Raw genomic sequence first — 144,179 nt, 5'->3', positions numbered from 1 at the left:
GTCTCCTGATCTTTTTCATTGGAGATGCCAGGGATTGAACCTAGGGCCACTGTTGGCTCCAAAGTGCTGTCTTGTAGTGCCTCTGCGGCCATGCAGCTTAGCCTGGCCTAGGGCCGTTTTTCTTTCCCCAATCTGCTTTTCCTTTCTCACTGCAGTCCATGTTACAATACATGTTACAATAAAAATGTAGGAAGATCCCTCCTGGTCACGCACGCGCACACACGAAAACTCTGGCCTAACTGCAACAACTCCAGCAGATAGGCTGCTTTGGAGGGTATACTCTATGGCATCAAATCCCTGCTGACTGAGCTCTTTCCCCTCCCCAGGTGGTGGTGGAGAGTGCCCTCAAGGCATAGCTGACTTATGGCTACCCCTGGTGGGGTTTTCATGACAAGAGACTAACAGAGGTGGTTTGTCATTACCTGCCTCTGCAATCCTGGTCTTCGTTGAAAGTCTCCCACCCAATTACTAACCAAGGTCAGCCTTGCTTAACTTCTGAGATCTGACAAGATTGGTCTTGCCTGGGCTATCCAAGTCAGGGCCCCCTCCCCCAAATCTCCAGGAATTTCCCAACCCTACAGCAGCTTTCTTAACAACCAGGACACAATTATCCTCCCCAGAGGAGGCAAATAGCCTCAGTTCTCCTCCAAATGTTAACTTTTTCTTAACTGTATCATTCTTCGTAATTCTTTACCGTGGGACTCAGGAGGAACTGGGCACAAAAGCAGGAAACAGGTGAGAGTTTATTTATTTGACTGCACTACAAGTTTCCCAGGAAGCTTTTGGAAACAACTATTTTCTTGATGGTGTCTTAGATTGTGTCTGTTGTTCCCATGGTTAGGGTTGCCAACTCCAGGTTGGGAAATTCCTGGAGATGTGGGGTGAAGCCTGGGAGGGTTTCTTTAAGTCAAAACCTTTTAATAGAATACAACTGGATTTTTAAAATTGTTAATAAATAACCTAGTAGGAGAGTTGCAGAGTTGCACTGTTTGCAGGGAAGAATGTGGTGAGTGCAGGAGGTCTCTGGCTAGGATGTGTGTGTGAGAGAAAATAAACTTATATTCAGAGGCTTGTCGTAGGTTTAGAAAAGAAATGAGAGTTCTTTATTATAAGAATTCCATACTCTGATATGAAGGAGGAGAGAGAGAGATTCCTATTTATGGATGACACTGGATTTCAGGACAGGTCCTGCATCCATGGTGCAAGATGACTAGCTCAGGGCAGCATGTCACCAGCTAAACAGCAGCTCTTTGATGGGACATCACTAAAGAACTGTTACATGTCATTGTAGAGCAACACTGCTTGTCTGGATGAGCATTTTAAATACAGAAATTGCCATGTCTCATATATAAGTAGCTACTTCATGCTCAGCAAGGTTAATAGTCAATTTAAAAGATAACAAAAGGGAAAAATCCATTTCATTCAATGGATTTTCACTGTACCATGGGGGGAAAAATCTCTAGAACTCATCTTTGAAAAAAAGTAATCAAGAAAACATGCCTACTCTATTCTCCTTTGGGCATCAATCAATATCTCTGACAACATTTGAATACTGCTTAATTAAGAGTACAAGAAGGAGACCTATGAGAATTTGTCATGGACAGGAAATCCCACCCACCCCCCAACCAGTGCCCTCTTCTCATTGTTTGCTCTCCCAACCTTTTCACTGGAATTACTTTCTCCCTCCACCCAACCATTGCATTGCTGCTGCTTTCTCTTTTTCAGTCCCCCAGCCTTCCCAGCTTTCTCCTCCACTCTTTGATTTCTCCTTTCCCTTCCAATCCTCCTGTCACTGCCCCCATTTTTTTCTTATACACCTGGTTGTATGGGATTGCTAGGCAACCCCAAAATGCTGACCATGATCTCGCAGGATTTCATTTTTTTTTTTAGAAAATTTTTATTGGTGAGTATACTTTTCAAATTCAATACATACATTCCCTCAATATCTAATTAACCGTATCCCCCACCCTTTTCCTCCCCCCTCTCCATCGACTTCCAACAACTTTCCAACCCTTACCCCCTCTTATTACTTGATAATTCCCTTAGTCTAAGCACATTCTAGGTTTTTTTTTCAGGTATTCTATCATATATATCAAATAACCTATCAATATAGCATGCTTCTATCAATTATACTATCAAATATTCTATCAGTATAATATACATCTATCAATTATACTATCAATATAGTATAAATCTTATACCCCTCAATATAGCAGACCAGTATAATATAATATAATATAATATAATATAATATAATATAATATAATATAATATAATATAATATAATATAATATAATATATAACAAAAGTCTTAGTTTAAACATATTCTATTTCTTTTAAACATATATTCTATCAAATATACTATTGTCATTATAATATGTATTAACACCCCTACTGTGCACCCTGCCACCAATGTGGCACCGCACACAGCACCATACTGCACATTCATTATATAATATACAATCTGATCTACCAACATAATAGTATATATAGTATGCCCCATCAGTATATTTGTTTAACTATTCCCTTATTCATATACTCTGATAAAGGTATTACTTATTGTAACCTCCCTATCTTATTCTTTAAAAAATCAGTTCTAAATTTCATCCCTCTTCTGCTATATTATAATCCAAGTTTAGATTAAAATAGATATAAATTCTTAATGGTAAAGTCACTTCTCTCTTCTGTTTAAAATGTCTTATTTCAAAAGTTCTCAAACTGCCACAGTTCTCCTTTCACATCCCATTTTTTTCCCAAAAATTGTTTCAGTTTCGCCCAGTCCACCAAATACTGTCCCGGATCCAGGTCTTTAAGTTTTCTTGTCATTTTATCCATCTCTGCCATGTACAGCAATTTGTAAATCCAGTCCTCTACAGTAGGTACTTCTTGCACTTTCCATTTCTGCGCATACAGTAATCTTGCTGCAGCTGTCATATAAAATAACAATGTTCTATTTTGCACTGGAACATTCTCCATTCCCAAGTTTAGTAGCAGCAGTTCTGAGTTCTTATTTATTTGGGTTTGTAACACCTCATTAATTACTTCTATTATATCTCCCCAGTACTGCTTCGCTACTTCACAAGTCCACCACATATGGTATAATGATCCTTCATGCTTTTTGCATTTCCAGCACTTATCTGACATTTTAGCGTTCCCCAACGCAATTTTCTTCGGTGTTAGGTACCATCTGTATATCATCTTGTATACATTTTCTTTAATATTCGTACACGTTGTAATCTTAATTGTATTCTTCCACAAGTGCTCCCATGCCTCCATTGCTATTTCTTTATGAAAATTTATTGCCCACTTCACCATCTGTACTTTCACTGTTTCATCCTCAGTGTACCATTTTAGAAGTATCTTATAGATCTTTGAGATTTGTTTCTTGCCTTCTTGTAGCATTACTTCTTCCAATTCTGTATTTTCCATTCTTATTCCTCCCCTTGAACAGTCCGATTTATAAAGATCCCTTATCTGTCTGTATTGAAACCAACTATAGCAAGGAGACAATTCTTCTTGTGACTTTATTCTTAATGTTGAATATTGTATTTGTATTTGTGTTATCTCCTTATAAGTTAAACGTTGCTGTTCGTTCTCGACAGTTCTCGGGTCTATTACTTCATATGGGACCACCCAAGAGGGGATTTGATCTTCCAGATACATCTTATATTTCTTCCAGATTGTGAAGAGGCTTCTTCTAATATAGTGATGCAGAAACAGAGAGTCCGCTTTTATGTTATCGTACCATAGGTATGTATGCCATCCAAATATTTTCTTATAACCTTCCAATGCCAGAAGCTTGCGATTTTTCAACATTATCCAATCCTTTATCCCTGTCAAACAGATTGCTTCATAATACAGTCTTAAGTTGGGCAGTTGCAAGCCACCTCTTTCTTTTGCATCCTGTAACACTTTCATTTTAACACGTGGTTTCTTGCCTGCCCACACAAAATTCGAAATTTTTCTTTGCCATTTTTCAAATTGTTTAGAGTCTCGAATAATCGGAATCGTTTGTAACAGAAACATCACACGAGGTAGAACATTCATTTTTATTGTCGCGATTCTGCCCAGCCATGATAAATTCAACTTGTTCCACTTTATCAAATCTCTCTCTATTTGTATCCACAATTTCTCATAGTTGTTCTTAAATAAGTCTATATTTTTTGCGGTTAGTTCAATTCCCAAATATTTTACTTTGTTTGTTACCTCGCAGTCCGTTAATTCCATCAGTTCTTGTTGTTTCTGTTTGGTCATATTTTTGCATAGTATCTTCGACTTCTTTTTATTTCCAAAAATCCAGCCAGATCTCCACATTCCTTTATCTTCTTTATTACCTTTGGCATATTGTCAATTGGATCCTCTACAATCAACATTATGTCGTCCGCAAATGCTCTGACCTTGTAGGTAAACTCTCTTTATCTTTATACCTCGGATTGTGTCGTCTTCTCGTATCTGAATCATCAATCTCTCCAAAATCAATATGAACAGCAATGGAGACAATGGGCAGCCTTGCCTTGTGCCTTTGCTTATTTTAAGTTTTTTTGTCAAATCGTCATTCACTACAATCGCTGCACTTTGGTCTTTATAAATTCCTTTAACTGCTTGTATGAACTTTTCTCCCATTTGCAGCTTTTCCATGGTGGCGAACATAAAGTCCCAGTTCAGATTGTCAAATGCTTTTTCTGCGTCTACGAAAAAGAAACCAACCTCCTTATCACAATGCTTATCATAGTATTCAATAGCATTTATTACTGTTCTCAGATTGTCTTTGATTTGTCTATTAGGTAAAAATCCCGCTTGTTCATCTGCAATGAATTCCGACATCCATCCTTTAATTCTTTCTGCCAACACCTTTGCAAATATTTTATAATAATTGTTCAACAATGAAATTGGTCTATAATTTTTAACATTAGTCAAATCTTGTCCTTCTTTTGGAATCAATGATATGTTAGCCTCCTTCCAAGAATCAGGAATCCCTTGATCCTGCATAGCACCATTCATCACCTCTTTCAGGAGAGGTGCCAATTCTTGGCCCATTATTTTATAAAATTTTGCCGTTAGTCCATCCAGGCCTGGCGCCTTCCCCAATTTCGTTGATTGAATAGCTTCTTTTATTTCTTCTTCTGTCACTTCCTTATTCAATTTCTCTTTCCATTCTTCAGAGAGTGTCGGAAGTTTCATCTTATCTAAATATTCCGCTATTGAATCTTTGTTCACCTCTTTTTTTGGGTATAATTTTGCATAAAATTTAAAAAAGGCTCTACTAATGGCGACTTGATCACTTAATAGCTTATCATCTTCTCGTATCGTACTGATAATTTTCTTCTCCTTCCTCTTTTTTAGTTGCCATGCCAAATATTTCCCAGGTTTATTTGCACCTTCAAACGACCTCTGATTCATCCTCTTTAAATTCCACTCCAATTCTTTATTGTTCATTGCTGATAACTGTTCTCGCAATATTTTTATATCCTGATATATTTTCTTTTTGCCTGGTCTCTTTTTGAGCTGAATCTCTTTGGCTTTAATTTTTTCCATAATTTCTTTTCTTTTCTCCTCCTTTTTCCTCCTGTCTCTTGCATTCAAGTCCATTAGTATCGCTCTAATCATAGCCTTATATGTGTCCCAAACCTTATTTGTCGATACTTCTTTATTCAAATTGTATCGCAAAAATAACTTGGTCTCTCTTCGCAGCAACGCAATATTCTCTTCCGTTTGTAACAGGTCTTCATTTATTCTCCATCCTCTTCTTTTAATATTCTTACCAAATTTCCACACAATTGGATTATGATCTGAGCCTACCTTTGGCATTATTTCCACCTCTTTAGTCCAGAGCAACAGTTCTTTGGAGGCCCAGATCATATCAATTCTTGATAGTGTAGAGTGTCTTGCAGAGTAATATTCTTGGGATACTTGGGACAGTATTCTTGGGATACTGTCTCCTCCATACATCCTCTAAACTTTCCTGTTTCATGATTACAAAAAATGACTTTGGTAATAGTCCTCTTTTTTTTTGTGTAGTCTTAGATTTCTTGTCTTCCTCCAAGTTTGTAACTCTATTAAAATCGCCTGCCAATATTATTTGGTCATAAGACAGTTCATCTAACTGTTTTTGTAAGCCCGTAAAAAAATTTTCTTTTGCACCATTAGGCGCATAAATTCCAATCACCAATGTCTTTTTTGAATTCCAAATTATTTCCACCGCCAAATATCGAGCTTCAGCATCACTGAACACCACTTTAGGCTGTAGTTCCTCCTTTATATACAACACAACACCCCTCTTTTTCTGTTTGGAAGCAGCTATAAATTCTTTTCCAAGTTTTGCCATTTTCAAATATTTTACATCTTGCTTTCTAATATATGTCTGATCTCGCAGGATTTCAGATGGCATTTTCTTAGAGAGATGCATGTCTCCCCAGTTACTTTTTAATTTTTGGGATTTTTCTGCAAATCCGAGTTCTCCACAAGCTGGTAGAGACATCTCCCCTTTCTGGACCTGGACCTATTGTGAAGAATTTTTGACCCGCACTTAAAGCCAATTAGATACTTGTTTTATGTTACTGTGGGCTGCTGGATCTGTTTTTTTTTCTATATTGTTTTTATTTTGTTTTCTTGAAATGGAATTTTAAAATCTGATATTGAATTGTCTGTAAGGCCTATATTTAAAGGAAAGATGAGACATATATGTTTCAATAAATAAAATCAGCCCTTCTATGTTGCTTGCCCTAGTAGGGTTGCCAGCTCCAAGTTGGGAAATTCCTGGAGATCTGGGGGGTGAAACCTGGAGAAACCTGGAGAAAGTGGGGTTTGGGGAGGGAAAGGACCTTGGCATGGCATAATTCCATAGAGTCCACCCCGAAAGTAGCCATTTTCTCCAGGTGAACAGATCTCTGTGGCCTGGAGACCAGTTGTAATTCCAGGAGATCTCCAGCCACTACCTCGAGGCTGGTAACCCTATGCCCTAGGCAACTAGTGCCTAAGGAGAGGCTGGACAGGTGATCACAGATCTCCAGGCATATCAGAGTTGTAAAGCTCACCCCTTGAAAAAGCACAGCAAAACAGACAAAGGTGGCAGTCTGTTGGGGCAGATCTTACACCCTTAGCATCCCCAGGGCAGTCTTGAAATCTGTAAAGCAAGATGTCAGATTGGCACTATTATTATTATCAATAACTATTAAGAGACATTCGCTTACCTTGGTGACCATTGGAATCCGACGGTGGACTAACAGAGCTGCAAAAGAAAAGAATAAAAAATCATAAGATTGATATTGACGGAATTGGATGAATGTAGTAGCTCTGTTGAGGAAAGGTGTTTATACAGATTGAATTATTTATTGGCTGTATGACTATTTATTGATTGATCTATTTATTACTATTTATTGTACTGTATGCATTATAGCACTTTGTCACTTTAAATTACAATGATTGATGCTTATGGATCGTTATTATTAACTACTTTCTTTGGGAGGGCGATACCCTCTTTGATGTGGCATTTTCCCCAAAGGAGCCTCATTTTGGTTGTACAATGGTTGATATCCGTTCAGAGAACTGTTAATTTATCTGTGTATACATTGAATAACCAAAGACAGCAGACAAGACATCTGTATTCCCGTAATCATCTCAGTTCCGTGAATCATTTTGCTTTGGTTAGCCACAATTGCATTATTTTCCTGTCTGGAGAAGTGGGCATTGATTTTTCTCCCCCTTGCCTTGAGAACAGCTTGATGAATATTTGGCATGGATTAATTTATTAAAATGTGATAGATCAAATACAAGGTTTAAATTCAGGTTGTTACTGTTGCAGTTTCCTATTGACTTAACTAAGCCCCCAAGGTAACCTCAGCTGACCCTCCTCTCAAGTGACCAATGACAGATCTTCCTTTTTGTCAAGTTTGTTTTTGTCCTTTGCATTCCTTTGCCCTGGTTATGAATCTGAGTTGTGGTGCTGAGTAAGTCCAAGTTCCCAGTTTGACCTTGTAAGCCCAATTTTAAGCCTGGGGCCTCGATATCCTCCTAAGCATGTCAGCTTATATTGATGTTATTTTTGGAGAGCTGAACATCAGCAGTTTGGTTTTGACTAGCAATGAGTTGGTTTATACAGCAGAGAGCTGGACTGTTGTTACTTTGGAAGTAGCACAGTCTCCTTTTACGTCCTGTCTAACCTGTTTGTTAATAAAAATAGTATGTTGCAAAGACACCGGCAGTCTCCAGATACTCTCACCTATATTTTGTGCGGTGTCTGATCAAGGAGGCTACCACTCTTACAACCTTCAATTTAAAAAAGTCTGAGCTGTCTATTGGCTACTTTTGTTCATAAGATACAGGGCTTTTTTTCAGTGGGAACACGGTGGAATGGAGTTCTGGCACCTCTTGAAAATGGTCACATGGTAGGTGGCCCCACCCCCTGATCACCAGACATGGGAGTTTAGATTGCCCTCTGCGCTGGTGGCACGGAGGGCAATCTAAACTCCCCTCTGTCTGGCGATCAGGGGGTGGGGCCACCTACCGTGTGACCATTTTTGCAAAGGGCGATTTAAACTTTAACACACACACACACGGTTCTAGCTGACCCAAAGTGATGTCATTGTGCGGTCCTGAGTTCCACCACTGAGTCCCACCACCTCTTTTCCCAGAAAAAAAGCCCTGATAAGATATATGCATCAGACCATTTCTAAATGGCTAGTAGAGATGGGATGCAGTCAAAAATAGAAGATTGGCTGAATCTGTGGTACCTCGTAGCACCTTGAGCACTCCAAGAACCTTGTTCCATGTGGATTTCTCTTAGGTCATGACAGAAACGTTTTCTGCCCCTCTGCCTTCCAATGTAATCCTAAACAGTTATACTGTTCTAAGTCCACTGAAGTCACTGGACTTAGAAAAGTACAACTCTGCTTAAGATTGTACAGTTGGTAACCAAGGAGCAGAATCTTTTCCTGGAAACTGAAGTAAATGATTACAAGACACAGGATGCTGTCAAATAAGGCAATAGAAAGTCACTGGCACCCCCCCCCCCCCAATGGTCTATGAAGGGCAACTGCCATTCCCTATGCTACAGCAACTCCTTGAAAGCCAGCTGGGGGTTGAGGTCATGGTGAGCAAACAAGGTGGCTTCTTGGAAAGTGGACATTGCATTACTTCTGGGTTATCGAAAGGCACATGGGAACCTGATACTTGGAAACAGCACACCCATTTCCAGTTCTACTACTTCTTTCCACACTTCCCAAAAGCAATTCTTTTGGCTGGTCAGGACCATAAATTTCAGCTGTGCTTCATGTACCTCGTCTTGCTTTCACACACCTGCAGCAAGAGACTACAGAGGGATGAACTGGATATTAGGAAATGTCAGTTTGTTGTTGTGAAATATATGAAACAGCTAGGGATGCCATTTGCCCACTATCAGTAGGCAACCCCCCCCCCCCCGCCAAGACTCCTTCTCCCCCCACCAGCACTTAGAGGAGCAGGAGGGGGGGAAATGGGAGGAAATTGTCTTCACTCAATACATCCCAGAATTGACGTCAAAGTGGGGAGCAATACTCTTAGGAATCCCCCAAATCCTCTCTGTGTGTGTTTTTTTAACTGCAGAGATCAGGGAAATTCCTAGAATATCACTCAATGCCTCTCCACTCCGAACTGATGTTGATGCATTGAGCAACACTGTTTTCTTCAATCTCCAAACTTCCTGCCGGTTGCCAGCAAAAGCAACCCTAGAAACAACCTAATTACATATTACGTTTTCCTCGGGGTTGTCCCCAAGTGGGACAGAGCAGTGCCTTCTGAGTTCCATACTTCCCAAGCATCATTCCAATTGAATCACAGTGCTCAGAGGTTAGGGACTTAGACCATCACCCCTGTGCCATTTTCCTGACCTGAAAGGGGGTACTGAGCCTTGAGGGGGCTCTGTTAGGGAAACACAATGAGGAGCTTATCAGAACATGTGCATGGAGCAAGTAAAGTACCCACAGGGCCATTTCAGGGCAGAAAACTGTGAGGGGGAAATGTCTAAGCTCCCTCTCCCTGCACACCATGGTCCCAATCCAAATGAAGAGCATGCATGGAACTCCAAAACACACCTCTCAAGCCAACCGAGGAACATCTCCAGGGAAACATTAAAGAGTCCAGTAGCACCTTTAAGACTAACCAACTTTACTATTTTTAGACTGCAGGCTAACATGGTTAACTTCTCTGGATCTATGATGAGGGAAAACATTGTATGTAGCTAGGCCTTTAAACACTACCTAATCAGAAGCTGTACAAAGGGGCACCCACAGAAGGTTACTCTGAGAGGAGGCTGTTCCATTGAATTCAGAATAAACTGAGAATTTTTATTCCATTTCCCATGTTTAGCATGCCTAGGTTTGCCAGTATTATTTCTATGGCCATTTTCATGTAATTATCTCCACTGTATGCATATGAATGATTTATTAAGATCTGCATCAGCTGGTTATTTTAATCTATCCTCCTAATTAAAACTGTATGGCAAAGATGAGACAGAGATTTCAGTAATTATGCCCTCGGACATCACTCAGCTACCATTTGCAATCTTAAGTCTGTGTTGAGACATCAGAAGTATGCTAAAGAAATATAGCTGGTGCTTTTAATTGCTCCTAATTACTGATATTGTTGTAAGGTTTTAACCACGGTAGTTCTTTGGTTCTGTTCTCAGAAGGGTGTCTTAGAAGCATCATTTGGTTATCATGGCCATGCGTATGTTCATTCTGTTTTTGTTCCTCCTTGACTTAAATGAAGGATGTGAAAATATTACAGATAGAAGTACTTACAGTTTCAGTTAAGCACAACTGATGGGGCATCACAGAATTTTCACTTCTATTATTTTTATGGTGATAAGAATCTTAAGCTTACTACAATCTTCAGATGAACTACACTCCTAGCTGATATTGCAGCTTTTCCAAGCACTTTAAGACTCTCTACACAAGACATTTTTACATTGTGTCTTTCTACACAGCGGGGATACTCAAGGGAAAGATCTGACACTTGTTCTCCTGTTGTGGATATATGCACTGCTAGGGAGACAGAGTACACATGAATATAAAACAACACAGAAAGTCGATATATTGTCAAAGGCTTTCACAGCCAGAGAACGCTGGTTGTTGTGGATTTTCCGGGCTGTATAACCATGGTCTTGGCATTGTAGTTCCTGACGTTTCGCCAGCATCTGTGACTAGCACCGAAAGACAGAGATCTCTCAGTGTCACAGTGTGGAGAAGATATTGGCAAGTAATTTATATCTACTCAGGAAGGTGGGTTTGGGCTGAGTCATCCTGTAAGAGTTTCCCAGGGTGTGGAATGCTAATGGAGGGAGGCTTCACTGTATCCTGAGGAGGTTCTTTTGCCTATGGATTGGTGCTTGATATGCTAATCTTCTCTGCAGGGCTATTGTAGGGTGTAGAGTATTTTGTTAGCCTGGTGTTTTTCAGGACTGGACACCATGCTCTATTCATTCTTTCATGTTCTTTTATTCTTGTCTGGATGCTACACTGTGTGGTCTCGATGTAAACTTGTCTGCAGCTGCAGGGTATGTGGTATACTCCTGCAGAGGTGAGGGGGTCTCTACTGTCTTTTGCTGATCGTAGCACCTGTTGTATTTTTCTGGTGGGTCTGAATACTGTTTGTAAGTTGTGCTTTTTCATAAGCTTTCCCATCTGATCAGTGATTCCTTTGATATATGGCAAAAACACTTTTCCTGTGGGAGACTGGTTTTCTTTAGTTGTTTGATTTATCCTTGGTTTAATCGCTCTTCTGATTTCATTTTTGGAGTAGCCATTTGCTTGAAGTGCGTGGTTTAGATTATTAGTTTTCAGTAGAAGTTGGCTATAACTGAGCTGAGCGGGTGGAGCCATGACTGAAAGAACATGAAAGACACTGCAGACTTGGCCATCTGAAAAAATTAGCAGTGGATGAACATAGCCTAACTCAGTGATGGCAAACCTTTTTGAGCCCGAGTGCCCAAACTGCAACACAAAACCAACTTACTTATTTCAAAGTGCCAACACTGCAATTAAACCTGAATACTGAGGTTTTAGTTAAGAAAAAACAACTCATACAGTTGTCCGAACTAATTAACATCTCACTCACTCACTCACTCCCTCACTCCCTCCCTCGCCATGAATGAAAGTAAAGCAAGTTAAATCAAAGCAGTTTGCCCTTCTTTACACCAGCAGCCCTGCTTGCAAGCTCTCTCTCTCTCTCTCTCTCAAGAGCCATGATTGAAAGTAAAGCAAGTTAAATCAAAGCAGCTTACTCTTCTTTAGAAAGCCAGCCCCAGCAGCCCAGCTGCTGCCTCCACTTCCTGCTGCTAAAGAGACAGGCAGCAGGGAGGCAGCCTTGAGGAAAAGGAATCATGTGGGCAGGGCCAAAACCCATGTGATCTCTGCTCAGAGCTACTGGAACGCCATTCCAGGTGTTCCCATTCCAAATGAGCCCTGGACCTAGTGATCAGCGACTTGGCTCGCATGCCCACAGAGAGGGTTCTGCGTGTCAGCTGTGGCACACGTGCCATAGGTTCACCATCGCTGGCCTAACTCAAACAGGACACAGTATCCTATTCCAGGACACTAAAATACTGGACAACACTTCCAACTACTTTGTCAGATTGCACAGAGAAGCCATTGAAATTCATAAGCATAAGCACAATTTCAACAGGAAAGAAGAGAGTTTAAGAATGAATAGGGCATGGTTTCCAGTCCTGAAAAACACCAGGCTAACAAAATACTCTACACCCTACAATAGCCCTGCAGAGAAGATTAGCATATCAAGCACCAATCCATATGCAAAAGAACCTCCTCAGGATACAGTGAAGCCTCCCTCCATTAGCATTCCACACCCTGGGAAACTCTTACAGGATGACTCAGCCCAAACCCACCTTCCTGAGTAGATATAAATTACCTGCCAACATCTTCTCCACACTGTGACACTGAGAGATCTCTGTCTTTTGGTGCTACACCTCTGAAGATGCCAGTCACAGCTGCTGGCAAAACATCAGGAACTACAATGCCAAGACCATGGCTATACAGCCCGGAAAATCCACAACAACCAACACAGAAAGTCACTTGAGTGTTCCCATGTAAGATGTCTTGTGTAGAGAAACTCTATGTGGAATTGTCATGAACACATGTTGGCTAATGGCTACCATCCAGGGTAAGCAGAACACTTAAACTACTCATGTCCATAGAAGTTCTGAAACCATTTATTAACTGTTCCGGGTATGTTCTGGGTTCTTATCTACACAACCAATGTAACTCCTTTCAAAAGAGAAAAAGAAATAGTGCAAGACTGTTTCTTCCTCTACCACAACGAACCATGCTTTTTTCACCAAGTTTCCAGTGGAGTGGTTTGGCTACACTAGATCCACCTTAGGATATTCTTGAGGCAATCTGATTTCTCCACTGATTTGTATGGGACTAGAAGAAAAAACACACACACACACACACCGGTGCAACGAGGCATTCTCCACCTGCTTATTACATCTATACAGTTATCAAATTTCTAAAACTAAATCAGGGATAGTGCCACAGTAGTGGCAAGAAGGAAACAGGTCCCATTGATATAAAGAAGTCATATTTACATAGGAAATGCCATGGTCTGGATAACCTAGGTGAACCTGATCTCATCAGATCTAAGAAGGTAAGCAGCTTCAGCCTTGGTTAGTAATTGGATGGGAGACCTCCAACAAAGACCAGGGTTGCAGATGCCAGCAATGGCAAACCACTTCTGTTAGTCTTTTGCCATGAAACCCCCTCCAAGGGTTGCCATGCTTCCCCTAGAAAGGGGAGGTCAGGCAGGTGGGCATTGCCTCCTCCTCTGTGACTGATTCCGGCTGGGTGAAGGGGGGGGCAGGCATTGCAACCTGCTCTGTGCCTGATTCCAGCTGTGCGCAGACGGGCTACACTACTGCTTTGCTCCTGATCCCGGGTGGGTTAAGGGAGGGTGAGCGTTGCTGCCTGCTCCACACCTGATCCCAGCTGCATGAAGAGGGGGCAGGCATTGCCTCCTGCTCCGTGCCTGATCCCAGCTGGGTGATGGTGGGGGGTGAGCATTGTTACCTGCTCTGCTCCTGATCCCAGCTGGGAGAAGAGAGGTTCGACATTGACTCCTGTTCCATGCCTGATCCTAACAGGATGAAGGTTGGGGGGGGGTATTGCCCCCTTTTCTGCTCCTGATCCCAGCTGAATGAAGGTACAGGGCTGGCATTGCCACCTGCTCCACTCCCGATTCCAGCTGGGTAAAGGTAGGTGACAGGCATTGCCGTTTGCTCCATGCCTGATCTGGCCTGGGCTTCCCGCCATGGTGCACTCTCTGGAGGGATGGGCTGCCTTGTCTGGGCTTCCCGCCATGGTAGCGCCCTCTGGAGGCACACCAGGGTAGGAGGTGAGTTGTCAGGAATACGCTTTGCTTTTATATAGTAGGATTATCCCCACAACAATCATCCTGTGAGGTAAGTGGGGCTGAGAGAGCTCTGGAAGAGCTGTGACTGACCCAAGGTCACCCAGCTGGCTTCAAGTGGAGGAGAGGGGAATCAAGCCCGGTTCTTCAGATTAGAATTCTGCCACTCTTAGCCACTACACCAAACTGGCTCCTTAGTAGCAATGGTAAAATAACCTGTTTTATTGCTAGAGACTGAACTTCAGTCTGTAAGCCCTGTGGTTTAACGGACCTATATTAATTGCTTGGTGCATGTGCACTCACAGTACTGTATAAATAATTATACACATTTATAACTTGAGACTCTAGTGTTTTCTAAATGGAGAAACATGTCCTATGGCTGATGGAATTCATGCAGAGGGCGATTGCAGAAGTGGGCCAATAGATCCACACAGCAGGTAAAGCCTGAGGTCATTAGTAAGCTTGTTCTTTTTCTTCCTTGTTTGCTCAAACTATCTGAATCCCATGGAAGCTTTCCCTTGTAAGAAATAAAAATACCTCAGGCTTTTATTGGCTGTATGTTGTTAGATCAGTAGAATGTCGTGCAGAGATTGCAAGTATAAAACAGAAAAAGTTCTTCCTCCCTGACCATACTAAAATAGTCTTATCTTCCCATATGCCATCCATAGAGCATCAGAATTCTGAAGCTCACACCACTATTGAAATACAATGAAGTCAACTACACTTCACAAAATCTCTGCAAGGAAAAGGACGATGGTGGAGGGGAGGAAGTTTTGACAAACATTTAACAACATATCTAAAATCCCCACATCCTAATCAGGTCTGCTCAGAAGAAACCCTGTTCGTTTTCATGGAATTTGCTTCCAAGTCAACATCCTTAAGATTACAACCAAACAAATGAAAGTAATGCCTCCAAAGGGATTTCTCCAATTACCAATAGACCCATTGGCTGCTCCTTTGTTACTCCTCTGGGTACTCAAAGTAAAGCTCTCCCCCACCAGGTCCCTTTAAATTGCAGCCCTCAGAGCTGCAGTCTGTTAAAAAATCTTGAGGGGGAGGTAAGAAATAATCAGCTACATGAAACATTTATCTCTGCCCCTAGTTTCCATAAATCATCTCCACTGTCATTCCAATTCCTTCAGCTTAGGCTGGGGGGGAAGCAGGAACAGACTGGGAATTGGAAACAGCCCTGAAGCATGCCAAAACCAATCACCCTCTGCTATGCTGCAATAAGCCACAGCTGCAGGAGACACATAGCTCACCACAACAGCACCAATAACAGGCCTTTGCTCACCCATTGCTTCCTCCTAAGCACTGGCGGCAACAGTGCAGGAGGTGGCAGTAGGTGAGCTAACACCAGTTTCCATTGCTGATGAAGCCAAGCAGTTCCTGAGGATTCATTGTCTCTGCTTGTTCCTCCTGACTACCACCAGCATTCTAGGAGAATTCCCAGGTATCCGCTGGTGGCAGGCAATCACTGGCAATCTGCAGGAGGAGGCAGGCCCCATAGATTGCCCCCCATGTTCAGGCAGGCCAAGGAAATAGCCATGTGTGCATTCCCGCATGCAGGCCAATGATGTCACTTCTGGTGAGACCAGAAGCGACAGCATCATGCCAGGGGCAGAATCTGCCCCAAACGTGGCAAAAACATTATGTTCGGGGCAATTCTTAATGGATTGGCTCTAATGCAATGATGTCACTTTTGGTCCCACCAAAGTGATGTCATCAGGGCGGACCATGGGAGTACATGTGGAGGGAATCGGTAAGTGCCTGTGCCCCCATGCCCCACTCCCACTACCTCTTACCGGTTGTCAGGAGGGAATCTGACAGCCCTACTTCTAGGTCAGTGGCCCATTGGGAAACTTCCCAGTCCACCCTTGGAGGAAAGATAATCCATCCTAGGACCAGCTTATGCTGAGGCTTCCAATCAAGATCAAACAAAGCTCCTCTTGAGTAGGTACACTGTAAAAGATAACTAAACAGGAACAAGTTTTATTTCAGGGGTGGTAGTGAAGATGTAAGCAGTTCTTCCTAAGGCCCCTGTTCTCCTTATTCAGAAGACATGAGATTCACAATATCATCTGAAGAGATAGTTAACTGCCTAGCTGGTTAAAATAGGAGTCTTTTTTCTGACTTGTCAAACTATGTATTCATTCAGAAAAGATTTACATTAGAATTCTGCCAGCGTTGTTTTTGCTGATAGAGAAGATATATGACCTGTTGGTTCTTGTTAAAACCACAGAAGACTGCCTAATCCCATTGGTGGGATTCCATAGGAGCAGAGCACTTAAATTCTAATCTTGATGAACCTCATCCAGAAGTTTAACTCTGAAAAGTAGGCAAAAGCTAATCAAATACATTTGCATGAGAACAGGACCCTCCAAGACATGTTACAGGAATATGCCTAAGCAGCAAGGGTGAAGAGATAATTCTACAAATCCTATAAAGTGACTCACTCAGCCTGCCTCCTCCCACAAGCTTTGCTTCAGCTCCTGCTATCTAGCACAGAAATACCACACACCCAAGAGAATAATGCTGATATTAACGCCATGAAGCAATAGTATTTGTTCCTTTTCAACCAGACCATTTTGCCAGCATTTAGGTTAAGCTTTTATTGCACTGGGTTTTGTCCCCATATACATCCTTCTCTGTCAGGCAATGAAAAAGAATATTTTAAGATACTGTAGAACAATTCTAGTTCAGCTGAGCAAGCACTAGATATGCCAGTTCTCCAACTTCGGCAGCAGTCTCCTGCCCTCGGGTTCATGGCTTGTGCTGCTGCTCAGTGGAACAGCTAGAGTAAAGCAGGGGGGAGAAATCAACATTGCCCTGAGCCCTAGGGTTAATAGGCTGCAACCGGCAACCCTAGGAGGAAATGGAGGTGAGGTCTGGTGCACCAACATTGTGCTGGCACACTGATGTCACTTCCAGTTAAAATGCAGCTGATGTCTTTAGACAATCTAGGATTTTCAAAAACTCTATAGTTTTACCATAGAGTTTTTAAAAAATGCTAGAGTAGCCCCATGTCACTGCTCATTTTTACTGGAAGTGACATCAATGTGACAGTGTGGTGCCAGTGCATGAGCCCTTTCCTCTCCTGTTTCCTACTACTGGCAGCTGAGACATCAGCGGGAAATGAGCCTAGAAACCTTGTATCCCTAGAACCAATGCCACAACTTATATGGTTCAAACCCAGAAATGATGTTGCAGCTTTGATATAATACTGTTCATCACGACTCTGCCCCCTTCTTCCCATGGAAGAGCCACTTAATTTGGAGGAAGGCTACAAAATTGAGCCAGAAGGGAAAGTGGGATATAAATATCTTGATAAATATATACATTTTGCTCAATGGAAAGGTAGGATGGAGTAGGAGCTACCCTACTTTCTAACTAATCAAGCTTCTGACCTATTTGTCTGGATCAAACTTTTCTATTTTCCTTCTGGCAATTCTTCACTTGAGTTATTTTTCTTGACGCATTTGTGTTACTCTACCCTCAGTGCCCTCCTTAGTCCATTTAAGTCAATGGAGACAGAGCATCTCAGCTTAGGATGGATTGCCTGCTACCTGAAGAACTTAGCCCCGTGCATTATTATCAATGATCCAATGGGAGCCACAGGTAGGTTGTAACACCATCGTCACGATCCAAATTAACCCGTGGTTTCTCATAAGTCTGAGCCAGACCATAGAGTTATTGTTACTTTGCCATTTGGCTAGCAAGCAGTTACAAAAATATAGGATAGTTTCTCCTTTCCCTCTCTCTCCCACCTTAGGCATGACACATGCCTCCATCGAATTTCCATACACAGGGCCGGCCCACCCATTGAGGCCAGCCCAGCAGCCACCTCAGGGTGCTAAGGTGCCGAAGGGGCGCCAGCCCAGGGCAGGGGCACGCGCCACGGAGCTGCCGCCGCCACTGCCACTGGCCTGGAGTGTGTGCTGGCAATGGCAGCGTAGGGCAGCTGAGCGGGCAGCCTCCTGTTCAGTTACTCTGCAGGCCAGGCACAGCTGGCGGCCAGGGTGGCCGGCTGCTCCTGGCCCGCAGAGCAACTGAACGGGATGGCTGGAAGGACCCCACGCGTGCACCAGCCCTGCGGGATGATGTCACATGCAATGATGTCATCACGCAGTCTGGTGCGTGCGCACGCACACACGCACACAGAGGCAGCCCTTAAGCTGCCTCAGGTGCCGGTGATGCTGGAGCTGGCCCTGTCCATACAGCCACTCATGTTTATAAAAGCTGGCTGATTTTCTATGCATATCCAACCATCGTTAAGGTGCTTGTGTCTGAGAGTGGTGGCAGCTACACAAGGTATTTCAGCACCATTGCTACATTCATGATGTAAAAATAAGCAGCACAATGACCTTTCTTTCTATGACAGAACATGACTTCATGGCCAGGAAGCTGAACGGAAAACTTCATACGCAGCTCCCCTGAACTTGCCTATACCAACTGGCATAGAGCTAGATGAACAGGAGACAGGATCCTTTTTCTATATGGATAGGAAAAGGATACTTTTTCCAATAGCTAAGAGTCAAGCTACACGTGACGCCTTACACAGGTTGGACACTTGTCAGCTTCCCTGAAGTTTTGATGGGAAATGTAGGCATCCTGGTCTTGCAGCTGTAATGGAGAGCCAAGCTGTAAAACCAGGATGCCTACATTTCCCATCAAAACTTGAGGTAAGCTGACAAGTGTCCAACCTGTGTAAGGCGTCACTTGTAGCTTGGCTCTAAGGCTCCCCTCCCACAAGGAGACAAAGTAAGCCAACTGCCAACTGTGTTTGGGAGTTTACCTAAAGGAAACTGAGTATGTATCTGTTAGGTGCATTGTAATCTCAGCAAAACTTTATTTCTGTTTTTTTCATGCTCTTCTCAGAATTTCCCAGGATTTCCTCAGAATTTTATTCCTTAAATTTACTAGAGGTACTCCAGATGGTAAACACCTGTACAAATCTACTCTAATGGTAATGTGAAAATACTAATTGAGAAAGGGGGAGATGCATTCTTCAGTTTATTCATACAGCCTTCAGTACTCTCAAAACATTTATAGCACCCTCAAGCTTTGTTTTTCCTTATCTGTTTGTTTTACAAAAGAAAATAATTGACCTTCAAGATATTTCACAAGTCAGCCGGTTAACTCAACAAGAAGCTGCTGTATGTATCATACTCTAGCCTGGAGGCTTTTCTGAAAGTAATACCTCTGCAAAAACAGAGCAGTTGCCATCTTTGCCACCAGTAATCCTTTAGCAAAACTTGGGACTTCTAGAAGAAGTTACATGAAGTTTAGCTGAATTCCTTTCATCTTATGATAAAAACCTGGTTTGCCTTGTGTGCCCTTTGCTTGTGCATGTATGTCTAGGGGTCCAAATGGGTAGAAAAACACTGATGTACACTTCACTAGCCTCACTGCTGGTGTTTGTGCCTGTGGACTGTTTTGCTCATCTACGCAGGTTTGAACAAAACAAAGCCTTGTTCTCCAGGTTAGAACCTGGTGAGCTACATGAGGGCAGCACTATAAATTGAACATCCCTTTTCTTGGTCTTGGTCTTTTATATTCTGGGACTGAAGTGACAGTCACATTTTAAATATTTAGTTTTTGAGACATGTGATTGATATAAAGAATATGCTTATTTAATTTATTTATTTAGAATATCAATATACCTGCCTTAGGGTGGGTAAGAGCAATATAAAATAATCTGATAAAGAAACATAATAACAGATATAAGCACATTAAAAACCAGTCTTAAAAGGCCTTATGCCCTCATCTACAAGATCCTTCTACCACCTGCATGAACATTTATTCCAGCAATAAGATCTAAAATCTATGAACAGTTCACCTTTCATTTTCTTAAACATTGCTTTTTCCTGTTCTTTTTAGACAGAACTGCCAGGTTCTGCCATGGGCACCGCCCTGTGAGACGCCAGCTTGCCTGACTTCAGCCTTAAAGGACCTTCAGTGAATATGCAGGATCCTGCTCTGTGGAAGGAGGGGGGGTATACCTCACCCTCACACCCTCTAAGTCCACTCAACAGGTCCCTTCAACCTACCATAGTCCCAGCTGCCTTCCACAACAGCTGTCTCCATCCAGCTGTCAGTCTTACTCCTTCTCTTCATCTTCTTACCTCCTCTCCACTGCTCTCTCATTCTCTCTCTTCCACTCCACCACACCCTGTGGGTGGATTCTCCTTATATCCTTTCCCATATTCTCACCTGCCAGCCACACACCCCTCTGCACTCTAGCCACGGCCCTTGTTGTCTCAGGCAGCCACACCTGGGTTTTCTCTGCTGGCTGCCCTGATCAACCACAGCTGCGCTTTCCTGGCTGGCTGCCAAGCTTTCCCTGCTGAGTGCCTCAGGTCACCACACCTGGGGTTGCTTTGCTCCCAGCTTCTCCTCGTCCTAGCTAATCCCCTCTAGCTTGCCTGGAGGCTGGGGTGTGGTCTTGATCTGGTTTTGCTGCTGCTTTTCCTCCCCTGCTGGTAAGGTTGCTGGCTGGCTTGTTGGCTGGCTGCCCCTGCTCCCCGTACCTTCTCCCTCAGGTCCATTTCCCTCCTGAAAATCCTCCTCACTCTCCCTGCCTGGCCCCCTGGCCTCTCACCGGAGGGTGGGGCTAGCTGGCTTCCACATGCCCCACCTAACCCTCTGGGGCCTGGGAGCTGCTCTGCCCTCCTGTGGTTTGGGTGCCTCTTTTCCCCCTTCTGTTGTTGGTCCACGCTGGCCCTGGGTGTCTATTGGGGTGGCTGGGTAGTTGTCCCTCAACTGTCTCCCATCCCCTCTTCCTGGTAAGTCTGGGGGCTGAGCCTCAGACTCCAGACAAGAATGTTATATTATGTGTGTATGTATGTGGGCAGACATGCATATGCACACCAACATACATGCTCATACACAGTTTATCTATATAAGTTACATTTCAATGTGGTTTATCTTTTATATTCCAAAGCAGTCACTACATATCTTCAGATGTTGGTTTGAGAGGCAAATAACGGTTTTCTGGCAAACATATAAGCAGAAATAAGCATATTTAGCTCTTTGTCTTACATATAATTATGTTTTTATTAAACAGTATAGTTGCATGCTTCTAAGCCCATTGACTTAAATGGACTTAGAAAGTAATAACTTTGCTTAGGGTTACCTTGTTCATTTCTTGCACACATCCAATGAGTAAAGTGTAAGAGAGTAACAGAGAGCATCAGGGTAATGCTGATTGATTGTATCTGCCAGGATTCACAGTTTTTCTGTGTTTGCTGCCATTAAGCTGTTTTGGTTTGATGCACTGCATTCCAGTGGCTTGATAGGCTAATTCTGTTCATAGCAGAAAAGTACTATGGGTGATGTGCTCTACCATCGTCGAACAGATTCTGTGGAATGAGCTCTAAAGCCATTACAGACGGTTCATTGCACATGTAGTTCTCTGCCCAGCGGACTGCTTTGACCTCATTGGCTTTAATCTCTTGGACTGTGGTCCCCTGGCAAGAAATCAAGATTTACATAAAGGATTTACATATACAACTAGCAAGACTGCAGAAGTCTAAACAGGCTACCTGCTGTTAGCTGTCTCCTGATGTACCTTGGTATGCCTCCTGAAGTGTGGTTCCTAAATAAAGTTAAAAGCAATAGCCTTCTCATGGTAGCTGAAAGCAGAGGCGCAGGGCTACCTGTCTTTTGTCGGTCTCTATATAATTTCAGCATGGAAGGGTCCATTTCAATTGGAAAAACAACATACAGCCCAGAAAAGGTAAACCCAGTACAGTAGGTAAACGGGTGTGGTCTATACATGCAGGAGACAGACATCATAACCCTGAGGGTGGTAAAATGAACTATATCATTTCAGGCTGTAGATGGCATATGTTATTTTAGAAATTACATGAGCAATTCCCCACAAATCAAGGATTAGCACTTCAGGGAGAAGGTTACTAACCAAGCCCATTCCTTGTTGCACTAATTTTTCAAACTGAAAGGAGGCGTATGTGCAAAGGGAACATTCTACTAACCTTGCGAAGTCCCATCTAAGTCCAATTTTTTAAAAAAAATTCTGAGGGATTGCTCACTCCCACATACTGTTGCCAATTGCCTGGAGAAAAAAATGTCATGTCCTTTTAATTGAGGCTTAATGGGATATTTTTTGCCAGATGATGTTAATTACCCCAATGAAAAGCTTTAGAAACTCATTTTCATATATTAAGTCTCACTTGAAGTGACAGGGCACTTTCTCTCCAGGCCTGTTGGCAACCCTCCCCTTAAACAAACCTTCCCCTATTATGCCTTCTTGCAGAGGTGACCTGGGCAGCTTCAATTAATATGTAAGCTAATTTTCTAAGCAGCATCAAAGTCCCTTGTCTGCTTGTGGTGGCTGTGTTCCTTGGAACTGGCCAGCATTGGAGCCAGATTCGACTAGCTTCTTCTTCTTCTAAATAGATTTTTATTAGGTTTTAAAAGAAGAAAAAAACCTTTAGTATCAGGTTCATGTACAAGATAGTCATTATACATCAAAATTTCAAAAAGTTTGCAATACAAACATCAATCCATAGAAAAAGAAACTGAGTAACCGACTATCCCCCTTTCCCCCCCATTTATACAATACACAGTCCATTTAGATCTCTCCAAGCACCTTTTAAATTCCTTGCTCTTTTACCCAACTATTCAATTCCTTTTCTTATTTCTTACGATTATTTATATTCTAAGTGAGCAGCTTCTTAAGGCACACTTCAATTCTTTAATTCTTAAGCCCAGGGTACTAAGCCCATAGCCAGTCCGGAGACAGAGCTAAGAAAAACAAACAGCCACATCTTTATATTCTATTATTAGTCCCATTATTTGTGTATATCATTGACTAAATAATTTCTTAAAGGAGAAAAGTATACAAAAAGATTTTTGTAACAGCCTACCCTCCGTCTTTCATACATCAAAACCTAAGCCATCTGAGGTTTTGTACTTGTATTTTCATTACAAATGGCAAAAGAAAGTGTATAGGTAGACTTAGCTTAACCACTAGTTTAAGTTTTACAATTTAACAAATTTACAAAGTTCCTTCTACCTCCCTGGTGTTTCCCCTATTAGTCCTAGAAGATATCTTGTCTCAGCATCTTTCTTATACTTTTATTTAAAGGAAAGAAATCCAAAAAAGAGGATAAAAGGTGAGAAGGAAAATAGAAGACTACAAAAGACCCATTTGCCACACTCCCTCTAATCCAGTAATTAAACATAAACGATATCTAATGTGTTAGAAAAGCATAGAGGATTGTATTAGGTCTATATTAAACCACATAAAACAGAAGGAGGCATATTAAGCCTAGTTTCTTTCCAGATTCTCTAAGTTTTATATTAAAACAATTTAGATAGCATTTAGAACGTGGACATATATAAATCACAATATATCCCATATACCATTCTTATTTGCGAAAGCCCCTAACAACCCTATTAGTCCACCCTTTTAATCTCATTTCAGTTTAAAGCTCTATGCCGTATAAACAGAAAAGAAGAGAGGGGGAAGGAAAGAAAGGAACAAGGGTCACACTTTAAGTTTAATTTTCTTTCTTCTTCCTTCTCCCTCTGGAATAGTATTGAAGCTTTTTCTTTCCAATGATCAGCCATAGCCGGCTCTTTTTGCCTTCTAGCCATTCATGCGAGGTGCCGTTAAATACATTATAATGTCCCTGTTTAATCGCTCTTCATCTTTGTGTTATGTTTCTTGATTGGAGTATGTTGTATGCTTTGAACTTCATACAGAAGCAGTATGCTAAAACTCTTCCTCACAGCTTCCTTTTCACCACGCTCCTCCCACTTCTTCTCCACTGTCTGTACTTTCACAAAAGAAAGCTGATTTTCTCCTCCATTTTGTTGGGAGTATTTTTCACAATTCCACTCCGATTTTCTTTTAGGTAAGTCTGTCCCATCAAAATTCTCTTCTAACTTTGCATCTAACACAGTGCACAGTTTCATCTGATTTTCTTAATACACAATTCATCAGTTTAGAAATTTGTTGCAGCTTTAAAAGTATCTCTTCAGAAAACGCCATTTTGTCCACTCACAAATGTTCAATAACAGATCTTTTAAAACTGGTAAAAAGCTCCTTTGCTCTTACTATTTGTACTACACTTGGGCTGTTTCCAGATGGCTTACCTTCTGCCGCTCCATGCCGCAACGTCGCAGCTCGTCCTGGGGTGAACGCAAAATATCGCATGAGTTTTGTGCAACATTGCGCAAAACTCACGCGAGAAAACGTGATATTTCGCATTTTCCCCAGCATGAGCCGTGACGTTGCAGCATGGAGCGGCAGAAGGTAAGCCATCTGGAAACGGCCTTGATCTTAGCCAAAAGGCCGAGAAGCGATCTGGTTTTTCTTCAGATCGCATAAATCTTTCAATTTCTTACTATTTGTAGTTAAAGTTTTTTGCTCCCCAGCTCTCCATCCCAGGAAACCTCTTCTTACGCTTCACTTCTTGAGTGTCAGTTTCCTAGTCCATGAGGCAGCTGCCTCTCCGGGGGATAATAAACCCCTCTCATCAAGCTGTTTAGCCATTGTAAAGCAATAAACAATACTCTTACTTGGAGAAGTGTCAGGTAAAAATCACTCTTTTTCAGTCTTTCAGTTGTCCTTGCATCTATATTGTCAGGAATCCTTGCTTTGTTTTCGCTTGTTTCAAAGTCTCGGGGTTCGTAGCTTATTCGCCATTAAGTCTTCTTCCTTGGTCCTTGCCTTCGAGCCAGTGCGGGGGCACCAACAATCCCTGTGAGCTCCTCCACCATGCTCTGGCCTACCCCCTCTCTGTGGGGGGGGGGTCTTAGAGGCCCAAATCCTCGGGTCCCAGGGGATCAGGAAGATCATGGTACTGAGCTCATAAACTCAGCTACCGTGACATCGCCACGCCATTCCGGAAGTCCTAGACTAGCTTCTTCTAAATTAAACCTGGAGACAGGCTTACTTCTTACACCTCCCATGGGTTTGCTTGGCAAAGCAGGCAAAACAGTGAGAGATCCAGTGACTAGATCCAGCATGTAGAAATTGCTAATATAATTTAGAAAATGCTAATATCAACAGTTACTATGCCTGACTTGAAGTCAGAGACTGTTAGGTGGAAAGGGTGGTGGTGTCACTGTTCCCACCATGTGTGGTTTTGCCGGTTGAAACAGAACCCTCATATCAGGGCTTTTTTCAGCTGGATCGCAGTGGAACGGAGTTCTGGCACCTCTAGAAAATGGTCACGTTTGTGAGTGGCATGGTGGATGATTTAAACTTTGAAATCCCCCCTTGCTCCAGCTGACTGACACCAGTCAGCTGGCGCAAGGGGGGAAGTTTAAATCGCCAGCAGCGCACCCCTTGCAGGAGTACTCCCAGGGGTGACTGTGCCCTGTGTAATGATGTCACTTCCCAGAAGTGACATCATCGCACAGTCCCAGGAGCACATGCATGCATTGCGCATGCTCATGTGGTACCAGGGGCACCACCTCCTGCCAGGAGTTGCCCCATGTGCTGCCAACCCACTGAATTCCACCATGTCATTTCCCAGGGAAAAAAGCCCTGCCTCATATACACACTCGCATGCTGTAACTAGCCAAAAAGGTGGGGGAAAGGGCTAATCCCACCAATGGAGAAAGGTTCATTTACAGCAGAGAATCCCTCTTTCCCTTTGCATGTATTCCCAGGCTGAATGAGGCTGGAACTAGCAATTTTAAAAGGCTAGGAGAATCCTTCAAGTGAGTGAAAGTAGGAGCTAGCTGCCCTTAGGAGGGTATGTATACATGGGTCATGGTTCCTTGTATGCCTTTCCTAAGGGCAGCTAATGTGGCTGTCTCTCTGCATCAGGAGTGATTGAATATTCTAATCACATCCAATGCAGAAAAAAGCAGAATTCCCCCACAAACACACAGAGATAAGGGAAGATTACCAAATCACTCAGAGACACAGCAGGAGCAGCCTTTAATTTTTAAAATTATTGATTTATCACAGCATGCTAGCAGCTATCCTACAGCACTTAGTTTGGGGATTCCTGATGCACAAGCTTCAAAACTGTTTTTAGCCAAGAAGACAACCCCACAATTCTTGTGAGGAAAGGAACTCGAAGAGGAAGTGAAACTGACAGAGCTTTCCAGAGGCAAAGAGGAAATTAACAAGCCCTCTTAGCAGTGATCTCCCTGGCTCTGTAGAGAGGGGAGATTGACAAAGCCTCCTGATCTCTTAAAACTCAGCTTCCCCGCTAACATTGCGACTCCCTTCACATGCTCCTCCTCGTGTAATTCATCTCTTATAGCTTGGCTCTAAGGCATAAAGATTCTCAGGGTCTACCACTTCCTCCCAAGGCAGGGGGAAACACACACAGAGCTCCAGGTCTTTGTTAGACAAGATTTTACAAAACTGCCAATGAGAGACTGTTCTCACATTAGCCTCAGTAGCTGCCACCAGTCCTTTGTCTATCCCAAGGCCCAGAAGAAAAAAGGACAAACCTCCCAGCCCGTCAGGGAGCTAAACAGAAAGTCTACCTTGCAAGGGTGACTTGCAAGCAGAGTTTCTCAAAAAAAGTTTTACTTGGTAGGTGGTTCAGGGTCAAGATACCAGTTTTAGACTTTTGAGGTTCCAGAATGAAGAACCACACAAAATAAAAAATATAATTATTTAAGGTGCAAAGATATTCAAAAAACCACAAAAGACTGTGGAGATAAAATAACAAAACCTTAGCATTAAGTTCTAACTACACATATCACAGTAGTTCCAGAAGGCAAACACAAGTTAGGCACAGGTACAAATTACCTCAGAGTTTCTTTCATAGAGACAGCCAGGACCATAGGTGTTAAGTGTTAGATCCATAATAGCAGAGAAAAAGATGGGCACAGTGGCACCTCCCTCTGGCAAAGGAGACTAGCATCTCCCCTTAACCTCTAGCTTCTTCATGTTGCTACCCTATTTTATGGGTAAAGGGGCCTTAATTGGCGCAGGCCTGTTAGCAAATCAGAACCCTCAAAATTCATGTAACTGTGGCTAGCATGAACATGTGAGTGGGCAGAAGTGAAACCAATCTGAAACCAATCTGCAGCCTTGGTCCCAGCCTCTTTCCCACACGTGCGAGATACTGTTAATGCTCAGGAATGTTAATTAGTTCAAAGCTGTGCCATGGAGGCTCTGTTAACAAGCTAACTCTTATCTCTAAGATCACTATGTACTGAAACTACTGGCAAGCTCTACAAACTTTCTCAGGCCTTTCTCTGAACCAATGATTTTAACATGGCCACAGTTTTAACAGAAAAGCCATTTTCTTTACAATCCTTCCAGAGTCAATCTGGAGAGTGGGATACACATTTCATTAGAATCCCAATTAACTACAGTCCAAATTCACTGGCAGTCTCAATTTAGCTTCTGAAGGAAGAGAGTGAATCTTTGATCATTTGAAGTTTGTGGCAGTCTCTCTGCACTCTTTCCTGCCCTAGTAAAGTAAACTACAAAGCCAAACAGAAGGTCTTTAAGTACTCCAATGCAACACAAACACCTGTACGTACCATTATTTGGACATCATTATAACTCTTCTGTATTATTCTTAGACTCAAAGGGAGCAGAACTAAAGCCATCCAGGAACTACTTAGGGTGGTAACTATCAGGACTTCTTTTCAGCAGGAACGCAGTGGAACAGAGTTCCGGCACCTCTCGTGTTCAGTGGCCCCGTCCCCTGGTCTTCAGACAGAGATCAGTTCCCCTGAAGGAAACTGCCATTTTGTAAGGGGGTCTGTATGTTTCTCCCTCACTTCCCTCTTGAGAGTTCCACCACCTCTTTTCCCAGAAAAAAAGCCCTGGTAGCTATGGCCTCCTACTCGTGCCATGCAGACATACTCTTCAGCCTAGCAGGAGCAACATTTAGGGGAAAGTAGGGTTGCCAACTCCAGATTGGTAAATTCCTGGCTATTTTGGGGGTGGATCCTTCGTCAGGGTGGGATTCGGAGAGGGGAGAAACCTCAGCTGGGTATAGAGTTGCCAGACTCCAGGTAGTGGCTGGAGATCTCCTGGAATTTCAACTGGTCTCCAGGCCACAGAGATCAGTTCACCTGGAGAAAATGGCTACTTTGAGGGGTGGACTCTATGGAATTATGCCATGCCAAGGTCCTTTCCCTCCTCGAACCCCACTTTCTCCAGATTTCTCCAGGTTTCACCCCCCAGATCTCCAGGAATTTCCCAACTTGGAGCTGGCAACTCTAGCTGGGTATAATGCCATGGATCCTATCCCCCAAAGCAACCATTTTCCTCAGGGGAACTGATCTCTATCATATAGAGATCAGTTGTAATTCCATGAGATCTCCAAGTCCCACCTGGAGGATGGCAACCCTAAGGGAAGCCCTCTCTCCTGCTATTTCCATCCATATTCTTTAGGGGCACCTATATCTGTAGACAATTCACTGAATGTTGTTCTGAGCAGCTCTCAATAGGTCAAGCAGTTCATACCAAATGGCACAAATTCATGGGTTTCTTTTTTAAAAAATTGTTGTATGGTGATAACAGCACTGCAGTTATTATGTTAAACAAAATAGCAACAATTTCTCCAACATTCTTGGTGAGGGGGGTATTTATCCTTCTGCATAACAAGAAATATGTCTTTGGGTTGTGCTAAATCTCATATTTCTTTCCCTTGGAAATTGCAACATATTGAAATGATCAAATCTCTGTGTTCTCCCTGTGTCAAATATGAAATGTATTTTTATATTTGTATAAATATCCTATTCAGTGCTTCTTTTTAACTTTTTACAAAAAGAATAAACTTTAAAACTAACTTTTACAAGATGTTTAGCCCAATCCAGACTGGCAATCCAGATGCAGATGCATGCTGGGAACTGCAAAAATAAATTGGAAGGTCATCTCAGTGTAGAAGTCATCTGCCACAAACCCACGTCCCACTCAGGCTTAGGCTGACCTTCCCCTACCCTGAGGTAAAACTTCTCCTCTTTAAGCCTATGAAGCTGTATACTGGGCTGGGAAGCCTCTGGTAGCGTGGTTGATGTTAAGCTTCAACTTTCCTTCTTGTCCCACCTTTAGGAAATATTAAAATTGGTTACCCAGCCAAGTCTTAGGAGGGGACAGATCAGGGGTTTGCACTTCCCTTTAGCAGAAACTGGCACACAAGGCTTGGGGAGGTTCGAAACGTAACAGAAGGTTTATTTACAGAAGGTTAAAATCAAAAGGCAGGTAGGCAGATGTTTGAACTTGAGTAACAAAGGTTTTTATACAGCAACTTCACTGGTGTGAGACACAAAACACTTGGTTTAACACTAGGTTGCTGGTTTTTTTCAGAGGTTGACACTGCTTCACAGATGTTACACTTTATATACACAAACACAGCATGACTTTCCCTCCTCTCCAGACCTTAGGGTGCTCCACTGAGACAAACCCTTCCTAGATACTGGGTAGGTGTTATAGTTATGAGCTATAACCGTTCCTGGCACTGAGGGGAGACTCCTTTCTACCCACTTCCTTGGCCCACTATAATTCCCAGATCTCTCACGTCTAAGCAGGAGTTAGTGCTGGTTTTTCCTACTTTAGTCCGAGGACTAACAGTGCTTCACAAACATTTCTTCCTCACACAGAGGATTCTCTGGCTGACCCTCTCTGGTCAAAAGCCAGGCTTCAACTCCCTTTCTCTCGTTTTCTCTCCAGCTCCAACTGACAGCTTCCCCAACATTCCATCCCCAACTGCCATTTCAGGCTAGCCCCATGAGGGGCGGGGGAGGGGGGAAGGAAACATGTCAATCATACTTTGACTTCTGGAAATCTCAGCATCTGAAGCTGAGTCCGTCACATCATCTATCCACACAGCAGTACATTCTGCCACACAGGCATCAGAATGCACATCTCAGTCCCTATCAAAATAGAGATGAGAATGAACATTCCAGTATGTAACCAAATGCATCTTTATCACCATCAAAACAGAGATGAGAATGTATGCTCCAGTTTGCATCTCCATGAAAGTGGTGGACTAATTCCAGAATTGGATGATCAATTAAATTTGCAATTCCAAATAAGTGTGCAAAAGCCAAACTCAGTGGATAGATTGCTTTCTCTGGATCAGGGCAATTGTATCTCACCTCAGTAGGTCATCTCTTCGGCAAAATCTAACATGCTTTGATTAATAATTGATATTTTTGCCGAGGCTGGTATAAAAGAGAATGCTTTAATTGATCTCAAAGCCTCAAGTGAATGAAACAGACAATACAGCGGAAATGCTAAACATAGCTTTTAAAAATGCTCCAATTAATTGTTTTGCAGCTATCATGATTTTCTTTGCACATATATCCATGCTTTAATTTAATAACTTCTTTTGTGCACAAGATCAGCAGTGATGGACACAGAACTCCTGTGCTTACAAGGGGCTTCTCCATTCATTTCAATGCAGGGGTACTTCTGCGCCTGAGACTCTAGGTGTCTGAAGTGAATGGATGGGGGAAAATAGAATCATGCAGAAACTCTATGGGCTTGATCCAACCACTTTTTCTGTGGGTGAAAATAAGGGGGGTCCCCTTTGACCCCCACATATGAAAGCTAGGTGGGACAGGATTTGTAGTATGGAAAGGAATTAACGTGAGAGTGCATAAAAAGCTGGCTGGATCAAACCACTAGAACACATGTAGAACTTCATATAGGGCCGGACACTTTTTAATGAGTCAAGATTTTCACATTACATATATTAATTTCTTCTATATAAGCACATTGTTGAATAGGTGCAATATCTATAACGTAGCACAGCACTGACTATATTCTCATAGATTTGCTCCAAATTAGCAAGAAGCCTATCAATAAGAGAAATGGGAATAAATGATCATAAACACAAAGCTAGCCAGGATAGGCAGTTAGGAGGCTCAGCTTTTCTTCCCTGGTCCCTCACAATTGGCATCTTCTCACTCTGTTGATGAGCCTCTCTGTTCTCTGACTGTGGCTCATCTTGGTTTGTCTAACTCTGACATTTGTTTTTTGCATGAGCTTGGCCTAATACATTTCTAATTTGTATTTTAGTTCTGAGCATATTGCATTTGTTTTCAATTATTTCTTAAAAATCTGCCTCCTAACATCAAGTATATTATAGTAGTAGCTTGCCTGCAAAACCGAGGTGGCCTGCTGAATTGTCTATTGCTAGACAAGATTTTTTTGTAGCAGCAACATAGGCCATAGAACTTAAAGAGTTCATGAACATTAAAATGGGCTAGGAATGGACTGTGTCCAGTTAGGGTTGCTAACTTCCTGGGGGGGAAATGTCTTTTCCCTTTAATAGAAAGTCAGTGGGGGTGTTATACACCATGCAATAATATTTATCTGCATGCCATGAGAAGTTTCAGCTGCCCATTTCCACACAATAATTTATTATTACAGGGTCAGGATATTTTTCTCCAGGCCTGTTGACAACCTTAAGAGATGAGTCAAAGCAGCTCATGAACAAAGCAGCAAGAAAGAATGCAAAACAACTGCACCTTCTGATCACCTTGCTGGCAACCACTTGCTGGATGAGTCTGATCTCCGTGCCAGCTTTACCAATACAGATGTAGAACTAGGAATATTTTGACAAAACAGAGGAAGAATATAGAAGGAGCGGATCAGTCTACAGGGTTGCTGTTCTCAGAGAGGCATTCAGCATTTCCTACATTGTTCCCTAGGGGAAAGTTGTACCCGAACTCAAGCAGTCTCCTGCAGCATATCTTCCACCTGTGCAGGCAAAATTTCTCAAAAAGAGAAGAAAAAGAACAGGACAAACATATTAATTTATTTATGTCTTGTATTGGCCGCCTTTCTCACTGAGGCTCAAGTTGGATTACATAGTGTGAGATTAGTACAATCAATATCATTTCCATAAATAATGCCATAGGGTAAATAGAAACACCTCTTTATACAGAAGTTTATTAGATTTTTCCATAAAATTAATGAAACTGGCTTAACTGGCTAAACTTTTGACAACTCTTGTTTTGAATTGGAAGGGGAGCTATAGGTATAAATAAATAAATAAATAAATGTAATTTAAAAAATTTCTTTAACTAACTCCGTATTTTACTTGAGCCTGTCACTACCATCTACATCAAATTACTGTTTTCATCTTCCTGCATAAAATATTTTGACATGGTACTGCATAACCATAGATGTAATAAGGCAGATGTTTCACAGCTTGTGTATTTTGGTACAAGCAAAAGAAAAGCTTTCAAGAAATAACAGTTATTACAAGTACACATGCATTTGTTCTGAAATGTCATTGGTAATGCTGTTGTAATAAGTAAGCATCCTAAATGTGGGTGCTTTATAAAAGAAATTTTGTCTTTTCTTTTGCTTATCTTTTCTTATTCCAAATCTTTGTCTTAGATTTTTTCTGGATGGGATTTGGCTGTGTAACCGAAGTGGCAAGGCTACTTATTTAAGTCACTAACTTTAGTATATTAAAATTACAAGAATACAATCATTCCAAATAAACAGAGCTTTTTGGTGTCTAGGTGCAAATGTGATCACAGTCTTGAGAATTTTTCCCAGCACCGTCTGAAAAAAAAAATGCTTCCCCCAAATTCTCCACTGCAGATATTCATGTCTGATATTTTCTGGGTAACATTCAAATAATCAATATGTATTTGATATCTAGAGATGCTTTATTTCAGTATTTGACTTTAAGCTGCTACAAACAGAACTCTAGAGAAGCAGGATATACCTTTCCTAAATAAATAAACAACAGTTTTATTTTTGACTAATGCTTGACTATTTGTTGAATGCATGTAGTATTTGACAAAATAACATGTAATGAGATGTGGCTTCTGACAGCCAATATATAAGCAGATGAATTGGGATGTTACTTGTTTAAATAGCTACTGTCAGCATTTCCATGTCAGCCTGCAGTCCACATAGGCTGGACCGGAGATGCTCTGAGAGATTATAAAACATCTCCAAATACATAGCTTGTTAGAACCAAAGAGATACTAGGTAGAGAAAGGATGGATACAAGCTCCATTATCTTATGCCCAACTTTGGTCAGGCAACACCACTGCTTTTTGTATATGTATTGCTTTGGAGTAAAAGAGTTAATTATCTAGGTGGGGGAGGGTTCTATTAATTTCTTGCAATTAATGAAATCTTTACTGATTATAATTATGGAGATCTTAGAGAGTTTGAGTTTGGCCAGAGGGGCCTATCAAGATGATTCAGTCTCCTCTAACTAGTTGTTAGAGTCATTATCATGTATTAGAGATGAGAATACCAAAGAGGAATGAGCAAAGAATTTACTTGCCATAGTTACTCATATTCTTTACTCTTTTCTGTATTCTACATAAATATGTTTGGTTACCAAGCAACAGCCTTCATCTACAAAACAATTCTGTTATTGTAGCCTTTAATTTTGCAGAGGCAAGTGTTAAATTCTTTTGATTTTTGCTGCATTTGATTAAACCCATAGTATGTGAAAAGGATGCTTCAGTCACCATCTAAATAAAAATAGTTACAATTTCTTCTGACACCTAAAGGAAGGAAAGTCAAACTGTCATTCTTCCATCATTTTGTGCATCTATGTAAGTTTTTAGTTTATTTCTGTTATTTTGGCTTCTTTTCAGAGGAACTGTTGATACTGTCTATTGTTCAATTAGGTCCTGGAAAACAAGGTGCAGGGTTTACTTTGTTATGCAGGTAAAGGCTACAGGCAATGGAGGAAAAGGTTATTAACACAACTAAGATAAATCACAGCTGCAGGGTGGTGGACCAATGCTGTTGTTGCAGTTATCTGGGTAAAGTTGGAAGGCGTGTGACCTAACTGCGTTGATAAAGCTAAGCAGATCTGGGTTTGTTCAGTGCTGGGATGAAAGTCTTCTTGGGAACCCGATGTACACAACCTTGAATCCCAAGATGAAAGACAAGTGGGATAAAAATACTACCAGAGAGAGAGAGCCGGCAGGTCAGCAAAGCTCCTCCGTTGTCTCCAACTAATGCAGGTTTAAGGCCACTCTATTAGGGCTTTAGCTGTTCTCAAGTGTACTGAAAAATGTCATCTTTAATGCTGTTTTATTTCTGTGCTTCTCCTTTCATTTGTTCTCTGGAAGAACTTGAGTAGCTCCTGTACATAAGTATTCCTCAGAGTTCAAGACTGAGTCCTTTTATTTCTGGTGATCTTCCCGCTTAAGGCAGTCTCTAGTGAATTGCTGTCTCCTAGGGAGTTGGGATACCATGATGGTAAGGGTCAGGTTCACTGCCAGGAGAAGGAACAGGTCAGGATAAAGTTTTGCAGAACAACGGCAGATGATAGGGTAAGTCAAGGTGAGTCAGGAAAGGAAATGGGGAAATCCCTGTCATTAAATATGCTTCTTTGTATGAATTCATGGCTGCCAGGGATGAGCTATGTTCTGAAATCACATACCATTTGGCATAAGAAATAATTCAGTCTTTAAAAGGTGCATTTTAGTTTTGAGAGTAGGAGTATGCAGTCAAGATACAATGAATTTTGCCTTGACTGGTGTTTAAAGCCCTTAATGGACTGAGACCAACATACCTGCAGGACTGCCTCTCCCATTATGTCCCCCACTCTGCAGTGAAGCAGTTACTGGTGGTACCTGTTTGCCTCGCCTTGACCGTTCACCTGGTGGGATGTTTGCCAGGGTTTTTTCAGCTCAAGCTCTGGCCTAGTGGAACATGGTGGAACATATTCCCATTGGAGATAGAGGCCCTGTGGGATTTATTGCAGTTCCACAGGGCCTGTAAGATGGAGATGTTTTGCCAGACTTTTGGTTGAGAAGCCAGCGTCCTATCCCTCCTGACTGCCGTGTTCTGTATCCTGCTGCATCATGGCTGTGCCTGTGGTTTCTTTATTGCAGTTTTAATATATGATGTTTGACGCCTTTAACTTATGAATATTATGAGTTTTAACTTCTGTGTTTTACTATGTTTTAAACTGTAATTATTTTTATTGTTTTGAGCTGCCCTGAGCTTGTTTGCAGGGAGGGGGGGATATAAATATGATAAATAAATAAATAATAATGCAAATCTCAGGTTCCAGGTATGTGAAAGCAAAGTGTATGAACTTCTGTCTCAACCACACAGCCACTGGGAGGATTGAGATAAAACAATCCTGTTAAAGGACATTACCTGGAATAAGAGCATGGAGACTCCTTGCCTGCATGGAAATCATTGGAGATCCACAGCAGTCCACCAACTAAAACAATCTGAGGTGACTCTATACAGGGGAAAGGAGGAGACATAACTATTTAGAGAAAGAGAAGATTCTGCCAGCAGTTATTATTTCTCTCATCCCTTTATTGCTTTCCCTAGTGTTAGGACAAAAACAAGAGTGTTCTTAGTAAAACAGCCATAACCAATGAATGCAGGAAATAGGGCTTCATAAACAAGGGTCAGCAACAGTAACCAAATGGCTCAGACTGTGTCACAGACCCACAGGCAATCCCTGCCTCTACATCTTAGGAAGAATTTACTTCTTCACAATGAGATATGGCAATTCTTCAGCTGGCTCTGGAAGGAAGAAGACAACAAACAAAAATAATTGATAGTATGATATGCGGGGGGGGGGGGGGGCGGAGAACACATCTAATGTTTGCTCAAATCTAGAACACTTTTTTTGCTTGTTTTCATCATGAATTTGCTCTTTACCTTGTGCTCAGTTATCACTTTGTGCCTTCTGTCTTTAGCAAATTATTTCAATCTTTAGAAACATTAATCTTGTGATACTAAATAGTCCTTTTAAGAATATTTTCACCTCCCAAGCTGCTATCCTTTCCTCTTTCATCTTTTGCAATGTAGTTCAGCTTTAAGTTGAAATTACTGTTTCTTGACTTCAAGGCAAACTAAATATTATATAACATACTCGACCTAGGGACAAACTACCCGTTATATGAAAATGCATGCCACGAGGCCACCCTGATGGGAGACTATGACTTTGAGCCTGGGTTGGGGCAGGGAAGAGAAAGGATGCTTAACTCTTTCCTGATTATCTATTTTTCTGCTCAAAATCTGCTCCCCTCAGCTACTTTTCCCTGCAAGGTTCCAGGTGATATTTGAGCAGAAAAGCAACTGACCTTGAGTCAGTTTTTCAAGTCATTGAAGGTGCATGGATGAAGAAACTGGTAGTTCCTGTTACCTTATTCATGCTGCAATCCCAATCCATAAAAGGAAGAATTTTATTTCACAAATGAAATCTCTCCACTTTCTCTCATACTCAAGTTATACTTTAAGCCACATGCTGCCATGGCCGTCTTATTGAAACTCAAAGCAGGAGGTCATCAGTCTATACAAACCCAAATGAACAAATGCATATTTAAAGCAATCATTCCTAGTGCATAGTTCAGATGCTTAAAATTGTTTAGAACCATCTGTAGTTATGTGACAAACTGAGTGTCTAGGTATAGAGTCTGAATTTGTGAACTCCCTGCAATTACTTTGTCATTAGGTGATTAAACTAGGTGAAGGAACCCTTAGGCAATGGAAAGCTTTGGGTCTATTTGCACTGCTTCTCTTCAGGTTACTGAAGGTATTCTGGAAGTTGTATATCCTTGCTCCATGAATTACCTGGAGCCAATTTAGTGTTTCCACTATTGCCATTAAATTTGTTCACAGCTTAATTAACAGGCTGGTCAGATTTGAGAGAAATTTATTACTTTCCTTAAAAGATAAAGACAGTCAGGTTGGTGTAGTGGTTAAGAGCAGCAGGGCTCTAATCTGGAGAATTGGGTTTGATGCCCCACTGCTCCACTTGAAGCCGGCTGGGTGGCCTTGGGTCAGTCACAGCTTCTAGCTCTCTCAGTCCCACCCACCTCACAGGGTGATTGTTGTGGGAATAATAACAACATACTTCGTAAACAGCTCTCAGTGGCTGTTAAGTTGTCCTGAAGGGTGGTATATAAATTGAATGTTATTATAAATCAAGCAGTTGCCCTGCCCTATTTTAAATGCATATAGAAGCATGGTATGTTGCTGGTTTATCAAGAGCCAGACTGCTGAGCTAGTGTTCATAAAAAAGCCTTACTTTGAATGCTGAGATTTTTGCCCTCAGATACTGATACAAACATTCCAAACCGGCTCAATCTACTGACCGTAATATATACAATTACATTTTCCCCATCATGTATATCCATATTTAAGGAAGCATGGATATCTGTAATATTTGAAAGCCATATTAGTGTCTACTCTCATATGTAACAGCTGCCTGGCTCAAGGCCAGTAGACTAAAAATGGGAGAGCACATTACGTAACTGAAAAAAGTGCTGTGACTATTAAAGATTGACTGATGTATCATAGCAAGAGCGACTGTGATTCAGCAGAGAATTAGACATGAATCTATTCTACACAGCTTGATTTCAAAGACCCACTGTCTACTTTACGGGACTGAACAAATCTCTCCACTTCAGCTCCTCACCTGTGAAACAGGAATAGTATCTTGGTATCTAGGGTTATGGTGAGAACAGTCACAAGGAAGACTGCTAAATGTTTTGAACGTCATAAAGAATAATTTTAAGAATAAGCAACTCATTAATTGATAAACAGCGGAGATTATAAACTGCACAGGACCTAAATACATGCATGCTTTTTTGCATCTTTGGGTTGGAACTATAGGTAAATACAACCAACCATTTACCAAACAGCAATTTACTACTATGTGCGTGGATTTGATAAACCAGCTTCTGAAAAATGTCAAATGTTAAGAGAATTTCCCCCCCTCTCCTGGAATTCTGTTCATAGATACATGCATAGGCTGGAATTACATACCTGATTTCTCAGAGTGACATCTAAGACCCTTCACCATCTGAAGCATAACTTTTTTCAAGAGTTTTCAAACACAAGTCCTTAGGGGAAAGCCTTGCTTTTGTTGCTGCTTGCACTTCAGCTAGTATTGAGAACTTAGCTATGGAGTCCTCTTTGAACCTAGTATAGCACAAGTGGGGGGACCTATAAGAACTGGGGGGGGGACTCATTGTCCCCTCCTTCATGTCCTTTCCCTTCCCTTCCCCTCCACACCCTTTTCCTGCTTCCTTCTCTCCTTCTTACTCACCTTTGTCTGCCTCCATCTTCAACTCCCCCCCCACCCCAGCAGGCTGTCCCATATGGGCTGTCGTCACACGGGCTTTTATTTAGCGCTAAAATGGCACTATTTCCCGGCAAACACTCACCTTATTCCAACACTGTAGCGATTTTCTCTCTTCTGCTTTGTGCTTGATAGTCACGCTATTTTGTGCCTCAGTGTGAATGCCTCACATCGATGTATTTCGCCTCGCAACGTCCTATGCCCTCCCTTCAATCCCAGAATCCATTTCTTCCTGCGACTCCCCTTTTTTAAATTTTATTATGTCCTTATAACGCCATAACGACATAACACAATGCAAACTTTCTGCTGAAGTAAAAATGACTCAATCGCCATGGCAGAGTCTTCAGCGATGGGGATCACGTCAGACAGGGAGTTTTCTGCGGGCAAAGGGCTATTTATATAATTTCAAAGTTGGAAAAACAAAAGGGTCATAATGTTTTGCTCTAACAGAATGTTTATATGCTGTTATTCCGTTATAGTGGAATTAAACGCCAGAATAATAAAAGGGGGGGGGGAGCTGCTTCTGCGCGGCTAGAGAGAACAGAACAGAGTGCTTTGGTGTGGACAGCTGGTGGCGCGAAGAGCCGTTAGGTGACCCAAAGAAATGTTACTGTGCCGATAACAGGTAGGACGCTATATGCTGTAAATTTAACGGAAGAGATGCCCGTGTGATGACGGCCATGGTCCAGTTGTGTGGTGCTGAGCCGGGCCCAGTTGCATGATGGCGAACCTGCAACAACTTGGAGGGGTACTTTACTTTCTCCTGTATCCTCTTCCTTTTTTCCATGATTGGTGACAGGTGAACTATGCACGAGCACCTGGTTTTTTCCTCCTTTCCCTCTTCCTAGCAGCCTCCATATGCTAACTTTTCCCTATGTCCTCTTGTTCAAACCTACTAAACAACTTTCCTTTTATCTCTTCCCCCTGAAATCTTCACCTGTATTTAATTTACTTCATTTATGTACTGCCTTTCTCCATAATGGGGACCCTGAGGGACCGTCTGTCCCCGTATGTGCCCGGAGAGCACTTCGTTCAGTGGGTAAGAACTTACTGGTGATCCCTAGCCCTAGGGAGGCTCGTTTGGCCTCGACCAGGGCCAGGGCCTTTTTGGTCCTGGCCCCAACCTGGTGGAACTCTCTGTCTGAGGACACTAGGGCCTGCCAGGATCTTGTATCATTTTGGCGGGCCTGCAAGACAGAGATGTTCCACCAGGCTTACGGCTGAGGCCAGCGTCAGGACCATCATTGAGCCTCCCACCGGTCTCCAGTATTCGAGTACAGCTCGTCTGTCTCCCTGTCTGTCTCCTCTTTGTATGCTGGGGGCAAAAACCATCAGAGGTTTTTGTATATATATGATTTTAATTGCTGAATATTATTGTAAAATTTATTATGTAATTGTATTTTATGTTGTACCCCGTCCTGAGATCACTTGTGGGGAGGGCGGGCTAAACACTGAAAAAACTGAACTAAACCAAAGCAAGTTACGTCATTCTCCTTGCTTCCATATTATCCTCACAATAATCCTGAAATGCAGGTTAGGCTAAGTATGTGTGACTGGATCAAAGCCACCTAGTGAGCTTCTACAGCAGAGCGGTGATTCAAACCTGGGTCTCCCGCATCCTACTCTGAAACTCGAAACACTTCACTGGCTTGTGAGAGGGATCTGCTGTTGAGCAGTTGCAAGCAGCCAGGCTTGGGTGAGTCATGCAAGCCACGTGGCATCAGGTCACCTGATATTTGCTTCTTGGTCTGGCTCAGTGAGTCCTCCTTCAAAGGCCAAAACAGCCCTGGAAAAGGCCTCTCCCTCCCCTTTCCCTGACAGAAACCAAATACTGGCCAAACTGTTATGGTTGCCTGGCAACAGCCTTTGAGGACATCTGGTTAAAGTTACAGGTGCTCCTTTTGTCATTTTAGTTTTAAAATCAGATTTCAGATTTTTCTGCAAACCTGGGGCACTTTTCAGGTATGTAGGAAGATTTGTCTTGTCTGTTCCTGGCTCCAGATTTAAGTATCCAGAGACCAGGACCACTTGGCTATTAGAATACAAGATCTTTTTCCTGAGGTCTGTTTTGTTAACTGTATGTAATCTTTGTGTTTTGTAGTGTTCTGTTAGTCACTTTGATAATTTCCAATAGGCATGGTACAGGTTTTCTTAAAGATCCTCTTCATTTGTAAGATATTACAGGTAACTGGCACACCAGCTACATCTTGATAATTCAGATTAATAGATTCTTGTAGTAAGAATAAGAATTATTTACATCGTTAAATAAAACAGGTAAATTTAAGTACATGCAGACTTTAAGGACATAAAAAATATCTGGTTTGTTTGTTGCATATCCTGAATAAACAATGAGTTTACTGTTCTTGCTCTAGAGCACAAGTAAAAAATCATTACTGTGATTAAATCATTGTGTATTGTTAAATTCCGTTATCTACAGTTACTTGCAAAAATGCAAAGAACATAACACCTTCAGCAGAATACTACATACAGCTTTAAAGGCCAAAAGGAACATTTTCTGGTTTAGGATTAAAGCATACAATTTTTAAAATCAGTCAATCTCTTCTCCAGCAAGACAGATAACCAGCAAGTCATAGTTCTCGAAAATTAAAAAGATGCCTTAAATAGAGGTTATCTTTGTTTTCTGTTAAAAGATTGCATTTCACTTTAAGATAACCATTAACACAGTATTTCTCCTCACAGCAGAGATATTGTTTTTCACCCTTGGAATATGGATTGGAGATGGGCAGGGAGACATCATTTTGTTTGCCAGTTCTATGGAAGCAGCAGAAAAATAAAAATTCCGCTCTCACAGCACCATCTATGGGCCAAGCACATAAGAGCTGTCAACAAGAATGCAGGCTTGAGAGAGAATAAACAGCAACAACTTGATCATTTTTCAGCATTTAGAGCAAGGAAGTACTGCATATGGGCTTACATGTTTGCATCCACAAAGATTTATGGCCCAGAGAAGGGTGGAATCAATTTGAAACCCCCGTGTATAGTACAATAGCACAAGTCTGTTGACCTGTAGACTAGAGTAGCAGCTTTTTATTACCCTAGCTGCATCTCAGAAGTCTATCACTGAACGCCGAGCAGGAAGCTACTCATCTAACCCTGAGCCTGTAGTACAACACAGGAGAGGGGTATTTTACCTCCCCCTCAATGGTTTATGTAACCCCATTTACAACTTACAGTGAATGTGAACAGTGTACGCATGATTTTTCTTGATATGTGTTATGTAATTCTCATATTAATTTCAATTCATGTGCAACTGAATGTGTGATTTAAACCCCACATTTATCCAAGTACTGATCCAAAGCCAACACACATTGGCTCTTTCTTACAAACAGATGAAAGGATGTACATATAGGTTACATGTGCATTATATTGCAAACAAGGCTAGTAAAAGGGAGGATTGGGATTGGGCATGCAACCCTTGACCTTAATTGTTCAGCGCTCTACCACCACAAACAGCTCTACTTCTGTCCTGGCAATTCTGCTACAATGACTAGTATTTCAACAAACAAAAAGCAAGCACAAAACAAGATGATAACATTCTGTTCCTGTTCTCAAACGTGTTCCATCAATTCTCTTGAGATCCCAGCAATGTTTGAAATATAGACCAGAATATCTCTTGGAGGTTAATTCCTGTTTGGCAACACCACAATGCTTACAGACAACTATCTCTTAGTTGATTTAAATGCCTGAACAAAGGAGTTCAGAGTCAAAAAGAAAGGTGGTTTAGATAGTTCAAGATGGAAATAGGACATAATTCAGGAGGAGGATAGCACCTTGCTCATCTGCGGCTACTGTCACCTATACTTGTACAGATGACATCTACCGCCACTATATGCACATACACACACCCCGCCAATCACAGAAGTAGCAAGGTCTTTATAGACACTGGGGACTGCAGAAAAATGACTTTGTAGGTTAACCAAAAGAAAACACCCCAAAATATCCCAGAGAAAGCTGAATATGCTCCAGGAACATAGAAGGTCAGAACTACTGTCAAGTGAAAGGAAAAGAGCTCATTCAACAATTGAGGGGGACAATTTGTCTGCCCCCTTGTGGGATTCTTGTCCCATTCTATTAGCAAGCTTTAGCAGAGAGGCAGTAAGTAGGCAGTGGTTACAGGGTCAGACTAGGAATTTGGAGACCAGGTTCAAATCCCTGCTCAGTTTAGGAAGCTCAAAATCACTTTCTCTTAGCCTAATCTACCTCATAGGGCTGTTGTGGGTCAAAATGGAAGCAAGGCCTTTGGGGAAGTGTGATAAAAATAAAGTAGATTCTTTTAAATCTGTACCATTCTATGAAACTTTTTTTCATTCTTTAGAAAAGCACATTTTTGTAATGACAGATCCTCTTGATCATCTTTCCCAAACAGATTTGTTAAGTTTACCTTTGTATGAGTTCCGATCTGTGATTGGTATAGAACAGGCAGCTCAAATCCACAAGAAGGTAACACCTTCATGAATAAATAGTTTTGAAAATCAGCTAGCAGATTTTACAGATCAAGAACTTTTATAGTTAGCTCCTCTGAAGTGTACAAATACTTATCTTCAAGCTATAAACAACCCTAGACCAAAACAGCTCTTGAGAATTGATCATTTCTTAAAAGTTGTTAACAAGAACAGCAAAGAATCTGCACAGACATAAGGCTTAAATGAAACAATATATACATTTTTATTAACAAGGGCATCCTCACTGTGATTGAACAAAGCAGTGGGAAATACAAGGACTCGACAAAATACATGACAGTTTCATAGTTTAACAAAAATATTGGCATATCAGACTTATATACAGTTGTATTTCCATACAGTAACAATGCTACCATACTTTATACATAGACATAACAGGTGACACTTTTAAAAGAGAACTTGGATCATAAAGAGATCAAAAATACTGCCCAAAGTCTAAAAATATTGAATCTGAAAAGGATAAAGGTTTCCATCAATGCCTGAACACTTTCTATCTGTTTACTGAAACCTTTGCCGAAAATCATAAATGAAATATCAAAAATATATTGATGAGTCTATCACTAATCATGAATGCTTATATTTACATTAAGTAATGAAACTCATCACCAAATGCTTTATTTACAAATCTCTATTTGCCCTTTGTGAAAGTCATTAAAAGTTTAAAAACCAAAGAAATGCTCGTTAGAAACAATGCATTTCCCAAAACAAATTATACTTGTTTACAACAACTCTGCCTATGTGAAAATAAATTTATGCAAAAGCCCATTTCAATACAAGTACTCTCACAAATTTTTAAAATTTAAATATGAAGTGAAAATTTTCACAGAGATTTTAGGGTATGGATCCTCTTTTCAGCAGTGCTGCAAGACAAAAAACGAATCAATCCATTAGGAATTAATTCCTATGAAATCTGTGTTAGAATTTATGGAATTTTGTTAAGACTTATATGTCTTACAGAAACCTTAATATTTGTTAACTGTGATCTTTTTATTTTAGTGATCTACATTTCAATAGAGGCTTATACTCCTGTTAATGTATTTGCCAACTAAATGGCTGCTGTACTGTACTGTACTACTTGTGTGGCGTGTAAGGTGCCATAACACTGCAGTGGGGATTTTTTAAACTAACAATGAAAAGTAGTACAAACAAGCAGGAAAGTAAGCAGAGATCAACAAAAATGACAGATTTAGAGATTTTGGAGAACAGGCAAACAATGAATTTCAAGGTGCGGCAAAAGGAACGGCAAATGATGTAGCAGAGGACGACAGATGTATTGACAGACTAAGTTTTTCGGTAAGAGATGGTACATAATGAGAAATTATGCAAATCTATTGCAGGGCCACCAAAGACAACAGTATGAGATTCTACACTTTTTTATTAGATGGACATTTTGTAAGCCTCCACAGTACTTGAGGAGTCTATTAATTTATTCAGATTATACCCAAACTCCATGTCAAAACTTGTTTCATTAGGAAAGACAATTTCCCAAAAGACCTCTATTTTACAGTCTCAGAATGGGAAATATTACAAGATTAGCTACGCTTGACCTAAAAGTTTAGACCTACACTTGCAGTCTTGTAGGCTGACTGGTGTGCCTGTAAGGGTGAAATTAAAGAGTCAGCATGTACACAATGAATATAAAAATCCATTACTGAGCAAACAGATGAATTTCATCTAAGTTCCTTTTTTATAATTTAAATCAGCCAGGAAGCAAAAAGGGAAATTTTACAGAAGAGTGCCAATTTACAATAAATACTGGCTTCATGGTACGTTACAAATTTTAATGCCACAGTACCTACAAACTCCTATTTCCAAGTTATTGCTGGAACACTGTTTCATGTTGACCATTTTTCATAAAGATATGAGAATAAAACTATTTCATCCTTCTATACCAGCTAGTTAAGAATTCACATGATTTAGGGTTCTTCATAGAGACACTGTACTAAGGAAGATGGAGCCCCCTCAACTCCATGTGTGCTTTATAACATGTTTTTAATCTGTTAGACACCTAGGTGGCCCTTATGAGATCAGAAAGGTAGGGTATAAATTTTGTAAAATAAAATAAGTATATACATTATGATTCTACTTGTGCACTTTTCTCTCATGAATGGCAAGTGCCCTCACATCATAGCTGACAACCCATGGTGGGTTTCTCATGGTAAGAGACTGACAGAAGTGGTTTGCCAGTGCCTGCCTCTGGTCTCCGTTGGAGATTTCCCATCCAATTACTAATCAAGGCTGATCATACTTAGCTTCTGAGATCTGACGAGCTCAGGCTCACCTGGGCTATCCAGGTTAAGGCACTTTTCTCTATTAGTTGCCCAAAATTCTGCCCCAGAGATACACAAGACAGCAGATGGTCCCAGCTACACTGATCAAGAAAAGGGTAGAACAGAGTAACTTCTTCAGGACAAAAGAATGTGCCTTCCAGCATGTTTGGCTATGTCTTATTCTAAACACAAGCTTGATAAACCTGCTATCTGAGGCCCAATGGCAGCAATGTAAAGATTTGAGAAGCACAGAAAATACTGTAGCCTACCTACATAGGTATACAATGCAGCTACAGATTGTAGTGTGTGTGCACATCTAGATGTTCCTTCTTAAGGGAGAGCATAATATGAACACAGGGGGGCCATTCTATGCCAACAAGCCGAACACAACCTTAGGTCTATTGCACTTTAGGAGGAAAAAAAGATACAGCTGCAGGAAGTGCAGCTGTGGAAGATCACACCAGCAAAGGAAGAAAAATGTACTCTGTCAATTCAAAACACAAATTGGGTACATAAAAATTAACCCCACGCCCATTCCCCATGGCTGGTACACTTCAAGTGGATGATGCAATTCAACAAACACAAAAGAATAATCTAGTTAATACACAGTTTATTATAAAATAAACACTAAGTGTAGCTGAACCGACAACAGTTACACTCAGGGCACTTCTAAAAATGACTGCTAGAAGCACAAAATGAATGACGGGACTTTCTTGACCACAGCTGAAAAGGGTGTTGGATTTTAATGGTGTTTGGTCCATTTCTCCAGTGGAAGTTAAGAGGCAGTCTCAGGTTTTCCTTCTGACAGGAACAGAGTATGATTTCTATAATTAATTAGCTTCCTTCAGAGTTTTTATCTTTACCAAACTAATTACTGCTCTGTCGCTGGACTTTCGGACCAATGCTCTGAGTTTCCTCTTCTGGACTTGGGCGTTTTCCTGTGCAAACTCCAGTGCCAAGGGATGTTCTTCCTGCAAATTCAAACCAAATACCTACTTTAAAAAATCTCGTTTGCTTTTAAGTGACTGAAATTCTGCGTATTTTATTTGTATCGCACTTTTTATTCAGAAGAACATCCAAGGCAGCTTCCAACAAAAATATCAATCACTGAACAGAGACAGTTGGACCAAACATTAAGTGTAGCAAATACATACCTTGCTGGATTAAGTGTGCTTTTTGATTGTCCCCATGGACATAATGCAACATACCACTCCCTTGAGTGTAACCTGTTAAATGAAACATTTAAACAACTTTTAAATGCATAATGGAAAGAGAAGCAAAAAAAAAATGCTGGAAACAACTCAAGAACATTTTTCATTATGTTGTAATTAAATAATATATAGAATATGTAAGCAATTTAAAGCATTATTCCTTAAATCTTAAGGCATCACAGACTGATAGGGCCATTGCAGTTTCTTTGAAGTCAAAAAGACTTTGAAGTGCAATCTCTTAGGTTGTAATCACACTAGTTGGGTTTTTCAGAAAAATCACCAGAATCTAACTTAGCATGATTGTTTTTTACTTAAATCTAGTGAACAAATTTAAGTGTTTCATATTAATTTTAAGACCCAGCTTGTAATGAATAAACACTTGAAATGAACAAAAACAAATCAAATGTGGTTTAAATGTTATACTCGGATTCAAAGCTTAATATGGAAATTATTTTTACTAAAAAATTCTACTAAAATTTAAAGACAATATAGCATGAACTTCCTTCACACTTAACTTTAAGAAAAAACAACAGGCCCTGAAAATTGTTGACACACCGATTTTATCATACCCAAAGAACTGTGCATGATATGCTGTGGATGTAATTGTCCACTGGCACCTCATCACTTGAATTACTTATTAGTTCCATCTCAAACAGGTCAGTACAGTTTCCCTTCCACTATGTAAAAGGAGAGATATAAATACGAATCTTATATTTGGCTTTGATTTGACCTGCACAGGTGAACTCGTAATTTGATTAATTTCATTTATACCCACCTTTCTCACTACTAGAGATCCAATGCAAGTTACATAATTTCTCCTCTCCTCCATTTTATTCTTACAACAACCCTGTGAGATAGGTTAGGGTGACAGGACTGGCCCAAGGTCCTCCAACAAGCTTTCATGGCAGAATGGGGATTTGAATGAGGGTATCCCAGATCTTAGTCTGACACTAACTAGTATACCACACTAGTTCTCATTTGGATTATTATATATATTGGTGTTTTATCCTCAGCCCACTTCTGTTTACAAACCAAAGCACACAAATATTTTTTTCACAATTCCAATTTATAGTTACCTGAAAAATATTAACTGCAAATTTGAAACTACTAAGCTTGTCTAATATCGTATTGCCAATTACATCTATTCATTGTAATTAATTTATAAAGTAATGAACCTAAGGAAAGGAAATTTTTCATTTTTTCATGGAAAAATAAAGCACTGAAATTTCTTCTGTCCAGTGTCTCTGGTTGTAATCCAGAGAAGACTACATATATCAACATCTTTATTGAGAGCATCCTTAACCTAAACATATTTATATGGATGCTATGCCCAGTTACGCAAATATGACTATGATCTTTCCTTTTTTGAAGTTTACATGTTCACTTACAATGTTCTTCACTTCATCTTGCTTCTAACTGGACAGGCCTGAACAAATATCTGCTGGACTTAGGGACAATTACTATGACAATATTTAAGAATCTTTACTGCTGATGTGTGCATTTAACACAATTAGGACAGGCAGTCTCTCAATGACCATGTTCAATTACAATACTCTCAAGCATTACTAAATTAAAAACAAAAAGTTGGTTAAGTTTTTGCTTTACATATTTTTGCAGCCATCCTACCTTGCTGTTGAATTCCACTTGTTCCTGTATGAGATTCTCCTAGGGCACATGTTTGAATATTTCCTGTATGGCCTTCACTTGTTCCCATTTGAGATCCTGCAGGAAAATCAACAGTCAACTCTACTTGTTTCTGGGAAGAGTTAGTTTGGCCAAGTAAAAGTTTCCTTTCAATAGTTCATTTGCTTAGTATCCCTTTCCCACAGCAATGCAGAAGCACTAGCATGCACAAAATAAAATTCATTCTAGTTGGGATGGTAGGTCATTTAAAAGAGATGAATGTATTTCAGCCCACAAGTTACAAATTGGTTTTAAAGACATATAGAATAGACTAAATTATAAGAGCCTTTTCAGAGCATGAAGTCTTGACTGTATGAACCTACAAATGTGTGAAGAAGCTTCTAACTTACTCTCTTAATCTTATCTGTGTTCAAACAATACTATGGCATGAGCAGCTGATCCCAGCCCTATATACCCTGAACTGTAAATACTCTTCCCTTTGGTTCAGTGTAACCTATAAAGGTATTTGTTGTATCCTTCATGGATAAGTGCACAGAAAAACAACATTTAAATCTAACATTTACATTAGAACACAATTTTTAACTTTTGTAACCTTAAAGTGTATGTTCTATATGATATAGAAAACCTATTCTATAGTAAATCTATCAATGCACATGTGATTTTTTTTAAACATCTCATTCTGTGCTGAGTAGGAGCTGTACACACCACCAATGAGGCTGCATTTCTTTCCTCCTTTTTAATCTTATTTGGACTGTACATTTTACTACCACACAGTCTAAACAAGAATACTTTGCGCCCCTTAAGCTGTTTTCCAGGATTCACTGACTTCCAGGAAAAAACGGAGAGGCTCAGTGAGCTGCAGCAGGAAGGGAGAAATCAATGAAAATTACCACCCCTTCTTAAGAAAAGCCTAGATGCTATTTAGTCTTCACAACCGGTTGCATCCAAACCAATAATAAATACTTTTTTTGTAAACAAATTAGAGTTAAACATTTTTTTAATGACTTATGGTATGAATACTCATACCTTAGAAGAGAAGTTGTAATCCTTTATGTGCAGCTCAAGCTCATCAGAGCTTGGAAGCTAAGTAGGGTCAGCCATGGTCAGTACTTGAATGAGAGACCACCAAGGAAGCCCAGGGTTTCTATGCAGAGGAAGCCAATGGCAAACCACCTCTGCTCATCTCTTGCCCTGAAAACTCCCTGAGAGATTGCTGTAAGACAGTTGAAACTTGGTGGTATTTTATTATAAGAGTTTATTACACTTCCACTGGTACACTTAGAGAGCCAGTTTGGGAGCCAGTTTGGTGTAGTGGTTAAGAGCACAGGACTCTAATCTGGAGAACTGGGTTTGATTCCCGACTCCTCCACTTGAAGCCAGCTGGGTGACCTTGGGTCAGTCAGTTTCTAGGAGCTCGCTCAGCCCCACCCACCTCACAGGGTGTTTGTTGTTGTAGGGATAATGATAACATACTTTGTAAACCACTCTGAGTGGGTGTTAAGTCATCCTGAAGGGCGGCATATAAATCGAATGTTATTTTTACACTTATGCAGATGTTGATATTTTGCATTCTCATGCTTACATTTAAACAGAGTATAACTTACCACTTGCACTGGTACAACCAGGGAGATTCTCCCCTGGCGAATATCCCATTAGGCCACCATTCCCATTTCCATTCCCATTAGAAGGCACTGATGCAAGAAGGCCTAACAAAAAACAAAGTGCATTAGCTTTACAATGGAGAACAAAAAATCTTGTGTTTAATATACATCTTTCCATTGGTCTTTCTATCAGTAAATGAAAGCTGATCTTTAGTAACAGATCATGCAGACTGCTTTTAAAAAGCAGCTTTGTTTATTGACATTTTTATTTCTGAAAAATATGGTGGTAAAATACTAATGAAATGATTGTATGAATGTATGTGCAAGAAAATTTTGGAGAAATATGATGCTGCAACTGTGGTTATACATATAAATGAAACTGCTTGATGGTTTTAACGCCAGTAGCAAATATCTTTTGCTTACCCAAATGTTAACTAAACAGCAAAATAAATATTATTGTAATAGATAATAGCATTATACTACACCATGCAACACTACAAAGCCCATTATGGCTAGGTAAAATAAGCTGGCTGTACCTTTCTTTATATTTGAAAGTATGAAAGCTAACATTTTTATTTTAGCTTTAGTACTTTAAAATATAAAAATAAGTGTGAAAATAATACCCCATATTACAGCTGAGCATTCATAGGACAATGATAAAGTTTTTCCAGCTGTATATGCCATAAATACATAATATGCAAAAGCCTATAGAACAGAACCATGTATTCTCTTTGGAGCAAGGGACACATTTGGTTGCTGGCACGTGTCACAGCAACCAAATATGTCCCTTGCTCCAAAGATCAAGTTAAGTTGCTAAATTCCCTGAATATTGTCTTCACTATATCAGTAAGCTTATTTAAAAATATAAAACTGATACACAGAATATATGATATAAATCTTATGCTTGGAAATAAAGCATAAAGTAGACAAGCAGTAACAGGGATATGATAACAAACAGAATTCTGAAGGGTCATCAAGCATTGTTACCTGAAAAATTAATAGTATAATCTTGTGCAGAGTAACTCCTGTTTAAACTAATTGATTTGTCAATCAGTCCTATAGCAAATACTTCACACATATTGATAGGCACTCTGTCTTTTTTAGATAACAGACTACCTACTTTGAAAGCTTGTCAACTGTACTGGATCAATGAAAGTATCCCTTATCCATTGTGAAGAAAACTAAATTATATATAGAAAAAGCACACAGTGCCTCCTGTAACACCTTATAAAGCACATCCCTGTTCAAGGAATTCAAAGGAGTGAGCAACAACCTTGAATCTGTGCTGCTGCTGAGAATGTTGCCCTACAGGCAAGTATGCTAGCTAATGTAGTGACTTTATCATAAAGGGAATTAAACTTGAGAAATGTTCTTTAGAACTGTTTTTGACAATTTAAGTGAAACACACTACAGAATCCATGAAATAAGTCTAAGAAAAGGCCTAAAAGAATGAGCCCTTCTTTCCTCCCTTTCACCAACCATTAGCCAGCCTGCTACAGATCAGTAGCTACACTTTGATAGTATCCAGATCCTGTGGCTACAGGTAAACTGTCCTGTAAGCAAAGAGCTCCAAACATACCCAATCCTCTGTATCGTGACAGTTGCTGATAGATTTGTTTCATCCTCTCAATGTTCAGGCGACTTGCCTCTGCATGATTTACCATTGGCTTAGGATAATTCACTCCTATCATACATTTTGCAGCCTTCTGGACACCCTCAGGGGCATTCCAAGGATCATATATGTATTTTGCAGGAAACCCTCTGAGAACAGGTAAATAGCGCCTTCCCAAAAGATAAAAGGTTCAAATTAGAGTCTTACATGGTACAGCTTGATAAACTGAATGCTTAATTCTGCTGATATTCAATAATAATGTTTAACCTGATATAGTCTCCATTAGGATCAGTTCTTCTGCCAAAACCCACAGGACAGTAGCAGTGGAAGAATTGCTGAAAGAAGGAGCTACAAGACAGCCACATCCAGCTGCCTGCATTTACACTCCAGTCAGCATCCAGCAGCAGTTCTTCAAACACCTGGGAGGTAGGGGGAGAGAACAGACATGACATTAAATCTGAACACAAAGATGATTTCAACAAATTGCTTTTAGATTTTCAAAGCATTAGTAAGTTGTGTTTACTGTTAAGCTATGTATGGCACACTTTCCGAGAACTGTCACCATTATCATTTTGATTGATAGTACTAAGGAAATTTCAATACAAGCTCCTATTCAAAGTATATATGATGATTACAAGCAGCAAAACACCTTCAGTGTTTATACAGGCTTCCATAAAAATATAGCTATTGTAAGTGAGCTGGGAGATCTGTATCTGTTAAAGGCTCATGTTAATACAGTATAATCTAAAACTATTAACAGCTGAAGATTCACAACTCAATTCTATGATTAAGATCTCAAAGCCAATTCACAGGATCAAACCCATAATATCATCTCACTTATTACTTAGGACTACCTTTAGCTTTTTATTATTTAGGTATTCACCCCACCTTTCTTGCCAATGGGGATACAAAGTGGCTTACATTGGTCTCCTCTCCTTCATTTTATCCTCACAACAACCATGCGAGGCACATTACGTTGAGAGTGTGTAACTGGTCCAAAGTCACCCAGGAAGCTTCCATGGCAAAGCAGGGATTTGAACCTGGGTCTCCCAGATCCTAGTCCAGCACTTTAACTATTATACCACACTGGCTCTCCTTCTGGTATGCCTTGCAGATGGCCTTAACTATAAAGTAGGAGAAAATTCATACAAGACTAGATGACATGTAATTATACCAGTTCTCCACTAGATGCTGTTGTTTAACTAAAATTGCTGAAGTTATGTAACGATAAATGCGTCTGGTTTATAGCTGTTGTGACAAGAGACTAAAATTCTACTCCGCAGGCTTAGCAATATATAATGCAAGGCTATTTATTCAAAGGATGGCCAAAAATTATATCATACAATGACATATAGAATCATGTACAGAAAGAGTCTTACCACAGCCAGCCACAAGTTGTTGTGTGAAACTAAGATGCATGACAAAAAAAAATGCTTCAAAGCATTTAAAACACTAATGTAAGAAGTAACAAGCCAAAATCTGAAATGACTAAGCAACAGAAGTGGGAACCACCCAGGAAAACACACCAAAAATGTCTACAATGCAAATAGTAATATATTCAAGCAACTCATACAATACATACACAGCCAATAAAGTGCAACGTGCTTTTTTACAATATTTGTGCAACTCTACAATGCTTAAATATACTTATGACCATGTATGTCAGTTTAAACATAATCAGGAATTTATAGTCACTGTGAAAGCATGAGCCCCACTCAGAGAGACTCCGGGACAAGCTGAAGAACAGTTTCTCAAATATTTCCAAGGTAAGTATCTGCCCAAACTGCTGTGTCTCCACTTTGTTGATTCAGCTGAGGAAGACAAGGAAAGAAGATACTTACCTTGGAAATATTTGAGAAACTGTTCTTCAGCTTGTCCCGGAGTCTCTCTGAGTGGGGCTCATGCTTTCACAGTGACTATAAATTCCTGATTATGTTTAAACTGACATACATGGTCATAAGTATATTTAAGCATTGTAGAGTTGCACAAATATTGTAAAAAAGCACGTTGCACTTTATTGGCTGTGTATGTATTGTATGAGTTGCTTGAATATATTACTATTTGCATTGTAGACATTTTTGGTGTGTTTTCCCGGGTGGTTCCCACTTCTGTTGCTTAGTTTGTACCGGGACTAGCCTTTTTGGTTACTAAAATCTGAAATGACAGCAGAAATTCACTAAAGGAAAAATGTACCTTCATTCCTTCTTCCCAACTAATCCACAGATCACCTCGAGTCAAGAAACATGCCACTGCATGTCTGGCCAAATGGTGGATCCAACCTTCCTGACGAAGCTGAGTCATAATAGCATCTATCCAAGGAAACCCTGTCCTGCCTTCGGCCCATTTTGCTAAAGCCTCAGGATTCTTATCCCATGGAATCTGCACGCATATGGGATTGCCTTCCATTTTGTCAAAGCGAGGATTATTAGTGGCTGCTGTGTAGAAGAATTCACGCCACAGTAGCTGGCCATAGAGAGAAAGGGGAGGAGAGCTGTTCTTCTTCACCTAAGAATCAAAGCATATGGAAAATAATTCAATAAAATTGGAATTTGAACCTGGGTCAAAGTTTTTATTATACAGAAGTATGACAAGTTCAAGGTAAGCTCATTCATACCTTTTTGTACAAGTCAGTTAACTTGAAATAAAAGAGGCGGCAAGACAAGCAGCCGAATCGCAAATAGGGACTAAGACCAGTAGGACTTGCAAGGAGAGAATTTGCATTCATTCGTGGCCTTTCAAAGTTTGCTACCCATGCCTTGAAGAGAAAAAAAAAGATCTCCTAAAATTTCCATTTAATCTTTGTACTTCACCAAGACCAGCACCAGCAACAAAAGTTGCTAACAGCTGACTGCATATACAGCATTTCAGGATCACAGCATGACTCAGAATTATCAGATTTAATATTTTACCTGTGAATTCTAATAGGTACCACTGGCTCTCCTGTATCAAAGGTTTTAGAGACAAGCATGAACGCTACATAGCAATAGTACAAGAACCACTTAATAATGATTCCTTTGAAAAATCTATGGCGGTTTTAAATGTTAGTAAGATAAAACAAGTAGCTAAATTGTGATTATTTCTATCAATAAAAGCCTCTTTGGTAAATGAGACTAATTTTGTGATCCCACAGGGTTTGCAGTCCAAAGATTTAAGACTAACATTTTGCTCTATATACTGTAAAGACATTAGTTACAATCTATGCATACAATTAAACCCTTGAAATTAAAGTCACTGCAGATGGTAAAGGTCCAAAAATTCCTTCCTAAGCTAAGATGTTAAAAGATGCTCAAGTTTCTATTAATAATAGTGAAAGATCAGCAACACACCTTTCTTTCTAAATGTCTTTCTAATCTTGTAAGAGCTTCTGTTTCTCCACCTGGCCATACTGCAGAAGGCAATCCATCTGTATCAAAACCTGGAATATAAAAACAACATATGACTACTGTTGCAGCACTGCTATAATGTCAACAATGAGGTACTGAATAATGGCCGAATCCACATTACCTCCGCGCGTCCCGGTGTTGCACTAAATGTCCGCGAAACACCCGGAAGTATAGCGTCTTTCAAGCGCGATTTCTGAATCGCGCTTGAAAGACGCTATACTTCCGGGTGTTTCGCGGACATTTAGTGCAACACCGGGACGCGCGGAGGTAATGTGAATTCGGCCAATCTTGTAATGAGAACTTCACCTTTTAATCTTGTACCTTGATTAAAAGGACACACATACTATCCGTTTTCTACTCCTCATTTTATTTAAACCCTAATCCAAACCCTGCCTAATTTCATACTTCTAAGTAGAAAATCAGGGATGTTAGGCAGGTAGGGTCTCTTCAAAGAGCTACACTTTCAAAAAAAATTCAAAGCACCAGTCAAAAGAATGGAAGGTAGAGAATCACATGCTGCTCTGTAAAGTCTGTTTTTTCAAATCTTGGTTGTTTCATTTCTAGAAGTTGTTTTGAGAAATATCAGCAACAAACATCTCATCTCATATGATAGCCTGCTACACAATATTTACCCCATAGAGCACTTTTATGGAGTTTAGTGCTTCCTGTCCCCAACTAGATGCCACGTTCTCTGAAATGATATACATTAGTTCCACGTATTTATGACCATTCTGTGTTCTAGTACAGACAGTGAATGGAGGCTCATTTTTACAGCTTTATTGTATGATTCTGTAACTGCAGTACACAGGGACAAATGGTGAGATCTTCTCTAAGACTGATAAAATCAAATACAATTATACAAAGCAAATCTTTTTTCATTTGCATAATTTATGCCTGAATTACAGTTTATGATTTGCCTTGAGGGAGTACCATTTTCTTCCTACTCCCTAAAATAGTCAAGTGACAAGCTGCAGCCCAAAGAGTAGCTGAAGCTTACAACTGAGAGAAACAGACCTAATCAACATCTGCGGCAGCATGAGACTGAAGAATGAACACCACCACTTCAGAGTTCGGGGTATGTGTGTACAGTTTTGAATGCTTCCCTTTGCAAAAAGCTTTCTACAAATAGAAAACCATCATGGTAGGCAAATGGTTGACTATCTCAATTCCACATATGTGGTTTTCTTGGGGGGCGGGGGCTTACACAGAGGAGCAGTGAATACAACTGTCCTCTACTTTCATTTTAAAATGGCATTGTCTACCCGATCATTCTACTACCACATTCTGCTGCATATAGACTCAACGGGAGGGGGGGGGAGAATAAGAATGCAGGCTGAAGTTGAAAGCTGCTTCCTCATTTTCTCAGGACAATCGACTCAACTTCAGGACCAGCTACAGCAGCAACACCATCCCATGCCCACTGTGGTGCTATGTGCCCCTCTCAGAGTACCAGGAGGCTATTGTAGCCAAGACAAGTGCCTTGCTTCACTGGAGATGCACCTCAGCAAAAGTAGGTACAGTTGGTAATTCTACTATTGTTCTACTGATTTCACCCAATTCGCTTTAACTGCACCCATTCATGTGGCTTATCCACATGGGTCCTGTATTTCCTACCATTAGCCTATGGGGATCAAAATGATCTGAAGGAATGGGAATACAAAGAAGAATGGACTTAGCTGGTAGTATATAACACATGGTTTTTACATCTTCATTATAGCCTCAGTTGCTTTCAATAGCATAATGATTTTTTTTTAATCTCCTCACCCCTCCCTGCAATTCAGTTCCATTATATTAGTATTTGATAAGAAAAACACATTAGTTTCCTACGACTAATTCCCCAGATAGATATACAGATTTTACAAGGAAGAAATCTCTGAGAATACCTAATTCTTCCAGTGAAGGAACACCGTATTTCTCATCATGGTCATCAGAAACAGGGGTAGTACACTTTGACATTACTTCTGCAGTAATTGTTTCTACAGGCATCTCCAGTGGTTCCATTCGACTGATTAGAGTTTGGAATCGCTTATAGGTAAGAGGTGGTTGTCCTCCATTTAATTCTATAATCCTATGTACACAGAAGCCCAAATTTAGTTAGAATATACTTGTTCAAATGTACTATATTTTCTAATGCAATTATATATTTATCTTGTAATATGAATTACCTTATTTCTACAGACGCTATTATTTTATGGTTTGGAGTATTAACTGAATTCCTTATCAGGAAAAAAGTGTAATATGCACAGCCAAAAGTTATTTTAGAATGTGGGATTTGAAAGATACTCCAACAAAGTAATTAATGGTAAATGACAGTCTACAGAAGAGCTGATAAGGTGGCCAGGCCACTGAAAAGGAACACCACAGCCCCATTATAAGATTTAAAATGTAGTCTAATAAAATTGTTACTAGGATATTACTACAAGAAGCAGGTTCTCTTATCATTAGAACCTTCAACAACTAGCAATTTATGTATATTTTTCTATAATTCTAGTATAATTTAAGCAGCTGTAGGGGGCAGATTGTAGAGCCAAAATCTGCTACTCTGTGTCCTTCATTTAATCTAACAATATTTGTATATTAGAAGTAAGAATGTGTAGCTCTAAAATGTGTATCTGAATGAGCAGCCAAAAGTAATTATGCCTTTAGCATATGACCAAGATGAACATCAGCTATCTTTACAGAGACAGAAGGACCTATGATGTGATAGTGCCTTCCTTTCCACATGATTTTAATAGAATTTGACTACACTTAGACTGGTTTAAGCTCACATAGTTTGGTTTTTATTTAGACTTTCTATAGAAAGTTCAAACAACCATGTTTCACAGAACGTTCTAGCTGGGGGGTTCAGTATGCTGAATGGCCAGCTAGGAATAATTTCCAAAATTCAGTAAGAGGTTTTTAATTATGGCTATATGAAAATGGGGGGGGGCTTATTTTGTAAATATTGTTGCTCCCTTCAAAATGCTCTTTTTGATGAAGGGATGCTGCAAACAGGGACAAAAGCTTCCTGGCCACGCCCAACCTGACAGCAAAACTCTTGCCCTTACTTTGAATTAAATTCAAAACATTTTTGCTTAGCTGAATCGTTGTTCGCAGCATGATCCCAAGTTGGCTGATACTATAATACCAGGAATAAGAGGTGATTAAGTGAGGAGAGAAATGGAACTCAAGCTGCCTGGGAACAATAATGTTTAACAGTGAGGAGGTTTATGGGAACGTTTCACCCTTACACGTATGCACGCACACATGCACACACACTCCAGTTTTACATGAAAATGCTAGCTGGGGAACATTCTACACAATTCAACACAATGCAGAGTTCTGTATTGATACAGATTTTTTGCTTCACAAAAGTAAAGCAAGCCAAATCTATAGACTCTTCACTTGTACAGACTTGTTTCTCACAGGTAGCTAAATGAAATGGGTTCTTACAACTCTGTTCTGCTAGCAGCAGCACTTTCTTCTGGTGGAAGACTACTTGTGATTGAGTATAGTGCTGTCATTAACGGAACATATTCATAGTACCCAACCCATTGTTCCTGTCACTCATCTGCCTGGGATTACTTTTCATGTTAACCTTTTCAAGGTTAACAACTGGGTTTTTAAACGCCTATAAGAAAAATGGGACATGTAGGGGAGAAAATCTCAGCATATAGAAAGACAATACATATTTTTCAAACCAATCAGTATTTGTTAATAAAGTTAGGAGTTCTGTCGCAGAAACCATAAAGAAGGATGTATTCAGAAGAGCTCTGCTCAGTTTTATCTCAAATATATGCATTCATTCATGACCACCAGCATTTCTTAATAATAGCATATGGCATAACATCTGACTTTTCTCCATTAAACTCACAAAAGTGGTAACTTACTTGTCTAGATCATATAGAGTATGTGAAATTCGTACAATGACTTCAACTCCTGCTTCGCTGGCCAGCTTCTTAATTGCTGCATCTCTCTCCTTCCCAAATGGCTCAGAATCATATTCAATAGAAAGTTTTGTAATATTCCATTCCTAAAGTATAAGAGGGAGATGAGGCTTTTAAAGGAAGTAATTGTTCCCGGAGATGGAGAGAAAATTCCTGCCGTTTTAATATTTTAATTTCTTTCGTTTTATTGTACAATATAATAAAACAAGTGAGGGACTCACAAACACTTGCAGGGGGTCATCTCATTTCCTTCTCCCCCACTATTTCTTGTTTCCTTTCCCTGAAAGCCCCAATAACCTCTCCCTTTTTCCTGCTTTTTCTCACCCACCTACCTGTCCGGGGTCTGAGCCCCAGCCCCCAGACTTGACAAGAGGGAATAGCAGGTCAGCCGGGCCGACGGGCAAACAGAGGGGGCAGCCAGCAGCCAGCAGGTCAACTGGTCAGCCAGCAGACAGTAGGTCAACCGGTCTGACTGGCAAGCAGAGGGGGCAGCCGGGGGACAGCAGGTCAACCCCTCCCATGGGCAAATGGAGCCAGAACCTGCCTGTGCCAGGGGCAAGGGGCAAAGGCCCAGGGCCTCAGGAGGCAGGGGGAGACAGAAGGAGGCCAGCGAGTCCCCCTCCCCTGGGGAAGGAAAGGGGACTAAGCAAGGCAGAAGGGGGCAAGCTGGTGCTGGTCAGTGGGGCCAGATCAGCTACCCCAGCTGCAACTGCTTGGTGCAGCCCAAGACCAGGCTGGAAGAGGGGTGGGACAGTAGAAGGAAGCCCTATAAAAGCTGGCTGGGAAGAGCCCTGTGGTGGTGGGTGTGAGTAGGGAGTGATGATGTGGAGCAAGAGCGGTGCGATGCAAGCATGGAGGTTTGGAGGAGAGCTCTGGGAGGAGGAGGTGAAAGAGGACGCAGAGGGTAAGCAGGCCAGGTTGAGCAGGCCAGCGAGTGGACTGAGAGGGAGTCTGGGTGAGGTATACCGCCCCTCCTTCCACAGAGCAGGGTCCTGCAGAATCCCTGGCCCCCCTATGACGTCAGGAGCAGACCGCCCAGTGCCACGCCCAGTGGCAGCGGTGGCAAGCCCTGACAAGTTGGTGGCCCGTACGGGGAGAGACGTTCCAACGCAGGCGCCAGTCAAGGGGCGGCCTCCCAAGGCCGCCACCCCAGCGGAGCTTGGACTGTGGCTGGAGGAACGCCAGGATAGGATGTGGGGAAAGCTGGAGGCAGCCTACCCAGCCGCTCCAGTGGAACTAGCACAGACAGCGGAGCTGCGGTTGCAAGCCGACGCGCTCACGGAGGCCTTGCCAAGGGTTTGTGCCCTCGTTTGGGAAAATAACCCACCGCCTGGCAAGCAGGTGCAGAGTCTATGCGCCACCGTGAAGATAGGCCGGCTGATCCTACAAGCCCTGTTAGACACTGGGAGTGCAGTCTCAGCAATTCGGCCCCAGCTCCTCCCAGCTGCTACCCCAGTGCACCGCTGGATCCCGGTGACGGATGTGATGGGCCGCACCCAGCCGTACCCTACGGCCCTAATCACGATAGAGTACCTAGGGGTCCGCCACCAAATGGAAGTTGCCCAGTTAGCTCACCTACCCGTGCCAATGCTGCTGGGAAGAGATGCCCCAGGGTTCTTCAGGCTCCTCCAGCAGGCAGCGAAGAAATTGGGAGGAGATACCCCAGGGATAGCCGGGTCTCGGCTGAAGGCAGCAGGGGAATTGACAGACCCCCAAGTTGCCACCGCTCTGCAAGTGGAGGAGGCCGACGACCCGGGAGAGGGTCCCTCTACTAGACCAGGGGCAGAACCACGGACTGGAGACCCAGCTGGGCCCCCGGCCGATCGCCCATTCTGTGACGCCCAAGGGGCAGATGAGTCCTTGCAGCGCTTACGAGAGACGGCAGCTCGTGAGGAGGAGCTAGTGCGGGATGAGCGGAGGTCCCAACGGCTCCCGCGCATCGAGAAGCAAGGAGGGGTTTGGGTTCGCATAGCTCGCGCCCCAAGTGGCCAGGGGGAGGTCCGCCAGCTATTGGTGCCGACTGCCTACCGGGCCGAAGTCCTCCGCACGGCCCATGAGCATGCGTGGGCCGGGCATCTGGGGCACCACAAGACCCTGAAGAAGATCCTTGAGCAGTTCTACTGGCCCTCCGTGAATGCCGACGTGAAGGCCCACTGCCGCTCGTGTCCCACCTGCCAGCGGGTGGCAGCCCGATAGTCCTGGTGCCCAAGCCAGATGGGACCACCCGGTTTTGCATTGACTATCGTGAACTGAATAAGGTGGCCCAGTTCGACGCCTACCCCATGCCCCGAGCAGACGTGCTGGTGGACCACCTGGGGTCCGCCCGCTACCTGTCGGCCCTGGACTTAACAAAGGGCTACTGGCAGGTGCCCGTACGGCCGGAGGACCGGGAGAAGACGGCCTTTGCCACCCCCCAAGGCCTCTTCCAATTCAAGAAGATGCCGTTTGGCCTGCATGGGGCAGCAGCCACCTTTCAGCGGCTGGTGGACCAGGTGCTGGGAGAGTGCCGGGCGTACGCCATGGCGTACATTGATGATATTATTATCTTCAGCCCCGACTGGCCCACCCACCTCCAACACCTGGAAGCCGTCTTAAGGGCCCTCCAACGAGCTGGACTAAGGGCGAACCCAAAAAAGAGCCACCTGGGGTTCCAGGAACTCCAATACCTGGGCTTTGTGGTCGGGGGAGGACGAGTCAGGCCACCACCGGACAAGGTGGCCTCAATAGCCGACGCCCCACAGCCCAAGACCAAGAAGCAGGTTCGGCGATTCCTAGGACTGCTGGGGTATTACGGGCGGTTCATCCCCCACTTTGCCTCCCGAGCGGCGCCCCTGACGGACAGCTTAAGGAAGGGGCTGCCCAACCAAGTCCGGTGGACCCCAGAACTAGAGGCAGCTTTTAAGGACCTGCGGTTAGCCCTCTCCAATGCCACGGCCCTATGGAACCCGGACTTTGACCAGCCCTTCACACTGGCCACAGACGCCTCGGACACCGGCCTTGGGGCTGTGCTGACCCAGGAGCGGGATGGCGTGGATGTCCCAATTCTGTTCCTAAGCCGGAAGCTCCAGCCCGCCGAGAAGCGCTATGCCACGGTGGAGCGGGAGGCCCTAGCGGTCAAGTGGGCGGTGGGGGCCCTGCAGTACTACCTGGCCAACAACCCCTTTGTACTGCTGACAGACCATGCACCCCTGCAGTGGCTCCATCGCATGAAGGCGCACAACCCCAGGGTGCTGCGGTGGTACCTCTCCCTCCTACCCTTCCAATTCACCATCAAATACCGCCAGGGGGCACGGCATGTGGACGTGGACTTCATGTCCCGCATGTTCGAGGCTGAACCGGACCCCCACAACTCAAAGCCAAGTGGGGGGGTGTGTCCGGGGTCTGAGCCCCAGCCCCCAGACTTGACAAGAGGGAATAGCAGGTCAGCCGGGCCGACGGGCAAACAGAGGGGGCAGCCAGCAGCCAGCAGGTCAACTGGTCAGCCAGCAGACAGTAGGTCAACCGGTCTGACTGGCAAGCAGAGGGGGCAGCCGGGGGACAGCAGGTCAACCCCTCCCATGGGCAAATGGAGCCAGAACCTGCCTGTGCCAGGGGCAAGGGGCAAAGGCCCAGGGCCTCAGGAGGCAGGGGGAGACAGAAGGAGGCCAGCGAGTCCCCCTCCCCTGGGGAAGGAAAGGGGACTAAGCAAGGCAGAAGGGGGCAAGGGCAGAGGGATTGGGGGCCCAGCAGTCACCCACCCAAAAACCTTACCTGAGGAGGAGAAGCAGCAGCAGCCCCAACAACCCAAAGCCACGCCCCAGCTAGAAAATAGTAGCCTGGCCCAGGAGTTGCCAAAAGCCAAGCCACTCCAGGTGGGGCTATTGGAGGCACTCTGCAGGAAGCCCTGGGCAACCAGCCAAGGAGCCGCAGCTGGACCCACCTTCAGCCATCAGCTCAGCCAGGCAGGCCGGGCTGCTAGCCAGGGGACTGCAGCTGGACAGGCCTGCAGCAATCAGCCAAGGCAGGGAGGCTGGGCAGCCAGGGAACAAGGCACAGCTGGTGCTGGTCAGTGGGGCCAGATCAGCTACCCCAGCTGCAACTGCTTGGTGCAGCCCAAGACCAGGCTGGAAGAGGGGTGGGACAGTAGAAGGAAGCCCTATAAAAGCTGGCTGGGAAGAGCCCTGTGGTGGTGGGTGTGAGTAGGGAGTGATGATGTGGAGCAAGAGCGGTGCGATGCAAGCATGGAGGTTTGGAGGAGAGCTCTGGGAGGAGGAGGTGAAAGAGGACGCAGAGGGTAAGCAGGCCAGGTTGAGCAGGCCAGCGAGTGGACTGAGAGGGAGTCTGGGTGAGGTATACCGCCCCTCCTTCCACAGAGCAGGGTCCTGCAGAATCCCTGGCCCCCCTATGACGTCAGGAGCAGACCGCCCAGTGCCACGCCCAGTGGCAGCGGTGGCAAGCCCTGACAAGTTGGTGGCCCGTACGGGGAGAGACGTTCCAACGCAGGCGCCAGTCAAGGGGCGGCCTCCCAAGGCCGCCACCCCAGCGGAGCTTGGACTGTGGCTGGAGGAACGCCAGGATAGGATGTGGGGAAAGCTGGAGGCAGCCTACCCAGCCGCTCCAGTGGAACTAGCACAGACAGCGGAGCTGCGGTTGCAAGCCGACGCGCTCACGGAGGCCTTGCCAAGGGTTTGTGCCCTCGTTTGGGAAAATAACCCACCGCCTGGCAAGCAGGTGCAGAGTCTATGCGCCACCGTGAAGATAGGCCGGCTGATCCTACAAGCCCTGTTAGACACTGGGAGTGCAGTCTCAGCAATTCGGCCCCAGCTCCTCCCAGCTGCTACCCCAGTGCACCGCTGGATCCCGGTGACGGATGTGATGGGCCGCACCCAGCCGTACCCTACGGCCCTAATCACGATAGAGTACCTAGGGGTCCGCCACCAAATGGAAGTTGCCCAGTTAGCTCACCTACCCGTGCCAATGCTGCTGGGAAGAGATGCCCCAGGGTTCTTCAGGCTCCTCCAGCAGGCAGCGAAGAAATTGGGAGGAGATACCCCAGGGATAGCCGGGTCTCGGCTGAAGGCAGCAGGGGAATTGACAGACCCCCAAGTTGCCACCGCTCTGCAAGTGGAGGAGGCCGACGACCCGGGAGAGGGTCCCTCTACTAGACCAGGGGCAGAACCACGGACTGGAGACCCAGCTGGGCCCCCGGCCGATCGCCCATTCTGTGACGCCCAAGGGGCAGATGAGTCCTTGCAGCGCTTACGAGAGACGGCAGCTCGTGAGGAGGAGCTAGTGCGGGATGAGCGGAGGTCCCAACGGCTCCCGCGCATCGAGAAGCAAGGAGGGGTTTGGGTTCGCATAGCTCGCGCCCCAAGTGGCCAGGGGGAGGTCCGCCAGCTATTGGTGCCGACTGCCTACCGGGCCGAAGTCCTCCGCACGGCCCATGAGCATGCGTGGGCCGGGCATCTGGGGCACCACAAGACCCTGAAGAAGATCCTTGAGCAGTTCTACTGGCCCTCCGTGAATGCCGACGTGAAGGCCCACTGCCGCTCGTGTCCCACCTGCCAGCGGGTGGCAGCCCGCCGCCCACCGAAGGCCCCCCTCTCCCCACTACCCGTCATGGGGACGCCCTTCCAACGCATCGCGATGGACTTCATCGGACCGCTGCCACGCACACCCCGGGGCCACCGCTTTGCCCTGGTGATTGTGGACTACGCCACACGGTTCCCTGAGGTCATCCCGCTGAGGACCATGCAGACCCCGGGGGTGGTCCGGGCACTGTCCAAGTTCTTCGCGATGGTGGGGCTGCCAGATGAAATCTTGACAGATCGAGGAGGCCCGTTCCGTGCCACCGCCATGCGCCAACTCTGCCAGAGTTTGGGGATCCGGCAGGTGTTCACCTCGGCTTACCACCCTCAGACAGACGGTTTGGCAGAGCGGCTGAACCAGACCATCAAAGAGGCCCTGAAGAAGATGACACGGGAGAAGCCTCATCAGTGGGACCTGTACATCGACCCACTCATGTTTGCCCTCAGGGAGACCCCGCAGGCCTCCACTGGCTTCAGCCCGTTCGAGCTGCTGTATGGGCGCAAGCCAAGAGGGATGCTCTCCCGGCTGACAGAACGCTGGGCGCCCCAGGCCAGCAGCCCTGCGCCCACCGCATGGGAGTACATAAGCCAACTCCGTAACCGGGTGCAACAGTCTCAAGCCGAGGCGAACCGCAGACTGACTCGCACCCAGGCGAAGCAGAAAGCCACCTACGACCGGGGTGCACGGATGAGGGCCTTCCAGGCGGGAGAGAAGGTCCTGGTGCACCACTCGGTATTCCCCAGAGAGGAAGGGGACCCATGGAGGGGCCCCTACCCGATCCGGAGGGTGCTGGGCCCCACTACTTACGAAGTCCAGTGTGGGGTTGGCCGGCGTCGGCGGAGGACCCTGCACGTGAATCTCCTGAAGCGGTGGCATGAGCGCCCAGAAGAGGAGTGTGGCGTGGCCGAGGACCCGTTGGAGCTTCCTGACAGTGAGCTGCCATGGACCTCCGAAGCCCCGGAGTTCGAGGAGCCCAAGGTAGACCCCCAGCTCGATCCAGCTCAACGGGCCCAGCTACGAGACCTCTGTGCACGGGTTACCGGGGTCTTCTCCCGCAGGCCGGGCAGCACCAGCCTGATTCAACATGCCATCCCGACCAGCCCGGGGCAGACAGCCCGGGCTACCTGGCGCCCCATCCCCAGGAAGCGGTGGGAGGCAGTGGAGAAGGAGACAAACGAGATGCTCCGGCTGGGTGTAATCGAACCCTCACGAAGTGCCTGGAGGAGCCCGATAGTCCTGGTGCCCAAGCCAGATGGGACCACCCGGTTTTGCATTGACTATCGTGAACTGAATAAGGTGGCCCAGTTCGACGCCTACCCCATGCCCCGAGCAGACGTGCTGGTGGACCACCTGGGGTCCGCCCGCTACCTGTCGGCCCTGGACTTAACAAAGGGCTACTGGCAGGTGCCCGTACGGCCGGAGGACCGGGAGAAGACGGCCTTTGCCACCCCCCAAGGCCTCTTCCAATTCAAGAAGATGCCGTTTGGCCTGCATGGGGCAGCAGCCACCTTTCAGCGGCTGGTGGACCAGGTGCTGGGAGAGTGCCGGGCGTACGCCATGGCGTACATTGATGATATTATTATCTTCAGCCCCGACTGGCCCACCCACCTCCAACACCTGGAAGCCGTCTTAAGGGCCCTCCAACGAGCTGGACTAAGGGCGAACCCAAAAAAGAGCCACCTGGGGTTCCAGGAACTCCAATACCTGGGCTTTGTGGTCGGGGGAGGACGAGTCAGGCCACCACCGGACAAGGTGGCCTCAATAGCCGACGCCCCACAGCCCAAGACCAAGAAGCAGGTTCGGCGATTCCTAGGACTGCTGGGGTATTACGGGCGGTTCATCCCCCACTTTGCCTCCCGAGCGGCGCCCCTGACGGACAGCTTAAGGAAGGGGCTGCCCAACCAAGTCCGGTGGACCCCAGAACTAGAGGCAGCTTTTAAGGACCTGCGGTTAGCCCTCTCCAATGCCACGGCCCTATGGAACCCGGACTTTGACCAGCCCTTCACACTGGCCACAGACGCCTCGGACACCGGCCTTGGGGCTGTGCTGACCCAGGAGCGGGATGGCGTGGATGTCCCAATTCTGTTCCTAAGCCGGAAGCTCCAGCCCGCCGAGAAGCGCTATGCCACGGTGGAGCGGGAGGCCCTAGCGGTCAAGTGGGCGGTGGGGGCCCTGCAGTACTACCTGGCCAACAACCCCTTTGTACTGCTGACAGACCATGCACCCCTGCAGTGGCTCCATCGCATGAAGGCGCACAACCCCAGGGTGCTGCGGTGGTACCTCTCCCTCCTACCCTTCCAATTCACCATCAAATACCGCCAGGGGGCACGGCATGTGGACGCGGACTTCATGTCCCGCATGTTCGAGGCTGAACCGGACCCCCACAACTCAAAGCCAAGTGGGGGGGTGTGTCCGGGGTCTGAGCCCCAGCCCCCAGACTTGACAAGAGGGAATAGCAGGTCAGCCGGGCCGACGGGCAAACAGAGGGGGCAGCCAGCAGCCAGCAGGTCAACTGGTCAGCCAGCAGACAGTAGGTCAACCGGTCTGACTGGCAAGCAGAGGGGGCAGCCGGGGGACAGCAGGTCAACCCCTCCCATGGGCAAATGGAGCCAGAACCTGCCTGTGCCAGGGGCAAGGGGCAAAGGCCCAGGGCCTCAGGAGGCAGGGGGAGACAGAAGGAGGCCAGCGAGTCCCCCTCCCCTGGGGAAGGAAAGGGGACTAAGCAAGGCAGAAGGGGGCAAGGGCAGAGGGATTGGGGGCCCAGCAGTCACCCACCCAAAAACCTTACCTGAGGAGGAGAAGCAGCAGCAGCCCCAACAACCCAAAGCCACGCCCCAGCTAGAAAATAGTAGCCTGGCCCAGGAGTTGCCAAAAGCCAAGCCACTCCAGGTGGGGCTATTGGAGGCACTCTGCAGGAAGCCCTGGGCAACCAGCCAAGGAGCCGCAGCTGGACCCACCTTCAGCCATCAGCTCAGCCAGGCAGGCCGGGCTGCTAGCCAGGGGACTGCAGCTGGACAGGCCTGCAGCAATCAGCCAAGGCAGGGAGGCTGGGCAGCCAGGGAACAAGGCACAGCTGGTGCTGGTCAGTGGGGCCAGATCAGCTACCCCAGCTGCAACTGCTTGGTGCAGCCCAAGACCAGGCTGGAAGAGGGGTGGGACAGTAGAAGGAAGCCCTATAAAAGCTGGCTGGGAAGAGCCCTGTGGTGGTGGGTGTGAGTAGGGAGTGATGATGTGGAGCAAGAGCGGTGCGATGCAAGCATGGAGGTTTGGAGGAGAGCTCTGGGAGGAGGAGGTGAAAGAGGACGCAGAGGGTAAGCAGGCCAGGTTGAGCAGGCCAGCGAGTGGACTGAGAGGGAGTCTGGGTGAGGTATACCGCCCCTCCTTCCACAGAGCAGGGTCCTGCAGAATCCCTGGCCCCCCTATGACGTCAGGAGCAGACCGCCCAGTGCCACGCCCAGTGGCAGCGGTGGCAAGCCCTGACACTACCAACCTACTTTCATCTGCTCCTGTACTCAGCCTTCCCTTCGAGGCCTGGCAACCTCTACTAGGGAAACCTATGGCACAGTTCTATGGTATTAGCCACCATGCTGGGCACAGTAGCATGGTGCTGGCTGCTGAGCCCAGCGGTGAGTGAGAAACCCATTTCCCTCTGTACCCACCTCATTTCCCCCTGTATCCACTTCCCCACATTCTTTCCATTCTCCGGGCCACAACCATATCCTTCCCTTTCCCTGCTTCCTTCTCTTCTTTCCTCCCATCAACCAAACTACCTTTTACCTGTCCCACCAACTTCAGATGTATTTATTTTATTTATGTCACACCTTTCTCCACAATGGGGACCCAAAACAGCTAACATTCTCTTCTCTTCCAGTTTATCCTCACAACAACACAATGAGGTAAGTTATGCTGAGAATGTGTAACTGGCCCAAGGAAGGTTACCCAGTCAGCTGCCACAGCTGAATGTTGATTCATACCTGGGTCTCCCAGATTCTAGACTGGGAGATTCTAACAATTATACCACACAGGATTTCATGAGGTGACTGCTGATGAACAGTAGCAAGCAGCCAGTTCTGGATGAGTCACATGGTATCAAGTCACCCAGTGGTTGCTGTTGGGCCTGGCCTGATTTCTCCCTTAAAGGCCAAAATAGCCCTGGAAAGGGCCCTTTTCACCCCACCTTTTACTGACAGAAGCCAAGGCTTCAAGGCTGGCAATGGTTGCCTAGCAACAGCCACAATGGACATTCATTTATTATTCTATTATTTTAGGGGATTTCTTTCTTCAAATTTTTCTACAAACCTGAGGCATTTCAGAGGAAAATGTCCCATATGTTCAATTTTAAGTATCCACAGATTTGGCCACGTTGAGAATTAGATATATTGATGAAAATTAACAAAGATGTTTTAAAGCACAAAGAAGTCAACCTTGGTAAGTAACACATAGCGGACCCAACATGTTTTGAGTACCTGAAGCTGCAGTGCCTTACAGAATTCTGTGTGTGCAAGCCAAAATTTTGAACATGACAGGTTTTGCACAGACTCAAGTACAATCTGCAGTTACATCTCTCTAGAAGCTGCTGTTATAACTGGTAAGAAATGGACCCCCCTCCTGTCAAATGAATCCAGTGCTTTTTGATTATCACCATTATAGAGGCCAAATTTTTGCTCTAGTTAGTGCTGGAAAAGGAAAACTGATCAAATGTATGATAGTGTAGTTGAATATGAGCAAGAGAAACTAGAATGGTATGAGAATGGTGCAGCTCTTTCTCTATGAGAAAAGTAAGCTAAAAGTTCCATAAAATAGCTCAGATTCACCACTGCCCCTCTTGCAGCATTACTCACCTTAAAGAGCCTAGGAAACACATCTGCAGGCTGCCCTCGAATAACAAACAAACGTGAATTTAACTTTCGTAAGTTGGCATCCAAGTCCTCAAGACACTGAAGCAGAAACCTATAAGGAATATATGAGAAATGAACAACTATTTTCTGCTTTCCTTAAGTTCACAGCAGTAATGACAGCACAGTGAAAAGCAGTTATAATAACCAGACAAGCTTTCCACATTTATTTTTGTACATAATACTCTCTACTGTTTATATTACTTTCCCTAAGCGCTCAAATCATGTAACACAATTCTCAGCAATTAAAACAACTCTGTCAAGCAGAACAATAGTGCTGACCTCAGATTAAAGATGGATGGTTGGTACTGCCTGAACACCTGAAGCTGCCTTATACAGACCACTGGGTCCACCTAGCACAGTTTTGCCTATTTTGACTGGCAGCAGCTCTCCAGGAAAGGATTTCCTATCAACGGCAACCAGAGATCCTTGCGCAGAGGTCACGGAACTTTTATGTGCAAACAAGACTTGATCTCAATAAATGTCTACTGTGTAGGCAAATGGAAGGCATTCATCACCTTAGTTTTAAATGGACAAAATATAGTAAGAATATTTTGGAAAAGCAGTATTTGAGAAAACCCTCTTAGGGAGATTTCTTGCTTACCACAATTCTTATTAACAGAGATTTTTCCAATTGTAATTATTATATTCACCCATGCCCAACATCTCTAAAGATATTAAAATTAAGACTAGCTATTTAGGTTGTTGTGGGTTTTCTGGGCTGTATTGCCATGATCTTGGCATTGTAGTTCCTGACATTTCGCCAGCAGCTGTGGCTGGCATCTTCAGAGGTGTCGCACCAAAAGACAGAGATCTCTCAGTGTCAGTTAAATCAGGTGACACTGAGAGATCTCTGTCTTTTGGTGCTACACCTCTGAAGATGCCAGCCACAGCTGCTGGCGAAACGTCAGGAACTACAATGCCAAGACCACGGCAATACAGCCCAGAAAACCCACAACAACCATCGTTCTCCGGCCATGAAAGCCTTCGACAATACTAGCTATTTAGGTTTGCAAGTGTTAAAAGAGATTCATTTATTTGTTATTGTACTGCAGTATTCAATAATATTGCAAAGAAAGCTTTAAATAGGAAGAGACATACTAAGAGTAATCTATTGGGATATGGACAATTGATGAATCAGTGGGTTATGGGACCTGGTCTAATGACTAAATGAATATGCCATTGGGCACAAGAACTGTGCACCAATGCAGAAAGGATGCCGTCATTTTTCATAACCATTCCAAGTAAAACACGAAGACAAAGCTGATGGGGAAATGGCTAGAGGGGGGAGGGAGAAGCCCCCCTTCCCCCCTCAGAGGCATTCTGAAGACGTTTGAGCTCTCCTTTATTTTTTTAGCAGCCACTCCCTGAAACTGCTGTGTAGCTGCAGGGAACTCACTTTAAAAACCTGAACATCCAGCTTGACCTTAAGTTAGTGAGTACTGTCTGCTGATGTAGATACATTTCTACAGGGTAGTTTGCAGGGTGGATAAAAATCAACATTTTTTAAAAAAAAATTTAAAATCAGATTTTTTAATTTAAATCAGATTTTTTAAAATTTAAATCGGATTTTTTTAATAAAATGTTTTTTGAGGGAAAATCTATCTAAAGATAGTTTTCTATTTAAAATACATTATAGTCCAAAGATTATCATTGTGAAATAAAGATTAGTTTTAATTATGTCGCATAAGGCTCTATATTCATGCAATGTTTAAATTTTTTGGTAAACGAATTCCATTAATCCATTCACAATGTTATGCTCTATCAGAGGTTTCTGTAAGATTATTGAGCAATTTTTCTATCTAGAAGATATTATCACAGATGCTTTGTTTTAGAGTTCTCAAAACTGAATTTGTGTCTGCAGAGATCATGTCTCTTCTACGCCGCAAAAAGGTTATAAAATAAACATACACAGTTGAGAAAAAGACCTTAATCCCATTGTTCCTTTGGAAATCTTTGTACACAGAACCAACCCCTTACCTCTTAAGTGCTAAGTTTCAAAAAATTCAATGAACAGAAGATGGCTGGGAGTAGAATAGATCTGCACAAGAAGCTAAGTTTGAGAAAACCATGTAGAAAACCATGATTTAAATCTAGTCTGACTAGTGATTTAAATTGTGATTTAAATCGATTTCATTTAAATCAAATCCACCCAGTTAGTTTGACATTGCTAAAGATGTCATGTTAATTACTTAAGTTTTAATTCACAAAGGTTTCATCTATGTGTTCAGCTTTCTGCTAGTTTTCAAATTTGGGGCTACCATACCCTACTGTATCTGTTTCCATTGAATGTCCTAACTGTTCATCATGTTGTATTTTTGCCCTGTGAATGTCTTAGCTATTCATTATATTGTATTCACCTGCAGTATGTAATCTGCCTTGGATCTCAGTGAGAAAGGCAGACTATAAATAAACAACAACAACAAGGGCCTCAGCAGATGGTCAAGAGAACAAGATGGGAATATATGGTAAACTGTGGACCTAACTGCTTACTTTTGAGTCACTTATTGTATTCACTATGCTTAATACATTTTAATTTCTTGTCTATAAACAGGATGGTGAAAGAACAGCAAATGAAGAATTTCATCCTTTTATAGTATCATTTAGTAAAATATTTTCATCTTGCCTATCTCATCATACATGCCAACCCAGTTCATCTTACAAAGCAACAAAAAGTCAAAACTCACAGTTTCACAAGGTTTAAAACATCAACAGCTGCCCTTCAAATCCAAAACTAAAATCCTCCACCCAATGAAATACTCAAAGGCCCACTGGAAAAGAAAGGCATTATATGGCTTGTAGAATTGGGGCAAAGTAGGGGCCTGTCATGACTCCTTCTGACCAGCTGTGTGACTCTGATTTGGAGAGCTTAGAGGAAGAGCCTGAGGAGCCAAGGCCAGGGGAGCAGGAGAGCTAGCAGGGTCAGGGAGGGCTAGGTGCTGCACGAGCAACTGCCAAGCATGCTTTAGCAGCACCAGATTGCCTCTCAGCCTCTTTAGGTTGAGGCTTGTGGGCCAAGCTAGAAGTGATGGCTACCTTGGGTTTTAAACTTGTGTCTGCTGAACCCATTTTGAATTGATTTGTGGTTTTTAACACAGAACTGCAAGAGCCCCTTCCAGAACAGGCATGCAGGAGGGAAGACCTAGTTCGCAAACTTGCTTTCTTCCTGCTCTTGCCTCCTTTCACAAGCAGAAGAAGGCCACCTGGCTGGCAAGCCCTACCACTGTCTCCCAGCTGTTAACTACACCCACCAAAAGGGTTCAAGGTGCAATAGACTGCCAGGCTGTTCACTGGGTCTGGGGGTGTCACTTGGCAATCTGCAATGTGTACAAAAATGAACAGATTTTGTATTACGAGCTGTCTTGTATCTCTTTCTTTTGAAGTTTTCTTCAAGAACAGCACAAAGGGACTAACCTGGAAGCAGGCAGGGGGTGCATTGTGGAAGTGCCCAAATGAAAGCACAGATTCTGCCCAACTTACCCTGCACAGAATCCTTTCCAAACTGGAAGAAGCCAGGATGGGGGGGGGACTAGATGCCCCCAGTTTCCTGTGCCTGCTGAAGCCCAGTGTGCCTGCCCTGCCCTGCCCTCCTCCTCTCTGGTTGCTTTGCAAAGAAGCACTGCTGAAGGTGACTCTGAGCCTTCCTTGCATGCGGATTCAGACTTAGCAAAGGGAGGCAGGGCAAGCAGGGTGTGTCTGCCTTATGATCGGAGAGAAATGGACAGAGGTGGCCTGCATCTTCTTCAGGTGAGCTGGCCAGTCAATAAGCTCACTCAACTGGGGCTACCCTGCAGTGTACCTGTTCTGGAGGGGGACATTGTGGCTCCGTGTTAAACAACTACAAATCAATTTAAAATGAATTTTAAAGAGTACTCTGACAGCAGGAGCCACCGAGAAGACCCAAGATGGCCCACAGGTTCAGATTAGTCAATCTTTCAGGTAGGCAGGCTCTAGGTCATATATGGTCATTAGCAGCACCTTAAACTGGAACTGAAAGCAAATAGATAATTAATGAAGTAGTTTCAGGAGAATTAACATACATGAAGAGTTTTAGATTCACAAGCCAAAGAACTGGGTATGGCCTTCTGGGCTGTCTTGGTGGACCACATCTAACCCTAATTGTAAGCAGCTTCCTGTTTATAGAAGGAATGCCCTCCTTTGATGGTTAAAACCTCTTCCATCCTTAACTTATATCCCTGCTGAGAAAGGAATGAGGCACTTACTCCCTCTAGCAGCCAGACACCAAATCCTAGCTTGAAGCAGAAAGAAAAAATTCAGCCACTGCCTTCTCTAGCCCAGTAAGCTATCTTGGAAGGAACACGGGAGAAGCCTGTCTGGAACAGTTATGTTGCCTCCTTTCTTTGTGTACCTATGATGTCCTTCTTGGGTGGTGGGGATGGGTCTATACTTGTCCTAGTCCTGGGGGCTGAGGACCTTGTGAGGGTTTACCCCGCTGCAATGACTTTTCCCACCACAATTTCTATCCCCTACAGGCTTGTACTCATACTAGGCCTCTGAGATAGGGAAACAGTGATCTCAGCTGTGCTTCTCTAACTGTAGCTTTAAGTGGATATGATGCCTGCTCTGGCATGGGGGTTCTTTTTCCTATTTGGGGGAGAAGGGACTGTCCCCCCTTCCTCCACGTAAGAAAGGCAGTCATGTGAAGAGTCTTCCCCTTCCATTGCCTCAGCTGAAGCAGCAGTCTGAAAGAGAACTTTTTTGGAGAGTTTTATAGAGACAGAAGATTCAAGGGACAGACTTCTTCTAGTGACTTATGCTCCCTTTCCTAAGCAGGAAATGAACTGAGGAATGGATGACTCCTGTTGGTGGCAACTGGAAGTTGAAAACTGATCTTGCTTCTTGATCAGACAGTCACTCTGAGCTAAATGAAGATTATTAGTTGCAAACTACTTCTAACTTGCTGCAAAGAATGACAACCATCCAAGTCTGAAAACTAAAGCCATTAATAACCCCAATTCTGCCAATATGAAGCGTTCAAAACGACAATACACAATCAAAAGTATATACCCAGGTTAAGGCACAGCAAAGGGAGAAACACACAGTTTAAGAACTCTGAAGCAATAAAGACTAGCAGTTCTATCATATACTGAGGCAGGGAGAGAACTGCAAGCAGCAGTCACTTCCTCCCTACTGGGGATGAACGCGCAACTACTTCCTGCCTCCAGGGGTTATGCGAGTATCCAATCATCTCAGGATGTCCTGCGATGAAGCGTTGTAAAGAAATGCAGAAAGGAGTCTTCACAGAGTCAAGTACATCTTTCAGATTGTTCTAGGCTTATCACACTTATGATGGCATTATTTCCATATATCTTAATTCAAGAAAATAAGTTTCAAAAATATCAAATGTGCTGACAAGGGTTTTATATAAAGAGCAGTGATTCTAAACCAAATACATATATAATGGTACAGAAGTTTAGCACTACTGCCACAGGTCTGGACAATTTCTCAGTCATTGGCTTTTATTTGAAAGCAGGCATATTTTGATAATTTTAAAACAAGATTTCATTTAAAGCTGCTCACTGAGACCAAAGCAATTAGCCAATCTGTCTCCCTCAAGATAATGGTAGTAAACGGGGGGGGGGGGCCTGAAAGGTAAAATGAATGCATGTTCATAAACCAGGATACATTAAAACAAAACTCCTGCTGGCATCAAGTATAAGAGTTGGCCAAAACCACGATCTAAAAGCAATTCTGCATTACATACTGTACAGTTCTGATGTTATCACCTTAAGGTTCTTAAATATGTAATTTCAGAGGTAAAGACCAATTTTCTTATTGCTATAGCAACCACATAGCAGAGACAAATTTATTCAACAGCCATCTTATTTACAAGCATATTAGTCAAGCAGGACAGGAAATTGCTTTCATTCTACAAAAATTACAGCCTATATACAGGTTTAAGGATCATGTGGTGACTAAAGTCCTTTTTCTTCTGTTCACCTGAAGGGAAGGGTGAAAAGAAGACTAATGTGACACAGCAGAGAGATTGGTGCTATAAGAAATCTCAAAACAAATCTATTGGCTGAGGCCTTTCACACATTAAGGTAACAAAGACAAACTCACACTATTCTTAAGAAAACAAAAGCCCCAGTTTTTCCCTGGATATTTTCTTTCACAAAATTTCTAATGTTATGAATTCATTTTAAAAGGAATGGCTGATATACTTGTATAATACAATATGTGGTTGTATTATCACATCTGGAACTAATTTACCAGGTATTTGCTCATTTGATTGCTTTACGAAATTTAGTAGGTTATTCTCCCAAGCTATCATTGAATTGAGCTTGATTGAATCTTGTAGAACTTGACATTTGACAATCTACAAGTGGATGGTAGCAGCTGTTATTTGCAAGCACAAAATTTTTCCAAGAATGGTACCTCATTTCAAAGATCTAAGAAATACAGAACACCCCCCTCCAACCCTCTGCCAATCACTTTCAAACTGTTATGTTTTCATGAGACCCAGGTCTCCAGTAACTTTGTTACAGTAATACCTAGAAGGCTGCAGAAAAGGAAAATAACAATGCCACCCATGCCACTGAAACAAACCTGTTTCTTGATTGCTTTTAACACACACTGCTGTGTGGTCCCTTCGAGCCTAAAATCCCCTCATAACTGGCAAAGTGAATGCTGGATGGTACCCTGAGCCCAGGCATTACTCTCCTTGAGGACTAGATGGCTAAATGGACACAAAAGCCTCAATTATAAAAACAAAAGACGTCTAAAAAGAAAAAAGAAGTTTGTAAGGTATGAAATTTAAGATCCTAGATCTGGAGACAGGGTGTCATCTCCCTACTGTTATACAGACTACTAAAGTACCAAAAAGACCCACATATTATCCTGCAGCTTACTTAACGCAGGGTAGAGGATCTATTATAGCTGTATAGTCTCTGTCACATGTTCATACTCTTCTTAGCCATTTGCACAAATTAAAACTGAACTGTTTAAACCAACATTTATGCTTTAGGAAGAGTCATATGTCAGGCCTCAAATCTCTTACTTTTTTAGAGGCTAATGGAGGACAGAAGCATTAATACTCTGCCTCCCAAAATACCTCTGAAAAATATATTTGGTCCAGACATTCTTTTCTGACCAATTCCTGGCAGTTATGCCACCTCACCCTTATTAATGCCATACATACACTTAAGATAGTCATCTTTAATTAAATATTCATGGCCCATACAGCAGGCACTAGCAGGCATATAAAAACTGTCAGAGAATTATTGTTATGGTAAGCATTCTAAAGGTGTTTAAGTATTTTAGAGACAAGAGGAGAATCCCCAGAAAGTGCAACAAGAAAAAACTGGATGTCTACATTCCTTATTGCTGGTTCTGACAATGCATCCAACTGATCAGAGCCTATCATAGTTATTTAAACTAAATAAAATTTAGTGCTATAGTGGATGGAGTTCCACTCTTACACACAAGGCTGAACCTCTGAGACCTGATTCAGACATCACATCTGGAGGGTTGGGAATGGGTCATGGGCTTGTGCACTCCCCCGTAAATCCCCTCCTCCATTTTTGGGTTACTCTAATTACAGTTTGCCATGATATCCAAATTCAACAAATTATGGTAGATGCTAACATCCAAACTCACGGTTTGCAAAACAACTTTGAGTCAAGATTTGGAGTGTTAATGCCAGCTATAGTCTCTAATTTGGACACCACAAAAAACTATGGCCAGACAACCTTGGAGAAAGGACGCTATAGAGAGTGGAGAAGTCTGTGTATATGCCTGAAATGTAACCATACACACACTCTTGTCTATTAAACACTTTTAAAAGATTCTACTGTTGACCTACATCAGAAGTGAACAGTTAACATTATTTTGTATCTCTAGAAGAATTTAAGTTTGCTGTTTCCTCCATCAGCATAGCCTTTACAGAGAAGATTCCAGTGATGATATGGAAAGCAGATGGCAGTCACATTCCTTTAAGTCAGTCATTATCATATTACACCTTTTATATTTCCAGAGGACTGATAAAGTTAAACATTTTGGATTTCATGAACACCAACTTTGTCTCATATCTGTCCAACTTCAGCATACACCTGACCAATATAGTATTCCTTACTAAAAGGTGAATCAGGAAATATCCAATGTTTTAATATTTCTTTCCCATCCTTTGAAATACAATAGCCTTGCTTGTTCTTTATGACTTTCTAACAATAGCTACTATGTGACCATGTCAGTCAGTCAGTACCTTTACAGGCATAAAACAAAGCCAGACAAAATCAATATTTGAATATACAAAGTACAATCCTCTGTAAGAGCAATCTTTCTTTTGTTTAATGCCTTCAAAATATTCAGTACTTCCAAGTTTATGTATTCCTCCTCTAAAATCCTCCACCATATACCTCTTTCACTTCTCTTGAGGCTCAAGCCATCTGAAGCCCTTAGCTCCACAACTTGTCAAACCTTTTTCTTCTTCTCAACTTTATTGAAAAATCCAAACACTGTTTAATAAGCACCTTTTCTGGTATTTGTACTACTTAGAGGGCAGAATTTTCATTTTGTTTCAACACAGTGGTTGGATCCAGGCTCTTGAAAATGATGTGGTTTGCAGAAGCAGTTTTTACCACCTGATCGAGTAGCCCCCACCTTCAAAAAATATCCTGAGGATCAATATGCCTAGTTCCAATATACCAGGTGAAACTAGGATGAGGGAAGGCAGATGGGGTAAATTGTCATTTCCACATCCCCCTTGCCTGAGTAAGAAGTGGCAAAAGTCACTTCCATAAACCTGTTCCATTGATAGAAGTCATGAGTTCAATCATCTTTGGCACTTTTTAAATTTGGTGAAGCATTTTCCTTTGAGCACATATTCTACCAAAAGGTAGAATGATGTCTAGTTACTATAAATCATCCATTTACAGTGAAAACTTGCCATGTAAACAAGTCTTCTTTGGACATGAGCAATACTTAGCATGTATATACAACATTGTAAAACAGGAAAGGGTAGATCTTATATTTTTGGAAACTACTTGATTTTCTTGAACAGCCTGTCACAAAATGGCACCTTGTACAAGAAGTACAGTTTCAAAGCAGGTCTACAGTGTTTTCCCCTTCCTTTACTATTTCCCCAAAGCAAACCACCACCCATTCACTACCCCAGCAAAGGTAACTTGCCATGCAATTACCTTTGTTTTCTCTGGAACAGGCAAACAGCAGCTTTGATGCAAGGGCAAAGTGTTAACAGGAGATGCCTTCCTCTTTCAGAGCGCATGTGTTCACATGTGGGGGAGGAAGAGGGGAGGATAGGAAAGGAGGCTGGCGCTGTCATTTCCACATCCACAGTGAAGATGCAGACAGGCAGCTAGCAGTGCCAGAAGGAGCTGCTAAGGCTGCTGCCACCGCTGCAGCTGCTAGCCTGGTTGAGTCTAGCAGCTACAGCAGCAGTCTCAGCAACTCCTTCTGCCGCTGCTAGCCGCCTGTCAGCTTCAGGCTCCCCTCTCTGACTCTTACCCTCCCGTTCTTCTGGCCCTGTTGCTGGTGGCTCAACTACACTTCCTAAGTAAACCTGTAGCAACTCAATATATGTCAAGTCTCTTGTAGTTTAGCTCTCAGATATCCACTGCCAGGACAGTCAACTACAGATATTAGGAAAAGTTGGAAAAGTTGAAACATAGCCAATAATTATTTTCTTATCAAACCTTATTTTACAGTCTATCACCAGAAAGTATATCCTTTATAACTTGCATATAAATGTGCCATTCTTTAGTTTTATACAAGTAAAATTGTTGATATACCATATGTATCTTAGATTTTGTTGTTTGAGAGGCAAAGAACAATAAAAGTTGAACATACAATTTCTGTAGTAAACAATAAAGTATGTGATTTGGATAGAAATGGTATCATGCACTCACAGTAGAACTAGTAGCATATCTGGATATAAAGTTACGTGTAACACTGATCTCAGATAAAGAATTGTATATCCTTCTCATCACAGCATATTAATTGTGGACAGGAGGAGTCACATTTAAACAAACACCCTTGAAAGTAATTATAATTATCTAATGCTGTAAATTAACTTACAATAAAATGTTCATATTAACCAGTCTAAGTAAACCTCATCTTAAATATTTCACTCATTCCAAAAGAAGGAATATTATACATGAGTTCTTTCCAGAGTACTCCAATATTGCCATTTTTTTCATAGATATTTGGGAAAAAAAATCTCGAGGTGGGAAACACCCCCTCCTATTTTCCCAGTTTTCTTTCCAGACCATTACATCTCAACAGCCAGCACACATCACTGCAATAACCCCAGAAGTAAGGGGAAAAAATCACTCTGCAACTTGGGGTCTCTTTTTATTCAATTAAAATTAATGTTCTTATAAATGGTTCAGTACATACAGATTACAATCTTTACAAAATTATTCAATTTTTGGGAAGCCCTACAAATGTGATGTACCTTGTAATATGGACAGAGGATGAACCATTTGAAAGACCAGTTTTGATGTATTAGAACCACCACTACCACCAAAAAAGGTGGGAAGAGTTCAAATTTTGCTAGTTTAACAGGGAAACAAATATTAATGTTCACTCTCAATCTTCATTATCTACTTATGAATTTATTACTGAGACAATTATTAGGGTGCTGGATACATAAAACTACACACTTTTTTAGAAACAGTAACTTCTATAATTGGATGAAGGGAAAATGGATATAGTCAACTAGAGTCTAAATGGGGAAATTTTACTAATCAAGGCTTACTACTCAAGGCGAACACTGCTGCTGTACTGTACTCCAATGAAATGAATACCTGGATAAAGCATAGAAGAGACCCAAGGAAAAAAGAACTCCTGAAGATGAAAAGTTATACACAAAATTTACTCAAAGCCCTTCAATACCCCATACGCCATAGGGGAGAGAAAGACACCCAGGTTTTAACTAACATTAGAAGGAAACCTTTGCTATTTCCATCTGCGTATAACTCTTACCCATTTCCTTATATGATTTCTAAAAGATTGTTTCAATATGAATCAACAGAAATAGTTTCTTAAATAGGTCGTTGCTCTAGCAACCAGCAGTCTGTTTGGACTACTCCCCGTCACAATGACCTACTTTAAAGATCATGGTACAACATAGTTTCATAACTAGAATTTCAAGTTCATTGCTGCAATGTTTCAAAGAGATCCTACTGCACTGCCAGTTCCTAAAAATATTGCATGTTTTTCTTGGGGTAGAACAAAAGGAATTGCTAAATTTTTCTATACTATTTGCAGAATAAATGCATTTAAAAAAAAAACGACTTTCCAGCTTCATGAAGCAGGATTGAAGACTATAAACTGCTACAGAAGCATGGTAAGAAAGCCTTCCAAACTACCAATTTGTCTGTCTCATAAACATATGTTAAAAGCCAACAACATCTACTTGTATTTAGGCCACTCCAGAATTGGCACAGTGCAGAGGCAACTGAAGATATTCTCCCAAGATACTCTCCAACAGCAGACCGAAGTAGGGTAGCACATTTCCCCCCTTCTTGTGGCTGGACACATAAAACCTCAAGGATCCAGACAAATAAATCCAGGGTTTTAACCAGGTAAGTTATGACACAATCTTAAACCTGGCTAGTATGATTTAAGACTGAAACTTGATGGTCAACACATACAAAGATTAAATTTATTAAAAAGTGGGGTTGGATCCAGCCAGTTTTCTCACTGAATCTCACCTGATTCCCCTCCCATCTACAGCTCTTGTTCCATATGCTACTAATGTACATGCAGGCCTCATGATCTCTAGCACAGTCTTTCTTGGTGATCAAAGGGGGCCCCTTTTACCATCCGCAGAAGAGCTGGTCAGATCCAACACATGGTGTCTATGGTGCAGGGGTTAGACCTGTCCATACCACACTGACTTCAAAAACCAAGAGAGCTGACACCATGATAAGTGGCATAGCATGGGTTAGAGGTGGCACCCTTGCCCCCATGCGTGCGCACACCAGGCCCTGTGCGATGTCGTCACTTCCGTGATGTCATCGCGCAGGGCACGCCCCCCGCCCTCTCAAGAGCGCTCCGCGGTTTGGGTGGATTGCCTCACTGCTCCTTACCTCTTTGTTGCAGCTGCCCATGCCACTGCTGGGCGCTGAGATGATGGCAGTGGCGTGGGTGGCTGCAGTGAAGATGTAAGGAGCGGGTAGGCAAGTGCAGCCCGAACCGCGGGAGCGCTCTGGGGAGGCTGGGAGGTGGGCTGCCTGCCGCACTGCCTGGCTCGCTGGGCACCGAGCTGGCAGCAGTGGCGCGAGCAGCTGCAGTGAAAGAGCAAGGAGACGGGCCACAGGGGCGCCCTCCTGCAGTTCAGGGTGCTCGCCTCACCGGCCCTTACCTCTTTGCCACAGCTGCCCATGCCGCTGCTGGGCACGGAGCTGACAGCAGCAGTGCAGGCTGCTGCAGTGAAGAGGTAAGGGGTGGGGAACGTGAGTAGCCTGAACCGCAGGAGTGGGGATGGTCAGGAGACAAGTGGGGAGGCAGGCAACTCGCTGGGCACCATCCTGGAGGCAGCATCGAAGCAGTGGCACCCCCTCAAAATTTTGCACCTAGGGTGGCCGCCCCTTGGTCCTCCCCATGCTACGCCACTGACCATGAGTCGGATCCAACAGCTTTTCTAGAATCTGAGACACCAAGGTCTCAATCCCCAGTGAACTATAAAAGCTTGCTGGGTGACTATGGGCCAGTCACACACCCACACAGCCTATCCTGCCTCACATGGTTGTTGTGAGAATAAAATGGAAGAGGAGAACAATGTTGATCACTTTGGGTTCCCACTGGGGAAAAAACAGGGTATAAATGAAATAAATACCTTTAGGATCGCATGAATTAATTTTTCTACTAAGCCTTAAAAGGTTACTTTTACTGCTCAATAATTATATCCTACAAAAAATACAGCTTTCTGCTCAAGAGGGGAAAGCCTGCTCTTTTCAGCTAGTGATTTCCCTTGCAGTCAAACTTGTAGGAATTATTCCAAAATTCTTCTAAATGGTTTCAAGCAATCCCTCCCATTTGCATGCCCAATACAGACTGCTATGTAGTGCACAGACTGTGCAACTTTAACTTGGTGATCTTGTTACAGGAATATCTCATTATTAAAGACGATATTTTATATGTAGAAAAACGTGATACATTGCCAGATAACTCATACGCTGCCATTGTAACTGCAGCACGCTGCACTGGATATAGTTCGTGACATAACGAGTGATGATAACACAGTTCTGCCACAGCTGAGTTCAGAGAATGTTTTTTTATAATTCAACCCAACCCCATTTTTAAAAGTTACAGTAGATCCTCACTATTCATGGATTCATCACTTATGGTTTCACTTATTCATGGTCTCCAGCCTGAACATGACCCCTCTTCCCTCCATATACTTCATCAATGCAAAGAGGGTACAATGGCTCTGTCCCCAGCTTCCATATAATTTCCCTTACTCAAGCAACCATCACTGGATGACTCACTTGGCCTAGTCCCACTGCCTGGCCTGGATGACTTGTAGGGCTGCTGGGCAAGAGCTATGCAGCACAGAGTGAAAGGCTGACAACTCATGCAGCCTGGTCCTATTGCCAGGTAGCTTTACAACTCACACAGGTGGCAACACCTACCTGGACTGCTAGCCACCATCTCAACTGCCATAAACCACACACAACTTGCTCTGGCTGGATGGTGGGTGAGGGCCCTATTCCAAGCTGTAAAGGTCTCTCAGTCATCACCGCCATTATTTGTGGATTTTCCCTTTTCCAGTGACCCCAGGAACATATCCTCTACACATGGCAAAGGTCTACCATCTTTTAAAAATATTATAAGAGTGTATAAGATTGCGGTGCAAACTTTCTAGTGAACACTCATGACTCCTAGTAACGAAATTATGACCTTCTATTAAACAAACCGAGTTATAACTCTAAAAGAATGAACTGCAACAAAGTCCAGTATTAAATACGAAACAATAGGTCATATACTGTATTACAAAATAAGCTGAATATTTAAAACTGAGCAAACTAAGCAGCAAGAACATTGACTTTCTGTGTCATGGAGAAACACCAGTCTCCTCTGGTAAGTTGATTCTGGAATGTTTTGAGAGCACAAGTCTTTTGCTTAGATTCTTTATATGTGACAGCCGGAAAGAAATTCTTAATTTCACATTTACTTACCTAAACAAACAATTTTCAATGCAAGTGGCATCTGCATAACGTAGTCAGATGCTTTAAATTATACTCCTGGGCTGTTAAAAAATTGAAACATAATTAAATGCTTAAAAAATCATGGTCTCCTGGTTCTGTATCCAAGCTTGTTCGGCTCATAGTATTTTTTTCTTTACAGATCAAGAACCATCTCCTAAATTCTTCCCCAGCTTGAAATATTAAGCAACATTCTGAATAGATATGATCAGTCAGCTGCTTGATGGATGCACGTGCAAAAGTTCTTATAATATTATCCACTTACTCATGATACAACTTTCACTGATTACTGTGATCCACATGACTAAATCATCCAGCATGTAGTACCGCATGTACATGGATCACCCAATTCTCTTGCAATCCTTTTATAGAAGAATTGAATTCCCAGACAATTCTCCATCATGGCTGGTGCACAGAATAGATAATTGAACTATAATTCTAAGGGATTATCACAGCAGGATCGGAATACACATTACAAGCTGTAAGAAAATTTCTCGAAACCAGAAAACGGAAGAATTTTAATTGCTATGTGATGACCAACTTACAACCCAATCCTGAGGCCTACCGGATGCCTATGTAACAGTGAGGCCGCTGGTCTGCTCCCTAAGGACTTTTGAGGGAGAGCTGTGTGCCGGTGGGCTGAGCTCAGCAAGGCATGACTAGGAGAGAATGCTCCACAGTTGCCAAGTCAATGCCTGCAGAATCCACCAAATGCAGGGCAGCTGCAGTTGACAGTGCTGTGAGTGGCAAGGAAAAGTATAGCCAACCTGTGGGCTAGGCTGCATTTCCCTATCATCAACTGCCAATGCCACTCTTCTGTCCCAGAGAGCACGTGCACAGGGCAGGAAGACTTCTGTGAATGGGCTTGCCACACTCTAACAGAGGTACCTGCCCTGAAATGAGCCCATTCCCAGTGTGGGGGGAGGACCCTGAAGGTGCAGATAGGGTTCCTGCCCACTTGCTCACCCAACTTCCATTTCCGACAAGGGCCAGGCTGGCGGCTGAAGCTCCACTTGCTTGCAAACTCCATTGCCACTGCTGCTTCAAGAAACATGCACTCCCTCCTTGAAAAGTAAGACCAGAAAGGTGGCAGGACCTGGCAAGGGTCACATCCAGAGCCCCTAACCCTCAGGATCAGCCCCCCCCATCTCAGAAAGACAGCTCCTCAGAGGTGAGCGGGAGGCGAGTTCTGAAATGAATGACAGGAATGCCCACTGGAAACAATGGGAGAGACCGGAAGGCCCATTTGATGTGATTGGCCATCAACTTGTGGCAGCTCCATTGAAATACATTGCTGCATCGCAAAGATGAAATGAGAATGCAGAGAGGACCCAGAGAGCAATGCCCCAGTCCCAGGGTGTTGCCCTCCAGAGTGGAATGATGGCCTGTGGGACCACAGAACCTGCTCCAGGGGCCTAACCCTAACCCTGCACCAGATCCCCAAAGTCCATCCCTGCCTCTACAAACAGCAGAAGGGAGGGTGGTCTGGCCTTGTGGTGGAGGAGCCTCAGAGATCCCAGGGCATCACTCTACACACATCCCTCCTGGCACCAACCTCACTCCGCACATGCAGCAGTCTTCTGCCTGGCTTACCAAACACCAGCAGCACTGTTTGTTGGATAATGAGAGTCCTCCATGGTGCCCCCCCACGCCAAACATGGGCAATTCTCCAAGTCCCACCCCACCTCCTACAGTGAAATTGAGGGGGGGGAAGCTGGGAGGGGCTGGAGCCTCTAAGGGGCCACTGGCCACCTGCTATTTTTGGCAGCAGAGCACAGAGGCACCTAGTGCCTCTTTAGGGCCACCCTATCCATCCCATCCCAGAGTCATGTGGAATGTAGCGAAGAGCAGCCCTACAGGGAAGTAGAGGTGGGCCACTGTCATGCACAGGCAAGCAAACAGATAGGGAGGGAGTTGTTGTTTAACACAGACTTTACTGACCAGCCAAAAGTAAAAAGGATGTCTGGACTTGGCCTTGGGGCCAGGTGAGGCATTCCCTGGCCTACTTTCTCAGGAGCGGGGTTGACTTATGGGTTGCTTGGGGAACCACTCCTGGGGCTGGCTCAGATGGCAGGCAAGGATTACTGTGGGCTGGAACAGCCATGCTCCTCAGTCTCCCTGGTGGGTCATGACCAGCCTGAAAGGAAAACACACAGGCCACGGCCAGGTCTATCACATCCTGGGAGTGTGTCCATGGCTGGGGGCAGCAGCAGCTCTGCCGTCACAGGTGTGGTCAGCAACTAGACAAGGGATGCCCCTCAGGCAGGAAAGTCCTCCTATTTCACATCTGGTTGTTCTGTTCTTGTAGCAGCTTGGAGTCCTCAGGAGGGTTACGAGAACACGCACCCTCGGCCCTCCGCACCTAACACCCAGGGAACTTGAGTGGCAGTTGTTAGACATTCTGGACTTAGCTCTCCTCCCCTGTGTGAATGGAAAATACCTCCCAAATTTCATTAACTTCTTCCATCACCCTTTTGCCCCGCCACAGCAAGCATCCTCTCCTGCCTGGTGCTCCAAGTCCTCATGGCAGGGGACTCTTGGGCAGAACCTCTGGCCATCTCCCTACTTACCTGGGGTCATGGCTGCCCCAGCCAGAGGTTATATAGGGTGCCTGGGGAGCAGTTTGGCCTTGCGGGAGGTGGCTCAGCCACCATGAGGGGGTGAGCGGATTGTTTGTATTGACTCCCACATATCAAGCAGGACATATGTTGGATTTGATACTTGGGATGGAGATTCAGGTGAAGCTGGATCTGCCTGTGGCAGTGCCATGGTCAGACCACTTCATCCTGAGTGCTTGTCTGGGCACCTCAACCACCTCCCACCGGTCTGGGCATCAAGCTGATTTATGTTTGCTCATGGAGTCTGATGGATCTGATTGGATTCCAGAATGCTCTGCGGGATCTGATACCCTCTGACAGCTTGCTGGATGAGCTGGTAGAAGTCTGGAATACCCGTCTCTCTGAAGCCATCAACGAGATCACTCCACATCACCACTCCTGAACCAAAGTGGCCCTCTGGTATACTGAGGAGCTATGGCATTTGAAGTGGGATCTGAGACGGCTGGAGTGAGTGTGGCAGCGAATCCAACACAAAGTGTCAAGAACATCTTATAGGCCACTTATGACAGCCTATGAAATGGCAGTGGAAGCCGTGAAGATGGATTACTACTGGCTTCCTTTGCATTCACTAGCTTTCACCCAGCACAAGTATCTAGAGTGAGCTGAAGGAAAATGTGAATTTGGCAATAGGCTCTGAGACATTTGGGAGCTATTTAGCAGATAAGATCTTTTTGCTCTGCTGGGATGTGCCAGCAACAGTTAATATGGTATGCGAAATGGAGGCCCCTTGGCCGTCTTCAGAGTTGACCTTTGATCATTTTGAGCCACTCTCCCAGGAGGTGGTGGACAGGATCCTGTTGCCATGAAACCCATCATGTGCCCGCTGGACCCATGCCTGTCATGGCTGGTGAAAAACAGCAACACCAATGTTGGGATCTGGGCTCCTTTAGCTGACACCATCAATTTGTCTTTGAATTCCGTGATTTTCTCAGATTCACTGATCCAGCCAATTACTGCCCAGTCTCAAATATTTCGTTTCTGGGCAAGGTTGCCAGATTTTCCTTTTTCCATCTCCAGTAAGTCGGGCAACTGGCACCCTATTTCTTGCCCCAGGTCCTGGCTTCAGTAATCCATGCGATGGTCATTTCCAGGCTGGGCTGCTGTAACTCACTTTACACTGGGCTGCCTTTAGGCTTGTTCTGGAAGTTACAACTGGTCCAGAACACGGCAGCATGTGTCCTTACTGGGACACCATTTCGGGCACACATCCATCCTGTGCTGTGCCAGCTGCACTGGCTCACAGTTCAGTTCCAGATCCAGTTCAAGATGCCGATTCTAGTGTTTAAAGCCCTTTACAAACTTGGACCTGCATACCTGCGGGACTGCCTCTCTCAGTACGTCCCCCACATGGCCTTGTGCTCTGTTGATAAGCAGAGCTTGGTGGTCCCCAGCCCACAGGACATTTGTCTGGTCTCAACCAGGGCCAAGCGGAACGTACTTCTGATTGAGATCAGGACCTTGCAGGACCTGTGACAATTCCACAGGGCTTGGAAAATAGAGATGTTCTGCCAGGCCTTTGGCTGAGAGCCAGCAAATTGTCCCTCTCCTGCTCGCCATGCCTCGTGCTTTACTGGCCGCTACTCTGGGCCTGTGCCACAGCTACAGCCATGGTTTTTAAGTATTTATTGTAGCCTGTATTGTTCTTGGTGCCAGTTTTGTATTATATTTAGTTTTTAATTTGTGTGTTTTTAGATATTTGTATATGGTTTTAATGTATAATGTATGATGCATTTTCTTGCTGTTAGCTGCCCTGAGCCTGTTTGTAGGGAGGGCAGCGTATAAATCTAATAAAATAAATAAATAAATAAAAATAGTTGGCATCTTATTCTCTGTCAGTCCACTTGGACGGGGCTGGGAGCAGGGATGGGGAGGCAGACAAGTTTTCCCGTACAATGGGCACCTATGGGCTATGTTGCCGTTTTTTGCAGTGTAACTTTCTGCCATTGCTGGGGACATGGACATGTTCAAAATGGCTTAGGGAGCCAACTAACTTGCCCCCTGCCCCCTTGGGGTGCCAGTGCAGGGATTTATGCCACACTTATGCTTGTGCTCAGCTGCTGGTAGAGGGCCGAGGTGGAGTGGCCAGGTGCCATTGTGTGTGGGTGTGTGTGGGGGGGAGGTACACTGGCGTAAGCCCAGGATATGCTGCCATAATTCATAGTCAACTCCCATAGTCACTCAGGATTCGGCTGCCCATTACAGAAAAGTTAATATTCTCTGTCGAAGAGGCATATTTTACAGCCAGCATAGCAACATTTTCTAGAGAAGTTCTTTTCCCTCCCCCCTCAGCACTACTCATATCACACATGTGAACATGTACAGAAGTATTTTTAAGGCTGCCTAAACCACAAAATGCCTTCCAGGATTTACTAACGCTTATTCATCTACCAGAATCATTGTTTATATTTGAGCAGGCAGTGTACTTAAGAGAAAAGTGGGGTATAAATGAAGTAAATAAATAAAAAAGTAAATATGCAGAATCCAACTGACAGCAAACTGTGGGTGTCAATGCTTACGTTTTTAGATTAATTAGATGTTACTTGGATTTTAATTTATTTATGTTAAAACACATAAAACTGTACACTATCCATAATTTCATATTCCAACATACTTTGAATAGTATTCAGTTATTTACAAATCTATTATTTAGATTGTTCTCTCTCTTACATGTTAGCTTTAATGATGTACAATTCCAAACACCTCTATTCCATTCCATCATTGAAAGCAAGGTTTCAGACTTCCATTCTGCAGCAATACACATCCTTGCAGCTACTATGAGGGCAATGATTAGTTCAAAATTGTCTGTTCTCACATAATTTTAAATATAGCTTTAACAATATCACTTTCAAAACTCTTAATATTACATAGCTTGACATTTCTTGGATGACAGCTAAGACTTGTACCCAGAAAGGAATTACTGTCCAGTCCCAAATTATATACATTATATCAGCTTTTAAAGCTTGATGAAGCTTTGAAGGTGTAACATGCCAATGGAATTTAAAAACTCTCCCTCATGTCCACATTCTTGTTAGCATTGCTCCAGATCCAGTCCTACTCAACCGGCAGGTTAGGCTCGCCAATATTTTTTCTCATCTGATTTTATATGAAAAAATGAAATCCTGCCCTCAAGTTATGGCAACCCATGGTGGTGTTTTCATGGCAAGAGACTAACAGAGGTGGTTTGCTATTGTCTGCCTCCGAAATCCTTGTTTTCGTTGGAAGTCTCCCATCCAATTACTCACCAAGGCTGATCCTGCTTAGGTTCTGAGATCTGACATTATATACCTGCCCCTTATTTTGTAATTTATGTAAGGATCTATATAATTCCCTTGCATATCATCCTTTACATACATTCCTCCAGGGCTTTTTTTCTGTGGAAAGAGGTGGAGGATCTCTCACCTGGGGCAACTCCCAGGAGGAGGTGGTGCCCGTCACTACATGTGCGCATGCGCACCACGCACGCTCCCAGGACTACATGATGACATCACTTCCAAGATGTCGTCATGCAGGCTGTGGCCGCCCCAGGAGCGTTCCCATGCTCCCCAGGGGGCCCAATTTGGCCCAAATTTGGCCACATTGGGCCTGGAATGGGCTGCTGCAGCGCAGGAGCGTTTCGGGGGGGGGGGGGGAAAGCCCTGCATTCCTCTCTATTAGCAATTGAAATTTCATCTACTCAATTTTTATTTTGTACTCCTTAAACAATGGCTTCAAGTTGAAAGTACTGGGATAACAGTGAATGTTTTCTGTGTGTATAAATGTAATTTCCAGATGATTTTTCCACAGGGATGTCCTTAATACCACAACATTCATTGACAGAGTCCCAACAAAAGCTATTACTAACATGAGAAGTAGAGGCGACAATGGGCATCCATGCCTAGTGCCCCTACTGATACTAAATTCAGTAGAATTACAACCACTGATATATAAACTTGCTTTGGAAGATTCATACATTGCTTGCATCCAGTTAATGTATTTTCCTCCAAAGCTATAAGCTTCCAAAAACCTTCCAAATATTTCCATTCTACCTGGTCAAATGATTTCTGATATCTGAGCATTCTGTATTAAACTAAACCATCTATAAATATTACATGTAATAGGAAGAAACTTGTTTGATCCTCTGAGATATATCCCATCAGAACTTTTCCTAATCTGGATGTTACACTTGGAGTTCAATTTTAATTTTACACTTAGGCTATAATGTATAAATGCACAGGGAATTTGTTATGGAGTTTAATTCTCATTCTGAAGATTGATCATATTGAATAATCTGAACAATCTGCAATCAACATGTAACAGCCCATCAGCTTGGCACTGTAACCTGCCTAGTTGTTGGCAACCCACCTGCATGAACTCTCATTGCAAGAAACATGTTGTTGCACCACTAGAAGGTCACCCTATAGGGCAGATGAAGCTGTTCACCTGTACTGAATACAGGGGTGGAAACTAGTCAAAGGGTCAAAATTGCTGATTTTACTGACCAAAGTTCCAAAAAAATTGACAAATTACTGAACAATTTAATTTCTGCATATTGATAAATTAGTGTTTTGAAAGTAAAACTAGGACTTCATTAAAAATTATTATTATCTGGCCTCTACCATCCCCATAGCCAGCCATCACACACCTTTTTATTGAAAAAAATATTTTTATGAAGGTAGGACAATGTTTTATTATTGTACAAAATTTGAGGTAAAAGAGATTCCTTTTTAAAAATAATTGCAGATAATAAAATAGCATTATGAGAACAAAACATAATTACTGTAAGGCAAGATTTATCTTTGCTTATACTTTCTCTTTGTTTTTTTGCTGAAAAAAGAAGTTATTAACAAACTCTTTTGTATCTCAACAATTTTCTGCACTGCATCTGCAAGCATTGTTTTTCTTGTCCTCTTCTTCCATTACTTTCTCCATACCTTCTAGCATGAGCTGTGCTGTGTTGAATCCCACCATATCTTTGCATCACTTAGCAACATTCGAACAGTTATCCTCTTCTCGTTCTGTTCTTGTCTCAGCTTTTTCAGTTTTACTTTCTTCTCTTGTATACTAGCCTTTTCACTGTTTATCTTCTTAAACCTAACTTCTCTGCCTTTTCCCTTTCTTTCTTTCTTTTCTTTTTGCTCCTTCTCTTTAATGGCATTACAATATTGCTTGTAATGAACCTGAGCTGCTCTTGCCATCTATAAAAGCTCCTGTGTGATATTAACATAGTATACTTTGTATACTCCGCTCGCACCGCTCTTTCCTTCCCCTGTCAGCCAAGTTAAGTCTGGGGGGAGAGGGAGGGAGCCCTGCACCCCCGGACAAAGCTTTACCCAGATTAAATAGCAAACCTGTATACCACATGCTGCTCTTGACAATCAGAATGAGTTAAATAGACAAGAACATTTATGCATTTCACAAGAAAGGAAACAGCTCTAAAGATTTTGTGTTACTAATCATGTACTATTAAACAAATCATGCCATAGCCAGCAGCTAACATATAAAGATACGGTCACATACATCCCACAAAATCTGATTGTAATCAGAAGAAATGCATGATGTTGATTTGATTAAAAACGCTACCTGAAACGGGAAACGATGTAGAAAATAGCAGTCTAGCCTATTCCACATCATCCTATAATAGCAGTATAGTAAATAGTGAATGCCCTTACTTGGACAGCCCAGGCAAGCCCAATCTCCGCAGATCTCAGAAGCTAAAGAGAGTCAAGTCTTGGTTAATAATTGGATGGGAGACCTCTAACAAACAGCAGGGTTGCAGACGCAAGCAATGGGAAACCACTTCTGTTAGTGCAGTGTCTTGAAAGCCTCACCAGGGGTTGCCATAAGTCAGCTATGACTTGACAGCACTCTCCATCTCCAAATAGCTCATACCTTATATACTAATAGCCAAGTGCCCCTGGATCTGTGGATTCCGAGATTGGCGCCATAAATGGACAAGACAGATCTTCCTACATACGTGAAAAATGTTCCATTAAAGAAATACACTGGGGGTTAAAAAACACAAAATGGTAAAATAAGCACCAGATGCTATCCGTGGCTGTCAGGCAACCATAACCATTTAGCCAGTATTCCAGGCTTGGCTTCTGTCAGAAAAAGGCAAAGGAAGAGGCCAGAGCTATTTAGGCCTTTGAGGGAGGATTCACGGGGGCCAGACCCAGAAACAACCACGGATGACTTGATACCACATGACTTGAATGGCTCTTCCAGGCTTGGATCCTTGCCTCGCAAAAAGCCAGTGAAGTGTAGTGATTAGAGTTTCAGAGAAGGATGTGGGAGACTAAGATTTAAATCACCACTCTGTGGTGAAAGCTCACTGGATGACTTTGATCCAGTCACACACATTCAACCTAACCTACTTCTCAGGGTTATTGTGAGGATAATATGGAAGCAAGGAGAATGATGTAATCTGCTTTTGGCCCCCATTGTGGAGAAAGGCAGTATATAAATGAAGTAAATAAACATTATAGAAAAGTTAAAAAAACACTATAGATGAAGATGGATGTAAGTTGTTTAGTGGGATTGAAGGAGAGAAGGGTATAGAGAAAGGTGAACATATGGAGATGGCCTGGAGGAAGAAAAGAGTATAGAGGGGAAAGTGAAGTGTCCCTCCAAGTCCTTGCAGGTTCCCAACCACGCAACTGAGCCTGGCTTAGCTGACTCCACATGACTGGCCCCCACCAGGGAGGGGACAGGGGCAGGTGGGTAGGAAGGAGAAAAGGAAGCAGGAAAAGGGGGAGAGGCTATGGGGGGAAGAGAAAGAGGACATTATGAGGGAGGGGAAAATAAGATGCCCCCTACAAGTCCTTGCACATCCCCACTTGTATTACCATAATACTTCAACAGATATCTGATTAATAGATCTGTTAAACTAGAGGCCACTGACTCAAGTATACTCATCATTTGGCCACTAGTCAGACAGGCCCCATCTAGTATATATTATGAGCCTTTCGGGTATAGCCTGCCACTTCTAAGATATGTACAGGACTTCTCAAGTAGTTATGCGCCACTAAAGCTATTGGATATTTACAGCACAATTCTAGGCATGTTTAATAAGAAATAAGTATCATCACTGTGTCCAACAGCACTTATATAGAACTGTAGTTATAATCACATTTCAATCAAAACTTCATGCTCACATAATTTGAAATACACCATAAATGGTAAACAAGGATTTTCAGTTGAACCATTTGTATATTTTCCAGATAGTGTGTTTTTACTTCCTTTAATTATCATTCTACAATGAATACAGAATGTTTATAAAGAGTATCTGCTGTATACTAGATGCTAAATGTTCATTAATAGTTTATGATCAAAGGGTGGAAAGCCTTTTCCAAAGTAACCTGCTCTCTATATACTGTTTTACATTCTTTACTCCTCAAAGAACATGTTCCTTTAACATACAACTCATTCATTTTCATAACTGTACTGCTCACCCATATACATTGAGTGGCTCAGCTGAACTATTTAGTCAAATAAGGGATTAAAGGACCTCAAAAGATAATGCCACTATTTCAGAATTCCTTTGAATACTGCCCTAGATTAATTTTCTAAAACTGTGTTATAATCCCCTTTATTTTTTAAAATGTATACCTTACCTTTCTCCCCACCAGGAACCCAAAGCAGCTCACATTATTCACCTCTCCTTCATTTTATCCTCACAACAACCCTGTGAGGTGATTTAGGCTGAGAGGGTGTGACTGGCCCAAAGTTACCCAGCAAGGTTCCATGACAGAGTATTCTCTAGGAAGTTACAACCTTACAAATTAGTTCAGAAAAAAGAGAAGTCATCTTACTAGCACTCATCATGATCAAGGATGGTAATGAAGATGAGAGGTCCTACACAATTCATTTACAAGATTTCATTCCTTTGAATTTCAATAACACAAGTACAGTTTTAACCCATGAAGAAAGTTTCAGGTGGGTAGTCGTGTTGGTCTGTAGTAGGAGAGCAGGATTCAGGCCCAGTAGCACCTTAAAGACTAACTCAATTTCCAGGGTATGAGCATTCAAGAGTCAAGAGATCCCTTTTATCCCATGTTTGTTGATCATATTTGGACTGTTGGTCCAGAACTAAGATGCCTGAAATTAAATCCCAACTTTAGAAGAAGAATTTTAAAAGGAAAGAAATTAAAACAGTGCTTACAAGCAATACATTGTCATAAGTAGTGGCTCACTGCAACACTCAGAATTAGACATTCTATGTTATGTTACACAGATAATCATGCACACGTGATTTTTCCCGATACTGAAAACAACTTGGAAACCATTAGAAGCTGTGCTAAAATTGAGGGCTGCCAAACAGAAACTTGGTCTTAATGGTTAGTGCCACTGTGTATTATTTCCTGTCAATTTAAGAAATGTATTAAATCTAGTGTTTTCTGATCAGTATCCTCCATTTCAAATTGTTAAAGACTTGCACATAATTTTAAAATTTCTAAAAGGAATTAAGACAGAGATATAACATTTCTATTGCCGTTCCTCAAAGGAATCCCGGATGGTTCACAGGGTCCTTACCAACCCACCCCATATTCTTCAAACAATCTTATGAAATAGGTTAGGAAGAGAAATTAGAATTCCCAAATGATTTCCCATTTAAAAACTGACTAGTTAAGCTTCAACAATGCAGGTGCCAGGATAGTATACTAGTTAGAATGTTGGACTAGGATCTGGGAGAACTAGGTTTGAGTCCTGACTTTGCCACAGAAACTTACTGGATGACCTTGGGCCAGTCACACATTTTCAGTCTAACTTACCTCATAGTGTTGTTGTGAGGATAATACGGAGAGGAGAATTATGTAAGCCACCTTGGGTATTCATTTGAAGAGAGAGGAGGAGTTATCAAGGAAGTAAAATAAAAAGCCATGGGGGAAAAACTTACTCCATTTGTTCCCAGATGAAACACAAAACAGCAAAAAAAAAAAAAAGGGAATGCACTGAAATTGCAGTGGACATATGGGTGTTAAGAAAGTTTTTATGAATATTGTTTGTCTGGGACATTGGGATATTTTTGAGCATTTCGCAATGTCACAACAGTTTAGCCATTGGTAAGGTAGAGTTGGCAGGCAACAAAAAAAAGCCATTTTAAACTAATTATAGATCTAATATAGTTAAAATTGAGTATCTAATTTTGATTTGCTCCAGTAAAACAAAACCCTCCCTGAAAATTCAAACATTCAATATTCATTAGATTAGGAATTTCAGACTCTGGAATTTTGAGAAAGAATTTTGGATTTTTTTTCCTACACTGGCAGAGGGAATCTGTTAGAATTTAGATTTGTAAGATAGGTTCTGGATTTTTTGCATATTTTAAAATATGATTCCAAAGAAATGAAATGTTTGGGAAAGGGAATGGAAGATTTCACTTTTTGTAAAGGATACAGAAAGGGAAAAAACCCTTTCTCATAATAGTGTAATTTCCCAAGCTTACTAACATTTATCTCGTCGAAATGCATTGTGCTAGGTTCCGGGAGTGACGTCATCATGCATTTCCGGGAGCGTGTGCGCACTTCGTGCACGCTCATGTGATAATAGAGAGTTCTACCATCTCCTTTCCCAGAAAAAATGCCCTGCCTTCTACTATGGCTACTATGCTCCATCAGAAAGTCACCAGAGAAAGACAGGAAGCAATCCACAAGAAAGGCAGTCTTCTCTTGGAGTTGGCAACACCTTGATGCAAAGATGCATGCAGGATTTCAGTTTTGTATACGTCTACAGCATACAAAGGACTTATTCTCTAATGCTGTAGAATGTTTAACATAAAATACTTCATACTATACACTGAACAAACATACCCTTTTATTTTAAAGGCACTTCTCTCATTTGAAGTTCAAAAATATTTCATAGCCATGATCCAAAATATTTCATAGCCATTTTTATCAGTGCTCCACAAAAGTCCTAGGTGTTTTTACTGTACTGATAAAGCCTTTTTAAAACCCTGCATTTTTTCCTGGTCCTTAACATTTTTACTTCAATAATTTCTATACTTAGATAATCTTATATACTAATAGCCAAGTGGTCCAAATCTTCAGATACTTAACCTTGTGCATTGGAGCCACTTGGCTACAGAGCAAAACAATCTTAAACTCCTGAAATAGCATCCCTCCCCAAGATAACAGTATTTTCTGTGCAAGTACAGGGCAACACCTACCTCCAGTTTCCACAGTAGAGGAGGTGATGCTACCACTGACAAAGGGTTGAAGCTAGGGCCCAGTGGGGAGTCGCCTCTGCCTCTGTCGTGGAAGGGATGAAGCTGGAGCAGGTTGCCCAGCTGCCTCGGGAGTCGCCACAGCCAGGAGCTGAGCCAAACCCAGCAGCAGATGCCAGGAGCCCCTTCCCCTTGCGCTGAAACTATGCAGCTGCTCAGGTAACAGAGAGGGGAAAGGGACTCCTAGACTCAGCTGATGGCAACAGTGATGCTCAGAGGGACAGGTAGTCCAGCCTGGCTCCCTGCAATCCACGCCCATGATTCTTACCCCACCCCCAGACACACACCACATGCCATTTTACAGAAGATTTTACATGTTTAAAAAATGCCATGAGGCCCTGATCTGCGTTAGGAGTGTGGCATAAGCACTGGATCGGGAACTTGTGCCAAGTTTTTAACAGCTGAAAGCTCATGAAAAATGGAATTGCCAGGTGAGGCAGAGGAAGCAACAGCAGCCTGCTAGGTCCACGGGGTGGGGTGGGGGAGGTGAAGAGAGGATGGCACCAAGATCCTGGCAGGCGAGGAGAGGAATCATTATTAAGTCAAAAAGGCAAGGGAGTGTGAGTGGGGGGGGGGGTAAAGGGTAACAAATGCTGGGAGAAACAGAAAGAGTAACAGAAAAGTTGGGTGGAGACAGAGTAAAGGGGAAAGCGGGAGGAAAGAGTAACAGAAAAGGGTTGGATGGGCAACAGAATAAAGGGAATAGCTAAGGAAAAGAATGAGAGCGGAACCACAAGTGACAAAAGGCACAGGTTGGACACTTGTCAGCTTCCCTCAAGTTTTGATGGGAAATGTAGGCAGCTTGGCGGAATGTTGGACAAGTGACAGTTGAAAAGTCCATTGGACAGCAGTCAGAGAGCCAAGCTGCGAGACTAGGATGCCTACATTTCCCATCAAAACTTGAGGGAAGCTGACTAGTGTCCAATCTGTGCCTTTTGTCACTTGTAGTTACGCTCTAAGAGAGGGGAAAAGAGAAACAGGGAGGGGTGGGTTGCAGGGGGAAAGCAGAGCCTGGAGGAATGGGATTCCCACCTGTCCACAAGTTCCTCACTACCCAAGGACCAGCATACCTCTTTGGCTCCCACATCTGCTATGGCTCCCTGCACCACCACCCCACCATCACCATAGCACAATGGACAACATTTTGTTGTGAGTTTGTTGTAATACTCTGTTGTAGATCAAGAGCTGTCTTGATCTAATAGTTCTTGGAAGCACAGCCCATCCAAAACACACAGGAAAATCCTTTGCTTGCAAGACCTCTCCCATTCATTTCAACTGAGGCAACTAACTGAAATGAATACTGATTTATGTTATTTATACCCCCCTTTTCTCCCCAATGGAGACCCAAAATGACTTTCATCATTCTCTTTTCTTCCATTTTATCCTCACAACAACTCTGTGAGGTAGGCTAAGCTAAGTGTGTGTGACTGGCTAAAGGCTACTCAGAAAGCTTCCAAACCAGAATGCAGATTTGAACCTGGGTCTCCCAGGTCCTAGCCTACACTCTAACCACTATACCACACTGGCTGTTAAGTAAACCTTCATATAAAAAATGCACTACGATCAATTTACACAGGACTCTGGTTTGAAACATATTTAAATTTTGGTCCTGGAGAGCATGTAGAAGCTTCCCTTTTAAAGATCAAAAAATGTCATGTATTCAGTTAAAAGGCATTGTTAGGCTGAAAAAGTTCTTCCTCAAGATACTGCAGAGCCACTGATAATCAGATTAGACAATACTGAGCTAGATGAACTTGGTATCCAGAAACTTTGTGTGTTACAAAAATCCACTGTATAAAAGAAACAAAAAAACCCTCAAAAAGCAATAAGCACCTAAACAACATAAATTTAATATGCAATCAAGCTACCACTGACTCCCAAAATTCATGTAGTGTTATTTGGTAACAGTTATAAATGAAAGTCTGGCCAAGATAAAACAATACAACTGAGTCCAACTATGTTCATTTTTGCAAAACTTGGGAAGAAATTCTGATATACCTATTGTCCACAAACACATAAAACAAGTTGGTCATAACTGTAAAAGTCTGCTCCTTAGAAGAAGTAATCACAACACAAAGATTCACACACTCTTTAATACATCAGCATATTAAAGACTGAAAGCAAGCAAGATCTGCCACTAATATTTTGAGCCAAGTTTTTGATGGTTCAGTTAGTTAATAACTAGGTATGTTCCAAAAAAGTTATAAGATGATAATCTAAACGAGACCTAACTTTAAAACCTTTACATTATTACAACTATTTAACAAATGGCTGGAGATGGAGCAAAGGCCAAAAGAAAGGAGGTCAGTGATCCCATGTGACAAGGCTGGCTAGCAATTATGTGAGGCACGTCAATAGGACAGCTGTGGATAAATTCATTCATAAGAGCAACATGACTTTTCTTTACATCTCACTGCACAATATTCTGTTTGCTATGCTAAAAGAACAGCAGTTTTGTGTTTGAGTGCAAAGAATATCAAAATCACAAGGAAATCATTACTTTGGAAGGTTTAGAATAAGGCAACAGTGTTTAGGATTGCACTGTTAAGTAACCAAGTGAGTTTCAAGTACAGATATAGGTCTTATTTTGTTCCAGTATATCTACCTCCAAATAACATTTACTCTTGCTATGTTTGCTTCATTTTAAGCCTTTTTCCTCCTTTCAACGCTAGTAAGACTATGAGGTAGAAGAAATAATCAAAACTGTTTAAGGGTGGAAGGATTAATCTCACCTAATCTATTGGGAAACCACGATACCCATCTTTAGTTTGATTGCAAGACTGTACACTTAGCCTTAACATAAGTGACACTTCAAACAATATGCCCTATCTATGCCTAGGTCCATGTATTTAGACGTTCATCTAACAATCATGATATGAACCAGCAAGGTAACAGAGCCATGCTGTAAAGAAATAGTTAAAGGGATGTTTCGATACAAGGAAAGGAACTGTAGACTATACTGCTGTGCACTGCCTGTTATGTCAAGTTAAAATGCTTATGTTTAGTTTCAACATTGTTTCAGCTCTATATCAGATTTCTGCTTTTTTTCAAATTTCTGCAATGTATACCCTACTGTATTGCTTATTGAATGTCCAATATGTCGACCATATTGAATTACAGTATAATTTGTCTCGAGTCCCAGTGAGAAAGGCAGACTATAAACAATATAAAATTTAAAATAACATAAGCAAAAATGTAGCTGATGGTAGCCCAGCTATGATAATGGAAACTGCTACTGGCTATATGTACGACTGCCTGTTTCACAAATTATGCACATTCAAATCCAAAAACTTTTTCCTCTCTTTTTTGTTCCCCACCGTCCAGCTGTAGAACTGTTCTAGTAGCAGCAAAAGATAAAGAGAGAACAGTATGAAATAAAAGAACCAAGGTGATACAGTAGTTGGGGAGTGAGGGATTAGGATCCGGGTGAACCAGGTTTGAATCCTCACTCTGACATGCAAATTTGCTGGAAAAGCTTAGGCCAGCCACACACTCTCATACCAACCTGCCTCACAAGGTTTTTGTGAGGATAAAATGGAAGAGGGGGGAAGGATATAAGCAGCTTTAGAGCCCACGGGGGAAAGACATAGTATAAAAGAAATAAAATAACTATAAATAATAGTTAATGAGTGTCAAAATGGGACCTGGAAGACCCAGGCTTAAATCCTCATTCTCTCATGATGCTGAGTTATCTGCGCCAGTCACACACTCTCAGATTAACCTACTTCCAGGTGATAAATTGGGGGACAAGTGGTACGATGAACCATGTACACTACCCTGAGATCCCTGAAGGACAGACAAGGCAACGACAAAAAATCACATTGTTATGCCTCTACGCTAGATTAAACTGTAAACAGATAACAACCACTGTACATCTAGTAGCTCCAGGATGGCAACAAACTCGTTAAATGTGCTAAGAAACGACAACTATCACTGCAGCGGCACCAGGCTGGCAGGTGTCAGTTGGAACAGACCTTTACTATAAAGACCTGACCATTCCTTTCACTTTTGTAAACCATAATGTGAAAAGTCAGTTTTATGGGGTAACCTTTGTTATTGACTGCAGGCTGGTTTTCGAATCCATATGACTAAAGTCATCCTGAAATATCTGAATTCACTAGAGTCAATCAAGCCCACAAACAAATCAGAAAAGGTACTCCACAGCTCTCAGCATTCTTTAGGGAAACTACATACAGTCCTCTAATATTTTATTCAGAGCAATTTTTACAGCCTTTAAGTCTCTCATTCTTACAAATTCTGTTGCTGGAAAAATGAGCTCAATGCTGGTACCAAGTGACAGGATGTATTTATTTTGCACAGCATCAGTAAGGACTGCATACGTAATAGCCTCTATGTTGCCAACATCAGAGAAAAGCTGGAAAAGGACCAATTAAAAACAAGCTATTGCAAGCAAGAGGAGATTGGTCAGCAGCATGACCATATATATGACTTGGTCATGACTAAGGCTCTGTTATCCAGCAAGGGCAATAACATGTAAGTTATAAGCATAAGATCACATCCTTGAATTTTATTAATAAATAAATAGTAAGTATCACCACAGGGATCTTCAGAAGATGTTGCATGCCACACTTGTCTCAAAAGACAGGCTGAGCATAATGGAGATAGTGATAATCTTAGGTTAGTGGAGGAGCACACAGTCTTTTGAGCAGTCAAGAAGCCTGCAGCAGTGCCAACATAAACTAGATCCAGAGGACTCTTGTTAATGCAGCGCTGTCAAATTTGTGTTCTTCCCCATTCCCCAAGCATTAAAGGAGGCAAAACAGGGCTCTGTAGAACTGCAGGCAACACAACGATACAGATGCATCCTTAGAAATAAGATACTCTCTGAATGAGAAAGGATAGAACTACAAAGAGCAACTGCAAGAGGAATCATCACTCCTAGCTAAGATTGTTAAGAGAAACTCTTAATTCCTCTTTACAGTTTTTTTCCCTGAAATCCCACAAGCTTTTTTAGCTTTTCTTCTTTTTAGGAATTTGAAGTCAGTTTCTAATCAATTCTGTTTTGATTAGAGAAATTTGAAGAGAGGAGAGGTTGGAAGAGAGGTTCTGCAAAATTTCAGAATTTCACTCTGTAGATGATCAGAGGCATGCAATCTTCCCAAGCCTTCCTATCTTCAGGGTGTCTGAAGAAACGAGCTGACTCTCCGAAGTTTACACTCTGAAAATCTTGTTGGCTTCTAAAGTGCCACTGGATTCAGTTCCTGTTACTTGCCTGCTAGAGCACCACCCGGGGGTGTATAACGTAAAACAACTACAAGGGCAGAAGTTACAACAGAGTGCCTTGATTTCTCTTTGAAGAGAAATCCCAAAGGGAAAAAGAGAATCCAGTGGCTATATCTAAAAAAGCGCATTTCCGATGAAATCCGCCCACCCATAAGAATCCTACTCCCAGTCCACAGTACAGTAGAGGGAAAAGATGACCAAGCTGTACCTTTTTCTGTCACCCTCAGAGCGAGCGTGTCAGGATTATTTTCCTCAACCGGCGTTGTATAATCACAAGTAACGACGCATGCGCACACCCGTAAAGGAGCTGTTTGCATAAGATGGGTGTACTACAGAACTGGGAAACAATCCGGCCCAGTAACACAACCCGCCCTTCGCCCGACTCACCTCCACCGGTTGATTCCAACGTTGGAGGACCCGGCGAACCAGGGGTCCAGGATATAGACGCAGCGCACCGTGTCGGCGCCCTGGATGCACTCCCTCAGCGCCGGGTTGTCGTGGAGCCGCAGCCCCTTGCGGAACCAATGCACGGCATTCACCCCCATCGCTTTCCTGCTGAGTGGCGAGAAGCCGGGAGGAGGAAGAGGAAGGCGGGCAGGGGCGTCTCTGGCAGTTCAAGGCTGAGCGGAGACGGGCCGGCAGCTCATGCCGAGCCGCTGAAGGGGGCGAAGAAAGGGCTGTCCTCAGAGGCGCAACGGTGCAGCACCCCTGAGAGAATAGGGAGGCTCTAAGAGCCAACGGAGGTGGCAGCCGCGCCAGTGGAGGCAGCCGCAGAGTTGGTGGGGTTTGCCGCCAGCGGGATACGCATCCCCTCTTCTTTCGCCTCAGGCAGAGGAAAACCCTCACGGTTGGGTTCGGAGGAAGGGGCGACAGGAACCAGGCCAGTGGCGCCTCGCGCGTCTCTCCTCCCTTCAGCCACCGTCAGCCGCTCTCCTCGCCGCCCGCCCTGTGACTCTGCCGTGCGCTGAGAGGCGACGGGAGCCGCCAAGCCCTGCCCCCACCTCCCCATTGGCCGCCCAGCCCCACGTGACAGCCGGCTCCTCACGTTTCTGAAATGTGTTTACTACCCCTCTGACCGAGCAGGCCCAGCTCAAAGCGGAGCGCTCGCCAATGGGGCGAAGGGAAGCCCACGGTCGAGTTGACGTGACAGAGGAAGCAAACGAGCCCCCCTTCGAGAGAAAGCTTCAGTGGATTGCGGGTTACCTAACTGAATGAGGCCAAGAGGTGTGGCCTGAGGCGCATTGGTTAGCCACGCCCTCCCCAGGCGAGGGTGAGAAGCCCGGATGAGCACGGGGCTTCTGTGGAGGTTTTGTTCACTCCCTCACGTTCCCTTCAGCTAGCGTTGAAAAGCTTTAGGGGTAGGGAGGCGAAGGGTTGCCAACTGGAGGTTGGGAAAGATGAGGTGGAAAGGAGTTCAGCGGAGATGTGATGCCTTAGAGGCCGCCCCCATTTTCTGTGTTTGTAATTCTAGGATGACTTCAGGCGCAACCTGGAGGGTGGCAACCATAAAAGAGAGGAAGTGGGACGTGAGGCATACGAACAGGTTGGGAAGGGGGTAGACTGATGCGCATGCGTGTTTTCTCCACGCCAGCTTCTCTTCCCTGCAGTGAGCAGCGGCTCGTGTTTTCGCACCTGGGCAAGGGCGTGGATGCGTTACTCTTCCTACCGCTAGACGATGGATCACTTGAGCAACCAGAGGCAGCCTCTGCTGTCTTATGAGGCCGGTCTTTGATGGCTAGACTTGGTTGTTATGTAAGTGGACCACGTGAACTTGGCAGAACAGCGGTTCTCCCTCCCGTCTGCATCTGCTTGCATCATCGTCAGGGAACGTGGTTTTCGGTGCATGATACGCTGTTCAAGCAAAGCAGGACTCGGCCTAGAGAGGAGACCGCCATGCATTCCATCTGGTACACGCTCACCTGAAAGAGTAAACTCCGTTAATCTCAGTGGGACTTCCCCTTAAAACCATGCAAGCATATTAGTTGCTGGAGGAAAAGAGGTACAAGTGTAATTGATCCATAACCAGTGGTTTTTAATAAGTGGGAACCAACAGAACTTATACAGATCCCTCTGAAACTGCACAATTTTTTTTACAGACAAGCTACACAAAAACACATCTTAATTGTGGCTGACATCTATGAACATAGACTACTACATATAGTAAACATTACACTAGAAAACAAATTCTGGGATCTTTGATTTTATATGTTGGCCCCAGAAATCCACCATCTAATCACAGTTCATGTCCATGCACCATGCACATGTGTCAATCAACAAGCATCTAGCACCTTATGACACCCTTGCCATGGATCCCCATGATTCTTTATATACAAGCTGTAGATATCCACCATCTACCTAACTTCCATAGAAGTGTATGGTAAAAATAATGAACCTGTTGCTTTGTGATGCTAATACAGCACAAATTCAGAATGTATTAATGGTCCTTGTAATTCCTATAGGGAAGACCCACAAGAATCCACCTTCTAGTCACATTAAATTTGAGATTAATAAGTTTATTGCAGGGAGAGGAATAGAAATTTGATTAAAAAATAAAATAAATCCACTTAGCCAGACTGCACTGTGAAAATAGGATTGCCAAAAATAGATTCACCACTACTAAGATATAGTCAATTTCATAAATATGAAATGCCAAGGAACAAAAAGATAGATCAACAGTATACATTCTCGTAAGATTTTCACAGTTCAGTCACCCAAATACACTATCATCACAATGCACATGAATCTGTCTCAATGCACCATAAAAATCCCGACCTTTGTGGAGCTCTCATAGTGCAAAACCAGTATACTGTAGTCACGGATTCTTATTTTGTACCATAACTACATCATGAAGCAGCAGATTTGCTATTTTTATGGTTACTTTTCCCTTCCTCTATCAACCTATTGACATCTTCTGATCAAATTCTTCCTTGCTTTTAACTAACTCATTAGTTATCAGTCGGAAGTGCACATTTTGATGATAGTAAGAGTCATTCTCCCACGGCAGCACAGCTATAAATGCTTCAGTGCAGTATAATTCATACAGCTTGCCAGAAGGTTTGTAGGCAGGAACTCAACAGATATTTCTTTACTTGGCTTACTTTAGAACAAACATAGGCTCATGCTTGAAAACCAAATATTGCATCTGTTGGAAATCCTGTTGGTTGTACTGTACAGTTGCTACAGAGCTGGTCTCAGAAAATCTAGTTGAAAAGAAAGGACAACAGGTAGATACTGATAGCATGAGGCTGACTTAAACAGATTTAAGGTGTTACTGTTTGATCCTGACCCCATGGTTAGGCTAACCCCTATGCCTCAGCTTTTAAATCTTGCCAATCACGAACACAGGATAGCATGAGGGAATGCAGTTGCTCAGAAAGCCAGGACAAAGGGCAACTATTGATTTGAGGGACTCCACAGTAAATCAGGGTACATTGCACTGAGATTTCTAAGGGGAGTCCAAGGCATCTGTAAAACCCATTCATCACCCAGTTAATTAAAAATAGCAAATGTGTATCAGGGTCTCTGGAACATTGTAGAACATTAAAATATTTTGCAAGGAAATGTAAGTTTTTAAAATGGTTCATGTGCCTCCTCTCTGTAGCCTTCAGCTGAAACCCTTGCATCAGCTTTGCCTTTGCAGCTTTCAAAATTAATTAGAGTCTGTGCCTTGGGATTTCATTCTCTGAGCAGTATTTACATTCTTTTTAGAAAGTAAATATAAAATAAAAATAGACCATGTGCAGTCTTCTTTATAATTGCATGGGGAGATGCCAAACAGCATGAAACGTTATAATCAAGGAGCCTCACCAAACAAAACTTTTCTATCTCATCTAATGGATCAGATCACACCAGCTTTTCCATTGATAAAAACAGGAAGGAGGGGTCTCCTTTGACAAAGAGGCTATGCTGGGGATGGACTTGCACGGACAGAAGGCATTTGGGATGGGAGCTGCAGCAAGGAGAACTGGCCAAGACAGCAAAAAAGCTAGCTGGATCCAGTCAAATGAATTCTGGTTTACAAGTGCTTTTTGACTTTGCAACTGAAGCCTGTAAGGAAAACATTGGGGTTCAGTTTTACTGCCATAGATAATTGCATTTGTTTGTTGCATTCCCATCTGGGGCTGTCAAATCTTTAACTTGGACATTCGCCTATGTTAAGAAGCAGCTTGATTTGTACACATTCGCTAGTTCATGCCATTAAAATCTCCGTCTGTCCATTTCTGCCATTCAGTCTTCTATTAGTCATCTAGTTAGTAGGCACCCCTTTTGGTAACCTACTTTTCTACCAGAGAACTCAGAGATACATATTATGTATTTTCTTCATTTTAGTTTATTAACTATTTTTCCACCAAGCTCATGTTCAAAGAGGTGTCCTTTGACATAAAATTAATAAAACCACAATAAAATACAACAGCTCAGTAGCTCAAAAGCAACACCCAATACACCAGCCTTAATTCAAATCGAAAGCCTTCTAGAACAAAAAGGTGTTTAACTCAATCCAGAAGGTCTTGGTTGATAGTCCCACCTTCAGATCTCGACCACAGCATTCCACAGCACAATGAAAGCAAAAATTGGCCAATCTAATCTGAGCCTTAAAACAATCTTGTAAAGTAGGTTAGGATGGGAAAACAGGTCAGGATAGACACAGAATTGCTCTTGTTGTAACACAGATTTAAGAACATGATTATGCATGTCTTGAGTACTGTATCTAATAAAAACGGATGTCTCCAACTTCTGTTTTAATAATGTTCTACCCTACTTTTCCAGAGAAGATCCCAAGGTTGCTTACCCTCACAAAATAGATGTAGCTGATTGTTCATTTGCTTAGTGACAAGGTTTATAAATGGTTGGCTTTATTTTATATAATTCACAAGCAATAAGCACATGTTTTAAGTAGAACAGAAAGGCAAGATTAATCCAAGTAGGCCAAAGGATGAGGATTTGTTCTTTATCTCCTGCAAGCAGCTGCAAGGTGTCTGATAGCTGATAAAATCTACTCATTGGAAGAACAGTTGAGTAACAGTTTCTAAACTGTCACTTTACGAGTATTCTCGTGATACAGGGTAGGATTGGATAAAATGATCAGGGCAGAAACAGGAAAACCAGCTGGTAGACATTTATTTAGGAAATGTATATGACACCTATGCAAAGAATTTATTCAAAACGGATAAGGCTTCACTGAAGTTTCTCACCTATTGTTGCAGTCTTTTATTTGACATTACTATTACTCTGGCCAGCTAGAGTTGCCAAAGTGTGGAGTAGTGGTTAGAGTCACCAATAAACATCTGAAAAAACAAACCTTGAATCTGCCATGGTTGCTGAAGTAGGTACTATAAAGGCTTAGAGGGAGAGAAAGAAGATTCACCTGCCTCACTCTGTGTTGCCATGCTGAGGATAGCATCACCTGTTAAACTTCTTTGTTGTATTTATTTCATTTATGCCCTGCCTTTCTTCTCAATGGGGACCCAAAGTGGATGACATCATTCTCAACTCCTACATTGTATCCTCACAACAATCCTGTAAGGTAGGTTAGGCTGAGAATTTGTGACTGGCCCAAGGTCAATCAGAAAGCTTCCATGGCAGAGTGAGGATTCAAAGTTTTCTCAGATTTTTATTGGTGACTCTAACCACTACTCCACACTGGCTCTTAGTACCCATTTTGTGTTAAAGGCACAGTCTATTCTGTCTTTGGGGTGGTGGTAGAAACTGTGGGTTCCGCATTGATAAAGAAGTATATTAATATCAAGAACAAGTTTTGCTGCTTTCTTGTTCTACTAAATAGAATGCTTTGCCTATTGTTCCTAGGATCACTTTGCTCAGTTTCTACCCTCCTCTGTCCAGTTCCTCTACAGCGTCAGTTCTAGCATCTCTCACTTTCTGTTCCTACATTTGCAGTAGCGCTCATTGCCTGAATGACATCCCGCTGGAATTATATAAATTTTGTGGTCCTGCTGGTGGAATATAAATTTTACAACAAACAAACAAGACAAGACATCACCATAAGCCCCATGTTTTCACAAATGGCCAAACTTGACAACTGTGATGTTTTCACCAATCCCCAGGTGATTTCAAGCAATCAATATATAGAATTCTCAGTGTGGCCAAGTATGTGGATACTTAAGTCCTCTGTGACCATTACCAGGCAACTACAACAGTATTAACAGTTGAAGCTTTGGTTTCTGTCAGTAAAAGGTAAGGTGGTAGGGCCCTTCCAGGGCTGTTTTGGTTTTGTAGGGAGGACTCATTGGGGTCAAGCCTGTTAGCAACCACTGGGGGTGACTTGCTATCACTCAATTTGCATGACTCATGCAGGCCCAGTTGCTTGCTACTGTTCAACAGCAGCCACCCCATGAAAGCTAGTGTGATGTAGTGGTTAGACTTGTAGACTGGTATTTGGGAGATCCAGGTTTGAATCCCCAGGCTGCCACAGCTATCAGGAGGAGAAGGGAGATAAAGGTAGGTTGTCGGGCAGGTGGGAAGAGAGGAAAATGAGATGCCCCTCCCTGCAAATCCTTGTGGGTCCCTCATTTGTGATCTGTTAGCTTCTACAGGGTTGCTCTTCTCTGTGTACTTGAGAGCCAAACACACCTCCGGGGATCCATGGTCAGATCTCCAGGTATATATTTTAGGTGCAAAAAGCAGCCATGGGAGGAATGTGGATCATGACTGTGCTGCTTCCTCAACTTTCTATTTCCCTGGTCAAAATCTTACCTTCTTCCATACATTGCTTTTAGTCCTAGGAGGAGGGGAAGGTGAAAATCCAGGTGTTTTTTGTCTCTCTTCTAGACCTTAAAGCATCCAGAGGAACATTTCCAAGAAAGGAAAAATAATTAAGGTAGGAAATATCCTGCCCCTTCGCAAGCGCTGCGGCTCTGATTCATACTGCCTCTTCCCTCCTCTACTCCACCTGTCCCCTACTTTTTACAGCTGAAATTCACTTCTGGGGATCTGATTGCAAGTGTCATGTGTGATTTGGCCCCCAGATAACAGAAGCTTGGAACTCACCATCAGATATTAAAAACTGTTCCTGTGGTTGTTTGTATCGCATCACGAGTCTGTGATGTTTCACAACAGCAGCACCTGGTTGGTTTCATCCCAAGCACTAATTTGTTGCCTCAGCATGTCATGGGACCAGAGTGTAAGCACGGTGACCCACTAACACTAGCTAAAAGAGTTACCCAACTTTTTATTGTCTCTGTGTCTTTAGCAGAAGTTTGACAAGTGGAAATGTAGTTGGTTTGGACATTGATTTATTTAAGCTATTTATTTTCCCACTCAAAGTGGTTAAAATCAAATGCAAAATAAATACAATCTTAAATAATACAAAAAATAAATACAATCTTAAATAATAGAAATATATATAAAAGAAGATTACAACTTCTGTTCAAAAGATTATGAGAAAAGTTCTGCTTTAAGAGCCTCTGACATTTTTGCAAGACTAGGGCCTTCCTTACATCCTTGGGAGTCCCATTCCGCAGCGCAGATACTGCCACCAAGATAGCGTGAACCTGAGCAGAGACATTTGTTACTGACCCAAGTGGAGGAACTAATAACCCCTGGTCTAATAATCAGAACTATGGGTTATTAGGATCCAAGTTGTGAAAGGCTTTATAGGTTAAAACAAGCACTTTAAACGGACCATAGAAGTAAAATGTATGTAACAATCTTATTTGGGGGGTGATATATTCAGATCATATCCCTGTCAACAGTCTTAGCTGTCACATTCAGCACTGACTGTAGTTTCCATGTTGTCTTCAAGGGAAGCCCCACACAAGGCACGTTACAGCAGTTCAATCTTGAGGTTACCATAGCATAGATTAGTGATAGATTAGCATAGCATGGGTCAACTGAGGTCGTTTCCACATGTCCTGGCATAGTGCTAAACTCATGCAATGAGGGTGTCTTCCTGGCGCGATTTCTGGTGTCATTGTGCCATGTGCTGCCCTCGTTGCGTGAGTTTAGCGCTATGCCAGGACATGTGGAAACGGCCTGTGTCTCTGAAAGGGAACCATGTCCTTGCCATATGAAGTTGAAAAAAGGCACTCTTGCCCCCTAGTTTGCCTGCATTTTCAACAGAAGAGCAGGATCCAACAAACTGCAGACAGTGTCATGTTAAGAATGCTTTCCTGGGAAGAAGCCCCACTGAGTAAAATGGGATGTCCTCTGAGCTTATGATTGCACCGTGAGTCTAGGGAAAAGGCCAAACCATCCAAGGTAGATAGCACAGCTCCCTTCAGAAGCCTTCATTTTTGCATGTCAGGCTGCTGTTAAAAGGAGCAGGGTCATTACAAAGATGGCATTTCTTTTAGCCAAATGCTTTCACAGACAAATGCATAGGGTGTTGGACTGAACATGAGAGATTTGGATTCAAATCCACAGTTTTAGGCTTTATTTTTAAAGGGGGGAGGGGGAAATGCAGCCTACTTCCTTGGCTATTAAGTGGATATGTTTTCCAGATTACAGGGGCAAAGGAGGGAAAACACTTTTTTAAACAAACTACAGTGCGTTTAGCCATACTGTACAGTACTCTGTCTCCACCCACTGTGTGGGGTGTTGACTCTGCTGAAGGGTGGATCAGCAGTTTCTAAAAGAGCCAGGATAAGTATCTGCTTCAGTGCTGGAGAAACAGCCAACATGTAGCAAATAGGTGGGATGAGGTGCCCAGAAGCAACCTTGCCTCTGGATGGGGAGGCAGCAAAAACGTTTTATAAGTGTCTTCATAGGCTGGGGCGGGGGGTTTCAAAGAAAATGTGATTAAAAATGCTATTAGATCTGGGCTTCTGAAATGTGGCTGCTTGAGGCGTAGAAAACTCTTACCTCCCAAAGCTGAAGGGAGATACGAGAGAAGCAGATGGCTAGAAAAAGAAGGATTCATTGAAGCTTTCTTGAAGCTGTAATTCATTGACTGCTGAAATTCCTAACTCAGGCTAGCATGAATCCATAAAATGTTCCTGTGTCAATATCTCTCCTCTTCACCCCTCCCACCAAATGAGGCTGACTGAAAGCAGCAGTCCCTGCACAGAGGCTCCTGAAAAGCATTTCCATATTTCCCTGAGTGCATCAGCTCAGATAAATGCTAAATTTGTATGCCTGTGCCAGCCACAGCCAGGGATGTATGGTGCTGACGTAGATATACTTAGGAGGTAACATAGATGGTTAGGAATTTGCATATGTTATTTCCATTCTGCACATTACTACTACGCAGAAGAGCATGTTGGTGCCCACCCCCCAGTTTGGAGGTTGTACCCTGGCCCTACAACCTGAGAAATACAGTTATATATGACAGTGGGGATTGCAGCATTGCAGAATAAGCAGGAAGAAGGGAAACCTCACGGGAAACAAAACTGAAATAAACACAGTATCAATCAATTACAAAGTGTATTAAAGTGCAAGTGCTATAACTATTTCATATTGCTTAAATCCACATAAATACATAACAGGGAAATCATTCCTAGTTGAACTGAACAATCAACCGAGTATAATAAAGGGAGTCCTCTGTTCACATCTTTGGTCTCTTTTTTCTTTTATGTCTAGTCTCTTTCTCCGTAGTCTTTCACAGTCCTCTGAATGTGAATGAGCAGTCGTCCGTGAAGCCGAAGGAGAAGATTCCGTACCACGTCCAATCTGGGGCCGGCTACACAATGCAGATTTTGTCCCTACTTCATCAGGGGCGTGTGGTCTGCATCAATCAAGAGGAATGGACAAAGATCTTAGGAGCAGAGTCACCTGGGCTCAGGAGCACATGGTCTGCAGCTGCTAGAGGAGGTAAGGGCTTTTTGCCTTTCTTGGCTGTGGTGGGTTAAGCTGAGAAGCTAAGGGTGGTCCTCTCTAGCTTTGGGGCTTTTTGTGTGTAGTTTTGTGTTGATTTGAGTGTAGTTTTGAGGCTGAGTGTGTTTGGGCTTGATTGTGTTTGAGGGTGAGTGTGTTTGTAAGGCTGCTGGGGGTTGCTGGAGTACAAGCCACACACACCCTTTGTGCTCACCTCCTGTGCTTAGCAGGAAGTGACCTTTTGCATTGAAAAGGCAACTGCTGGGCAGGGGCGCGAGCCCTTGGCGCGAGCCGAAGGGCGAGAGCTAAAGGGCTCTTGGCCTGTGGCTCTTAGCCGGGGGATCATAGCCGTTTTCTTTCCTCTTAGTGTGTTATTCCTAAAACAGAATAATGAAGTCAGAATGCCAGCAGGGGGTTGGGGGCTTTCCAGTGTATTGCACTGAGTGTCACATGTATGACTATCTGCCTTCTGGTCAGAAGTCCTGGATGTGTGCTCGCTGCAAGGAGCTCCTGGTTCTCAGGGAACGAGTACGTACCCTTGAGGCCAAGGTGGTTGACCTGGAGAAGCGGAGACAGTTAGATAGGCACGAGGACAAGATTCTCAGGGACAGGATAGATGTGTCCCACTCTAAAAATGGCAGCGTTCTTGTTGTCAAGGAGAATGAGGATCTTGTGGAATCAGGGCACCATACTGAGGATAAGGGGAACATGCCCTCAGAAGGGACCTCTTCTTCAGTTGGTGAGCAGGTTTCCTTTCGCATCAAGGAACCATCCCTGGGTGGGGCGGGAGGGAGGCTCTTGGTAGTTGGTGATTCGATCCTTAGACAAGTAGATAGCTGGGTGGCACAACCGCGTTCTGACCGTATGGTGACTTGCCTGCCTGGTGCGAAGGTAGCGGACATTACGCGTGTTATAGATAGGCTGGTAGATAGTGCTGGGGAGGAGTCAGCGGTCGTGGTCCATGTTGGAACCAACGATGTTGGGAAATGCAGTCGTGAGGTCTTGGAACAAAAATTTAGGCTGTTAGGCAGGAGACTCAAGGCCAGGACCTCCAAGGTAGCCTTCTCAGAAGTGCTACCTGTTCCACGCGCAGGGCCAGAGAGACAAACGCAGATCAGGAGTCTCAATGCGTGGATGAGACGATGGTGTAGGGAGGAAGGGTTCAAGTTTGTTAGGCACTGGGATTCTTTTTGGGACAAGCGGGAGCTGTACAAGAGAGACGGTCTCCACTTGTCCCGAGAAGGAACCCGGCTGCTGGCACTTAAAATCAAAAAGGTGGCAGAGCAGTTTTTAAACTAAATGCTAGGGGAAAGCCGACAAGAGATAAAGTGTCTCTGGTTCAGGATGGTTCATCTCAGAGAGATGAAGGGCTAGGTATAACACTTCTACAGGGAGATAGATTAGAGTTGTCAACTGAGATGGAGACAAACAGTGCAGATGACCTAACTACGTCTCGAGGCAAAGTGTGCCGGGGAAGTTACAGGTGTTTATATACAAATGCTAGAAGTGTCCGAGGTAAAATTGGGGAGCTGGAATGTTTAGTGTTGGGCGAATCCATAGACATTGTGGGCATATCAGAAACTTGGTGGGATGAGGAAAATCAGTGGGACACGGTGATTCCTGGATATAAATTATATCGGAAGGATAGGGAGGGAAGGGTTGGTGGTGGGGTGGCTCTATATGTCAGAGAAGGTATACATTCCAGTAAGATTGAGAAGGTAACTGAATTAGATTCGCTTCTGGAAATGCTATGGGTCAAAATTACGGGCCCAAATGGAAACTTAACTGTGGGAGTTTGTTATCGCCCTCCAGATCAGAAAATAGAGGAGGATTATAAAATGATGACAGGATTAAAGATGGCTGCTAAACAAAAAAACTGTGTTGTAATGGGTGATTTTAACTACCCACACATTGACTGGGCCAATGGGTGTTCGAATCGGGGGAGAGAAAGTGAGTTTCTAGACTGTCTCAATGACTGTGCTATGGAACAGATGGTTACAGAACCTACTAGGGGAGAGGTGATCCTGGATTTGGTCCTCAGTAATGCTGAAGACCTGGTGAGAGATGTAAATGTGATTGCACCACTTGGGAACAGTGACCATAATGTTATTGAGTACAACATATGTATAAATAGAAAATTGCCTAATAAGACCAACACAGCCATGTTTAACTTCAAAAGGGGTAACTTTTCTGAGATGAGGGGGTACGTGAAGAAGAAACTGAAAGGGAAAGTAAAAAAGGTCAAAACACTTGGGGAATCTTGGAGACTATTTAAAACTACAATCCTGGAAGCTCAAATTAAATATATACCGCTGGTTAGGAAAGGCACAAATAGGTTTAGGAAAAGGCCAGCATGGTTAACAAGCAATGTAATAGAATCTGTAAAAGGTAAAAAGGATTCTTTTAGGCAGTGGAAAACTAGTCGGAGTGAGGTTGATAAAAAGGAGCATAAGCTGTGGCAAAAAAAGTGCAAGTCTGTGATCAGACAGGCAAAAAGGGAATATGAGGAGCATATTGCAAAGAACATAAAGAAAAACAATAAACAATTCTTTAAATATATTAGAAGTAGGAAACCAGCTAGGGAGGCAGTGGGGCCCTTGGATGACCAAGGCGTAAAAGGATTACTAAAGGGTGATAGGGAAATGGCCGAGAAGCTGAATGCGTTCTTTGCTTCTGTCTTCACTGTGGAAGATAAGAAGTGCATGCCCACTCCGGAAGCACTGACTTTGGGAGGGGTTTTGAAAGACCTGAGTCACATTGAGGTGACGAGAGAGGAGGTTATGCGACTGCTAGAGAATTTAAAAACTGATAAATCACCGGGCCCAGATGGCATACATCCAAGAGTTCTGAAAGAACTCAAGTGTGAACTTGTAGATCTCCTCACAAAAATATGTAATCTGTCATTAAACTCTGCATCTGTTCCTGAGGACTGGAAGGTAGCTAATGTTGTCCCCATCTTTAAAAAAGGTTCCAGGGGAGATCCGGGAAATTACAGGCCAGTCAGGCTGACGTCAATACCGGGTAAGTTGGTGGAAACTATTATCAAAAATAAAATTAGTGGGCACATTGATGACCAAAAGCTGATGAGGAAAACTCAGCATGGGTTCTGTAAGGGAAGATCTTGTCTCACCAATCTGTTAGAGTTCTTTGAGGGAGTGAACAAACAAGTGGACAAGGGAGACCCGATAGATATTGTTTATCTTGACTTCCAGAAAGCTTTTGACAAAGTTCCTCATCAAAGGCTCCTAAGTAAGCTCAGTAGCTATGGGATAAAGGGCCAAGTCCTCTTGTGGATCGAAAACTGGCTAATTAATAGGAAACAGAGAGTGAGTATAAACGGGCACTTCTCACAGTGGAGGGTGGTGAGCAGTGGGGTGCCACAGGGGTCGGTATTGGGTCCAATGCTTTTTAACTTGTTTATTAATGATTTGGAATTGGGATTAAGCAGTGAGGTGGCTAAATTTGCAGATGACACGAAATTGTTCAGGGTGGTGAAAGCCAGAGAGGATTGTGAGGCACTCCAAAGGGATCTGTCGAGGCTAGAAGAGTGGGCATCCATGTGGCAAATGAGGTTCAATGTAGCCAAGTGCAAAGTAATGCACATTGGAACCAAAAATCCAAAATATAAATACAAGTTGATGGGGTCTGAACTGGCGGAGACTGACCAAGAGAGAGATCTTGGAGTCATGATAGATAACTCACTAAAAACGTCAGCACAGTGTGTGACTGCCATAAAAAAAGCTAATGCTATGCTAGGGGTTATTAGGAAAGGGATTGAAAACAAATCAGCCGGTATCATAATGCCTCTGTATAAATCGATGGTGTGAGGCCTCATTTGGAGTACTGTGTACAGTTCTGGTCGCCACACCTTAAAAAAGATATCATAGCACTGGAAAAAGTACAGAGAAGGGCAACTAAAATGATTAAAGGGTTGGAACACTTTCCCTATGAGGAAAGATTGAGGCGCTTGGGGCTCTTTAGCCTGGAGAAAAGACGACTGAGGGGAGACATGATAGAGGTTTACAAGATAATGCACGGGTTAGAGAAGGTAGAGAAAGATGTGTTTTTCTCCCTTTCTCACAATACAAGAACTCGTGGGCACTCTATGAAATTATTGAGCAGTCGGGTTAGAACAGATAGAAGAAAATACTACTTTACACAAAGGGTGATAAACACATGGAATTCGTTGCCACAGGAGGTGGTGGCAGCTACAAGCATTGCCAGCTTCAAGAGGGGACTGGACAAATATATGGAGCAGAGGTCCATCAGTGGCTATTAGCCACAGGAGATAGATGGTATTCTCTTTGTGGGGAGGTGGTGCTCTGTTGTCTTGGTGCTGGAAGGAAGGCAGTGGGAGGGCTTCTGGTGTCCTGGCCTCACTGACAGTCCTTTAGATGGCACTGGATTTCTAGCCACTGTGTGTGACAGAATGTTGGACTGGATGGGCCACTGGCCTGATCCAACATGGCTTTGCTTATGTTCTTATGACTCAGAACAAGGCGGCAGTGCTTTCCCTACAACCTGGCCGTACAACCTGAGAAATACAGTATACATGACAGAGCAGCATTGCAGAATAAGGCATAACCCTTTAAAATAAGAGCCATATTCCTTTAAAATCTGACAACCAGGCCGTATTTGCATGGTGATGCTAGGTGGGGCCACAGGTGTCCTCCTACTTCCCTCCTCCTGCCACCCTCTTAAAGTGACACTGAAGCACCTGATGTCACCTGCTCCCATTGGCAAAATTCTGTGCCAGACAGAATAGATAAACAGACTCGATGTTCCTCTTAAGCAAACATTGGCAACAACAGGAAGTGGTCATCTCAGACAAACAAAATTACATTAGGCCGGACAATCCTGTCTTTTCATTTCTTCATTTACTTTCTACTAAAAATAAGGCCCACTCAGGCATTTCTGACATCAGAGAAGATGTTTTCCAAAAGAGAAATCCTAATTTTTAAAAATTTGGTCTACTGCATTACATTACAGGAAGTATGTATAAGCAAAACAACTTACACAAATACAAACACATCAGTTCATTCATTTTATACTCCACTTTTCCCCAATGAGGACCCAAAGCAGCTTACAATATTATTCTCCTCTATTTTATCTTCACAACAACAACTCACCTGTGTGGTATGTTAGAGTAGTATGTTAGAGTAGTATGTTAGAGTAGTATGTTAGAGAGTGTCTGGCCCAAGTTCCCATCAGTGAGCTTCCATGGTAGAGTGAGGATCCAAACCTGGGTCTCCAAGATCTTACTCTTGGAGTAAAACAGTACACCACACTGTCTCTGGTAGTGGTTGCCAGCCCCCAGGTGGTGGCTGGAGATATCCCGGAATTACAACTGATCTCAAGGTGACAGAGAAAATAGCTGGTTTGAACGGTGCACTCTATGGCATTATATCCCACTGAGGCCTTTCCCCTCCCTAAACCCTGTCCTCTCCAGGCTCCACCTCCAAAATCTCCAGGAATTTCCAAACCCGGACCGTCACCTGGCTACCATATTACACTCACACATAGGGTTGAATCCATACAGCTTTTTTCACTCACCCTATTCCCTTTCTTCCTACTGCCCCTGCCCCATATGGCTTTTGTCCATGCAGGCTCCATGGGTCTCATAATTAGACATGGGCACAAATTGCATTACAAACTTCAAAAACCCACAAAATTGGCAATTGCGCAATCGCGATCCAGCAGATCATGATTGTCCACGGCAAACGAACCAGCATTCGGAAGAAGCCTGGTTCAGTGCGTTTGGCCGCAGTTCAGGAAGCCATCAGTCAGGTGCCATCAATCAATTCCCCTGGAAATGGAGCCGGGGGAATGCCTGAACTCTGTCTGCACTCCTTCTGTTTCCCTGGAAACCCAAATGGAAGCCCAGCTTACCTTGATCAGCAGGTCTTCCTTCCAACCATGGAGCTGCAAAGCAGTTACAAGTTGGAAGAAGACACCCAGGGGAGGCAGGGGGGAGGGGTGTTCTGTAATCTCGGGCACTCCAATCTTATCCCTGCAAACCCTGATAGGCAGTTCTGACAGCCAACCCCTTGTACACTGGGCCAACGTCAACTGGTGGCTCTAACTGTATCTAGTGGGGGGGTTTCCTGGGGGCCTCGGGTATACCCTCGGGAGAGGGTATAACTCCAAGATCCATATCGCAATCTTGACCAAACTTGGCTGCTGGCTGGAGGAGAGTCTGCTACACACTCCCTGTGAATATGGGCTCTCTAAGTCAACGGGGGCCGTTCTGGTGCCCACGAACCGTTTCAGCAACGGAAAATGTTCATTGTGGTTCATGACTTCAGGATCGTTGTCGGCACCAAACCATGAACTGCTGATTCGTTAAATTTTTTTGGTTTGTGCCCATGTCTACTCATAATAGCCTTCTTGGGGAGTAGTTAAGAGGTTCCTTTCTCTAGTGGAAAAGCTGGTTGGATCCAACCCGCTCTTTCCCCTTTGTATGTTTCACTGGAAGCTATCACCTTTATAAAAGTTTGGAAATATCATGGATTGAAGTGCTAATTTCTGGGAATATGATGACTTAGGTATACTAATAATGCCATCCTAAACAGAGTCTTAAATGGACTTAAAAGAGTGTAACTCTTCTTAGGGTTGCTCTGTAAATTACTTATATAAAAGTAATTCAAAAATTACACTCTACTCTTCCACCAAAACATGATGTTTAGAGAGGTTTGCAAAATCGTAAAAAAGAGCAAATAAAAGAATAGTAGTATTCAATAAAAGTGCCACCAGAATAAACTTCATAGGCACATTTTGAAACTAAAGAGGTAACTAATTATAATTTAACTCACCAAACCAGCAACAGAAATAGCCATATCTACCATCACAAGGTAACCCAAACAATTTAATATTTAATGCCTAGACAGATTTTCCAGATTTCCCTGGTGACTAAAAGATATCCCTCCCCGAAATGGAAGGAGTTCCAGAATCAGGGTGCAACCACTAAAAAGGTCCTTTCTCCAGTTGTGATCCAGTTAAGGTCTGAAGGCAGGGGCAGCACCTGGAGAAGGATGTTTAGTGTTAGAGTCGTGTTTCTCCATTGCACAAAGTGAAAAGATAGTTCTTTCTAGGTTTTTGTGTATTATGGCAATGGATGTTTACCTAATTGGCAATTTGGCTGCCTACTGTCTATAGCCACTGTAGAATGTACCCTGAGTCACATCCACTTGGGAAACAAAACCAGTTACGCCTGAGCTGAAAGCATCCTAGATGGGGGGGGGGGAGGTTTAGAGACAGTTTGGAATTCATTGTGCTTAGAGTTGGATTATGTTTTATGGGATTGAAATGATGTTGCTGTGAACCTGGTACTACCTGTGAGCTTGCCTCTGCAACCCCTGTAGTACCTGCTCATCCTGTTCGTGTATAATTAAATGGATGATTACAACACTATAAATGCTCAGTGTACTCTCTTCTCAACAAAATTGACTCTATAAAGACTGTTCTGAATTTTCTACAACCCAGGGAAGGGGAAACAGGAAATAACAGCTTCCTGCATTTACAACTGAGAGCTTATTTGCTAAGCTAAAAAAGTCCTATCTGGCAAACTGGTACCTTGAGAAAATGCATGCTGATTTTTTTGCAAGTTCAGGAGTTTTGCTTTTGGTATGTAGACTGCACAGATAATGCTCATTGGTCCTGCAGTTGTGCCTATTTGTGGTGTGGATGGGCAGCAACAAGGTGTGTTGTTAACATAGTGGGCTGAAGTTGCAGACAAAAGTTGACCATGAAGGTTAGTGGTATATTGGATGCCATCCACCTCCAGCCCTTTCAGAACCTGCTTTGCAGACACTGATAAGATATTGGACCGGGGTAGGGGGGAACGAAAGGGGAGAGCTATCTTTAATAGACGTCTTCCCATTAAGAAGACTTCCCATGAATAGACTCTGCCTTCTTCAGCCCTGTACATGTGTCTGGACTGGAAGCAAAGATTAGCTTCTGGATACATACCAACAAATATGCTCTTCCATTCTCTGTCTTTTGATGTTGAGGCCTGTCCCCCACCCATTATGCATTATGGGATTACCATTATTTGAATGGTAGGACAATAAAGATGATGCAACGAGACACTTGCTATCAGCTGTCAAGAGACAGGGACTGAAGGGGAGATCGGAACTACACCTAATTAAGTTTTGCTACGTTGGATAGCCTCAGGAGGAGCCTGGAAGAAGAAATCCTGGGAACAGTGTCTCAAGCACTCAAAGGTGATGAGATAACCATTGGAACGGCCAGAAATTTCATTAGTATGCCTGTTATCCCTAAGAGACTCTCCCTTGTATTCTTAGGATGTCTTCTGGTTCTCCCCCAAAAGAGCTTTATTTATTAACCTTAGCAGATTGCTTACATCACCCAGCAGTCATGCGCAGACTTGGAACTACCCAACTCCAAAGCCTCTAGCTTTCACAGGCTGAATGTACTTCTGAGTCCCAAGAACTGTTCTCTTCAGGTACAGCTGGAATATACATCTGGCACCACCCACTTTTGCCTCAAAACTTTCCTTTTTCTGTGCCCCACCTGCTGTTCCTATAACTGAAGACCAAATCCTTCCCCAAAGTGCACTTTTTCTCTGCTTTGAGACTATCGTGAGAGCTGCTTATATATCTGTCTGATGTATCCTCCTTGGATTTAGTACCTGTCTGGTCTGGATCTTCCTCACTGATGCCACATCTATCTCATTTTCTCTTACACCTCTCACTCCCCCTTTTCTGCTTTTCTGTCTGAGTGGAGTGACTTGCTCATACCTGGAATTCCTGTCCAAATCTGCCACCACCACTCCCAGTTTGATAATGGATTTTAATTTAATTTGGGCTGTCTATATGTTCCTTTATCTCCTCCAAACCAGTCCAAAAATTCTTCTTACCGGTGTATGTTGCTTTGAATGTTTTTAGGGTTATTGTATCTGGGGAAGTATGAAAGAGTCTCATTCCCCAATACCTTTTGCTTTTGCCAGTATTAAAATCTAAGCTTGAGGGTACCATGTGAGTCGGCAGAGAAGAGGTAGATTCCCCACATGGGTCTTCTGAGACCCCAGTGTTTTAACTATGGGTTTCATTTGAATGGTAGGACAATATTCATACAGACATATCTGTAGGGAACTGGCCAACCCCAACTCCACCACAGCACCACTTTTAAGGCCTGCCCCAACCAGGGGCCCCACCTCTTCCCAGCCTCTAGCCCAAGGGCATGCCCTTCTCAGTTGAGACAGCTGCCCAGGCTTGCCAGAAAGTAGATGTCCAAGGTGTAATTTATCCTATAGGGCATTCTGGGGCACACTTCATTTCCCACCTTCCTTCAACATGGGCCCAGGTGAGTGGGCCTCTGGTCAAGACCAAGCTCTCCCTAGCCCCATATCCCCACCCCCACCCCCACCCCCAAAATCAGGGAACTGCTGGCCATGTCTGGTCTTGGTTACAGGAACTTATGTGCACAACTGCCTATACTAACAATTCTCACATCATAAAAATCTTTAACTCCCCCCCCCTTTCATGTGTGGCACAGAGGAGCTGGCACATTTGTACATAGTAGTGGGCTCTTCATTTTCAGCTCTACTAATTAGTTTGTGGAACACATTAATCTGTGACTAAACTTTAATTCATTAATCTACCAATTATATTGAATATGTTTGCAGTCCTCAGGCATGAATGTGAATGCAGTCTCTACAAGGTCACTTTGCAAAAGTCTCTCAGCTTCAATATCTGTTTGTAATGTGGAAACACTAGTGATCTGGTTTGCAGGGTTGTTGTTGCAGTGAAGGGCACAAAGAAATGATGTGCCTTGCCCTGAACCCTAAGGAAAGGAGGAATTATATGTATTATGTGACCAACTCCGTGCCTTGGGCAATGGTGACCTATAAAATACTTGTTTATACCCTTCATAAAGACATTATAAAAAACCTGTAGTCCCAGTATTGCACCTATGGAAATCTGTTGGAACACTGTTGTAATCAGAAGCGACTACAATACATTTTTAGAATCTATAGACAGATCTTATACTAATGTTCTTGAAATAAATATTGATGGGAATCAGCCTTTGTTCCTAGTTCTATATTTTGGAGCGGATCCTACCCAAGATGATTAAGGGGTTAGAGCACGTTGCTATGAGGAAAGGCAAAACAGCCTTTTCAGTTTAGAAAAAATGATGACAGGGAAGCTTGATAGAGGTTTATAAAATAATGTGTTGGGCAGAGAGAGTGGATAGAGAGACGTTTTTCTTCCTCTCCCTAAATACTAGACCTCAGGTTGTCCAATGAAGTTGAAGGGCAATAGATTCAAGATGGATAAAAGGATGTACTTACTTACTCAATGAGTGTTTAAAGTGTGGAATTCACTGTCAGAGGGTGTAATGATGACCACAAGCATAGATTGCTTTAAAAGTGTTTAGACAAATTTATGGAGGATAGCTTCATCAGTGGATACTAGCCATGGGGCTTAAATTCAGCTTACCGGTTGTCCACCAGTAGCAGGCAATCTCCCAGGGATTTGCCCAGTTGCGGGAGGTGGCAACCCCCCAGTGATAGCAACCCAGGAAAGCATGCACCAGGCGTACTCCCTGTGTGACGATATCACGTCCTGAAGTGACATCATCACACCAGCAATGACCGTACACCTGTGCTTTGTTGGGGCTAATTTTGGCCCCAAACAGGCCAGAATTTGCTCTGCACAAAGTGTGGGAGCATGCCCATGGCTGGTGTAATGACATCACTTCCTGGAAGTGATGTCATCATGCTTCTCTAGGAGCATCTGTGCATAAAGCTCTCCACTGAGCAAATTTTTAAGCCTTCCCCTAGCCTAAGGAGCCACTTAAGGAAGAGCCAATTAAGTTGGAGGAAGGCTCCTAAGGCCAAAGGAAGGCTCCTTTGTGTATGGTTGGATCCACCGTATCAGTTGGGGGAAAAGCAGTAAATGTTTATCTGAAGTTAAAGCTGTAGTTAAAGCAGTTTATCTGTAGCTAAAGCTAATTTACTAGTTAAATCAACTGTGCATACATCCCTACAAAGTATGAGTATGGTACAGAGCAGCATATATATCAGATTTTAATTTGAAAAAAGTAAGGTATTTCATGTAGATCTATGGATTCCATCTATGGAATATAGGAATGTTTCTGTTATCTGAAGTATGTTCCCAGAGACTGTACCCCAAGTCTGAAAATACCAGTCTCTTCAAAATAAAAATGTGGGATTCCATGCTCCATACTTCACCATTTCACAGGGAGTGCTTTTTCTGAAGTTCCGTATTTCAAGCTATGTCCAAACAGAAAATACATTTCTAGAGACTAGCCTACAGAACGGAAGAGTGTATGGTGTTCCCAAACACATATGTGATTAAGACAAAGTGTTAATAACTTGCTCTGCAAGAAAAAAACACCCCAAGGTACTGGAGGTAACATATTAGGAAGTTCATATTTGGCAGGAAACGAAGACCAATTATGTGAAAGGCTTGGCAACATACTCACTGTTCTCATCCCACCAATCTCCATAATGCCTTGTGCATGTGAGAGGATCTTCTTTGATGTGGAATGCTACTCTACCATGTTTCCTTTACTCATGCAAAGGAAGTCAGATTCCAATCCTTGGTAAGATGGCTGGTTGCTTTCATGAAAGCCAGAGATTCCAGAAGGATGGCTGAAGATCTACCAGGGTGCTGTATAACTAAAAGCTCTCCAGGGTACCAGCAGTGAACACTGGGGCAAATACTGGGGCAGTAAAACACACCTAACATGAGCATCAAATAAATGTGGCTTCGTTCTTCAAAGAGGTACACCAGCTGTCCAGGAACAAACCATTCGTTTAATTCTTATTCTTCTGTTTCTAAGGATTCAGAGCAAGTCACAACAGGATTTGATCCAAAGGTTTTTTTCTGCCAGTGGGATGGGTGGGGAGACTTTTGCTGAATCCCTCTCCTTCTGCAGATCCCACACGTCAGCCACACACACACCTATGTCATTCTTGAGGATCCCCTGTCCGTGAACAGCATTTTGGTGAACTCAGTGGGCTGGGTGGGGGGGTTGCTGGAAAAATTCTATTTCATGAGCAGAAATCCTTTATTGCAGCAGGACTTCCTTTGAAAGTTTATGGGTTTTATAACATTAAAAACACCACAGTAGAATGCACATTGTTGGCCACTATTTGAACTGTCTCTTCAATAGAACTGCTTCAGAAAAAATAATAAAACTGCCTGCATTCATGGCTCTGTCCTACGTATGCATCGCTTTTCCTTGGATGCCCACCTAAGGAGTTGTTAGAACTCTTTCAGAGGAATAGCCTGTCTCTTACAGTTTTGTGATGTTCTTCTGTTGAGTTTTTAAAACAGTAGTTTGGCAACCAGATTCTTGCTAAAACCAACATCCTTTATTCTTCAGCAGTTCTTTCCCATATCACACACAAAAACATTGGGAAGTCAACAAAAGGACAAACACAAGAGAGTACAAATAGAGAAAGTCAGGCCAGCCAGCCCCTGCCTCCTTTCACTGATGTCCTCAACATTACCTAGGAGTTTTATTTAGCGGCATGTATGGACTGTAAATGATTCTCTAATAGCAACATCATGTCTTGCATCAAGATGGGTGGGAGATTCATTACACAGAATGGGGTGGGTGGGAATACAACGAGTCTCCTGTTTGGAGGAAGTCCATGAGAGATAGTCAGAAAAAGCTGTGTCTTGCCAAAGAGAACTTCAGTTTTGAACTTAACTTTGTTCATTGCCTACAGTGAGAGGGCAAACAGAGGACTCCTGAAAAACCATGGCCTGTACCCAACAAGTTATGTTAAAATATTCCCTTAGCAAAATATGATGCAACTTGAAGAAAGAAAAGAAACATCAAAGCATCTAACGTCTTGAAAACCCTGGTGTGCGATAAACCCTGTAATTCATTAATCATATGGTTGTTGTTATGGCTTTACAGCAAGGTGATGGTAAAATTGCCAATATACTTTTAATTGCATGGTTCTGCAACTTAATATGTTTGCATTTCCAAGTTTCCCCTTAATTCAGTGTTTCCTGCATTTGCCATGCACTTTGCTTTTAGAATAATTAAACTCTACCCATCAAGCTCTTGATAATACTTTATCTTAATTTCAATTTTACCTCTAGTGAGTTTTTAAAAAGAGCATACTTTATTTTATTATATCGATATCCTCCTCTTCTTCCAAAGAGCTCGTGGTCCATCCACACCTTGTTTATCTTCACAACATCCTTGTGAGGTAGGATAGGCTGAGAAATAACTGGATTCAGAAAGGAAGTCCTTCCTATTTGCTTTGGTGTGGATCAGGAATGACTCTCTCAAACAAATGGGATTACATCGGTTAATTGGCCAAGAGCAGCCACTCCAGGTTTTTAGTAGTCCATAACAACAACTTCCCTTCTCTTTTCCTGCTGGGCACAATGGCTCATACTTAAGAACAGGGAAAGCTGACCAGGTCCTCTTACTGCTCTTTATTCCTTGTGAGTGCAAATGGATGACTAAAGCCTGCGTTGGGGAAGCTATATTGAGTTAAGTGACTCAAGGCCAATAGCAAAGCTTGGTATGAGCCTAATGTTGGGCTCATTTGTCCTGGCCTACATTACTGCCCAATTGGGGTTTTTTTGGTAAAAATTACCTATCAACTCTATATAGAAAACACAGAAACCAGATGCACAACACCCAAGCAAAGGCAGCATATCCTTCCTTGTGAGGCTTAAGATGTTGTTGTTAGCTTTAATGTGGTTTACTGGATTTTATATCAGTTTTAATGTTTTTTTAATATTATTATTTGCTTTGGGTCTTGAGATATTTGAGAGAAATGCAAGTTTGTAGATACATTAAATGAGCTAGCCAGCCAGCCATCCTGCCAGCCAACCATGGAAATGGATAAAACAAACAGCCGTCCTTGGGAAGCATTTTCTTCCTTATAAAATGTTGCCATGTTTCTCTGAGCAGATACCCCAGGGGCAGTGCTTACCTAGGGGTTTTGGGGGGAGGGGGGGAGAAAGAGCACTGGAGACCTGCTATTTTGTGATATTCGCCTTATGAACAAGCACGTGGAGGTAAAGAGGCAGTCCTACAGGGCAGCTGCCAGCTGAAGTGGCCACCTCCCTAAGCTGCACCGTCTCCTAGTGGAATTCTGGATTAAGTTCAACTTGGTGCTGACCTTTAAAGCCCTTAGCGGACTGGGAACAACATACCTGAAGAACCACCTCTCACCATATGTTCCCTGGAGAGCCCTTTGTTCAGCACATCAACATCTGCTGGTGGTCCCGGGCCCAGGGAGGTTCGTTTTGCCTTGACCACGGCCATGGCCTTTTTGGACCTAGCACCAACCTGGTGGAACTCTCTCGTACCTGACAGGATTTATCATCTCTCTGCCAGGCCTGCAAGACGGAGTTGTTCCACCAGGCGTGTGGTGGTTGAGGTGAGCGTCCTCCTCCCTCAATCAGCCCCCCACCAGGAAGACAGGATCCCCCCTGATCTGCTGAACATCAAACAGCTTGCCACCCGCCCCCATAGGTTTCCTGTATATAGAGGGATTGTGCAATAAGAGTGCTGCAATGTTTTTACTGAATGTATTTTAATTATCATGCTACCTGTTTTATATTTTTTTCTGTGATCTGCTCTGAGCCTGGTTTGCAGGGAGAGCAGAATACAAATGTAATAAATAAATAATAATGGATGCTTGGACAGATCCCTTTTCTAACAATTAATGCTCCTTGAGGAGATACCTACTGTAACTAAGAAAAATTCTGGGGTTTTGTCATTCTGGTTTCCCCCCGCCCCCAAGTATGCTATTTTAAGCTAAGTCCATAGACCCATTCACAATAATCAGATTCCAAATTCAAAACAATTTATTAGGTTCTTCCACCACTGGCAAAAGATTTAAAGTGCTGTATCTACTCTACTGATGTGAGTAGAAAGGTCGTCACTTATCTTAGTGGGTTCTAAATTTTATCCATTTCCTCCTTCGTTATCAATTTGTTCTGCCAAATATCTGTTTGTTATTCAACACTTTTCCATAGCAAGGTGCTGATTTGAACCTGGGTCTAACCACTGGCTCACAGGATCAGAATTCTCATATTCAGGGCTCATTTTGAGGGGGAACGCGCAGGAACGCAGTTCCGGCCATTCCCCAAAGAGGTCACATGTCAGATGACCCCTTGGCCTTTTGGGGCCCGTTTCAGCCTGGATTGGGGCTGAAACAGCCTAGATCAGGCCTCTGACAGGTGGTGGATCACTCTCCCACTCAGCAGCGGCCTGATCCTGACCATTTTGGGCCCCTTTTCGGCCATTTTCAGCCCCTTTTTGCCATTTTGGGCCCAATTTCGGCCCTGAATGCCCAGGATTGGGTCCAAAACAGCCAGCATAGGTGATGTCAGAGGGTGTGGCATATGCAAATCAGTTATGCCAATGACACACTTCTGGCGATGTCAATGGGCGTGGCATATGCTAATGAGTTCCTCCAGCTCTTTTTCTACGAAGTGATCCCTGGTCATATTCATAAAACCTTATTCTTACTGACAAAACCTGTACATGGTACTGTCTCTCTTTCCTTTCTTTCAGATCCCTCCTCAAAATAGCTCTTCAGCTTTACCATGTAAGACCTTCCCCTCAACTGAAAATTAAAATTATCTATACATTAAATTTTCAGAAGTTTGAAACAGTTTACAAACATATTTAAACAATAACCCCAAAAACATACCATTGAGCTAAAATACAACAGATACATACATTCACACACAAACACATGCATGCACACACAAATGAAACCAAAAATCAACAGAAGGGAGCCAAACACCCACACAGAACACTGCAGTTGAAATACAACAATAATTCAAACACATTCAAAATTGAGCAATAAAGTTTTCACCTGGCTCATGAATCAGATGAAAGGCATCAACTAAACTTCTGGGAGGAATGCATTCCATAGACATGGTCTCACCATTGAGAAGGCCTTATCTTAGCTCAAGGGGCAGGGATACTCAAGAAGAAAGGCCTCCTCACAATTTCCCAGTGGGTGGGCATATTCATACAAAAGTAATCAGTCCTTCATATACCTTGAACACAGGTCATATAGCACTTTCATGGTCAAAAACCAGAAAGAAACTGATAATGTAGTTCTTTTTTTAAAAACGTACTTTATTTTTAAACACAAATTACACATACAAAGTAACAAATATATGTAAATATGAGTAAGTATGAATAAATTGCTATTAATTATCCATATGGATAATTATTTTTCTCCAAGAAGCTATATTCTTCAAAGGTCTTCTTTTTAAATATGCAGTCAGTCTAATCATGACGAACATGTCTTTTAGTTTATCCTGCCACTCTTTTTCGCTTGGGAGAGATTTTTTCCCTTCCAATATCTGGCAATATCTAGTATATGTGCAATTGTAACAGCATATAAGAGTAATTGTTGAATAGCAACTGGAATACTCACGACATAATGCAACAACAGTTCAGATATATATTTTGTCCTAAAGTTGATACCTAAAGAAATGCTGGCAACAATCATTTTCCAATATTTTACAGCTCGTGGACATTGCACCGCATATGACAGAAGAAAGCCCAATGTAGTTCTTTTAATATAGGAGTAACACGGTCTCTGCAGTATATATCTATTAATATCCTAGATGAAATATTTGAAATCCCTGAGGTCTTCAAGAGGTCAGCAAAGGCAGCCCAACACATTTCACATGACATCTAAGAAGTCTTGATGTGGTGGCACCTGGGAAATGATCTCACTTTGGGCCAAGCTACACATGACGAATGACACTTGAACGGCAAGTGGATTGAGTGGAGGGCAAGTGAACAGGGAGAAATACACTTGCCATTCAAGTGTCATTCGTCATGTGTAGCTTGGTCCTTTGTTCTTGGTGCTTCTGGAAGCCATAGTTTCCAGTAATCCCTAGAGTGATGTGGCATCACAAGCAAATGGCAAGCCTAACCACAACTGTGAAGCCACAGAAGTTTCTGAGCTATGTCCGGGCCTAAAACTCAATTTAAACGGGTGTAGAAAATGAAGTCTGAATATGGTTTAACTGCATATGCTCCCCTTCTTCCTTTCATCCCATTCCCTTTCCCTGTTGTCTCTCCTATTGCCAAAATTTAGAATGTAAATCCTAAAGGCTTATCTTCTTTGAAGATACTAAATTATTGTGTCATTTAATGGTGCTATATAAACTATGTAACAAGACTTCTGACTTAACATTTTAATAAGTCATTATGAATTTATTTGTGACTGTGAAGCCAATTATTGGCATAAACAAGATTCATTTATTTAAAATATGTATATCCTACCCTATATCCTGAGAGTAAAGGTGGGTAATATAAAACAATGTAATGGTCCATCAACAAGATAAAATCTCACAAGATGAAAACCAACACGCAAGACAAAAACATAACCGGATCTGCCAAAAAGAGTTTACCCTCCACTAAATGCCCTCTGAAATAAATCCATTTTATTATGTACCAACATAATTTTTAGTCCAGCATTCTTACTGAGACTCAAGGCCAATTTCAATAAACTGTTTGGATTTTTTTTTCTTGACATCCTGAATAGTGAAAGGAAAATATTGCATCTATTTGTTACCTGGAAGCAACCTTGAAAAGGCAGTCGTGGGTTTATCTGTTTTTACAATGATACTAAAAATGTTGTTTGTCTCAAGTCGGTTCCCTTGTGAAGATTAGTATGGTGCAATTGAAAGTGGAAGAATACGAGTTTTTTATGGCATACACTGTAGTAGTCAGTGCTAATTTTCATTTCTAATCATAGGAATGTGGGATGGTGGTAAGGAAGACAGAATTACGTATAGCCTAATCCTATGCATAATAGCTGGTGTAGTGTAGTGGTTTAGTGCCCGACTAGGGCCTGGGACAACTGGCCTGAAACCCCTGCTTTGACAGGAAAGCTCACCAAGTGACCTTGCACCCATCACAATCTCTCTGCCTAACCTACCTCACAAGGTGATGGTGGTTGCTTGGAGGAGGCGAGAAGATGTGTTTTACACATTCTGCAGAATGATACTACTGAGGGCACCATCCTGACCTTGTCTGGTAGATTATTCCAGATGGAGGCCACCATGAAGAACGCTCAGGTACAGGTAGTTGCTAATCTTACCTGTTTGCAAGGTGGCTCCTTCAAAGGGCCTTGCTTAGATGAATAAAGCTGAAGTTGCAGTGGAGCATATCAGGAGAAGAAATCCTCAGACTTGTGGGTCTCAGGACATGAAGGATTTTATAGGTAACAACAGCACTTTGAATTGAATTGACAGACACTTGTCAGTAACCAGTGGAAAGACTGCAGCAGAGGCGCACTCTGCATCCTCTGCCTAGCTCCTTACAGTAAACAAGCCCTATCATTCCTGTATTATCTGAAGTTTCCAAATTGTCTTGAAGGGTGATCCCATGTCGATCAGCTGGGTTGAGGTAGGGAGCCCTCCTGTTTGCCAGATGGAGATGGAAGAAAGCATAATACTGACCAGTGCCGGGAGGGCGTAGATAATGGTTGAAAGAAGGGGGCAGGGCTTGAAAAGATTTTAATCTCACTTTCTCGACAAAGATCACCAATACAATACCTTCTCTTGCCTCCCTTCCCTCAAAGTATGGTTGCAAGCTCTGGCTTGCAAAATTCCTGGGTATTTAGGGATGGTGTCTGGGGAGAGGGAAAGGAGCTCAGCTGGGATGTGATGCCATGCCATAGTGTGTCCACCCTCCCAAGATGCCACCTCATCCAGAAGAATTGATCTCTGTAGTCTGGAAATCAGCTGCAATCTTGGAGGGGGAGGGGGGACGACTCCAGGTCTCACCTGGAGCTTGGCACCCTTAACGCCCCCCAACCATTCCATAGCAGAAACTTGAATCTCTAGTTGCTTAAGAGCACCAAAGTGTAGGTTTTTGTAATGCAACTTCGAGTTCAGAGATCGCGTTACTTCTCGATCCTGCAGCCTGCTGTGATTTTTTTAAAAGTACTTAGGGAGATCTGAGCAACTCCTTAACTAGGACATTTTGGAAGCCTTTCATTCATAAGGTCGCCATAGATCGGAGGCGAATTGACGGCACTTAAGACACACACACACGTAGGGAGAGCGAGAGTTGCGCCTGGTTATACCAGCAGCCACACCGAGTTGCAAATGGTCTGACCCAACACTCCCCCCATCCCACACTTTGGTACAGCCAAGCCCGCCGGAAGGCGACCGAGAAGCTGCTTCGTTTCTGCTGCCGCCTGCCTGGGTAAGAGGTGGCTGCTCTTTTGCAGGGAGTGGGGAGCGTCGGTCGCCCTTTGATGCTGGGAAACCACGGAAGAGCTCTATGCGGGAGGCGGGACCGGGCATTTCAAGGTCATCCTCCGGGAGGATCCAAGCACCGTCTTTTCGGCTGCACAGGCCCAACCACGCATCTCCGGAAGATGAATCTTTTAGGAGCTTCGGCAAGGGACAGGAGGGGGTTGAGCTCTTAACCGGGGCGGCGGGGCAGGGTTGCCAACCTGGAGATCTCCAGAATTACAACTGGTCTCCAGACTACTGAGATCTGTTTTCCGGGAGAAAAAGGCTGCTTTGAAGGGTGGACTGTACTCCAGGATCCACCCACCAAATCTCCAGAAGTTTCCCCAGCCAGAGTTGGCAACCCTGTTTCGTCGTGTCACAAGGCTTCTGTTCCTTTGCCCTTAAAAGAAAATACCCTGCCCTGTTCCACAAGTGCTTGCTTGGCTTGATTCGAATCCTGCCTTTTCGTAGAGGGAGGTGTCTATCGCCCCTTCTGTTTCGTCCTCACAACAACCTTGGGAAGTGGGTTAGGCCAGAAGAGTGACTGATTGGCCCAAGCTTTCAATCCAATCCTATGCAGAGCAATCCTAGTCTAAGCCTATTGAAATCAATGAGCGTAGACTCTTTTTAGGACTGCACTGTTTGTTTCATAGCACAGTTGGGGTCTGAATTCAGATTGGACTTGCTGCGAAGCTGGCCAAGTGCATTCCATTTATGCTCGCAGAAGATTGCAGCCTTAAGCCCCCAAAGGTCATATTGTTCTTGATTTTTTATTCCAGAAAAGTCTATATAGCACATTAGCTTTTAGACAAAAATTGTAAAAGTTAACAGAACAGAATAAAAAGAAGAGAATTATTCTTGAGTTTTTAAAAAATGAAAACATTTTTAAATAGCATAAATTTAAATAGCATAAATTTTAAAAAACAAATTTTAAAATGCTGAAATTAGGTTTACTTCTTAATTATCTTAATACTGTATTAATGGTGATGATTCAGTTTTCAAGAACAGCTGGAATATATTTGACAACAGCCAGAGTGGTTTGAATTTCATTCCCAGACAGGTGACTGAATTTTGATAATAATCTGAACGCTCAGGGTATTTTTAAGAAAGGGGGTTATCAGGAAGATAACCATGTGGAGTGTTAGAGAACCTACCATGTTATTTGAACCTAGGCAGATCATGAAAGGGAAGGCAGGAAGGTTTACATTAGTGTTTCGTTCTCGTGGTCCCTTCTTGCATGCCCAGGGTAAGGCCAATCCCCACCTTGGGGTCAGGTAGCAATTTTCCCCAAGCCAGTTGGCTAGGGATCCTGATGGTGCTTTGCTAACATCTGGGCATGGAGCAGGGGTCACTGGGGGTGTGGGGAGGGGAGGTAGTTGTTAATTTCCTGCATTGTACAGAGGGTTGGACTAGATGACCTTGAATGTCCCTTCAAACCCTATGATTCTATATAGGTTTGAAATTGGTATACATTAAAATGGACCAAGAAGAAAAAAGTGGTGAGATAAGGAAATAGTAAAAAAATGTACATATTTATTTTCAACAAAATGTGTTAAGGACAGAAAGACAGAATGCAATGGATAGCAAATTCCTTTGCCATCTGTTATAAGAGGTTCCCAGTCAAGTAGTCCCTAGTCCCAATCAATAGAAAAATCTAGTTCTACAATTTTGGAGTGTAACAGCTGGCTCCAAGCACTAACTAAAGAATCAGAGTGCAATTAGAGCAAAAGGGGAGGGAAAGCTTCTGAGAGATGGAAAAATTAGTCTGAATTTTATGGCAGCAAAGTAGGCAGAGGCAGGGAGCTGTTTCGTATTAGCTTCTAGTCAATAATAATAGTAACAACAACAACATTCGATTTATATACTGCCCTTCAGAACAATTTAATGCCCAATCAGAGCGGTTTACAAAGCATGTCATTATTATCCCTACAACAAAACACCCTGTGAGGTGGGTGGGGCTGAGACAGCTCCAGAGAACTGTCAAAGAACTGATGATGCCATACATCTAGGAGTACCGAACAAGGCTTTAAAAAAGATGACTTCCATATAGGACCCAAAAGCTTGGATCCAAAAGGGGACCCCATAAATGTTGGCCTGTAATTTCTACCCTATGTCCCTTGTTAATAAATAAATGATAATAATATAGAGGAGCACTGTTTAGATTTAGACAAAATTTATTTGGAGTTATGATAGTTTATGTGAAGAGATTTGGCAGCATATTTGACTGAAAAGGTTTTTAAGGCCCATTGCACACCCACTGCTGAGAAAGCAAGTAGAACAGCAACGCTGGCATAAAGAGAAGGGACTGTCAGTTTAGAGGCATGTAAGCCATCCACGGTAACTTTCAGAGGGTGATCGTAGAGGCCAAGATTTTAGGGCCAGCAACAACCCTGGCGTACTCTCTAGTAGCTATAATTGGGCTGGATAAATAGCCCTGATAGTTGTATTGCACCCTCAGCTTGAATGGAACATAGAAGATGCTTAGTTAGATTTAAGAGCCTAGGTGGTCTTGAGGTGGCCTCCAGTTTCTTCCATAATCGCCTGCACAATGGGGAATTCAAATGCTGCTTGCAGATCAATGAAAGCAGTATATAGTTTCCTTTCCTTTTGCAAGGTATACTTTTCAGCCAGGTGGGCAAGAACAAGAGCATCGTGCCAGGCCCCCTCCCCCTTCCCAAAGCCTACCTGTTCAAAGTCTAAGTTGGCAGAATTCTTCATCTAAGTTTCCAGTCATAGGAGTAAAGGGTCACCATATAATAATCTTCATCTTGTGAATGTGTTCATTTTTAAATGTCATGGATCTTCTGTATTTAAAAAGGCCGAAACTCAGACTTCTGCCTTTAACAGCTGCACAAACAGCAGTTTATTAGATTTTTTCCCCTGCTGTGTGATGATGCAAGTATTGGGAAAGCTGCACCTGCTGAGAGCAGTTGTTAATTATTACAGTTAAATTTAGCTGTCAGATATATTGGGAAGAGGGGTGAAAAATGTAGTAATTTAGTAAATACATTATGCTCACCCAGAAGCCCAATGGAGATAGCTGTGGTTATTTGGCAATTTTTGAGGGAAAATACGAACAAAATAACTTCTTTTGAAGGGTTACTATTTATTTCTTAATTTACAGCCTACTCTTTTCACAAAGACTCAAGGCGGATTAGAAAAGCTAAAAACCAAAGCAGTGTGGATTGGGTTACTATAGTCTAACCTCAAGGTTACTGTATCTGGGATAAACGTGATCAGATCAGTTGGCGTGGGAGGGTGGCTCAGTGGACGATCCTTGCGTGGAGAATATCTCAGGTTCAATCCCAACCATTTCTAGTTAAAAGGATCAAGAAGCAGGAGATGTGAAAGACCTGTACCTGAGAGAGCTCCTGTCTGAGTAGACAGTATTGACTACGATGGACCAAATGGTCTGGTTCAGAACAAAGGAGCTTCATGTGTGTTTATGTGAGGTGGGGTATCGAGCCTCCCTGCCCAATGGAAGAAAGCATTTTTCACAGCTGAATTAACTTGCTTTTCCAGCAGTCATGCTGAGTATAATCCCAGACACCTCTTCATTGGGTCAGCAGAGCCCCAATGAATGTGGGAAGCACAACAGCATTCGTGACCTCATTTTTTTCAACTGGCATCACCTCCAAACATCTTGTCACTCTAAGGCTTGCCACTGAACACAAATCCCCCTTTGCTTGAGCTCTGTCTGTTTAAGCCGCCCATCCCACATTCCAGAGGAACTATATTCCAAAAAACTGAGAGCTTATGTTCTATTACCCCTTTGCTGGTACAGCTCCTTCCGTCAAGATGTTGGTGGTGCAGAGCAAAGAATCGGCTCGCTCCTCAATGATGGCTTATTTTTGAACTCTAAAAAGAAAATGTTTGGTCTCCTTTCACATGTAAGCACTCCACATATCTGCCTAGGTCTAGTGGATCTTGGAAAGGTAAACAAAACACAAAAAAGCAAGATCTTAAAATACTACCAAGGTGGCTGCCACATTCACAGCCATCATAATAAATCCATGTATAATGCTTGTTTGCAGTGTCCATGTTCTATTCTACCTTCCCTTACTTCATGTATGGATGCTGAATAGAAGCTTCTTGATTTGCCATGATGTCAGAATCAGGATGCCTGGGCAACTTGGGGAGTGTCTCCCCCCCCCACCAGGATTCTAAACCTGGATTCAGATTTAGAATCCTGGTAAGTAGAGCAGAAACTTTGCATCTGGACATCATGGGAAATAGGAATGTGGTCCAAGGTGCACCAGCCAGGAAGCTTTCTATCATAACTATGCAATGTTTGTTCCCCAGTAAAAACAGAGGCTTGTCATAAGATCTGAATACAGCAGTGGCAGTTTTAAGGAGATGAAAAATCATGATTCTACTGCAGGAAGTGTGGAAAAGGTTGCCAGAATATAACTCAAAGAAGATGGCTTTTCTTACAACTTTACTGATGCAGTCTGTGAGGTTGCTGCCACTGCCATCGCACTCCATTTCTTCCTGGTTTCTGTTGCTCAACTTTCCAGGCTGCTGAACCTTGCAGGACTTTGCTCTAGAGCTGACTAATGAGGAGGGTAATCTACAGGCTCCAGAAAGGAATGGGGCAGAAGGTGTAAGGATAGCATCTTCACCTGCTACAGTGCTGTTCTACAGAATTGTTTTTATAATATTTTGTATTCCTTGATTAACTGAATAATCTCTCTCACACCTTTAATCTGTTTAGATCCACTGCATTATTCTTTTACTAGGCCTATTTGCTGTTAGATTCAGATATTTTTATTATACTTAGTAATTTGCTTGCTGATTAACTGAATAGTTCTTATATTTATAATCCACCTTGAGTCCCAGTGATGAAGACAGACTAATAAATGAAGCTAATCATAATGGCCTTAAAAATAAAATTGGATTCTTGGATTGCATCTTGGCATTTTCAGGATTTCAGGTTGATAATTTGTCTTTGAAATACAAGGTATGACTAAATGTTTTTAGTAATGGTGTACTCGCTTTTCAGTTTAAATAAATTTTGCAGAACTTGAAACACCGGGCGATACGAAGTGCTGCTTTCATGTTTCATGGAAAAATTGGAGCAGCTGCCATTAATGTACTAACATACATTTTGCCAGTGCTTAATACTTCTTTGTATGCAGTTGAAAGAGAAATCAGAGAGACTACTTACAGTTTCTTCCATTCTATCTGCTAGTGAAGAGTGATTTCTTTCTGAAAATTTATTGTTGAAAAGAACAGGTGTGAACTGTCCGGGGTCTGAGGCACAGCCCCCAGCCTCGCTGGGATGTTTCCCAGCTGCCCCAGCCAGCCATCAGAGCCAGAACCTGCCTATGCCAGGAAAAAGGGGCAAGGGTCCAAGGCCCCAGGGGGCTGAAAGGGGCAGGGCAAGGCCAGCTAGCCCCACCGTCCAGGGAGAAGGCAAGGGCAGGGGAAATAGTGACCCAGCAGCTGCCCAAGCAGAGCCCTTACCTGATGAGGAGAAGCAGTCCCAACAGCCCAGAACCACACCCCAGCCTATACACCAGCTAGAAGGCAATAGCCAGGCCCAGGGAGTGCCAGAAGCCAAGCAACCTCAGGTGGAGCTGCCACAGGCATTCTGGGGGAGGAGCTGGGCAGGCAGCCAAGGGACTGCAGCTGGACCTGCCTTCAGCAATCAGCAGAGTCAGGGAGGCTTGGCAGCCAGGCAACACAACTCAGCTGGTGCCAGTCAGTGGAGCCAGATCAGCTACCCCAGCTGCAACTACTTGGGGCAGCCCAGATCCAGGCTGGAAGAAGGGTGGGGCGGGGCAAGGAAACCCTATAAAGGATGGCTGGGAAGAGCTCTGGGGTGGTGGGTTTGAGTAGGAGTGATGCAGAGTGAAGGCAAGGAGGAGAGTGGATGAAGGAGGAGGAGATGGCAGAGACCAAGGGGAGTGAGTGGCACAGGTTGAGCGGGCCAGCGAGTGGAGTGAGAGGGAGTCTGGGTGATGTATACCACCCCTCCATCCACAGAGCAGGGTCCCGCAGAATCCCTGGCCCCCCTGTGACGTCAGGAGCAGACCGCCCAGCCCAGCGGTGGCTGCAGCAAGCCCTGACATGAACATCTCTGCTAAATAAGTAGTGATGATTCTGTTAAAATAGCAGATTTGGTTTTCTTACATCAGCAAAACATAGCATAAAATTCAAATTGATTTATTCCTTTTTCTCTTACAGGCCTTTTTTCAATATAGTGCTCCATTGCAAAAATGCAAAGTGGAATGGCCCACACAGCTTCAAGTCTACTTATGCACTTGACAGCTAGGTATCAGCCCTGTATACTGTTGCCTGCTCTCTCAGCCTTGCAGAAAAAAAACAGAAATTTTTTACAGCATTTCAAATACGCAACAGAGGTGACTTCAGAAGGGGAAAACAAAGCTACAGCTGAGAGCCTCTATGAGTTATCTGTGGATGTAAAGAAGATATGTCGGCTGAAGCCCTGGGTGCTGTGGAAAGAAGTGACATATGCCAAAGAAACAGCTAAGATTTTGCGAGAAATGGGAGCCGACAGGAGTGACATAACATATATTTTTGAATGCTGTCCAGAGGCAATCCTTTGTAGGCCTGCAAGTATCAGTTGTCAGAGAGACCTGTGGTTGTCTGTCTGCCCAAATGAAAAACAATTGGTGGAATTAATAAAACGCTTCCCAGAAACCTTTTTTACAGTTGAGCACTATGAAAAACAGAAAGGTAACATCAGATTCTTTAAAGATTTGGGCCTAAAAAGTACGATTATCAGTAGACTTCTAACAAGCGCCCCAGACATCTTTTACAATCCTGTTGAGAAGAACAAGCATATGATAGAAACCTTGCAAAATAGCTATCTATGTCTAGGCGGTTCACAAGAGAATATGAAAACTTGGCTGCTGAAATTACTGAGTCTAGACCCATTTATTTTGTTAAAAAGCTCTGCTGCTGTCCAAGAAAACTTGAAGTTTCTTCAGAAGAACCATTTCACAGATTCTGAAATTTTAAGTCTCCTATCCAGGCTCAAAGGGTTTATTTTTCAGCTTAACCCAGTCGCTATGCAGAACAGCATGTTGTACTCAAAGAATGTTTTCAAATGCAGCGATCAAGAATTAAGAGAGCTCATAATAAAATGTCCTGCCCTTCTTTACTATTCTGTTCCAGTTCTGGAAGACAGGCTTGAGGGACTGTTGAAGGCAGGGATTTCTGTAGGCCAAATAAAGGACACTCCTGCAGTATTAGAACTAAAAACAGAAATAGTGCAATATAGAATTAAAAAATTAGATGCTATAGGATACAATATAAGAAGTGGAACTCTAGAAAATGTGAATGGGACAAAAAAGGAATTTGAAGCCACATACAGAAAATTACAAGCAAAAAGAGAGAGACCACTATTTAATCCTGTTGCTCCTTTACATATTGAAGACTGATTTATGCTTACATTACCTTTTGGTAGAAAAAAGAAATTATCATGATAATGTTCTCACAACTGCAATAAATGTATAAGTGGTTTTGATTATAAAAGATAGATCAATATTTTTGTAAATCTAGACCCAAAGAACTAATTTTAGACAAAAAATATTCACATCACTGGAGTTCTGTTACAGTTATTGTCTGATGTGTAATGATGTTTGTATTTCAGGTGCCAAGCAGCTCCGTGCAGAGCACGTGCTTTGCATGTATGATGTCCCAAGTTAATCCTTGGTACTTCCAGATAAAAGGTTATTGGGCAGTAAGGCTAAGAAAGTGTTCTCTTGGGTCACAATCAGAGGTGCTGCTAGACAGGGTAGACAGCGTTGGGATCCATTACTGAGTTCAGTATAGGTGGCTTTTGCATTTGAGAATGGATTTTAGTTGTGCATTTTTAAAGAGAATCTGCATTTTTTACTGTTAGTATGGAGGTTGTCTTGGAAACTACAGCTAGGACTTGCAGGGCATAATTTAAGAAAAAAATCATAGAAACACTACTTTGCTTGAAACAATTTCTATGTCCCAAATCCTCTATAAAATCTAAAACAGAATGTGGCTTTTTAAACCATGCCAGCAACAGGAATTTATCACTGCTGTGTGTCTGCACAGCAGTCTTTTTTTTTAAATATACGAAGATGCCATGGAGAAGTTGATACCCCCAGAGGATAGCCTGCCCACGATACAATCATGGGGATGTATGGAGACAGGGCATTCAGTGTCATTCCAGCCCTCTGCCTTGCAAGTTTTGGATCAGAAGACCCTGAAAAGGGACTCATAACATCCAGAGGAATTCTAGAGAAAAAGAGCAGGGAGTCTTCAACCACCCCCACCTCTCATATGATGTATTTGAAATATGACATATGACAACTTCACTGGCTTGAGAACAAAGGATGTGGACAGGTCACATATATCTCTTCACCATCAACAGCTGTCTTTCTATCGTCGGGGAACAAAGAATAATATTTTAGACTTAGATATCTTTATTTTTTTATTAAACTTTGTCTGCATGCCAACTTCCTAAAATGAACCAGGAACTCTGCCTGAATTATGTACAATTTTAATTTTTATACCTGTTATCCCAGTGAACCTAAGGTACAGAGTCACAATTCCTACAATTATTTAAAAATTATTAAATTTAAATTCTTGTAACTTCACTGAAATCAGTCTTAAACTATATAAATGAGAAGGAATGTATTACATAACTAGATATAGGCCGTTCCCACACGGCTTACCTGAACCCGGAACGCTGCGCAGCATGCCGAAAAAAACGTGGAAGATCACGTTTTCTCTTGTGAGTTTTGCACGATGTTGTGCAACATCGTGCAAAACTCATGAGAGAAAACGCAATCTTCCGCGTTTTTTTCGGCATGCTGCGCAGCGTTCCGGGTTCAGGTAAGCCGTGTGGGAACGGCCATTGCTTAACATATGATGAGTAGTGGGGTTGATCTTGTAGTGACTTCAGTGTGTCTGTTCCCAATTTCCCTTTATCTCCAGGAGTGAGCTCTGAGCAAATGGTTTGGTATGCTGTTGGAATAAGCTGGATAGGCATAGTGCTGGTTGCCTTGCCTTGTGATGCCACCAGTTGATAAATAGATAAATGCATGAATATTGAGACCAGGCTCTTAAAAAATCAAAGCATTGGAAATGGACTAGACTGAAGCTGACTTACTGCCTGAGCCAGTGGCACATTTGTTTCTCACTTGCAAAGCTGGGTTCACTGCACGGCTCAGAAATATGAGTTATGACTAGAGGTCGGCAGGAACCAGGGAAAAACAACCACGCGGTTCCACAAACTTTCATGAACTTGCCCCAGTTCATGAACTGGTTTGGTTTGTGGTTCATCAATTCTCCAGGCCCGAGAACAGCCTCCTTCACATTCAGATGCCAAACTCCCAGGGACTCTTCAGCAGGATTTCCTTCAGCCCCCCTCCAAGTTTAGTGAAGATTACCTTTCAGATCTGAGTTATAGACTCCCAAGGAGAGGAAGACAGACAGTCTATGAGAGGTGGTTAATCTTGGGGGGAAGGAGATGTTCTTTGGGGAGACAGGATATTCTTGGACAGGAAAAAGAAAAAGGTGATCCATGAGAGGAGGTTAATCCTGGGGGGGAGCAGACCTTGGGGAACAGCATTGCATTCCAAAATGAGGAGACCCTAAGCCTGGCAGTGGCACAGAGGCTGGGGTGGGGTCGGAGCCATGATACCCCGACAGCTGTTGGTGGGGGAGGGCAAAGTTAACTTCCAGTGTGGGAGAACCTGGATCTTCAATCCCCAAAGTGTGGTGAGGGGTAGCCCAGTAGGGGGAGGTTGAACTTAATGAAAGCCGATTGATTCGCCAGGGCCAGGCCTGAGTGGTGGGCACTGAGCAGGTCTCCCAGGTGGGAGAGGAAGCCACTAAGTTTGGCCCGAGAGCCTAGCAGTAGTACTAGGACTGGGGTGGGGGAAAGGGCCCCTCATTCACCACAAAAAGCACCTTCCCAGCTGGGAAAGGTGCTCAAAGTAAGAATAAGAAACAAAAAAGAGTCCTGTGAGCCATCAGCCAACGAAGGCATTAAGCTTGACCCCAGAGCCTAGCAGTAGTCCTGGTACTGGGGGGAAAGGCCCTTCACCCACCACACAAAACACCTTCCCAGCTGGAAAAGGCATTCTAAATAAATAAAGTTTTCAGTCTCTTTTTAAGCAGCAAGCCAGCAACTCCACCAAAATGCTCCAAAATCCTCCCTCTCTCCAACCCCCCACAGCAGCTCTTCCCTGTCTCTGCTTGTTGCAAAGTGGAACAAGGCTGAGAACTGGTTATTATACTTGTTGCTCTTCATAGAGCAGAATAGGAGCTCTCTGGTTGGCAGGCAGAGCTGTCTATCAAGGTTTTGAGGGCTAAGATTGGTGTTCTCAGGGCTGCAGAATGTCCATCCCCTCCGTTGCCTAGGGAATTAATTCTTGCTCCTTGCTTGCATAGAGATGAATGAGAGCTCTCTGGTTGGCAGGGAGAGCTGCCTATCAAGATTTTGAGAGCTAAGAATGGTGTTTCCACGGCTGCAGATGTTTACCCCCTCCGTTGCCTAGGAAATTAATGGATAGGTGCCAGGCTGTCTGGCTTCACAAACTGATTACGAACCGGCCTAAAAAGTCATGGTGGTTCGTGAAAAAGGGGTCTCATGAATTGCTGGTTTGCACATGTCGAACCAGCCCGGTTTGTGGCGAATTTTGGTTTTTAGTTCTGTTCTTGCCCACCTCTAGTTATGTTACTTTTAACCTGTAAAGTCATAGAGCACAAACATGTTAGCATATAATGAATCTGACCCCTCAAGTATTTCCAACTAACAATAATCTTTAACATGCTCCAAAACATACTGCTGGAAGATGACACTGATACACTTCTGAAATTCTTCAGGCTCTTATTTATCCCAAACCCACAACACACATGTAATGAATACTTTTTTTGCAAGTCTTAAAATGCCCCCGTTACAGGGGTAGGTGTTGTAATTTAAAACCAACGCTATGCACCTAATTAAAAGGCATAACACCAATAATGTTGTAAATTAACCTGATGCTTAGTCTGTTGCATCTTTGTAATTTTGAAGTTTTCTGGCTGCTTGTTTGGCAGAATATCAGAACTGCTTCACATTACATTTGTTCAAAAAGAGTAGAGTTAAACTCTTTTAACTGAGTTTCAGGTGTGAATGACACAAATAGGTAGCAGTAGATAATTCTGTGTAGCAGAATCCTAGACTTACTGCCACATAACGTGGAAATTCCCTTAGAAAAGATTTTTCCCTTTTAAAACTCTACAGAATCCTTGGATGCTCGCTCTTATCACATTATAATAGCAGTAAAAATACACATTATCTTCATTTTCAAAACTTGTATTTGCCTATGGGAGCCTTCTTTTAAAGGAAATGAAAATGAGGATTTGCAAGAAATCAGGTTCTATAAATTGTGGCATAATCACAGACGTAGTAATATAGTGTCTGCCTACATGTATTATATCTGTAACAAGAACAGCAAGAAATGCAAGTTCTTAAATTTAGGAATATCCAGATTGGCTAATAAACACAGAGTGTTTACAGTCCAGGAAACTCCCAGTTAAGGCAGTCTTAACAACAGAAGTGTGCAATCTTACGTACACTAAGCAAGAAGTAAACGTCACTGAATGCAGGAGGCTTCTGAGTAGAGGTACAGGGTCCGCCTGTATAAACTATGGAATAATGGAATTGCATTGGTATTTTGATAGGGCATTGTATTCCAAAAACCTTTTATCTGTCATCCGAATGACCCTTTTTTTGTTGGTTATTATAATTTGTGTTAGTGATACTGCTTATGGCAACATCCTAATATATGTTTCTTCCTAATATATAGGGAAGCATGTAATCCTATTAATTACAGAGTTCCATGTTGATAAATATTCATTTAGTCTGAAAAAGGCATAAATAAAAATCAACTGCTTATAAACAGTCCCATATGGGTAATTTCTTTTTATTTATGTATATTTTTACACACATACATTTTAGGAAATACTGCATACAGAATATTCATGTGAACTTCAGCCATCTTTTACAGACTACCAAAAATGCTAAAAAGTCAACAAGAACATGCTGAAGAGTTCCCAAATAAACTCGCAATGCATAAACCAACCTACTCCAGAGTGCAAACCACCATTTTCAGTAGGACTATTCTGGAGTTAATGGATTATAGAATGCAAACTGAAGAGTGAGTTAGATTCCCACATCTTACCCAGGACACCTTGGAAAACGCATATAACAAAGCCTGCGTTTTTATGCAGGTCGCCCAGTTCTTTTTAATCACTTTGCTTTTATTATTATCAGTCGTATCACTTTTTTTTTTGATCTTCAGGGAAAACTATCAAGTTACACTATCTCTTTTCCCCCCACTGAGAATATACAGCAACAGTGTTTGCTGGATTGTCCTTTGTTCTAGATTAGAAACTGATTCAGAATAATTTTTGAGGCTTCTAGCCAAATAATACAGAAGTGTTTTTACACTAGAGTTACAAGTTACCCAATATTGCATGGACTGTAAACTTGGACTTAAGGTTCAGTTTGAGCAAACTATCAGCACAAGGGATTTTTGTTTTGCAGGTGAGGAGTGGATACTTGTAAGGTTACACCTGAGATTTAGCAGTCTCTTTCCAGTCAGTAAGAACAGGGGTTTTTTGTTTTGTTTTTAAAGTGTAAAGCTTCTTCTACAGACTGTTTATTCTACAGACTGCACTGAAATGAGGGACATTACAAAATCCTTATAGTTTCACTAAGTAAAAATAGATTTGTTTCACCATAAGGCATGAATGATTGTATTGATATAACATACATATTTACACACGCACCCGCAATTCGCAACAGCAGTCACCATGTAAAGAATTTAGAGAAAATATAAAAATAGTTTCAAAAAGCAAAGATATATGATGTCAGTTCAATGATTCCTTATTTTATTTTTTAAAAGATACAGAAATCTTAGACTTGTAGCTGGAACACCAATATGTTTATGGTACTGCAGAGGCTGCAAAGAGCATAATCCAACCAAAATAATCCACTTTAAATTTCAACTGATTGTAGTAAGAGAAATAAGCACATGCTTAAATCTCTACACTAGAATCAGAGGACTTAAAATTTTGGCTAAATCATGCCCTATATTTTCACATTTTCAGTTCAAGACTGCAAAAGATCTACAGTGAAATAATATTCAAATGGAACTATCCCTTCAGATGCAAGTACTTGATCCCATATTTATCAAGTGGAACATTTCACCAGGTGACAGCCTGAAGAAATCTAACATTTGAGAAGGTTTGGGCACTGTGCCCCAAGCTGCTTCTGTCCCTTTCAGGTGAAGTCATTCATACAGCTCTTTAGAGGAGTTTAAAACGCGTGGCTTTGTTGCAGTCCAAATCTTTGCAGATTCCAAAGCCAGAGAGACAAGTGTCCTTTTTTTTAATCAGACTTATCCTTTTTCTTCCCTGTTAAAGGCACTTTACTTGAGATAGCAGAACCTACAGCTGAAACACCTCCCGTCACAGCAGAAACACTTCCTTTGACCAATCCTACTCCGACAGAAGGCACGGCTGTAACGGCTGTTTTGGTCACTTCCAAGCTTTTGCCTCCTATCCAAGCTACACCACCAATTGTGGCACCGACGGCTCCCTTTGTTATGCTGAAGAGGCCCCCAGTCACACGAGAGAACATGCCAGGCTGTTGTTGTGGGTGATCTTTTAAGGACCCTAAACATGCGGGGGAAAAACAAATGTTCAGATAACATTTATTTATTTGAACCTAACGCAAGTATCTTTCTGACATGACATCCACCAAGTTTACTGAAAGTGTCTTTTTCACGAGCTGTTTGGAGAAAGCCACAGCTAATGGTTTAAGTTCTTACCAAACAGTACGACTGCTTTAGAGGCTATTTTTAGCAAAGAGAGCGGTAAAAATACTTTTAAGTGAATAAATACGT

The 144,179-nt window shown here is 43.0% G+C and overlaps 3 protein-coding genes across 5 annotated transcripts in view; 1 reads left to right on the top strand and 2 right to left on the bottom strand.

Moving 5' to 3' along the window:
• Positions 1-43,070: 43,070 nt before the first annotated feature.
• On the bottom strand, positions 43,071-102,192 carry CRY1 (cryptochrome circadian regulator 1). Its single transcript, XM_054988042.1, has 13 exons — positions 101,642-102,192; positions 68,946-69,054; positions 58,480-58,622; positions 56,494-56,678; positions 54,554-54,642; positions 53,842-53,982; positions 53,421-53,732; positions 51,495-51,646; positions 51,195-51,397; positions 49,619-49,720; positions 47,997-48,092; positions 46,314-46,385; positions 43,071-46,130 (listed from the first exon to the last, which is right to left on the bottom strand). Exons 1-13 carry the CDS (start codon positions 101,797-101,799, stop codon positions 46,027-46,029), a joined length of 1,866 nt encoding a protein of 621 aa, XP_054844017.1. The 5' UTR covers positions 101,800-102,192; the 3' UTR covers positions 43,071-46,026.
• A 27,990-nt stretch (positions 102,193-130,182) lies between these two features.
• MTERF2 (mitochondrial transcription termination factor 2) lies at positions 130,183-137,681 on the top strand. The gene is made up of 2 exons (XM_054989208.1): positions 130,183-130,240; positions 136,462-137,681. Exon 2 carries the CDS (start codon positions 136,494-136,496, stop codon positions 137,679-137,681), a length of 1,188 nt encoding a protein of 395 aa, XP_054845183.1. The 5' UTR covers positions 130,183-130,240; positions 136,462-136,493.
• A 4,496-nt stretch (positions 137,682-142,177) lies between these two features.
• The window catches only part of TMEM263 (transmembrane protein 263), a 15,168-nt gene continuing 13,166 nt past the window's right edge, over positions 142,178-144,179 (bottom strand). For all 3 annotated transcript variants that reach the window (XM_054988372.1, XM_054988374.1, XM_054988373.1), the window contains one exon: positions 142,178-143,949. In XM_054988372.1, the coding sequence (XP_054844347.1) occupies positions 143,663-143,949 (287 nt within the window). In that variant the 3' untranslated portion in view covers positions 142,178-143,662. The remainder of the gene's footprint in view (positions 143,950-144,179) is intronic.

The sequence above is a fragment of the Eublepharis macularius genome, chromosome 9, assembly GCF_028583425.1.
Source record: "Eublepharis macularius isolate TG4126 chromosome 9, MPM_Emac_v1.0, whole genome shotgun sequence".
Taxonomy (NCBI): domain Eukaryota; kingdom Metazoa; phylum Chordata; class Lepidosauria; order Squamata; family Eublepharidae; genus Eublepharis; species Eublepharis macularius.
Note: the sequence above shows the minus strand (reverse complement) of the source record. Positions and strands in the feature narration are given on the sequence as shown.

What these genes read in the sequence shown, in the direction of transcription:
- CRY1 (XM_054988042.1), bottom strand. Translation starts at nt 101,799, where the DNA reads ATGGGGGTGAATGCCGTGCATTGGTTCCGCAAGGGGCTGCGGCTCCAC. An exon ending in GTTGGGAAGAAGGAATGAAG is followed by an intron (nt 51,647 to 53,420) that starts GTACATTTTTCC and finishes CCTACCTCCCAG; the next exon opens with GTGTTTGAAGAACTGCTGCT. An exon ending in AAGTGGAATTCAACAGCAAG is followed by an intron (nt 46,386 to 47,996) that starts GTAGGATGGCTG and finishes TTCATTTAACAG; the next exon opens with GTTACACTCAAGGGAGTGGT.
- MTERF2 (XM_054989208.1), top strand. Translation starts at nt 136,494, where the DNA reads ATGCAAAGTGGAATGGCCCACACAGCTTCAAGTCTACTTATGCACTTG.